At 38.3% G+C, this 116,761-nt stretch overlaps 2 protein-coding genes across 6 annotated transcripts; one reads left to right on the forward strand and one right to left on the reverse strand.

The window, feature by feature from the left end:
- Positions 1-13,379: 13,379 nt before the first annotated feature.
- INTS8 (integrator complex subunit 8) lies at positions 13,380-74,097 on the forward strand. Of its 3 annotated transcripts, XM_036995403.2 has the most exons (27): positions 13,416-13,726; positions 14,975-15,149; positions 18,016-18,156; positions 18,442-18,513; positions 19,247-19,298; positions 20,181-20,363; positions 23,070-23,177; positions 24,668-24,823; positions 29,680-29,780; positions 30,213-30,354; positions 36,132-36,202; positions 36,581-36,756; positions 37,933-38,066; positions 39,289-39,399; positions 40,576-40,777; positions 46,047-46,168; positions 62,191-62,375; positions 62,789-62,822; positions 63,466-63,522; positions 63,597-63,658; positions 66,282-66,400; positions 67,516-67,619; positions 68,350-68,400; positions 69,911-69,984; positions 70,064-70,128; positions 70,286-70,329; positions 73,903-74,097. In XM_036995403.2, the coding sequence occupies exons 1-27, from the start codon at positions 13,597-13,599 to the stop codon at positions 74,017-74,019; spliced, it is 2,988 nt and encodes a 995-aa protein (XP_036851298.2). In that variant the 5' UTR covers positions 13,416-13,596; the 3' UTR covers positions 74,020-74,097. The 3 variants fall into 3 exon arrangements, 2 of the variants coding, with proteins under 2 accessions (XP_073085955.1, XP_036851298.2); XM_073229854.1 differs by lacking the exon at positions 70,064-70,128 and having other exon boundaries at positions 13,391-13,726; XR_012128323.1 differs by lacking the exons at positions 68,350-68,400; positions 69,911-69,984; positions 70,064-70,128; positions 70,286-70,329; positions 73,903-74,097 and adding an exon at positions 65,153-65,275 and having other exon boundaries at positions 13,380-13,726; positions 67,516-67,622.
- Positions 74,098-75,059: 962 nt separating this feature from the next.
- Positions 75,060-87,336, reverse strand: CCNE2 (cyclin E2). 3 transcript variants are annotated; one of them, XM_017658883.3, is made up of 12 exons: positions 87,092-87,336; positions 85,868-85,907; positions 85,687-85,765; positions 85,551-85,604; positions 84,261-84,412; positions 83,180-83,315; positions 81,066-81,212; positions 79,787-79,882; positions 78,329-78,463; positions 76,495-76,606; positions 75,880-76,037; positions 75,060-75,466 (listed from the first exon to the last, which is right to left on the reverse strand). In XM_017658883.3, exons 2-12 carry the CDS (start codon positions 85,879-85,881, stop codon positions 75,353-75,355), a joined length of 1,197 nt encoding a protein of 398 aa, XP_017514372.1. In that variant the 5' UTR covers positions 85,882-85,907; positions 87,092-87,336; the 3' UTR covers positions 75,060-75,352. The 3 variants fall into 3 exon arrangements, with proteins under 3 accessions (XP_017514372.1, XP_036851303.1, XP_017514371.1); XM_036995408.2 differs by having other exon boundaries at positions 87,076-87,336; XM_017658882.3 differs by lacking the exon at positions 87,092-87,336 and adding an exon at positions 86,846-86,922.
- Positions 87,337-116,761: the final 29,425 nt, after the last annotated feature.

Genomic DNA, 116,761 nt, shown 5'->3' on the forward strand with positions numbered 1-116,761 from the left:
TTTTTAGGGGTGCTCCCATTTAGAGCAGTCCCTGTAGGATGCCCTGTAGAGGTGGTTTGTGGGAAGCAAATTCCCTCAGCTTTTGCTTGTCTGGGAATTGTTTAATCCCGCCATCATATTTAAATGATAGTCGTGCTGGATACAGTATCCTTGGCTCAAGGCCCTTCTGTTTTATTGCATTAAGTATATCATGCCATTCTCTTCTGGCCTCTAGGGTTTCTGTCGAGAAGTCTGATGTCAGCCTGATGGGTTTTCCTTTATAGGTGACCTTTTTCTCTCTAGCTGCCTTTAAAACTCTTTCCTTGTCCTTGATCCTTGCCATTTTAATTACTATGTGTCTTGGTGTTGTTCTCCTTGGATCCTTTCTGTTGGGGGTTCTGTGTAATTCCATGGTCTGTTCAATTATTTCCTCCCCCAGTTTGGGGATGTTTTCAGCAATTATTTCTTCAAAGAGACTTTCTATCCCTTTTCCTCTTTCTTCTTCTTCTGGTATCCCTATAATACAAATATTATTCCTTTTGGCTTGGTCACATAGTTCTCTTAGTGTTGTTTCATTCCTGGAGATCCTTTTATCTCTCTCTATGTCAGCTTCTATACGTTCCTGTTCTCTGGCTTCTATTCCTTCAATGGCCTCTTGCATCTTATCCATTCTGCTTATAAATCCTTCCAGGCATTGTTTCACTTCTGTGATCTCCTTCCTGACATCTGTGATCTCCCTCCAGAATTCATCCCACTGCTCTTGCATTTTTCTCTGCATCTCATCCCATTGCTCTTGCATTTTTCTCTGCATCTCTGTCAGCATGTTCATGATTTTTATTTTGAATTCTTTTTCAGGAGGACTGGTTAGGTCTGTCTCCTTCTCAGGTGTTGTCTCTGTGATCTTTGTCTACCTGTAGTTTTGTCTTTTCATGGTGATAGAGATAGTGTGCAGAGCTGGTACAAGTGACTGCTGTAAGAGCTTCCCTTCTTTTTGTTTTGTGGCCTTCCTCACCTGGGAGAATAGCGACCTCTAGTGGCTTGTGCTGGGCAGCTGTGTGCAGACAGGGCTTCTGCTTCCTGCCCGGTTGCTATGGGGTTTATCTCTGCTGTTGCTGTGGGCTTGGCCTGGCTGGGGCTGCTCCTCCAAAATGGTGGAGACCCTTTGGAGGGGGAGTGGCTGGGAGGCTATTCATCTCCGTAAGGGGCCTCTGTTCTCCCTGCTGCCCAGGGGGTTAGAGTGCCCAGAGATCCCCAGATTCCCTGCCTCTGGTCTAAGTGACGTGACCTGTCCTGCCCCTTTAAGACTTCCAAAAAGCACTCTCCAAACAAAACAACAACAGCGACAATGAGAGAGGGAACAGAAAAAAAAAAAAAAAAAAAAGAAGGAAAAAACACTCGATTTTTTTTTTGTCCTCAGGCGCCAGTCCCAGGCACCCGCTAACTGGTCCTGCTGCCCTGCCTCCCTAGCACCAGGGTCCCTGTCCCTTCAAGGCTTCCAAAAAGCACCTGTCCACTGGTCCCGCAGGGAAAAACACACGATATTCTTTGTCCTCAGGCACCAGTCCCAGGCACCCGCTCACCAGTCCCGCTGCCCTGCCTCCCTAGCACCAGGGTCCCTGTCCCTTTTAGGCTTCCAAAATGCACTCGCCAAAAAGAGGAAAAAAAAGGGGGAAAAACGTGCGATTTCCTCCGTCCTCAGGTGCCGGTCTCAGGCACCCGTCCACCGGTCCCGCAGGGAAAAATGCGGGATATTCTTTGTCCTCAGGCGCCGGTCCCAGGGACCCTCTCACCCTTCCCACCGCTTTGCCTCCCTAGCACCGGGGTCCCTGTCCCTTTAAGGCTTCCAAAAAGCACTCGCCAAAAATAGGAAAAAAAGGGGAAAAACGCGCGATTTCCTCCGTCCTGAAGTGCCGGTCTCAGGCACCCGCCCACGGGTCCCGCAGGGAAAAATGCGGGATATTCTTTGTCCTCAGGCGCCAGTCCCAGGCACCTGCTCACCAGTCCCGCCGCCCTGCCTGCCTAGCACCGGGGTCCCTGTCCCTTTAAGGCTTCCACAAAGCCCTCGCCAAAAAGAGAGAAAAAAAAAAAGGGAAACACACGCGATTTCCTCCATCCTCTAGTGCCGGTCCCAGGCACCTGCTCACCAGTCCCGCCACCCTGCCTCCCTAGCAACGGGGTCCCTGTCCCTTTAAGGCTTCCAAAAAGCACTCACCAAAAAAAAAAAAAAAAACTGCGCCGGTTTCTTTCCACCCGTCGGGAGCCGGGGGGAGGGGCGTTCGGCTCCCGCCGGGCCGGGGCTTGTATCTTACCCCCTTCGCAAGGCGCTGGTTTCTTGCAGGTGTGGATGTGGTCTGGATGTTGTCCTGTGTCCTGTGGTCTCTATTTTAGGAAGATTTTTCTTTGTTATATTTTCATAGCTCTGTGTGTTTTTGGGAGGAGATTTCCACTGCTCTACTCATGCCGCCATCTTGGCTCCGCCTTCTGTTCTAACTTTTTGAGTTTAGCTTTAATGTCGGGGTAGCTTAGAGCTAGGAAGTATGTCATAAGGACATGTCTTCCTTCAGGTGTTTCTGGGTCCAGGCTGGTGTGCTGTAATAGGGCTTGAGTGAGTCTAAGAATTCGGAGGGGGTTTCGTCTCTCTTTTGAATTATGTCTTGGAGTTTTTGAAAATTGATTACTTTACGAGCTGCCTTTTTCAGACCTGCTATTAAGCAGGAGGCAAAAATATCTCGAGAGCGGAGACCTATGGCGGTGTTATAATTCCAGTGTGGGTCTTGTTCGGGGACAGCAGTGGGGCCAGGGAGATAGGTGGGGTCAGTCCTGTGGGTTTCGGTAGCGTGCGTTTGGGCGAAGTCCCAAACTCATCTATGCTTTTCAGGGAGGAGAGTATTGGCCAGGAGCATGAAATTGTCATGATGCATGAGGCTGTAAGACTGGAGGGTCCATTGAAACTCCCTGATGTATGTCGTGGGATCAGTGGAAAAGGAACCTAGGCATTTCTCTAGTTGGGCTAAATCTCCTAGATGCCTTTGGATCCTGCTACCTCCAGGAGGGGGGCGATAATTTTGGCAGGCTCTCGGGACCAAGTCTGAGGGGGACTGAAGGGTTCTGGCTCAGTCTGTGTGGGAGTGACGTGGTCTAGCTGCGCCTATTCAAGCAGGTCCTGAAGTGCGGAAGGGGGGCAAAGAAAATAAAGATAGAATCAGACCCACATGTCGCCAGGTAGCAGCCCAGCTGCTTGCCTCTGCTGCTTTAGTTAGGCTTGAACTCATGACTCTGAGGTTAAGAGTCCCATGCTCTACTAACTGAGCTACAGCAGGGCTCCAGTTAATTGCTTATGAAATGTGTAAACAGAATGTTCTTTGTTCTCCATTCCTGCCACATCGGCAAGTGGGGGAAGGGCATAGCTAGAAGCAGGGGCGGTGTTTCTACACATCTTCAAGGTCTCCCTATTTTCAGAGTGAAGAGTCTTGGCTCATCTTCGAGGACAAGATATGTTTTTGTGGACAGATAACTTCCAAGGACTGCACCGGTTGTTCTCTAGCTTGTGCTTTCCCATGCTGCATTCAGACATGGGGGAAGGTGCTTTCCCATTCTCCCTACAAACATGTGAGAAGACAGAGGCGGTCCCTAACAGGGGAGAAACAGGTGATGAGGCCAAAGATGGAGGAGGCCCCCGGGACCTAGTTACAGGGGGGTGCTGAAAGGCTCAGGCTTAATCTGCGGGGGACGAAGGCGGAGGAGGTGAGATGGGGGAGGAGATTGTGGGGAAGGAAGGGAGAAGGGCTGTTGTAGGAGAAGAAGGGGAAGGGAGTGAACGGGAGGCTTCTGTAGGGGCAGCAGGTTGCAGGCTAGGAAAACTTGGGAGGGGGCAGGGGGGAGGAGGAGGAGGAAAGCTTCGATATAGGGAATCTCCTTCCATTTTTTCAGGCGCTGGCAGTAGTTAAAAAGATCGCGAGTGATGTTAGGATCAAGAGTTCCCCCTGCGGGCCATTGGTTGTTATTGTCTAGGGGATATGTCGGCCAATCTTGGGAGCAATATTTACGGAGAAGTTTTGGTTTTATATCAGGCGTCACGGAGAGGGTAGCCAGATGCTTAAGCAGGCATTCAAGAGGTGAACTTTCAGGGAGGGATGAGGAGGCTCCCATGGCTAAAGGACAGAGAAGGAGACAAACAGGGGAAGACGAACGGAGATCCTCGGACTGGAAGCAGACCGCAAGGAGACAAAGGGTGTCCCCGATGATCCTTGGTGGTCTGCGGAAACTCATATACGAGTCAGAGTTTCTTAGGAAGTGTGGGTTGTCACCCAGACTTCCCTAAGAAGGCAGAGTGCCGGAGTCACAAGGAACCTAGTACTAGCAATTTTTGGCGGAAGGAGTGGAAGGAGGAAGAGAGGGGGAAAGGGAGCGTTCTCTTCCGCAAACGAGTCACCTCATTTATGGCTGTTGGAGGGGGGTGCCTGAGAGTCCGCCACAGCCGTGAAGGCCTGAGGTGGGGAGAGCTCCCTCCTCGTCCCCTAGCGTCAGGGCCTTGCCAGATGATCACGGTCAATGGCACTGCAATAGCTCGGAGAAGAGTGGCCCACCTCGGGGAAATTTTGCTTAAAATGTTTCAGCACTGATGGAAGGGACGGTGAATGCGTTTATGACTGTTGGAGGAGGGGCCTGAGGGTCTGCCGCAGCCGTAAAGGCTTGAGGCGGGGATTTATGGCTGTTGGAGGAGGGGCCTGAGGGTCCGCCGCAGCCGTGAAGGCCTGAGGCGGGGAGAGTTCCCTCCTCGTCTCCGAGCGTCAGGGCCTTGCCGGACGATCACGGTCAATGGCACTGCGATAGCTCGGGGAAGAGTGGCCCACTCCGGGAGGAAAACTTACCTAAAGGCCAGAGAGGAGTGTTGAGTGTGATGACCCAGCGCCAGAAAAAGAGGACGAGGGCAAGCTGCTGCTGGTGTCGGGGTGGGGGGGGAAGACAGGGCCCAGTTGGGGTGTCCCGTCTCCCAGGTTTCGGCACCAATGAAAGGAAAGGAGCGACACATAGCAGCTATTCACCGGAGAGTTCCGCTTTATTAGGGAAAGGTGGTGGGTTATAAAGGAAGGGGCATGAATTGATTGAGGTGTCACTTCTACGGGGCTGGTGGCTGGTGGCTAGGTGCTGGGATTTGGAGGGGAGCGAGAGGTGATTGGGCTTCAGGTGGCACCGGCGGAAACCGAGGACCCTGAAGAGAAGCCGGAAGTTTGCCATCTTACTGTTGGGGGCCCTTCAATAATTAATTTCAAGTTTTCATTCCTATCTTCCTTTCCCTTCCCATCTTCTTCTCCAAGTGGTGTTGTCAGTTCCCAGCATCCAAACAACTGGGGGCAAATGAAGGGGTGTTGATGTGCGGTGACATGCCTGTTGTTAGAGTTTGCCCAGAACAGGAGGGTGGGTGTTGCTGGGATGTTAGGACTTTCACTTTTTAAAAAATAGTCCTAGCCAAACTAGGATGAGCTGGTCACCTCATTGGTGTCCAAGGAAGCAGGGTGGTGCGTGGAGGGGCTGTGGAGAGAGGGTGATGGAGGAAGTGTGGTAAAATGTTAACAGTTGAGACTTCTGGGTGAAGGGGTTGTAAGAGTTCTTTATACTGTTCTTGCAACTTCTCTGTAGGTTTACTGCTATTTAAACAAAAACAAAAATGCAACAGCAAGATATCTTCTTGATGAAGTAGTGGTAAGTTTGGGCTCTGGGACCAGCTAAAATCAGTACTCAAATCCCTCTTTTAGTACTAACTGGGTGTGTGATTAATTGGCAAGCCACTTAACTCCTCTGAGATTGGTGACCTCCTCTATATAATGGGCATAGTCTTGTAGATGGTGCCTGCCTATTGTAGGGTTGTTACAAGGCTTAAGCAATACGGTATGTGTAAAATACTTGGCACAGTGCCTGGTTTATACATGATAAATAAGTACTATGTTAGCTCTTATTTTTAATGCAGAGATGGGTTATATTCCCTTCTGCCAATTTTAGGAGCAGCAAATTATTTTACACTGGTAGAATTGTCAGAGCTTAAAGGAGCCGATTAGTTAAATATTTAAAGATGTCAAGAGAGAAAGCAGAAATAGCCCATGAAGACAGACTATGCTTTCAGAAACCTAGAATTACTTAGTCTTTTTTTCAAAACTATCACAAGTGCCTATGAATTGCATTGAAGGAATGTATGCCTAAGTGTAATTCCACTGGATTTTATTTGTGAAGAATAAGATTCTAATGTAAAATAGTCATCTTTCGAAACAAATAATTGAGCACATATGAATACCCAAAATGTCATCAGGCAGCAGGCCATGACAGAAGAATGTCACTTTTTGGTATGTGCACAGATTGTTTCTTGTGTTTCAGTGTGGGCAAGTGCTTCCAAGACAAGTATTAGTGGGAACACTTGAATCAACTTAAATATAGTGTATTGTTTAACTATCATTTAGAGTTATCAGGTAGACATGGTCTATTATAATGAAGCCCCAAGCAGGACTCAAAATCTGGCTTCCTGAGGATTGTTGGCTGGGAGACTTTGCGGAAGTTACTTAACTTCTCTGACCCTCACTGTCTTCATTTGTAAGGTGGGGTCATGATAGCTACTTTGTAGGATGTTGTGAAGATTAAAAAAAAAGGAAGGTGAAGCACCCAGTGTGTGAATCATGGTATATAACAGACACTCCATAATCATTTGTTTCAGTAAGCCCATAACATTTTTCATGAGTTTTGAGAAGATATCAGGGACTGTAAAAACATTTACACTTCTTAAGAATAATGTATTTTGATTTTTTTATTTTGAGAATTTAAAAACATTTAGAGAAGTACATAAAATGACAGACTAGACACCTGTTCTGTCCACCCAGAATTGACAAATGCTAACATTTTGCCATATCCCCTCACTTTATATGTATATATAAATATTATATATTAATTATGTATATTACTAAGTATATACATGTCAATATGTAAATGTTACAGAGTAAGTTGTGATGCCTGTGACTCCTCCCCCATCGCTCCCTCCCTACCTTAAGGCTCTCATAGTCCCCTCGCCCTACTCTTTCTGACCCAAACACTGTTAAGATTCTGCTGTCTATAACTCAATATAAGAGTTTCTCAAATGTTTTAGTCTCAAGACCCCATTATACTCTTAAAAAATTAAGCATTCCTAAGAGCCTTTATTTATGTGTGTTATATCTATTGATATTTACCATATTCAAAATGAAAACAGAAATTTTAAAAATACTTAATTCCTGTAAAAATAAAAATAACAAGCCTATTATATGTTAGCATATTTATATGCAAAATAACTTCATTTTCATTCAAAAATGTAGAGAGGAGAATGACATTGCTTCACATTTTTTTTAGCAAAGTTAACCATTTTAATAAACATCAGGCAAATGCTCATCATCATCAGAATAAATATTAATCATCATTATTAATATTTTTCCAGGATGTTTCGTGAAGCAGCTTGTTACATAGTTCTTAAATCTACCAGAATTCTTATTAGCCCTTTTTAAAATTTTGCAGATGGGCTTTTGGCTTAACAATATTTCATGCTATCAAGCAAATGAAGACTTGTTGTAGCAATGTCTGCTTCTTAGAAAAACTCATAATTCTGAAGAAGATACTCTTCAGTGTAAAGTGATGTTGAGAGACCACACAACATAGTCATGCAGATATGTTCAAAGCCTTAATGTTGGTTGGAGTCACGAGTGCCATGTAATGAGTCTCCAGGTGATATCTGTGCTCCAGACTTTGCTTTCAAGAGCCCTTTCTTTCTCCATTTTAGATATTAATGTTCTTAAACAAGAGGCTCAATGTGAAGTTTTTTCTTTTTATTTTCTTTTATTTGTGGTCACATTAGGATTACGGTTAACCCCAAAAGGAAGGCCAACTGGGCCATGGGGGCCTGGATTGAGGCCTGGAGCCTCTGCGCCTAAACCAGCTTGATCACTTCCTCTTTTCTCCCCATGACCACAATGTTCACATATCCCAAAGTGAAGAGCAGTTACTTGTCTTTAGGGCCTGTTGATTCAGAGGCATGGGCGCTCTGTGGATGTCACTGTCTGACCATTTGAGCTTTCAACCATCCTTTGTCTGAGCCACCAGCGTCCCTCCGGGGTGTTTCACATTTTTGCAAATCTCTTTCATGTATGACTAATAGAAGACAGTGTGTTCTCTTCCTTGCTTCTTCATTCAGACCTTTACAGTATGTTCCTTTGGTAAAAGAATATGAAGAAAAGTGGGCCTCCCATAGATATGCAGTTGAAAAGAGTATTTTAAGAGTTTTTTCAAATAATTGTGGATTTTCTTCTTTGATATTACACCAAAACTCAAGACAGTGGTGGTTTTTTAAAAGTTTGTTGCAGTTTGCAATCTGAAATCAACAGTTTATTCTGTTGAAATCTATTGGTCTGTCTTGCAGTGTGAATGGATCTTGTACCCATACATCACAAAAATATTGATTGGTCTGTTGAGTTATGATGATCATCCAAAAGTTGAGACATTTTATTATACAATAATAAAAATATATATTTTTAACAATACCCCCACTTATCTCATCAGAAGCATCTTCAGGCATTAGGAAGCTGTCAAGTTCAGAGTTTCCCAAAATCCTAATTTTTACTCAAAAGCTCAAATTTTATTATTGGCTACAAATACTGTCCATTGTTTACCATGAAGCGACAGGTCCACTTTGTTCATTTTTCAGAAAATGTCTGCCAAATACCCAAGTCTCAATGACCATAATTAGTCTGTCCTCGTTCTTTCAAGTAAAAATGGTGTTTCATGTAAAAGCTGCTTATTTGGCTCACAGCTCAAATCGCTCAAGATGAGACAACCGTCATACTTCAGTACTCAGGAAAGGCGTGTCATGTGTGCTTCTCGTCTCATCACAGAGAATGTTTAAAAGACATGATACATACTCTCATGTAAGTGAGAATGTTTGATCCCTTGATCTGGGTGACAGTTCCATGAGTGCATACACACGTCAAAACGCATGGAGCCATACACTAAGATGTGTGCATTTTTTGTATATGCCTCAATTTAAAATATTGATTTGCAAAAGAGACATGACATGTACTCAAGGTTCAGGAATAAAATTAATACTTTTTACTGTGTCACAAGGGACATTCAGAAGTGAAATTGCCACTTTTAAAAAATTGTCAGCGAATTGAATGGTGGTGGAGAAATCCATGTCATGGCTTTGATTTATGCTGAGGTGTCACGAGTTCCCCACCATCGCCTTTGCATCATCACTTCACATGTCAACTGAGCAAGAAATGAAAAAACATCTTAGTATTATGAAAATAGATTCAACCTCAAAGACTCCCTGAAAGGATCTGGGAGGCCCTCTGGGGACTGCAGACTACTTTGAAAATGTCACTTCAGGCTATATATATATATGTGTGTATGTATGTATGTATATATATATATATATATATATATATATATTTGTGTGTATACATATATATCTATGAATATTATGTAGTTTCTGGGGGGTTTATAATTTACACATATCATATTGTACTTATTTTTGCAAACTTGCTTCTTTTCACTCAGCAGTGTGTTTTTGAGATCTATCCATATTTTATATAGTAGCAGCAATTAGAATTTGAAATTTAAAGATGATCTATATATTTTTTATTAAGGTATCACTGATATACATGCTTATGAAGGTTTCACATGAGCAACATTGTGGTTACTACATTCACCCATATTAAGATCATCTGTATTTTAAATAAAGGAAATTAAACCTAAAGGAAGATGTGAATGATCTCTATATTGAAAACTGTAAGTCATTGTTGAGAGATATTTAAAAAGATTTAAATAAATGGGATGATATGACATGTTATGAATTGGAAGACTCAATATTAAGATGTCACTTCTTCCCATATTTTTCTATGCATTTTTTAAATTAAACTATCTTTAATTATCCTATCTTTTTTTTAAAATTAAAGTATCATTGACATACAGTGTAACGTTGGTTTCAAATATACAACATAGTGGCTCAGCAGTTACCCATATTATTAAATCCTCATCCCCTTCTATGCATTTTTAATAAAAATCTCAGAAGGATTATTTTATCAAGCTTATCTAAAATGTGTATGGAAGTGTAAAGAACTTAGAACAGCCAAGACAACCTTAAAGAAGATGAACAAAATTGGAAGACTTACACTCCAAGATATCAAGACTCACTATAAAATGACATTAAAAGGCAGTATAGTATTGGTCTAAGGACTGACAAATAGACCAATGGGAAAGAATACAAAGTCTAGAAACAGATCCATATTTGAACAATTATCTGATTTCTGACAAAGTCATCAGTGAAATTCAATGGGAAAAAGATAGTATTTCCAATAAATGATGATATGGAAACAAAATGAATTTTGACTCATACACAAAAAACAATGGAAATGGATCATAGTTCTAAATCTGAAAGGTAAGAACATAAAGCTTCTAGAAGAAAGCATAGGAAAATTTATTTTTATGACTTTGTGTAGGCAAAGATTTCCTTAAAGAAAAAGATCAATGAATGGGACTTTATTAAAAATGAGCCTTATCTATTTGCCTATATGTAAATCTGCTTTATTCCTTTTGAGGTGTTTGAATATTACACAATTTAGTTATTTACCCCTTTATTGCTGAATAATTGTGGATTCCAATTTTCAGCTATTGTAAACAATGCTTTAAGCTGTTGCCACCTGCCCCACCCCCTCATCCCTGGGTAAAATCTCATATGTATGTGCAAGAATTTCTCTAGGTATAAACCTACAAGTGGGATTGCTGCTTTTGGGAGTATGTTTGTTTTTTAGTGTTATCCAGATCCTGCCACATTGTTCTTTTCTAAAGCAGCTGTTCCAGTTTATACTCCCACCAATTTGTATGAAGGTTACCATTTCCTTGTATTCTTGGAAACACTTGATATTTCAGGAAAACTAACAGGTGACATATGCTATTCTACTGTTGTTTTGTGTTTTATTGATCATCAGTGAGTTTGAATATTTTTTTCAATGTTTGGGATTTAGATATTCTCTGTTGTAGATTGCAGTTTTCTGATCTCAGCCCAGTTTTCTATTGGAGTGTGTGTGTGTGTGTGTGTGTGTGTGTGTGTGTGTATGTGTTTTCTTATTAGGGAGGCATAGGGGATAAGATTTCAGGCTCTGAAGTCATGCTGCTTAAGTTCTTATTGAGCACCTGACACTTAATAGGTATTTTCTTAATAGTTATTTCACACAAAATGTGTGACTTTGGGAAAGTTTTGAAATATCTCTCTGTGCCTGTTTTATCACCTGTAAATGAAGAGAATAATGAAACCCACCTCACAGGGCTTGAATGAGATAATATGCATTTATGGACTGAACGTTTGAGTTCTCGCCTTCCCATCAGAAGTTCATATGTTGAAACTTCCACCCACGAGGTGGTGTTAGGAGATGGTGCCTTTGGGAAGTAATTAGGGTTAGATGAGGTCTTAAGAGTGAAGGCCTCTTGAATGAGATTAGTGCCCTACTAGAGAACTTGTTCCTTTTCTACTCTCTGCCAAGTCAGCAAACAATGAGAAGCTGACCATTTGCACTCCAGGAGAGGGTTCTTACTAGAATATAACCACGTTGGCACCCTGATCTTGGACTTCTGGCCTCCAGAACTGTGAGAAATAAATTTCTTTCATTTATAAGTCATCCATCTATGGTACTTTGTGTTAGCGGACTGAACAGACTAAGACAATGAATATAGTGTTAAATCAGTGCCCACAAATAGTGAATTCACAAATGAATGTTTGCTAGTATTATTAGCTATTATTATTCTGTACAGTCTTATTAGCTGTCATTATTCTGTATACTAAGCGACTGTTGTTATGACACTCAGTGACCATTGGACATTTCCATTTCAACACCTCACAGATGGTAGCTCAACATTTCCAACATGAATTTCAAACCTGTTCCTTAGCTATTTCCTATACTGATAGAGGATGGAGACATGTGCTCATCTACCCTGGAGTCAGGTTCCTAGTCAGGAATATGACACCTATTCTTTCTCCCCTAGCATTTTTGCCTAACTGGTGAATAAAACATGTCAAATCTTCCATGAAAATAACTATTTACTCCCCGTCGGTATTTAATTAATTTAGGTGCTCATGATTTTATTAGTCCGATACATGATTTCCAAATTGTGTTCTTTAGATAGTGGGATAGAATTGCAGGAGTGGGAGGAATGACCCAGGGATGGTTTTTACAGTAAGAAGAGAACAACAGGATTGCAGACAACACCAAAATGAAAGCTTTGGGGAGATACAGTGCAGAGACCATAAGGAGGACTGTGCAGGAAGAGAAGGAGATAATGGTCGCCACTGAAGCATTCGATTTACTTTCACTTATGGAGAAGCTAATTCCATTTATTTTAAACTTTCCAAAGCCTTCCCCCTTCATTCTGGAAAAGACCATAAATCATTGATCTTACCGTCTCTGTTCAATGTTGGAAGCAGTCTGGGTACAGTGGAAAGATCACCAAAGCCCTGGCTTAGCCCATTATTTGTTGGGAAACCTTCCACAAATGATAACTCTGGAACCTTTGTTTCTTCATTAGTTAAAAGGGGTATAACAGAGTTGTTTGTAGAGGAAAATTAGAACCATGTATCTGACAATAATTTGCAAAAAAGGCACTGTATGGTATTAGCTAACATTTATCGATGTTTCGAGATGTCAGGCTTGTTTAAAATAGCTCACCCGTGTTACCTCATTTACCTGTATTATCTCAAGCTTTGCCTTTAATTCTCTCATCAACCCTAAGATTAGGCACTACTATAGTCCCAGATTTACGAACACAGAAACCCAAATTTAGAGAAGTTAAATAGCTTAACCGAGAGTTTCACGATCTATGAATACACCTTTTTCAATTTTTAATTGTTAATAAAAACAAGAACATTACAGAGTGGAGGTAAATGTAAAATGGAGTTAACAATACCACTAGCGGGGGTACCAAGAGGATTAATTCGGTGCTAAATATTGAGAGCTAGTCCTGAGAAGTAACAGAAAAGCTGAATCTCACAGCGTCGGTCATCCGCCCAAGAAGGGGTTCAGGGACGCTCTGCCCAGGACTGCAGGGCGCACCTGCTGTGAGGAACGAGGTGATAGGAAATCTCAAAAAATGGGAATGGGGAAATTGAAAATACCAAAGACAAACTGCCTTGATCGCAGTTTGAACATGTAGTGTTCACTGCCTTTTACGAAGACACTGATGACTTTGTAACCCCAAATGAGGCTATTTCATTTAATTGCTGAGAATCTCCCAGGGAAGGGGGAAAGCCCACCAGCGATCCAGCCTCAGGTAGTAGTACCTTCTACCAAGGCAACCGGGAGGAGGCGTGGTCTTTTTTCCCCGCCCCTTTCCTTCAACTCTAACAACGATTGGTACGGGGGCGCGGCAGGGGGCGCAGAGAGGCGGATCCAGGAACCCCAGCTCGATCCCGGGCGCGCCGCCATTTTGGATTGTGTGGGTTTCCGGGACGTTGGCGTGGTCGAGCTCCGGGCGGTTCTGCAGATACCAGGCTTGGGCCCTCGACAGAGCGTCAGGTTGGAGCCGGGAAGCGTCCCTGCAGGGAGCGGCGGCGGGGGCAGGATGAGCGCGGAGGCGGCGGACCGGGAGGCGGCCACCTCCAGCCGGCCCTGCACCCCGCCGCAGACCTGCTGGTTCGAGTTCCTGCTGGAGGAGTCGCTGTTGGAGAAACATCTGCGCAAGCCCTGCCCGGGTGAGCGTGGCGCACGCAGCCCGAGGAGCGGGACCCGGCCACGAGCGCGGCCCGCCGGGCTCCGCGACCCCGCGCTTTCTCGGCCACGAGCCTGCGGCCCGGGCGGCGCGGACCCCAGCCGAGCTCTGGCGGGCCCCTTCTCCGAGCAGTACGCATCCCGGTGCGCGGGCACCGCCGTGGGAGGGCCAGGGAAACGCTCAAAACAAAGGTTCTTCAAACCTACCCCGTCCCCCCGCGGTTCTTTACTGGTTGGGGTTTCAGCACCTGCTAAAGGTGGTCTTGGGAGATGTGTTGGGTAGAAGAGGCTGGCTCGAATCCTCTTGACAGTACCCCGGGAGAGTTGGGGAGAAATCAGGTATTCTGGTGCTGAACGTGGCGCTGTTTATAGCTTGGGTTAACTGTTCATGTTCCTCAACGAGTGGATTTTACTAACTCTTAATTATATATTCCAAAGTTAGGCTGTAAATTAAAATGAAAGCAGGAAATGCTATACCTTTGCAAGATGTATATTGTATCATGTATGTTATTGTAGAATGATGATCATGATTAATACCCCAGTTAGTACTGTTATTGAGGAAGGCGGAAAACCCCAGGCATTTCTGGAAAGAGGTACTGGCATGAAAAGCAAGTTTCTTAATAGTATTTTGGCGATAAAGTTCGAATCCAGATGTGGTTTTTTCCTTAAATGATGGAGACTACTGTGCGAGAAGTTCGTGTACTTTCCACCTATATTATATTGTGCTCTTTTAACTTTGCTTTTGACAAACATTCGTTGAATGCTTCCTGGGTGCCAGGCTCTGTGCTGAATGCTTCACATCTGTTATTTTGTTTAAATCAGCCTTTGTAATCCGTGATGTGGGTGGTATTATTCTCTATTTTTATTGATGCACACAAGTGCAGAGGGGTAACTTGATGCAGGTCCTTCTAATTAAGTGTTAAAGCGGTAATTCTAAAGATGTCATCTCTTTTCTCTAACTGACTTTGGCTATTTGCTGAACCGGTAATCTATAACCATTATAGTTTCCCCTTTAAAGTGTATTCTTCACGAATGTATTCTCTCTTCCTCCTTACCACCCATCCTGATATCTTCCCCTTAAATTCTCAGGCACACTTATAAATCATATTCCTTACTCATTATAACTGCACACCTGTTTGGATTCCTTTTGTGGCCAAAAACCAGTACAGTGACTCGTTTTGCATCCTCGTAATTAAAACTTAAATTTAGAATTTATTTTCTTTTAATCCTAGATCCTGCACCAGTTCAACTTATTGTTCAGTTTTTGGAACAAGCTTCCAAACCTTCAGTTAATGAACAAAACCAAGTTCAGCCTCCACCTGATAACAAAAGAAACCGTATTTTAAAACTACTTGCTCTTAAAGTTGCTGCACATCTGAAGTGGGACTTAGACATATTAGAGAAAAGGTATACAAGATTTAAATGAAATTCTTTTTGAAGTGCTATTGAAATATCTTAGTTTATTTCTATACGTGCTTTTCGATACCAGCCCTTAAAATGAATTTTTTTCTGTATATTCTTGGTAAAATATGCAAATCTTTTTCAGAAGGTATATGAAAGTATTTGAATGTTAGATGGGTTTAAATGGTCTTTTAAAGTATAAATTTGATGTTATTAATAAGGTATTTGAAGATGGTGGTGATGATTAGATGTGGTAACTAGAAGATTAACACAAATGGTTTTAAATGTTTAGTTTCCCTTTATGTATCTGAAGAAAATGAATAAAAATTGAGATGGATGTTACATAATGGATGATTTGCTGTTGGATAATTAATTTTCTGGTCATAAATCAGTCACTGTCTCCCAAATTATGATAATATCTTATTAGAGTCAGCACTTGCTTACATATAAATATTTTCAAGGCTGTACTTAGAAAATGTTTTGTTTACATCCCCTTCACCTCACAATTTAAACAAATACCTTATAGAAAATATGGAAAAATTCAGAATATAGGAATAGGGGAGGGAAGTTTTTTTTATTTTTTATATTGTTAATGTACAATTACTTGAACAACATTATGGTTACTAGACTCCCCCTATTATCAAGTCCCCCCCACATATTCCATTACTGTCACTGCCCATCAGTGTAGTAAGATGCTATAGAATCATTACTTGTCTTCTCTGTATATACTACCTTCTCCATGTCCCCACCCCCCCTACATTATGTGTGCTAATTGTAATGCCCCGTTTTCCCCCTTATCCCTCCCCACCCATCCTCCCCAGTCTCTTTCCCTTTGGTAACTGTTAGTCCATTCTTGGGTTCTGTGAGTCTGCTGCTGTTTTGTTCCTTCAGTTTTTTCTTTGTTGTTATACTCCACAGATAAGTGAAATCATTTGGTACTTGTCTTTCTCCACCTGGCTTATTTCACTGAGCATAATACCCTCTAGCTCCATCCATGTTGTTGCAAATGGTAGGATTTGTTTTCTTCTTATGGCTGAATAATATTCCATTGTGTATATGTACCACATCTTCTTTATCCATTCATCTACTGATGGACACTTAGGTTGCTTCCATTTCTTGGCTATTGTAAATAGTGCTGTGATAAACATAGGGGTGCATCTGTCTTTTTCAAACTCGGCTGCTGCATTCTTAGGGTAACTTCCTAGAAGTGGAATTCCTGGGTTAAATGGTACTTCTGTTTTGAGGAACCTCCATACTGCTTTCCACAATGGTTGAACTAGTTTACATTCCTACCAGCAGTGTAGGAGGGTTCCCCTTTCTCCACATCCTCGCCAATATTTGTTGTTGTTTGTGTTTTGGATGTTGGCCTTACTAACTTGTGTGAGGTGATACCTCATTGTGGTTTTAATTTGCATTTTCCTGATGATTAGCAATGTGGAGCATCTTTTCATGTGTCTGTTGGCCATCTGAATTTCTTCTTTGGAGAAGTGTCTGTTCAGATCCTGTGCCCATTTTTTTATTGGATTATTTGCTTTTTGTTTGTTGAGGTGTATGAGCTCTTTATATATTTTGGATGTCAAGCCTTTATTGGGATCTGTCATTTATGAATATATTCTCCCATACTGTAGGATGTCTTTTTGTTCTACTGATGGTATCCTTTGCTGTACAGAAGCTTTTCAGCTTGATATAGTCCCACTTGTTCATTTTTGGTTTTGTTTCCCTTGCCTGGGGAGATATGTTCATGAAAAAGTTGCTCATGTTTATGTCCAAGAGATTTTTGCCTATATTTTTTTCTAGGAGTTTTCTGGTTTCATGTCTTACATTCAGGTCTTTGATCCATTTTGAGTTTACTTTTGTGTACGGGGTTTCATGACTTACATTCAGGTCTTTGATCCATTTTGAGTTTACTTTTGTGTACTGGGTTAGACAGTAATCCAGTTTCATTATCTTACATGTAGCTTTCCAGTTTTGCCAACACCAGCTGTTGGGGGAGGGAAGTATTTTTATTTTAACACTTTTTGTGTATAATTTTTGTTGTTTCTCCCCATATTTTAAAGTTGTGATCGTACTCTATATACTGTTTTTATTTTTCCCCCATATAACAATATCATGAATAGTTCCCCATTTTGTTTTTAGTTGTGTCCTTGTACAACTTATTAAATTGTTGGCTCAGGAGGATTTTAAGGCACAAAATGCATACTGCCAGTTTGCATTCCATGAAAGTAGTACTAATTGATACCCTCACTAGTAAACACTGTTTTCCCATTCTCCCACATTAAATATTAGAGTTAAAAAAATTTTTCTTTAATCTGAGGGGGAACCTATCCATTAGTAGACTAGAGAGGCGTATCAGCAGATAGCAATGTGTACAAAAAAGTATGTCTATGATATAGTTGGAAAATTGAACACTGGATATTTGATAGTAATAAGCAATTGAAAACTTCTTAGATGTGAAATTGGTACTTTGAATAAGCTTAATTTTTTGGCAGTCTCTTCTGAAAACTTATGGACGAAATTACTTAACACTGGAAATTTGTTTCCCAATAATTGGGAAGGAGGAAAGGATGTGAGAGTAAAGATGAAAGTTGCCATCAGTTTGATATATGTTAAAGCTGGATAATGGTCATATGGGGGTTCATTATATTATTCTGTTTACTTTTGTATATGTTTAAATTGTTTTCATAAGGTTTTAAAAATCTTTTAAAATTTGGTATTTTTATATAAGTTGTTGGGACAGATTAATTAAATGGTCCTGTAGATTTAGTCCTTAAACGATGTAATTATTTTCAATAAGGATACTGAATTGTGTATATTGTGCTTCTTAAATAGCTAAAATGCAGACATGTACCTTCAGCTACTTTTTTTTATTTAGTTTGTCCGTCCCAGTATTGAATATGCTACTAAATGAACTGCTGTGCATCAGTAAAGTTCCTCCTGGGACAAAGCATGTGGACATGGATCTGGCCACTTTACCTCCAACCACTGCCATGGCTATACTTCTCTACAATAGATGGTAAATTTTTTGGTAAACATAATATGTATTGGGCAGTCTCTGTTTAAATGTACTCTGGCTTTTAGGGGTATGCTTTTAAGAGGCCCATTACACTCCAGAGATGTCTCAGAGGATCTTGGGAACTGTGAGTTGACGGTGAAGATGAAAAGCATTCTGATAAAAATGTGGATGATTTCTGAAGTTTTTATTATATGTCAATTAAAACTTCAGTTAGTATAATATAAATCTTCTAAGAAGTACTTGAAAAGTTTACTAATTTTCTTTTTCTTCTTACCTTTTCTTCAGGGCAGTTCGGACAATTGTTCAAAGTAGTTTTCCTATCAAACAGGCAAAACCTGGACCTCCTCAGTTAAGTGTGTAAGTTGGCAGATACCACCCTTTATTAATACTATTTTCATCAGAATTAAAAAATTGCAAGTTTTTAATAATCTCTGATACAGAAGGAGTAGAGCAGAAATAGGAGGGGAGGAGGCCTTCATGAAGGTGAGTTTGGAGGAGATGGCAGGGTGAGAGAACGCAGCAGTACTCCACACACCTGGAGCAGAGTGCTCTGAGAAAGGGGAGCGCTTTGTGAATTGTGCCTTTCATCTTAATAAGTGGTGGCTGACTTGCTTCAGAGTATTAAGTGAAGATTTTTTTTTTTCATCGAATTAAATTTACTTGAAGATAACGTTTGTTCTATGTGTAGGGCAATTATTTTGATCTGTGTAAATATTAGAATACAAAAGTTAATTATAAAAGTCTGATCGTATCTGGAGTTTTAAATCTAATTCTTAAATTCTAGTTAGCAGCTTACCCAAATTTGGAACTAGAGAGCATAGTTTCTAACTTGATGTAAGTAAGTTTTTGCTTGAGCATAAAAATAAGTTTGACTTTTAAATTCAGGGTTTTTTTTTAGGCAAAGAAAATGAGAAAATAATGGTAAATAAATAAGTATCATCATAATGGGTTTCTTTTTAAGTATGGAAAGAAATAGTAATAAAACATTTTTATTAATATGTAACTTCACTTTCAAGAATGATACTCTTATATTTTGAATTTTTCAGTCTTTTTAGTAATATCGTATTATCTTTAATCATTTCTCTATTAGTATGAATCAGATGCAACAGGAGAAAGAACTAACAGAAAATATATTGAAATTGGTGAGTATTGGCATCAGTTACACATTAATATTTCTGGGACACATTTAGGGTAAATTTAGATGCTTTTTCTAATTTTAGGTATATGAGAGTTGGCAAGATCTAGAAGCAATAACATTTATGTTTTTACTGTTAGAACATAGTTTGGTAACATTCCAAATTGTACAGATTTTTTGATAGAGTGCTATACTTTAGCAGGTAAGAGAAAATGTGTTGAATATTTTATGGTACTTTAGCAGGTAAGAGAAATCACTATTAGAGGTGATGGTGTTAAATTCTTTCGTATTTCCCCCAAATTTTACAATATACGTGCATTATATTTTAAAGTTACTTTTATAGTCAGAATAAGTTATTTTTTATTTGATCTAGTTAATATAAAAGTAGAAATGTGAGAGTTCACATAATTTAAAATTTTTCTCTGTCTAGCCTATGTTTAATACCTACAGTATGCCAGAGATAGAAAGTGCAGGGGCTGGAAAGAAGAGGGAAGATAAGAAACAATCTGTGTCTATATAAAACAAATGCTATAGTACTTTGTGGAAGCAAAAAACCTGCATCAGAGGTTGTTATATTGAAGCGTTTATTGAATAAATCAGTGGAACAGTGCAAATCTTTAAAGCATTTTTCATTAGCTTTTCTGTAGAAAAAAGGATATCATTACCAATTTTTAAATTTCACAATATAAAATTACTGCTTTTTTAATTTTAATTACTTAACTTTTTAATTGAGATAACCTTTTCCACAAATTTAATTGCATTCCTGTGTTAAGCATTTTTCAATAGCTTAGTATACTAAATCACTGAGTATTGTGTAAATATATTTTGGTTAATATAGTCCATTCTTGCCATTTTGTATTTTAATAATCTGTTTATTGAATTTTTGTAGCTAAAAGAACAAGCTTCTGATTCTATTTTGGTACTGGAGGCAGCTCTTAAATTAAACAAGGATCTTTATGTCCACACAATGAGAACGCTAGATTTATTGGCCATGGAGCCAGGCATGGTAAATGGAGAAACTGAGAGTTCTACTGCTGGATTGAAAATCAAAACTGAGGAGATGCAGTGCCAGGTATTTATTTCCGTATTTAACTAATGCATGGCAAATTTTTGGAAACTCTTATATGAGATTGTCCTATATTTTCTAGCATTTCTAATTAGAATTTATTTCTGCCTTTGTCTCTTTGATTTTGTCTTAAGATACTATTAAGATTTTGCCTAATATTTATAAATTTATTAAGACCTCATTTGACATTTTTCTAGAAGAAATGGAAGGGAAGTTTCATTTGATCTATTGTCTCTGAAATAGTTTCCCAGTTACATTTAGGAGAAAGACTTTAAATAGCGAGAATGCAGTAAGTATGTAACTGATTTATAGCTCATTCTTATTACTAGAAATCTAATCAGACCAACACACACACACTCTAATATTGTGCTAGACTTTGAAAAACATAGTTCCCTAGAAAATAAAATCTAGTTTTTCAGGTATCTTGACGTTGTCTATTTTCTGTAACTCTGACCCTAGTTCCTTTGACAGCTTTCAGTTGATGTTTGTTGTTAGGTATTATTTTATGTATTCATGTCTTCTTTTTCCCTGTTGGATTGTAAATTCTTTGAGGCATTTCTTTTTTAAAGTATATTTTTCATCTTTCTCATTCTGGCACAGAGCCTTGAGTATAATTGAAATTAATAAATATTCGATAATTGCCTGAAGAGGGCTACTAGATAAAGTACCTTTTGTAGTCTGTATTTTATTTGTTGTATGAGTTGGTATGACTTCTTTGATCGCCATTTTCCATTCCTGAAAGGGGCAGAAGTAGCTGTAACAGAGTGTTGGGAGGTGCGGTTACAGATTAACTGGTTCCAGAGTTGAAGGTCATGCTTTTTTCAAGACCTGATGATAGGAGTAGAAGAATGAGGCATTGACAATCAGTAACCTCTTGAAGTTGCTAGTAAAACTTTCATATTTGAGGTCTTCTGGTGCTGTAGTACTGTATCATTGGTGAGACTGTTCAAGTTACTGGAAAAAAAAAAAGTTTTTGGTAACACTTCTGATTTCTGCAATATAGTGGATCATAAAACCTGAAAAACAAACTCGTATAAAACACCTAGATATGCTAGGTACACCCAGCTATGCTAGGTAAACTTTATCAACTACTCTATTATTTACATAACCATGTCGTAATTCCTATTTTTTGAATGGCAAATTAGTGGTAATACTCATTTCCTGACATATTAATATTTAAAAGTGTTCCTTTATATTACTAAAACTGACCCAAAAAGTAAAATCTTTAATTTTTTTTCCCTAGAAAGCTAAAAGTATTATTGCCTTTCAGGGCAACTTCGTTATCAGGTGTTTTTGTTTCTTTTTTTTTTATTGTATAATCTTTTGACCTCTTAACTAGGATATTTAAATTCCTGTTAATGGCTAGTCAGTTAGTATAGTAATGCTTAAAAGTATATTTTTATTACCTTCCTCATACTCTGTCTTTGCCAGGAAAGGGAAATGCGTACATTTCTTTCCCCCTCTCTCTCCCTGCACTAAGGTTTGGTATAAATAGAAACTAGGGGTGTGGAATGAAGTTCATATCTAGAATCTGCTATGAGTGGGGAATTGAGTCTGTGACTGAAGTGGAATAGAGAAAGGGTAGTACAGATTCCAAGATTCTTGAAGGTCAGGCCAGGGGGTTTGAACTCTCTCCTACTTGGGGGAATATCTTGAAGACTTTTTAAGAAAGATCAAGAAGATTGACCTGCCAATCATGTGTATAATAAGCTTGAGAAAGGATATTGGGAACCTAGGGACCTGGGTTCAAGTGTGGACTCGGCCAGTACATTGTTAATGTGCTTTTAAGCAGGCATGCCACTTTCTGGACCTTAGTATTCTTCTCCATAAAATGGCAGAGTTGTACTAAACAGTCTGAACCTGTGAGTTCTTCATTTGGTGAATGTAGTTACTAATTTAAGAGAGTTACTGGAAAAATATACAAATTCTATCAGACAAAGACAACTGGAAATGCACTGTCATTTTGTAGTTATTCAGATTTCTCACTAGTTTACTCTGGCCATTTCTGGCATAGCAGACATGTGTTCCACCTCGCCCCCACCCACTTTTGGAAGAACTCCCCAGTGTCCCCCTCTCCCATGTTAGAAGAACTCCCTATCTCCTGAGACTTCATGGGAGGCAGAGCCTGCTTTCTGTAATAGAACTGAAAACTCAAGATACTAGCTTTCTCTAGCCTTATTCTGCCTGAGGACAAGCATATCACAGGTAGGACAGACAGGTACCGTTTACTTTAGTCTGAATGAGGAGCTGGTAGGTCAGTGAAGTGAGGATGATAGAGAGTCCACTGTGGTGGTGAGTAGCAGCACCAATGAGAGTAAAATTTAGTCCCCAGGAGCAGCCCTAGCAGGAGGAGCTGCTGCAGGCCGGGTGGGCTGTGGATCTAGTGTTGAGGCTGAGGGGTATCTCACTAGACCAGATTGGGCTCTCATCCCGGCTGCTTGCCTCTCTTGCCCCATTCTGCTTTCCAAGCCTGGTTCTTTCACCTTCCTAATAGTTCTGTAAGGCACCTGAAATCTACCAGTACATCTATTTTCTGCTTAAATCAGAGTTGGTTTCTATTGCTTATGACTAAGAACATTGATAATATTTCACTGTTTTTTCCTATGTAAGTATAAAAATAGTTTTGCTGATATATAAATACAATTTTGAGTTCTGTCAGCTTTTAATTTATTGAAAAATTACTAAGCAAATTGGTTTTCATTACCGTTTTAGGTGTGTTATGATTTGGGTGCAGCATACTTCCAGCAAGGCTCTACAGATTCAACTGTATATGAAAATGCAAGGGAAAAGTTTTTTAGAACTAAGGAACTAATTGCAGAGGTAAATACAGGCACGTAATATTCAGTCCTTTAAAAAACCTGTATATATTTTTTTGGCTTTAATTTTTCTGATGATAAAAAACCTGTAGGAGTTCATTGTAGTAAATGTAGTAAGTTCAAAAAAAGCACTGAAAACATTTAAAAAAAATCTGTAATACTACTGCCTGGAAATAACCCCTTTTGCCATTTGAGCTTATTTTCTTCCAGTTTTTCTTCTTGGTTTTTATACAGTTAAGCTCATACTATATGTATTGTCTTCCGTCTTGCTTAAATCTTTGAGTAGACATTTTAAATATTCTGTTACAAGGGTGTACTGTGATTTACTTGATTTCCCTAATGTTTGGGCATTTAGGTTGTTCACTGTTATTTATTATAAAGCTATAGTATTTGTATCTCCAAGCATAAATTTTGTTTGGATTTTAGATATTTTTGAGTTAAATTCCTACAAGTAGAATTACCATGTCAGTGGTTACTAATTTTTCGAAGGTTGTATATATAAAAGCAAATTGCTTTCCAGGTACGTTTTTCTGAGGGTAAACCATTCAGCAGAGAAGTTTTTTTTTTAAATTGCTAATTTGATGAAATGTATCTTTTAAAAATTTGAATTTCTTTGATTCATAGGGTAAACTTTTTCATGTGTTTGTCATTTGCATTTTTCTTTTTATGATTCAGACAACTAAACTTTAAAGTGTATAACAAGGTTTTTGTATTCTTGGTGTCTTGAAAAAGTTCCACTTCTCTCCCTCCTTTCCTCACTAGAGAAATTGATTAAGTGTGCTAGATATTTACTTTAAATGTGTTCTAGACCCACTGGGAATTCCCATTTTACTTTGCCCAGGGAACTCATCAGATTTCTAATTTTATGACATGTCAGGTATAATAATTTAAAACTTTTTTTTAGTATGTTCTTTTAAAAAGTCTTTGTGTTTTGTAGAAGCATTTATATTCATTGCATTGACTAAAGGTTATGAGTTTTCTTAGCTCTCCCCCTTAAAATCTCTGCCAGGTATATCTGTTTTTGAATATTTTAAGCTTGTTTTTTTAACAGTGTTCACTCTTTATTAATCAGTGTCTTAATAGTCATTCTACTTAGAGTGATAATAATGTCTACCTTTGGTATATTGACCTGAAAGCTAACCAGGAGTCAGCAAACTTTTTTGTAGTGGGCCAGATAGTAGATAGTTAAGGCTTTGTAGGCCATGTATAGTTTCTGTTGCATAATTGCTCATTTGTTGTCATTTTCCTCTTTACAACCCTAAAAATTGTTCTAGCTCAGGGGCTGTACAAAAACAGGCTATGGGCCAGATTTGACCTGTGAGCATTAGTTTGCTAATCCCCACTCTAAACCTTTAACCTTTTCCTTTTTTATGATTCCTCCAATCCTGAATTTTCCATTAGTATTTTCTTGTACTGTTAAAATGCACTAAGTGGTTGCTAGACTATTTTTTCTGTTATATTGATGGATAATGATATATACCTCTTACTTTACAGATAGGTTCATTATCTCTTCATTGTACCATAGATGAGAAGCGGTTAGCTGGCTATTGTCAAGCATGTGATGTTCTTGTACCGTCTTCTGACAGTACAGCTCAACAATTGACTCCATATAGTCAAGTCCATATTTGTTTGAGATCTGGCAACTGTCAGGTAAGATGTATGGTGTGGAGGCAGTAATGTAGTTGTAAAGCTTTAGAGGTCAGAACTGAGTTCAAATCCTGGCACACCAAATCACACAATTACTAGTTGTGTGGTTTGGGGCATGTCATACTGCAACATTAGCCTGTAATATAAAAGATTATCTGTCAATACTATTTCATTAGCTTCTGATTAGAATCATGGAGAATCTTACGAGAATCATGGAGTCGTTCCAATCTATAAACTGAACCAAAGCACTCTGCAGATGTTTACTCCTTATTGTTGATATTATTCTTTCTTAAAGGTATAGTTTGCCCATTTTCAAAAAATTATGTAAGAAACTCTGTAAGTGGAGCTTTCCACTTTTAAAATTATAGGTAGAAAACTTTCAGTTTCCTGGAGCCTAAAGCCTTGTGTCCGATTTGAAAGTACGGCCTTGTAGCCCAGCCTTACTAGCCATGGCAAATACTAAGACTGAAGGAAAAAGGGAGCACAGTGGCGTTGATGGGTTTGGACGGCCTCTTACAGAGCCAACTCTGCTGAGGAGACTGGTCATCTCAGTTTTACTCATGAAAAGGGCTTAATCTGTTGAGATTTTTATTGCCCTCTCTGTGTATATATCTTTAATAACCATCGCTGGGAATTAGAATTTGGACTTTTAGAGTCTTTTATTGGAAAGCCTTTGTTCTAGAAAGTGAACACTTGTCTTCATGTTACTATTTCAGAATAGGAATAATGAAATTACTTTATAGTATAAATACCTTCAGTTTTGTGTCTCCAAGTGGGCTTTTAGCCCAGCTTTTTTTTTTTTAGTTCACTCTCATCAACTAGAGTTTGTTTTTTTTTTTTTCATCGAAAATTGAAGAGAGGGCATAGTACTTCCTCCGTCTCCCCCTGCCCCTTTTTTCAAATTGTGCTTTGCCCTAGGGAAGAAAACCAAACTTTCTTGAAATGGATTACAGATGGAGATGAATTTTATTAAAGGCTAGAGATCTTCCAGTTACGTATCTTTTTTTTTAATATGTACAATCATATATTAATTTCAAGTGCAGAACACAGTGGTTCAATGGTTACCCATATTATTAATTCCTTACCCCCACCAGTATAGCTATCATCTGTCAACACAGAAAGATTTCACAGAACTATTGGCTGTATTCTCCATGCTGTAATACTATCTCTTGACCAGCCTACACTATGATTGAGAATTTTTGTGATCCTTTATCACCCTCAACCTCCTTACCCACTCACCACCTCTATCCCTCCTGCATGGTAACTATCAGTCCCTTCTCGTGTCTATAAGTCTTCTGTTGTTTTGTTCATTCTGTTTTGCTTTGTATTTATATCCCACAAATAAGTGAAATCATATGGCATTTGTCTTTCTCCACCTGGCTTATTTCACTGAGCATAATATCTTCTATATCCATCCATGTTGTTGCAAATGGCAGGATTTCTTTTCCTTTTATGGCTGAATAATACACCAATGTGTGCATGTACCACATCTCTTTATCCATTCATCTATTGATGGATATTTATCTTGCTTCCATGTCTTGGCTGTTTCCAGTTAATGTATCTTTACAGACTTACTGTTAATATAATAAAGTGCCCAAATGTGTGAATCAGGAAGTACTGTAGTTGGTAGCTAGAAAGGAGAAAATGGCAATTTTGTTGCAACTTTGAAATTTATTACTCTAGTTATATATTGCAGGAGTATCTTAGAAGTCATATTTAACCTTTTTTTGGGAATAGGATTCTCTTTATATGAACTACAGGCCGACTTCAGAGATATTGCTGGTTCAGTTTCAGACTCCCTCAATAAGGCGAATGTTGCAGTAAAGTGGGTCAAATGAACTTTTTGGTTTCCCATTGCATGTAAAAGTTATGTTTACACTGTACTATACTCAAGTGTGCAACAGCATTATGTCTAAACAAATGTACATATCTTAATTAAAAATACTTTGTTGCTTAAATAACGCCACTTATCACCTGAGCTTTCAATAGGTCATCATCTTTTTGCTCGTTGAGGGTCTTGCCTCTATGTTGATGGCAGCTGACTGATCAGGGTGGTGGCTGCTGAAGGCTTTGGCAGTTTCTTAAAAATGAGACAGCGGTGATGTTTGCTGTATCAGTTGACTCTTGCTTTCATAAATGATTTCTCTGTAGCATTAGATGCTGCTTGATAGCATCTTACCTACAGTAGAACTCCTTTCAGAATTGGAGTTAGTCTTTTCAAAGCCTGCTGCTGCTTTATCAACCAAGTTTTTGTAATATTATAAATCCTTTGTTGTTGTTTCAAAAAGTATTCATGGCATCTTCACCAGCAGTAGATTCCATTTCAAGAAACATCTTTGCTCATCCAGGAAAAACAACTCCATATCTGTTCACGTTTAATCATGAGATTGTAGCATTTCAGTCACATCTTTAGGCTCCACTTTTAGTTCTCTTGCTCGTTCCACCACATCTGCAGTTACTTCCTCCACTGGTTTTGAACCCCTCAGAGTCATCCATGAGGACTAGAATCAACTTTTTCCAAACTCCTGTTTGTATTGATTATTTTGACCTCTTCCTGTGAATCACCAATATTTTTATTGGCTTCTTAAACAGTAGATCTTTGCCAAAAGGCTTTCCATTTACTTTGCCCAGATCCATCAGAGGAATCACTATTTTTGGCCACTGTAGCCTTATGAAAGTATTTATAGTAATACTCAAAAGTTGAAATTACTCTCTGAGGTGAGGGCTGCAGAATGTATGTTGTGTTAGCCGGCATGGAAACATTGAACATCTCCATCACAGCTCTTGTGTGACTAGGTGCATTGTCAACAAACAGTAATTTGTAAGGAATCTTCTTCTGAGCAGTTGGTCTCAACAGTGGGCTTAAAATATTCAGTAAGCCATGTTGTAAACAGATGTACTGTCATCCAGGTTTTGTCATTGCATTTATAGAGCACAGGCAGAGTAGATTGGGCATATTTCTTAAGGGCCCTAAGATTTTTGGAATGCCTTATGAACATTGGCTTCAACTTAAAGTACTAGCTACATTAATCCCTAACGAGAGAGGTAGCCTGTCCTTTGAAGCCAGGCATTGACTTCTCTCCAGCCATGGAAATCCTGCATAGCATCTTCTTCCAAAAGAAGGCTGAAAATCTGTTGTGTGGTATAGAAGAACCATGAGTTCTCTCAGCTAGATCTTCTGGATAACCAGCTGCAACTCTGCATCAGCATTTGTTGCTTTGCACGTTGCTGTTATGGAGACAGCTTCCTTCCTTAAACTTCTTGAACCAGTGTCTGTCAGCTTCTAGCTTTTCTTCTGCAGCTTCCTCACCTCTCCCAGCTTTCATAGAATTGAAGAGAGTTAGGGCCTTGCTTTGGATTAGATTTGGCTTAAGGGAATGTTGTAGCAAGTTTAGTCTATCCAGACCACTAAAACTTTATATCAGCAGTAAGGCTGTTTCTCTTATTGCTTTTGTGTTCCCTGGAGTAGCACTTCTGATTTCCTTCAAGAACCTTTCCTTTGCAGTCACAACTTGGCTAGTTGGCGCAAGAGGTCTAGCTTTTGACCTGTCTAGGCTTTTGACATGTCTTCCTCACTAAGCTTAATCATTTCTAGCTTTTAATTTAAAACCAGAGACGTGACTCTTCCTTTCACTTGAACACTTATAGGCCATTGTAGGGTTATTAATTGGCCTAATTTCAGTATTATGTCTCAGGGACTAGGGAGGCTTGAGGAGAGGGGAGAGATGGGGAATGGCTGGTCAGTGGAGCAGTCAGAACACACACATATATTTAGTTTGCTGTCTTATGTGGGTGCAGTTCATAGTACCCCAAAATAATAGCAGTAGTAGTGTCAGAGATCACAGATCACTATAACAAGTATAATAATTTAAAAGTTTGAAATATTCTGAGAATTACTAAAATGTGACAGAGACAGGCAGTGAGCAAATGCTTTTGGAAAAACGACACCAATAGGCTTGCTTGATGCAGGGGTGCCATAAACCTTCAACTTGCAAAAAAAAACCATGTATCTGCAAAGTGCAATAAAGTGAAACACAATAAAACGAGGTAGGCCTGTGTAAAGGTTTTGTTTTGTCCTGATCAAGCACGCCTTAAACAGCTAGAACAGACATCTCTTCTCACATTTGGGAAGTGGCCCTCTTGCCCCCTGTATCCTGCACTGCTTGTGTTTTGCTGTGGAAGTGAAACGATGGCTGTTCTGTAGTTTTGGAACAGCACTTCTGAGGTGGCAGCTGATTGGTTAGCTTTAGCTATTTCCAGAGATTCTCTTACCCATCTTCTAATACTTTATACCCCTTCTTTCTCCTCTTCCATTGTTTGATAAATCACTGAGAAAAAGTCTGCATGTTACAATGTGGGTATTTTCTGTAATTCACTTAAAATAGTATATTTTAAGCCATATAAATTTGCTAGAATAGTTTCTTAGCATATGGTTTTTCCAGCTGAATTATTTTAAATTAATTGCTTCAGGACTTTTTTTTTTTTGGCCCCCTTCTTTATGCTTCAGTATTTTTAAAAGTCTGTAGTATGTTTAAAGTGGATGAAAAAAATATTTAAAACTTTTCTCTAAAAACATAGTTGAATTGCTGCTTACTGATTAATTCTTCCCTCACCTCTCATTTTTGGTCCATGATGTTCAGTTTAAAAAGGGGATGGGGGTACTTTTTTTTACCCTTAATGTAATTTTAAAAGTCTAGATAGAGAATATTTTCCTAGTGAGATATTTTTATGATTTTCTTCAATGTGTATTGTCCATTATAGAAAGGCTTTTCTTTTTGGGGGCAAAGTTTTTTTTTTTTAAAGTAAAGAAACTTTGCCATGATTTTTGAATTGGATGCCATTTTATATCTGTGTTCTAGGAGGTAATAAAGATTTTCATTGAAGATAACTTAACCTTCAGTTTGCCTGTCCAGTTCCGGCAGTCAGTACTGAGAGAACTCTTTCAGAAAGCTCAGCAAGGGTAAGTAAATAAAAGAATTACTTTCTGATGTTTAAATAAAAGGGCGTGTGCATTTATGATTTTATCAACAACACACTTCCACATTACCTATTTAAGTCTGCGGCAATACTTTTGCTTGTGTGAGTATGTGGAAAATTAACGTAAGAGGAGCTATTTTATGTTCATCTTAAATCTATTTTAAAAGTGCTTGGGGAAAAATTATACATAGCAGAATTCAATTCTGTTACCCAGTCTAACTAAATTATTCCTTGATAAATTCAAAACCTTACTATTCTGCCTTTTCCCCTCCCTGAATTGGTATTTACTAGTATGCCTGAATATCCTACAGTTTTACCTCTCAAGAATAAATGGCTTATTCCTGTGAATTTAGTATTAATACTTGTCTTTCTTTTATTAAAAAAATATTAGTGGATCTACTTTTGTATTCTACAGAAATGAAGCTCTAGATGAAATCTGTTTTAAAGTCTGTGCCTGTAATACAGTCCGTGATATATTGGAAGGTAGAACAATTAGTGTTCAATTTAACCAGCTATTTCTTAGACCTAATAAAGAGAAAATAGACTTTCTTCTTGAGGTAAGACATTTTTCCCCCTTTTGGTTATATTTTTGCTTTAAACTTACCAGTGACTGCCAAATCCAGTACCCTCTTCTGTCTTCATCTGACTTAATTTCTGGCTGATGGTTGGCACTGCCTTGTCTTCTAGAGCTCTTTTCTAGTTCTCCTCCATATCGTATTTTCCTTAGTCCTTCATTGACTTCTCTTTTGCTGTCCCTTCGGTGTTTTTGTTTAAAAAGTTTTGTCCTTGGCTCACTCATCTTCTCACCTCATTTTATATTCTCATTCAAAGCTTAGTCACCTGTTCAGTCATTTACAAAGAACTCTCAGATTACACCTCTAGCTTCTCATGTGAGCTCTGGAATCTGTGTTTCTACTGAATCTTTCTTTAGCAGTCTTAATGTAATAGACATGGGGATAAGTATGGGAAGCAAAATTGACATTACTTAGTTCCAAAAATACAACATTCCCAACATTCTGAAAGTCCTTACACTCTTTACCAGACTGTTTTGCCTCTGCCTTGAGGAAGCCACTGTCCCACCTTTGTGATAATCATTTCCTTGCTTATAGAATATTCTTTAATTTGCCTGTTTTGAATTTTTATGTATATCTGACAACATGCAAAATGTATTTTTTATTTTCTTTCACTAAGCATACTTGTGAGATTTTTTTTCTATTTGTTTTATTCCAATTATCTTTTTTTTTTTTTTTTTTACCATAAGGTGTTGTAACGTATGACAGTGCCACAATTTATTCATTCTTAGGGTGATGGACATTTGCTTAGTTCTCAGATTGTGGCTGTTGTGTTACTTGAAACATGCTAGTACATATGTACTGGTGCACACACGTACCATTTGTGTTATATCCCTAGGGAAAGTGTATCTGCAATATTATAATAGCAAAGTATGTCTGCAACCGGCATGCATGAGCGTTCTTGTTGGTCAACATCCTTGTCAATAGTTGGTTTTGTCAAATTTGCCTGTCAGGTCATTGTATAATGATAGCTCATTGACTTTTTAATTTCTGTTTCCCTTATTGTTAAGGAATTTATCTGCTTTTCATTTATTTTTTGCTCATGCAGATTTTGTCTTTTGAGATACGAACTCCAAGTGGTATGCCTCAGTTTTCTATTGGATTGTTGTTTTTTTTGTAGGAGGTTTTTTTATAGTGTTTTATATATTCTGTCCTTTACCAGTTTAAAATTTTGCAGGTATCTTCTCTGAGTTTGACTTCCCTTTTAACTAATAACTTTTTATTGTTTTAAAAGCTTTTAACTTTTATGTTACAAGTAGGGGATCTGATGTCATACTTTTCCTCATATGACTCTCCTTTGTTCCAGTACCATTTGTTGAAAGGCCCATCTTGATTCAAATATCCATTGCTACCTCTCTTGAATGCCAAGTGTCCATATGTGTGTGGGCTCTTGCTTGGATCTATTCTATAACACTTCCCTATTTGTCTATCCATAATGTCAGTACATCTAAAGCACAAACTCTATGTTATTCTTAGTATTATTGGTTATACTTGTTCTTCGCATTTTCTTGTAAACAGTAGACTATCATATTGTCAAGTTTCACAAATAAGCCTGTTGGATTTTTGTTTGCAATTATATTACATTTAAAACCGATTGGAGAATAAATATCTTGCAATAGTATTCTAATCCATCAACTGCTATGGTTCTTTATTTATTATAGCATTCTTCAATGTCCTTCAGAGCTTCATAATTTTTTCCATAGAAGTCTTGTTTTTTTAATATTAACTTGAAAATTGTTTATGCATTGTTACAGAGGTACATTTGAACTTTGTTTAATGATTTTGTTTCCAACTACTTGGCTAAACTTTGTAAAAACTGAAGTATAATTGACATACAATATTCATTTCATGTGTACAACATAATGATTTGACATTTATATGAATTGTGAACTGATCATCACAATAAGCTATCTGTTACCAGACAAGGTTGTTACAATATTGACTGTTTTGCATCTCTGTGACTTACTTATTTTACAACTGGAAGCTTGAACCTCTTTACCCCCTTCACCTATTTTATGCCCGCACCTTTCCAAACCCCCTCTACTCTGTGCAACCACCACTGTGTTCTCTGTGTGTGTGAGTGTGGGTTTTGTTTTGTTTTATTCCACTTACTGTTTTTTTTACTCTGACTTAGTTCACTTTTAATATGCTCCATGTCCATTTATGTTGTCACAAATGGCAAGATTTCATTGTTTTTTATGGCTGAGTAGTATTCCTATTGTATATGTGTACCACATCTTCTTTATCCATTCATCTATCAGTGGACATTAGGTTTCCATATATTGTCTTTTAATAATGCTGCATGTACATGGGGATGAGTATATCTTTTTAATTAACGTTTTTGTTGCCTGTGGATAAATAGGTAGAAATGTTTGCTGGATCATATGGTAGTTCTATTTTAAATTTTTCAAGAAACCTCCATACTGTTTGCTATGATGATTGCACCAGTTTACATTTTCACCACCAGTGCACCAGGGTTCCCTTTTCTTCACATCCTCACTGACATTTATTTTATGTGTTTTTGATAATAGCCACTGTTAGGTGTGAGGTGATAACTCATTGTGGTTTTGATTTGCATTTCTCTGATGATTGGTGATGTTGAGCATCTTTTCATGTTCTCATTGGCCATCTATATGACTTTAGAAAAATGGCTATACAAATTGTCTGCCCTTATTTTACTTGGATTATTTGTTGTTGGGTTGTAAGAGTTCTTTATGTATTTTGGATATTAACCACTTACCAGATACATGACTTGCAGATATCTTCTCCCATTCAGTAGGTTGACATTTCAGTTATTGATGGTTTCCTTCACAGTGCAGAGCTTTTTAGTTTGATGTCCTACTTGCTTATTTTGGCTTTTGTTGCCCTTGCCTTTGGAATCATAAAAAAAAATTGTTAAGACTGATGTCAGGGAGCTTACCACTTATGTTTCCTTCTAGAAGTTTTGTGGTTTTAGGTCTACATTCAAATCTTTAATCCATTTGAGTTAATTTTTGTATAGGGTGTAAAATAGTGGTTCAGTTTCATTCTTTTTCAGGTAGCTGTCCAGTTTTTCCAGCACCACTTACTGAAGAGATTGTCCTTTTCCTATTGTGTATTCTTGCCTCCTTTGTAGTAAATTAATTTGTAGCCCACAATTGTTTCTGGGCTCTCTGTTCTGTTCCATTGATCTATGTGTCTGTTTTCAAGGCCAAGTATACTGTTTTGATTACTGTAGCTTTGTAGTATAGTATAAAATCAGGGACCATGATACCTCTGGCTTGTTTTTCTTAAGTTTGCTTTGGTTATTTGGGGTCTTTTGTGGTTCCATGTGAGTTGTAGGATTGTTTGTTCTGTTTCTGTGAAAAATGCCATTAGAATTTTGAAAGGGACTGCATTCAATTTCTAGATTGCTTTGGGTAGTATGGACATTGTAATACTCTTTCAATCCATGATTATGGAATATCATTCCATTTATTTGTGTCTTTGATTTCTTTTATCAATATCTTACAGTTTTCAGTGTACAGGGTCTTTCATCTTCTTGGTTAACTTTATTCCTAGTTATTTGCTAAACTCTTAAAAATTCTGTTAATTTATCTGTGAGTTCCTTTGTTTTCCTAAATACACATTCTTCATCTGTAAATAATGTTTTTTTCCTTTTTTTATTTATTACTTATTGTGCTGACAGTGACCTCCAGTACACAGTTCATGGAAGGGGCTGTTGTGGGCTTTCTCGTCTCATTCTTAATTTCAGAGGAAAAGCTTGGCACTGTTTCATCATGTAGAAATATGTTTGTGTGTTTTTCTAGCTCTTTCTTACCTGAGTAAAGAGGTTTCTGTCTATCTCTAATTTACTAAGGGCTCTTTTTAATTAAATTGTGAATTATTTTTAGATTTTATTAATGCCTTTTCTATGTGTGTTACAATTGCATAATTTTTCTCTTCTATTAATGTGGTGAGGTATACTAATTAATTAATTTTTAAACTACCTTTGCTTGTGTGGAATAAACCCAACATGGTCTTTTCTTTTTTTAATTGAGATAAAATTGACATATAACACTATATTAATTTTAGGTTCATGTCTTCTTTTTAAAGTATATATTGCTGGATTTGGTTTGATAATATTTTAAGATTTTTTTACATTCATGTGTGAGATGAATGCATTTTTCTTTATTTTTTTGCCTTGCCTTTGGTTTTGGTATCAAGGTCCTGCTTGCCTCATAAACAAATTGAGGTGTGTATCTTTTCTCTTGCCTAAAAAGTTCATGTAAAAATGTACTCATTGCTTCTTTCAGTGTTTGGTAGAATTTACCAATGAAGGATTTGTGCCTGGAGATTTTTATTGTGGGATGATTTTTGTCACTGATTTGATTTCATCAGTGGAAATAAAGCTGTTCTTTTTCTTGATTAATTTAAAATTATTTTCTAAGAATTTGTCTACTTTATCTAAATTTTTAAGTTTATTAATATGAAAGTTTTTATTATTTTTTAAGTGTTTGCAGCATTTATAGATATGTCTCCTCTTTCATGTTTTTAAGTAAGTACTTTTTAAAAAGTTGAGGTGTATTCACATATCTGTTAATGTTGCTATTAAAAGTTAACACATATTCCTGGGTAGCCTATTCATCTGAGCATAGTACTTAATATTGTTTTTGAGCATGGTACTTCTAAAATACTCTTATTTTTCCTTTTAATAACAGCTTCATTGAGGTAAAATTCACAAATCATACTGTTTACCCATTTAAAGTGTACAATTCAATGATACTTAATATATTCATAGTTTCGTAGACATCACTTCAATCAATTCTAGAACATTTTCAACCCCCTCACCTCCCAATAAAGACCTCTTAACCATTATCGGTCATCCTTTGTTTTCCCTCACTCCCTTCAACTTCAGGCAACTACTAATCTACTTTTTGTCTATAGGTTTGCCTATTCTGGACATTTCGTATAAATGAAATCATATAATATGTGGTCCTTTGTAACTGGCTTCTTTCACTTAATGTATTCAGGGTTCATCCTTATAGCATGTGTCAGTCCTTCATTCCTTTTTGTGACTGAATAATATTCCATTAAATGGAGATACTCTTCAGTGTTTATTTTGTGCATATATTCATAAATTTATGGACTACAGGATTATTTCCACTTTTTTGCTATTCTAAATAATGCAGATAAAAACATACTATGACTTTTCTATGTGTGTCAACATATTGGATATTTGACAATTTCTTGAGGTTAGGGACTTTTACATGAATTATGTTTTGTTTTGGCTTCTTGCAAATATATGGGAGGAATCCTAGTCTAATAGTAAACTGAGGATAATATGTGAATATTATTTGTAGGTAACTCGTAATTCCATAATTAGTTTCTGGTATTCTTTATTTCAGGGTTTGTATTTTTAAACCTTGATTGCCCTCTTTGGTTCTGTATACTTTAGCTATTATTCTTTTCAACTAAGATAAATCTCATTTTTCTGCAGGCTAATGATTCTTAAAGTTTATCACTCCTTATAATTGGTAACATAAAGTCTGAGAAAACTCTGTACCATGCTAAATAAATTTTTTTTACTACATATAAATGCCTTCAGTTACTGAAATGATCACATTCACCTACCTCGTCCCGTAATGGATTCTTATTCTTTGCTCTCATCTTTTAAATTGCTTTACCAAATCTGTGATTGACATATAGCCAAAAAAGGAAATTTTTGTTGATTTTAAATCTAATAAACTGTACTGTACACCTGTTAAAGTGTTCATACTCAAATAAAATACTCAAATTCCTAGGTATGTTCAAGATCAATAAATTTAGAAAAAGCTTCAGATTCTTTGAAAGGAAACATGGCTGCTTTTCTAAAGTAAGTGCCTTTCTTTATTTTTCTTAACTTTGAACTTAGTCTTACAAGAAAAATGTCTTTTATTACTTTCTTTTATATTTATTCTGCATATCTTATAACCAGGGAGTAATTGGTGTTGAGAAACCAGTTAAGGGTAAGTTTAGGTTCGTGTAGCCACACAAAATTTAGTATTCTATCTGTTTGTATATTGTGGCATTGACGTCATAATTTTATATAAGGACCAAAAAGAAATTTTAAAATCTATTTCAAAATATTATTATGTAGTATATGAAACAGTGGCTTGGTATATGGTTTATTAATAAAAATTGGTTAATATGATTGTTTTTCCCAAACTAAATTATACACTTTTTTGTTTTACGATATTTCTTACTGATCTAGGAATGTGTGTCTGGGGTTGGAAGATCTGCAGTATGTTTTCATGATTTCTTCACATGAGCTTTTCATTACATTGTTGAAAGATGAAGAACGAAAGCTACTTGTTGATCAGATGAGGAAGAGATCCCCTAGAGTAAATCTGTGCATTAAACCTGTAACTTCATTTTATGATATCCCAGGTTAGCTCTCTAGTCTGCAAGCTAAAATGTTGGCACATTTTGCCCCTCTATTATAATTGCTCCTCGGGATATTTGAGGATGCCCTCTTGTTTTAGTTTATACTTACGTTGGTAATTAATAGAAATTTACCTGTCTTCAATAGTCATATTTCTGCCTAAGCAGTAAAGTGCTGGGACTCTGCTAAATCTGTGGTTAGCGGAGATTAAGGTGTAGGTACATCTAAGATTTTAGCTGGGGAAACAGACCAAGGTAACTGTCTTGCTAATGTCTTCTTGAAGATAAAAATAAGAGGGGAGAAGGGAGTGGCAAAGGGTGCTAAAGACCCAAAAAAAATACAGGCTTTCATGCATTTCGGCCTTTATCACTGTTCTTCTGTCTGCTGGCTAAACTTTCAGCTTTGGCAACACTGCCGTTTTTACGTACTTGTTAAATGATTTTCTTCCATTTTTGCTTGTATTTTATAAATGTAAGTAGAAAATATAGTTAATTAATAAGAAACATAACCTCCAAGACTTAATGTAGGTAAGATAGAGAATTCAGTTGGCTTAACAAAAAAGCAAAATTTTAGCTGTCTGGAATCTCACTAGATTTAAACTGGTCAGCTGTCCTGTTGTAAAGGAAAAGAATAATATTAGCACATATAAAATGCTGGACATGGATTATTGAAGACTGTCTGAAAGCCAAGTTGTAATTAGGGATTTTAATGATCATCTCTTGGTTCTCTGGGAAGGCAAAGCCTCCTCTTCCTCCTCCTCTCCCTTCAAAAAACATATTCTTTTATCTACTATTTCAAAATTAACATTTTATTTATACATGCTTTTGTTAGTGCATTATGTCCAAAAGTAGAAGACTGTCTATAAATTAATTTTTTCATATATCTAACATAGTTTTTTCCTGTGAACCAGTTACTGAGTATTATCTTTGTTTATATTTTCATTATCTCTTAATTGCATTTATTAAATTAGAAAATATAAATATTAGATTTTCTATACAAAGATAGTTATGTAATTTACATTATGTTGAAAGAATCAGTTCTCAAGATGAGATGTTTTTAAGTTACACATAAAATATTTTCAAACATAAATAGTTTTTCTCAGTTATTCTCATATTTATAGGATTATGTGTATCTTTGAATTAAGTCATTATTGAAATAGAAATCTCTTCTTCCTTTCTTAGCCTCAGCAAGTGTCAACATTGGCCAGTTGGAACATCAGCTGATATTGTCAGTGGATCCCTGGAGGATTCGACAGATTTTAATTGAATTACATGGTATGACTTCAGAGCGCCAATTCTGGACAGTATCTAATAAGGTAAGAAATATTCTGTTACGAACAGGTAGGAAAATTACCCTTGTTTTCTGATGTAATTTAATAGAAGAATTATTACCTTGACCTTTCTGATAATATTTGTCAACAATTTTAGGACCTTCACATGATAGTAATTGCACTTTAAACATCCATTGACAGAGAAATACAAAATGTCAAAGATAGTTTCATATAAGTAACCTGTAAAAATAAATTTGTATTCCACTTATTGTCATACCAGCTATGTATATTTTAAATATAACTGTAAATATATATATGAGGTTTATTATTTATGTAATTTATAGCTAATACTTGCTGTGTGCTCATGCATTATTTTTGTTTTGTGTTTTATAATATCCTGTTGAGGTCTAAAGCTTGGAACCAAGTCATTAGAACTTCACTGTAGGGCATTTTCGACTTTAGATACTCATTTTAAAATGCCCAGCTGATGTATTTACCTGTTTCTGAGGTTATCTATTTAAAAACTTACCTGTGTGGAAAGTGCAAATGCAAGTAGCTTTTTTAAGGCACCATTTTAGTGGAAAGTTATCTAGACATACAAGAGAGATAGTCTAAGATACAGAAGCAATTAAAGTAATATGGCAGTGATTATAACTAGCTGCATTCTACTCCTCTGTTGAAATGTAAAAAAGCAATAAAAAATCCATATATATTTTATGGGATTTGAACATGTAAGTGCAGGGAAATGAAAAATTGCTGTAAGGGTTAATTGGGTTTCATTAGTACTGACATTGTTACTATTGTCCATTTTTATAGTGAGGTATTATAGCACAACAGATAGGCGTGGCAGCATATGAATGTGCAGAACGGGCAGTTCTGATACTAACTGCCAGAGTGTGAGGCCCAGTTCCATATTTGCTAGCCGTATAATTTTGTGCCTCAGTTTTCTCATCCTTAAAATGGACATAATAATGTGTACTTTATGGTATTATTGTGAAGATCATGGATGTTAACGTACATATGCCCTGGGTTTTTCCTTGCTTTTTTCTCTAGACTATCCTTCAGAAAAGTTTTCATCCATTTAATTGTCACTGGCTTCTTATAGAGAATGTGTTAATTTTAATTAGCATTTCATTATAGTTGTCATTTTCCTTTTTAAAAAATTACCTTTGAATTATTTTTTTTAATGCAAGTTAAGATTGAAAGAATCTTACCTAGATTTAGCTTTCTCTATATATGTCTATTTATATAGTTTTATTTCTTCTAGTGGGAAGTACCTTCTGTCTATAGCAGTGTTATCCTGGGAATTAAAGACAATTTAACAAGAGATTTGGTTTACATTCTCATGGCCAAAGGTTTACACTGCAGTACTGTTAAGGTGAGTAAAGATGTACAGCAAAAGTGGCACAAGTGTTAGGAAGGATAAAAAGAAGAGAACTAATATTAGAGAAATAATTAGGTAAGATCTAGAGTTGATTGCTGAATGATTTGCTGTGGAAGGTAAGAGGGAAAGGAGAACAGAGGATGACGCTCAGGTTTCTGCTTTGGGTGCTGAAACAGGAGTACCAGCATGTGGATATGCAGGAAAATGTCTTTGAAGGGTAGGTTATGAGTTCATTTTTACAATGTTTAATTTGGGCCTATAGTTGGAAACAGTTTATAGTGTTTAATTTGGGCCTGAAGTGTGGGGAATGATCTGGACTGGAGATACATATTTGGGGTCATCATAGATCACCCAGGGAGAATATACATAGTCTAGGGGATACAACATTGGTTCCAAAAAGAATGAGGGATGAGTTTTAAGGACCAGGCACATGTGGAGTCATGACAGCCAAGAGAAAAGAGAATGTTAAGAGAGAGGGAATGGACAGCACTGGGATGTAGCCCCTAAGTCCGGTGAAATAACTGAGAAGTGTTCAGTAGATCGGACAATTGGAAGATCTTTGTTTAGTGAGAACTATTTCTTCATGATGGGGGTTAAAAGCCAGATTGAGGTGAAGGAGGCATGTGGAGAGAGAGACTGAGCTAAGATAACTCTTCTGGAATATTAGAAGGAGATACACAGGAAAGGGCTGAAATTGTAGCTGCTATTTACTTGATTTATTAGCCAATTATGAAGATTAAAAGGGGTGTGTGCAAGGATTTTAGAATATGAGACCTCGTTGAAGGGTGTAAGGTCTGATTCTGATGTCTTAGAATGGTGCTTGTCACAAAGCATATATATGTGATACATGTATAATATACATATGACATGTATAATTTTTGTAAAAACTTGAATTTTTATTTTACATTGTATGTAAAACTTATTTAGTAATGTAACTTATATTGACTTTTTAGATTTTTTTGAAACTTTCAAAAGTTTTGAAAAGAATTAAATATTTATTGGAACAAGTCAATAATACAGAGATGGTAAAAAGATAATCTAGCCTTACCCTCCAAGATAAGCAGTGTCAGCCATTTATTTTAATACTTCTCCTCTTTGCTCTGTATTCAAGACGTGTATTTTTTGACTCCAGAGGAATGGTGATCCAGGCTATTTTGTCATTTTTTATAGGACTTTTCCCATGCTAAACAGCTATTCGCTGCTTGTTTGGAGTTGGTAACAGAGTTCTCACCAAAACTTCGTCAGGTCATGCTGAATGAGATGCTACTTTTGGATATTCATACACATGAGGCTGGAACAGGACAGTCGGGAGAGAGACCTCCTTCGGATCTTATTAGCAGGGTACGGGGCTATCTGGAAATGAGGCTGCCCGGTAAGACTGTTCACAGAGCCAACTTTCAGAAAATCGGGATTCATATAATTGGGGAAAATATAAAAGAACATTTACTTTTTTCTATCCATAAAAATGTTTTCTCTCCTAAAACAGAATTCAGATATGTTGTTCACTTGAGAACTTTGGGAAAGATGTAGGAAGCTAGCTATTCATTTCCAAGGATTGCCATACCAAACTAGGGGATTTAAAACAATAGAAATTTACCCTGTCTATTCTGGGGATTAGATGCCTGACATCAAGGTGTCTGTTTGCAGGACTCCACTCCAGGCCAGCATCGTTCGTTGTATGGTCCTACTTTCCGGCTCTCAGCAGTCTTTGGCATTCCTTAGTTGATAGCTGCATCATTCCAGTCTCTGCCTCCTTCTTTATGTGGCCTTCTCATGTGTGTGTGTTTGTGTGTTTTCTCTTCTTAAAAGGTCATATAAGATTTGGGGTAAGTAAGGCCACATTCTCAGGTTTCAGGTAGACATAATTTTGAGGCGATGCTATTTGATACACTACAGAAACTATATTGCATTTTTTTTGTTATCATTAATCTACAATTACATGAAGAACATTATGTTTACCAGGGTCTCCCCTTCACCAAGTCCCCCCGCAAACCCCATTACAGTCACTGTCCATCAGCGTAGTAAGATGCTGTAGAATCACTATGTGTCTTCTCTCTGTTGCACAGCCCTCTCCATCCACCCCCCCCCCACATTATACATGCTAATCATTATACCCCCTTTCTTCTTCCCCGCGCTTATCCCTCCCTTCCCTCCCATTCTCCCCAGACCCTTTCCCTTTGGTAACTGTTAGTCCATTCTTGGGTTCTATGATTCTGCTACTGTTTCGTTCCTTTAGTTTTTCTTTGTTTATATTGCATTTTTAAGATACTCTGTTAAAAGAATCAGAGTGTCCTTAAACGTACAGGTTGAAAGTGTAGTTCCTCATTACCATCATAGAAAACCCTTAATATGATTGCCAGTGGTCAGGGACTCATTTGTGGTCATGTTGGAACAGACCTTGTGTGTACAATTCTAAATACCTTATTATGAAAGGGGGCTTATATAAATTACCATCTGTATTATATATAAATCTTAAAGCATTTTCATTAATTTACATTTTTAAACAATAATTATAAAAAAAGTATATGCACCCCTGTGTTTATCACTGAATTGTTTTTAATAGCCAATTTATGGAAGCAACTCAAGTGTCCATCAATAGATGAATGGAGAAAGAAGATAATGGTACATACACACAATGGAATATTTAGCCATTAAAAAAAAAAGAAATCCTTCCATTTGCAACAACATAGATGGACCTAGAGGGTATTATACTCAGTGAAATAAGCCAGGCAGAGAAAGACAAATACTATATGATTTCACTAATTTGTGGAGCATAAAAATAAACTAGAATGAACAAAACAGCAGTAGACTCACAGACACTGAGAAGGGACTGGTGGTTACCATGGAGGAGGGGTTGGGTGAGGGGATAAAGGGGCACAAAAATTCTCAGTCATAATTTAAAGTTGGTCAAGGGGATGGTAGTACAGTGTGGGGAATACAGCCAATGGTATTGTAACATCTTCCTGTGTTGACAGATAGTAACAGCATTAGTGGGGGTGAGGATTTAATAATATGGGTAACTGAACCACTGTGTTGTATATTTGAAACCAATAGGAGATTGTATATTGATACTTGAATTAAAATAAGTGTATTTAGAGCAATGAACTCATACTGTGCACATTTAATGCTGTAGATAGTAAAATTGAAGTGTAAAGGAAGGTGCTAATATTGTGCCAAACAGAAATGGCTGTTGACCCTCTGGGATCTTTTGAATTATTTTAGTTGTTACTACATTCTGATTTCTAGCAGAAGTAACAGCTTTTTAGCACTCTAGGTTGAATACCTTTGAACTTTAATGCATTAGTACCCTTCAGTATCGTAAGAATTGATGTGATGATATGCCGATGTTGTGAACAGATGCATGCTACTGTGTATGTTTTCCTTTTAAAGGTAGCAAGTTGTGGTTTTCTTATGTGGTTTCTTTAAAATAAGAAGCAAGAAGAATTTAAAAACCCTGACATTTATTGTGTGCTATCTACATGTCAGACATTGTTTTAGGAACTTCAGGTGCATAACTCACTCAGTCCACTGGCATCTTTGAAGTAGCTGCTGATTTTGTTTAATTATCCTGATTTTGTAAATCAAGAAACTTGAGGTGAAGACAGGTTAAGGAATTTAACCAAAGTCATGCAGTAAGAGAGACAACTGTGATTTGAGTCTCATCAGTACAACTTAAGCCTGTGCTCTTACTCTGAAATGGATGGAAATGACTTTAAATAATTATAGTTTATTTGTACTATCTTTTTGGCGTTTTAAGTAGTTTGGAGCATCACCTTTTTCACTTTTTTTTTTGGTCTGAGACTCATATCTCTGCACATAATTTGTGTAAATTCCTTGCTATTGAATGTTCAGGAACTTGTCCCATAGCTTGTTCTTATACACAGTGTTTAAAATGAGACAAAGGCTGTAATGTATTGTTTGGAGGAACAAGAAAATGATTTTTTCCCCCCACAGGCACAGTTTCCTTTCTTTGACTGAGCCTCCATTACAGTTTAAGTCACCTGAAGTCAGCATTGACCCCCGGCTCTGAGGCTCATATGGCTGTGCACTCCAGTGCGCTGTGAGAGCTGGGGGTGGTAGGATGATGTCTCTGTGGGTCTGGATTGAGAGAGGGTGTAAAAAAGTGTCATATGCTACCTTTTCCTCCCTCCTTTTTATTTATTATATATTTTTTTATTTTGGTATCATTAATCTACAATTACATGAGGAACATTATGTTTACTAGGTTCCCCCCTGCACCAAGTTCCCCCCACAACCCCCGTTACAGTCACTGTTCATCAGCGTAGTAAGATGCTGTAGAATCACTACTTCTCTGTTGCACAGCCCTCCCTATGCCTCTGCCCACATTATACATGCTAATCGTGATGCCCTCTTTCTTCCCCCTCCCCCTTACCCTCCCTTCCCATCCATCCTCTCCAGTCCCTTTCCCTTTGGTAACTGTTAGTCCATTCTTGGGTTCTGTGAGTCTGCTGCTGTTTTGTTCCCTCAGTTTTTTCTTTGTTCTTATACTCCACAGATGAATGAAATCATTTGGTATTTGTCTTTCTCCGCCTGGCTTATTTCACTGAGCATAATACCCTCTGGCTCCATCTATGTTGTTGCAAATGGTAGGATTTGTTTTCTTCTTGTGGCTGAACAATATTCCACTGTGTATATGTACCACATCTTCTTTATCCATTCATCTACTGATGGACACTTAGGTTGCATCCATTTCTTGGCTATTGTAAATAGTGCTGCGATAAACATAAGGGTGCATCCGTCTTTTTCAAACGGGGTTGCTGCATTCTTAGGGTAAATTCCTAGAAGTGGAATTCCTGGATCAAATGGTATTTCTATTTTGAGCTTTTTGAGGAACCTCCATACTACTTTTCCAAATGGTTGAACTAGTTTACATTCCCACCAGCAGTGTAGGAGGGTTCCCCTTTCTCCACACCCTCACCAACATTTGTTGTTGTTTGTCTTTTGGATGGTGGCCATCCTTACTGGTGTGAGGTGATATCTCATTGTGGTTTTAATTTGCATTTCTCTGAAGACTAGCTATGTGGAGCATCCTTTCATGTGTCTGTTGGCCATATGAATTTCTCTCCCTCTTTTTTTTTTTTTTGTCTCTCCCTCATTTTTTAAGGAAAAAAATTGTTGTTGGTTAAATTGGGCCAGTTTTGAATGAGTTAGAGGCATGCCTTCTATAGAAGACAGAGAAGCTCTCTTTTACATGGGTTTACCTTGCTTTATATCAGTAACGAGAAGTGCCTTTAACCGACAACAGATCCAACATTTCAGTTATGATAGAAATAAGGGCCACAAATGAATTATTCTAAAACCAATCATATCTTTTGGGAGAGATCCCAACTTTTAATACTTTTGTATTAAAAGATAGCTTTCTGTTGAGACTCAGGTCCTTGTTATGTTCTTTGGATTTCAACAAATCTGTTTAGGCCTACTCTGGCTGCCTATTCCCGCATATGACTACACTTACTGATAATGAATGTATGGTTATTACTGCCATTTAATTGCAGGTGCATAAAGGGAAGTTATCTACAAATCACTGCCTCTCAGGCTGTATTTGGTACTTTACTCCTCAGATGCTGATTCATCTTTAGAACCATTGCTATATTACTAATGGGGAGTGCTGGGTGAATAAAGGAAGCCTTGGAGCCAAATGCTGTGTGGCGTTTTTTTGGCAAATATACGGAACTCAATAACTTGTGCATTTGATACTAATTTTACTTATGTCTTCATTCCTTCTTTAAAAAGATGATGCAAATGATCTATTTTTATCTTATTCTGCTGTGCTCCCACACCTCTTTTTGTTATCTCAAATCCTTTTTTGGAATAAAGTGAGAGATATAAATAGCCACAGGCACAGTCATTTTAGAAGACTGAAAAATATAGGTACTTGAGAAGTTTAATAGCTCTCTTCATTCTAAGTCTTAACATTGTTATTTAGCATCCAGAGGGGTTTCTTTTCCTTTTTGCTGAAGTACTTAAAACCTGAATATTATATACTTTGAGCTGTAAAATTTTACAATATATTTAACAGTAAGGTATATTTAATAATTACTTCAAAGGAAATAATGTTCAAACAATTCTGAGTGATTTTTTTCTCATTACTTTTTTTTTTACTTAAAATTGTTTCTGGTACAGCAAAAAAATTTTTTTGACAATGAATGACTTGTCCCTTATGAGTATTACATTTTAATCAGAAGATTATTAAATATGATACATTATCTCAGATTTGTTTCTGTTGTATTTGTATGATTTACCTATTTCTGCACTCGAAGTGTGCTAAAGTTTATGTTTTACCATTTTGTGCTTGTTTTGTTTGTGTATTTGTTCTCTGCTCATTCGAATTACATATTTCTAGAGGATAGGTACAGACTCATAGATTTCCACAGTGGAGTGGTCTGCAGCTTAATTAGGATGTATTAATAGATAACTTTGGATTTAGTGGGTACCATGGCAGTCTATTGTTGGGAAATGTCAAGCTTCCTAGAGAAAAATCTAAAATGTTGGTGTTTTCTATTTTTACATCTGTAACTATTACTTCTAATTTGTTGAGCTGAAATCTGATTACATTCTTGCTTTGTTTTCACTTTAATGTTACGATGATAATTCCAGCTATTTTCTTGTTTGCTTTTTAGATATTCCTCTTCGTCAGGTTATTGCTGAGGAGTGTGTTGCTTTTATGTTAAATTGGAGGGAAAATGAATACCTTACACTGCAGGTTCCTGCATTTCTGCTTCAGAGTAATCCATATGTAAAGGTAATTTGTGTTTAATAAATAAGAGAATTATCAGGATGGAATTATTGTACGTGTTTCTTTAGGTCAGTACTATTTAGGGAAATAATCTAATTTCTACGATACAGTGTAAGATTGGACAACTGCTTGTTGGCTTGTAGTTGAAGGTATAGTTTTAGATAATTCAGGCACTTTAGTTTGCCCTCTCCCATGTTTTTCTCTAATACCCTACAGTTCATGAAAATACAAGCAAAAATTGTTTAGTTAACAGATAGCATTGGGTATAAGCCTAAGCAAGTGAGAGGTTAGTCAGTATTTCTTGCTTTGACTGATAAAATCAAATTCAATTTGCATGTTAAGCACAGGAATGTACAGGGTTGCCTGGATGTGAGCTGGTGGAGCCATCAGGGATGCCCTGCTGCCCATTTTGCATGTGAACACCTTACCCTTCTCTAGAGCTGATTTTACTCTTCTAAGTTTGATGTGCTTGATTCTTACTGGTGTACAGGTTTGTTATTAATAGTTACACCTGAATGAATTCATTCAGTGAATTGATGTGTTTTTTTATTATCCTTTCTTAATGATATATGTGCTGTGCAACTGAAAATACTTCTGAGTGAAGAAATATCAAAAATAAAGGGGGACTGCAGGGTTTCCCTAAGATTGTATTCTTCAGGTTAATATTATGTATACCCTGAATAAGCAGTGAGCTGTTCTCCCTTTCTGGTGTTATAGTTAAAAACAAGAGAACATGTAGTGTTTCAACATTTTTTGGTGTACGTTGAGTCATTTAGCTTTCCTTAGCCTTTTTGTAGTGTTTATGTTACTACTTCCTGTTCTTCATCTGCCTCCCTCTTCATCTGTGTTACCTAGCCCCTTAAGTTACTGTTACCTGGGGACTCTAGGAAGGCTGTATCACCTTTTTACATTTGTCTTTGTTATTGTTTCTTCCTATTCCATGTATGTCCTTTTAAAAACTGAGCTCATTTCATTTCAATGTTTTGAAGATTTATTGATTTCTTATGTTTTTCCTCCTTTTTGACTTGTTTACAATTATTGGTAACAATTTGTTGTCATACGTGAATCATCTTTCTCTTTGGGATTTCAGATATTGGGTTATAGTTCTTTTGGTGAACTTCTGAGATGGGTCCTAATACCTGTAGTACTTGTGTGTTTATGTCCCGTGGTCTCTTCTTAGTCTTTGTAAGCTTCTGGTTGAGAGAAACCATTTTGTCCCAAGATGAGCATTTCCACTTAGAGTTGTAGCTTGTTCAGTGTTATGACAGTGTAATAGCTTCCCTCTTTGCTTCTCTTCCCTGTGAATTCTAGGAGCCATGCAGCAGGAGAGGTGTGCCAGTGTATGAGGGCCTGTAGAGTGGAAGGGCGTGGGAGGTTGTGTTGTAGGTAGCCTAATCCCGAGCGAGTTTTATCTTCCTGCAAGTACAGAACTATCCAGTTTTCCCTGTGGATCACGATGGGAGGCAGTGGAGTACATTGAAAGTGCACAGGATTTTAAACCTTTACTTGGATTATAAAAGACCAGCTAGGAGGAGGAGACAGAGGTGCTGGTAATGGTAGTTATAGTGTAAGGTAAAGATCAGTGTTTGAAATATGATCTGCAAGTCTTTTAAGGTGCAGAAACATGTTCTCCCCCGTCTCATTTTCCCTGCTCTGTGCTGGCAGGACTGGGGTACTCACAGGTCCCAGTCTTCCTCGCCCCTCTGCATGTATGCATGTGCTGTTGGTTCCCTTAGCTGGATGCCCTTCCTGCTTTTGCTTGTGTGTGGTTTCTTTTAGGCTTTCCCATGTTCCTTTCTCTGCAAACAGGTAAATCACTTACTCCTCTTGTTGCTTCTATACTAGTCCTGCTTCTGTTGTACTGTGGACGTGCCTTTTTTTTGTGCTTGTGTTGTGAGAGTTATTTGTTCACCTGTCTGTCCTCCCTATAAAACAGCTTCTTAAGGACAGTTAATTTTTTTTTTGAGGTAGTAAATTTTTATATTCTCAGTACTTTACTTGATGGCAGCACATAGTAGATGCTCAAGAATGTTTGTGGAATTCAGTTGGCTCGTGGCCTAAGACCTTGAAAATACTTTTTAAGTAAATTTACCTACTTAATAGTGTGAGCTTCAGCTAAGTATGTGTACCCTGACAACAGAAAATGAATTTGAGATGAAGCTGCAATAGCCCATCATTGTACTGTACTAAATAGTTGTGTATATTGTGATGATCCTAACTGTCATAAAAGACTGTTCAGTAGGCATTCAGGATGAAACAGACTACTAGGACATGAAACCTTGATTTCCATTTCCATTCATATGGCATAGCTAAGGTTTTTACAGCATTTTTTTTTTTTTTTTTTTTGAGAGGGCATCTCTCATATTTATTGATCAAATGGTTGTTAACAACAATAAAATTCAGTATAGGTGGGTCAACGCTCAATGTACAATCATTAATCCATCTCAAGCCTAATTCTAGTCAGTCTCCAATCTTCTGAAGCATAACGAACAAGTTCTTACATGGTGAACGAATTCTTACATAGTGAATAAATTCTTACATGGTGAACAGTACAAGGGCAGTCATCACAGAAACTTTCGGTTTTGATCATGCAATATGACCTATAAACAATCAGGACAAATATGAATATTCGTTTGATTTTTGTACTTGATTTATATGTTGATCCCACATTTCTCCTATTATTATTATTTTTATTTTTATTTATTTTTTTATTTATTTATTTTTTCTGGCTTATGTTCTTTTTATTTTTTATTTTATTTTTATTTATTTATTTATTTATTTATTTATTTATTTATTTATTTATTTATTTATTTATTTTTGAGAGGGCATCTCTCATATTTATTGATCTAATGGTTGTTAACATCAATAAAATTCTGTATAGGGGGGTCAATGCTCAGTGCACAATCATTAATCCATCTCAAGCCTAATTCTCGTCAGTCTCCAATCTTCTGAAGCATAACAAACAAGTTCTTACATGGTGAACGAATTCTTACATAGTGAATAAATTCTTACATGGTGAACAGTACAAGGGCATTCATCACAGAAACTTTCGGTTTTGATCATGCATTATGAATTATAAGCAATCAGGTCAAATATGAATATTCGTTTGATTTTTATACTTGATTTATATGTGGATCCCACATTTCTCCCTTTATTATTATTATTATTTTTTTTTAATTTTATTTTATTTTATTTTATTTTTTTTTGAGAGGGCATCTCTCATATTTATTGATCAAATGGTTGTTAACAACAATAAAATTCAGTATAGGGGGGTCAACGCTCAATGTACAATCATTAATCCATCTCAAGCCTAATTCTCGTCAGTCTCCAATCTTCTGAAGCATAACGAACAAGTTTTTACATGGTGAACGAATTCTTACATAGTGAATAAATTCTTACATGGTGAACAGTACAAGGGCAGTCATCACAGAAACTTTCGGTTTTGATCATGCAATATGACCTATAAACAATCGGGTCAAATATGAATATTCGTTTGATTTTTGTACTTGATCTATATGTTGATCCCTCATTTCTCCTACTATTATTATTATTTTTATTTTTAATAAAATGCTGAAGTGGTAGGTAGATGCAAGATAAAGGTAGAAAACATAGTTTAGTGCTGTAAGAAGGCAAATGTAGATGATCAGATGATCAGGTGTGTGCCTATGGACTAAGTATTAATCCAGGCTAGACAAGGGCATCAAGACATCCACGGATGCAGAAGATTTCTCTCAAAGCAGGGGGGGTGAGGTTCTGAGCCTCACCTCTGTTGATCCCCAAATTCTCACCTGATGGCCCCCCTGCAACTGTGCCTGTCTTAGGTTGTTCCTCCCTTGAGGAATCTTACCCGTCTCTGGCTAACCAGTCATCTTCCGGGGCCATATAGGGAAATGTAAAGTTGGTAAGTGAGAGAGAAGCCATATTGTTTGCAAAGGTTAGCTTTTTACTTCTTTGCAGATTTATGCCCTGTGGTTTCTATGCCCAGTACTTGTCTCGAGGTATCTTTACCACCTGGAGGAATTATGATACTCGGTAAATTCGATATGAGGCACGAATTCTATTTAAGGGTTGTAATTAGGAAGGAAGAAGAAAAGCTATAGATGTAGCAAATGAAGGAAACTTGGGAGGATTGATTATTTCTTTGACATATCTTCTTGTATAGTACCTTAAGTATGTATAGATTTTAAACTACTAACTAATTTGCACACATATATTAACATAATAGGAATACGGTGACATAAACAAAGCAAATCTATAATTACCATCCATCTCCAGTGAAGCCAAGAAAACCATTTAGGCACCCTAGGCATTTGTGAAAATTTATCTATGATATGATGGATAATGTCCAACTGTACTTGAACCATCAGACAAATTAAAGCAGCCCATTTCTGGGATCTGTTCACATCCCATATGTTCTTTTAACCATAGATAGTCTATAGTCATGAGATTTTGGAGTGCTACAACTTGCACCCCTCCCAACTCCTGGTTGAGTTCCAACAGTACAGATCCGGTCAAATTCGTTGTCTCACTGTATGCACATGCCAGCCTAGACATCTCCCTCCTCATTCTTATGGCAAGTCCAGGAGACGGTGGGCTGGATGCAGCCACAACCGCAGCATCGTCCGGATCCCTGTGGAGGCTTTTTGATGATCATCCCCCGGCACAAGTCCTCCAGAGAGTGCTGATGCCGGAAGCTCCTCCTCCTATCGTATCTTAGTTCATTTTCTGGGTATCCAAGCTAGGCCTTGATCTCCTGCATAGAAACAAACAGACCCTTTGCCCAGACTTTGACATGCCCTCTATACCACTGTGCAGAACTCATTGGAGGTCAGCACACAGTAACTGCTTTTTTTTTTTTTTTTTTTTAAATTAAGAGAAAGGAATATTATCAGAAAAGAGTACCTCCATAGCTGATCATCTGACACCCTTTAAGTGATCAACATTAAGGATATTTAAAGCATGCGTTGATCTTTGATTTATCAATAGTTTTATCCTGTTAAGGAGTAATCCCCCTTTCCTTCTTTCTTTCTTTCTTTTTTTTTTTTTTAAATTTTTAATCTACACTTACATGAAGAATACTATGTTTACTATGCTCTCCCCTATATCAGGTCCCCCCTAACAACCACATTACGGTTACTGTCCATCAGCTTAGCAAAATGTTCTAGAGTCACTACTTGTCCTCTCTGTGTTGTGCAGCCCACCCTCCCCTTGCTCCCTCCCCCCCATGCATGCTAATCTTAATACCCTCCTTCTTCTCCCCCCCCCTTATCCCTGCCTGCCCACCCATCCTCCCCAGTTCCTTTCCCTTTGGTACCTGTTAGTCCATTTTTGCGTTCTGTAATTCCACTGCTGTTTTGTTCCTTCAGTTTTTCCTTTGTTCCTATACTCCTCAGATGAGTGACATCATTTGGTATTTCTCTTTCTCCGCTTGGCTTATTTCACTGAGCATAATACTCTCCAGCTCCATCCATGTTGCTGCAAATGGTTGGATTTTTCCACTTCTTATGGCTGAGTAGTATTCCATTGTGTATATGTACCACATCTTCTTTATCCATTCATCTACCGATGGACATTTAGGTTGCTTCCAATTCTTGGCTATTGTATATAGTGCTGCGATAAACATAGGAGTGCATCTGTCTTTCTCAAACTTGATTGCTGCGTTCTTAGGGTAAATTCCTAGGAGTGGAATTCCTGGGTCAAATGGTAGGTCTGTTTTGAGCATTTTGATGCACCTCCATACTGCTTTCCACAATGGTTGAACTAATTTACATTCCCACCAGCAGTGTAGGAGGGTTCCCCTTTCTCCACAGCCTCGCCAACATTTGTTGTTGTTTGTCTTTTGGATGGCAGCTATCCTTACTGGTGTGAGGTGATACCTCATTGTAGTTTTAATTTGCATTTCTCTGATAATTAGCGATGTGGAGCATCTTTTCATGTGTCTCTTGGCCATCTGTATTTCTTTTTTTTTTTTTTTGAGAGGGCATCTCATATTTATTGATCAAATGGTTGTTAACAACAATAAAATTCAGTATAGGGGGGTCAATGCTCAATGTACAATCATTAATCCATCTCAAGCCTAATTCTCGTCAGTCTCCAATCTTCTGAAGCATAACGAACAAGTTCTTACATGGTGAACGAATTCTTACATAGTGAATAAATTCTTACATGGTGAACAGTACAAGGGCAGTCATCACAGAAACTTTCGGTTTTGATCATGCAATATGACCTATAAACCATCAGGTCAAATATGAATATTCATTTGATTTTTGTACTTGATTTATATGTTGATCCCACATTTCTCCTATTATTATTATTATTTTTATTTTTAATAAAATGCTGAAGTGGTAGGTAGATGCAAGATAAAGGTAGAAAACATAGTTTAGTGCTGTAAGAAGGCAAATGTAGATGATCAGATGATCAGGTGTGTGCCTATGGACTAAGTATTAATCCAGGCTAGACAAGGGCATCAAGACATCCACGGATGCAGAAGATTTCTCTCAAAGCAGGGGGGGTGAGGTTCTGAGCCTCACCTCTGTTGATCCCCAAATTCTCACCTGATGGCCCCCCTGCAACTGTGCCTGTCTTAGGTTGTTCCTCCCTTGAGGAATCTTACCCGTCTCTGGCTAACCAGTCATCTTCCGGGGCCATATAGGGAAATGTAAAGTTGGTAAGTGAGAGAGAAGCCATATTGTTTGCAAAGGTTAGCTTTTTACTTCTTTGAAGATTTATGCCCTGTGGTTTCTATGCCCAGTACTTGTCTCGAGGTATCTTTACCACCTGGAGGAATTATGATACTCGGTAAATTCGATATGAGGCAGGAATTCTATTAAAGGGTTGTAATTAGGAAGGAAGAAGAAAAGCTATAGATGTAGGATATGAAGGAAACTTGGGAGGATTGATTATTTCTTTGACATATCTTCTTGTATAGTACCTTAAGTATGTATAGGTTTTAAACTACTAACTTATTTGCACACACATATTAACATAATAGGAATATGGTGACATAAACAAAGCAAATCTATAATTACCAGCCATCTCCAGTGGAGCCAAGAAAACCATTTAGGCACCCTAGGCATTTGTGAAAATTTATCTATGATATGATGGATAATTTCCAACTGTACTTGAACCATCAGACAAATTAAAGCAGCCCATTTCTGGGATCTGTTCACATCCCATATGTTCTTTTAACCATAGATAGTCTATAGTCATGAGATTTTGGAGTGCTACAACTTGCACCCCTCCCAACTCCTGGTTGAGTTCCAACAGTACAGATCCAGTCAAATTCGTTGTCTCACTGTATGCACATGCCAGCCTAGACATCTCCCTCCTCCTTCTTATGGCAAGTCCAGGAGACGGTGGGCTGGATGCAGCCACAACCGCAGCATCGTCCGGATCCCTGTGGAGGCTTTTTGATGATCATCCCCCGGCACGAGTCCTCCAGAGAGTGCTGATGCCGGAAGCTCCTCCTCATATCGTATCTTAGTTCATTTTCTGGGTATCCAAGCTAGGCCTTGATCTTCTGCATAGAAACAAACAGACCCTTTGCCCACACTTTGACATGCCCTCTATACCACTGTGCAGAACTCATTGGAGGTCAGCACACAGTAACTGCTTTTTTTTTTTTTTTTTTTTTAATTAAGAGAAAGGAATATTATCAGAAAAGAGTACCTCCATAGCTGATCATCTGACACCCTTTAAGTGATCAACATTAAGGATATTTAAAGCATGCGTTGATCTTTGATTTACCAATAGTTTTATCCTGTTAAGGAGTAATCCCCCTTTCTTTCTTTCTTTCTTTCTTTTTTTTTTTTTAAATTTTTAATCTGCACTTACCTGAAGAATACTATGTTTACTATGCTCTCCCCTATATCAGGTCCCCCCTAACAACCACATTACGGTTACTGTCCATCAGCTTAGCAAAATGTGGTAGAGTCACTACTTGTCCTCTCTGTGCTGTGCAGCCCACCCTCCCCTTCCTCCCTCCCCCCCATGCATGCTAACCTTAACACCCCCTTCTTCTCCCCCCCCCTTATCCCTCCCTGCCCACCCATCCTCCCCAGTTCCTTTCCCTTTGGTACCTGTTAGTCCATTTTTGGGTTCTGTAATTCTGCTGCTGTTTTGTTCCGTCAGTTTTTCCTTTGTTCCTATACTCCTCAGATGAGTGAAATCATTTGGTATTTCTCTTTCTCCGCTTGGCTTATTTCACTGAGCATAATACTCTCCAGCTCCATCCATGTTGCTGCAAATGGTTGGATTTTTCCACTTCTTATGGCTGAGTAGTATTCCATTGTGTATATGTACCACATCTTCTTTATCCATTCATCTACCGATGGACATTTAGGTTGCTTCCAATTCTTGGCTATTGTAAATAGTGCTGCGATAAACATAGGAGTGCATCTGTCTTTCTCAAACTTGATTGCTGCGTTCTTAGGGTAAATTCCTAGGAGTGGAATTCCTGGGTCAAATGGTAGGTCTGTTTTGAGCATTTTGATGCACCTCCATACTGCTTTCCACAATGGTTGAACTAATTTACATTCCCACCAGCAGTGTAGGAGGGTTCCCCTTTCTCCACAGCCTCGCCAACATTTGTTGTTGTTTGTCTTTTGGATGGCAGCTATCCTTACTGGTGTGAGGTGATACCTCATTGTAGTTTTAATTTGCATTTCTCTGATAATTAGCGATGTGGAGCATCTTTTCATGTGTCTCTTGGCCATCTGTATTTCTTTTTTGGAGAACTGTCTGTTCAGTTCCTCTGCCCATTTTTTAATTGGGTTATTTGTTTTTTGTTTGTTGAGGCGTGTGAGCTCTTTATATATTCTGGATGTCAAGCCTGTATCGGATCTGTCATTTTCAAATATATTCCCTCATACTGTAGGGTTCCTTTTTGTGCTATTGATGGTGTCTTTCGCTGTACAGAAGCTTTTCAGCTTAATGTAGTCCCACTTGCTCATTTTTGCTGTTGTTTTCCTTGCCCGGGGAGATATGTTCAAGAAGAGATCACTCATGTTTATGTCTAAGAGGTTTTTGCCTATGTTTTTTTCCAAGAGTTTAATGGTTTCATGCCTTACATTCAGGTCTTTGATCCATTTTGAGTTTACCTTTGTATATGGGGTTAGACAATGGTCCAGTTTCATTCTCCTACATGTAGCTGTCCAGTTTTGCCAGCACCATCTGTTGAAGAGACTGTCATTTTGCCATTGTATGTCCATGGCTCCTTTATCAAATATTAATTGACCATATATGTTTGGGTTAATTTCTGGGGTCTCTAATCTGTTCCACTGGTCTGTGGCTCTGTTCTTGTGCCAGTACCAAATTGTCTTGATTACTATGGCTTTGTAGTAGAGCTTGAAGTTGGGGAGTGAGATCCCCCCTACTTTATTCTTCTTTTTCAGGATTGCTTTGGCTATTCGGGGTCTTTGGTGTTTCCATATGAATTTTTGAATTATTTGTTCCAATTCATTGAAGAATGTTGCTGGTAATTTGAGAGGGATTGCATCAAATCTGTATATTGCTTTGGGCAGGATGGCCATTTTGACGATATTAATTCTTCCTAGCCATGAGCATGGGATGAGTTTCCATTTATTAGTGTCCCCTTTAATTTCTCTTAAGAGTGACTTGTAGTTTTCAGAGTATAAGTCTTTCACTTCCTTGGTTAGGTTTATTCCTAGGTATTTTATTCTTTTTGATGCAATGGTGAATGGAATTGTTTTCCTGATTTCTCTTTCTATTGATTCGTTGTTAGTGTATAGGAAAGCTACAGATTTCTGTGTGTTAATTTTGTATCCTGCAACTTTGCTGTATTCCGATATCAGTTCTAGTAGTTTTGGAGTGGAGTCTTTAGGGTTTTTTATGTACAGTATCATATCATCTGCAAATAGTGACAGTTTAACTTCTTCTTTACCAATCTGGATTCCTTGTATTTCTTTGTTTTGTCTGATTGCCGTGGCTAGGACCTCCAGTACTATGTTAAATAACAGTGGGGAGAGTGGGCATCCCTGTCTGGTTCCCGATCTCAGTGGAAATGCTTTCAGCTTCTCGCTGTTCAGTATAATGCTGGCTGTGGGTTTATCATATATGGCCTTTATTATGTTGAGGTACTTGCCCTCTATTCCCATTTTGCTGAGAGTTTTTATCATGAATGGATGTTGAATTTTGTCAAATGCTTTTTCAGCATCTATGGAGATGATCATGTGGTTTTTGTCTTTCTTTTTGTTGATGTGGTGGATGATGTTGATGGATTTTCGAATGTTGTACCATCCTTGCATCCCTGGGATGAACCCCACTTGGTCATGGTGTATGATCCTTTTGATATACTGTTGAATTCTGTTTGCTAATATTTTATTGAGTATTTTTGCATCTACATTCATCAGGGATATTGGTCTGTAATTTTCTTTTTTGGTGGGGTCTTTTCCTGGTTTTGGTATTAGGGTGATGTTGGCTTCATAGAATGAGTTTGGGAGTATTCCCTCTTCTTCTATTTTGTGGAACACTTTAAGGAGAATGGGTATTATGTCTTCTCTGTGTGTCTGATAAAATTCCGAGGTAAATCCTTCCGGCCCCAGGGTTTTGTTCATGGGTAGTTTTTTGATTTCTGTTTCAATTTCTTTGCTTGTAATTGGTTTGTTTAACTTTTGTGTTTCTTCCTTGGTCAGTCTTGGGAGGTTGTATTTTTCTAGGAAGTTGTCCATTTCTTCTAGGTTTTCCAGCTTGTTGGCATATAGGTTTTCATAGTAGTCTTTAATAATTCTTTGTATTTCTGTGGAGTCTGTCATGATTTTTCCATTCTCATTTCTGATTATGTTGATTTGTGTTGACTCTCTTTTTCTCTGAATAAGTTGGGCTAGAGGCTTATCTATTTTGTTTATTTTCTCAAAGAACCAGCTCTTGGTTTCGTTGATTTTTGCTATTGTTTTATTCTTCTCAATTTTGTTTATTTCTTCTCTGATCTTTGTTATGTCCCTCCTTCTGCTGACTTTAGGCCTCATTTGTTCTTCTTTTTCCAGTTTTAATAATTGTGATGTTAGACTATTCATTTGGGATTGTTCTTCCTTCTTCAAGTGTGCCTGGATTGCTATATACTTTCCTCTTAAGACTGCTTTCGCTGCATCCCACAGAAGTTGGGGCTTAGTGTTGTTGTTGTCATTTGTTTCTATATATTCCTTGATCTCTATTTTGATTTGTTCATTGATCCATTGATTATTTAGTAGCATGTTGTTAAGCCTACATGTGTTTGTGAGCCTTTTTGTTTTCTTTGTAGAATTTATTTCTACTTTCGTACCTTTGTGGTATGAAAAATTGGTTGGTAGAATTTCAATATTGTGGAATTTACTGAGGCTCTTTTTGTGAGCTAGTATGTGGTCTATTCTGGAGAATGTTCCATGTGCACTTGAGAAGAATGTATATCCTGTTGCTTTTGGATGTAGAGTTCTATAGATGTCTATTAGGTCCATCTGTTCTAGTGTGTTGTTCAGTGCCTGTGTGTCTTTACTTATTTTCTGCCCGGTGGATCTATCCTTTGGGGTGAGTGGTGTGTTGAAGTCTCCTACAATGAATGCATTGCAGTCTATTTCCCTCTTTAGTTCTGTTAGTATTTGCTTCACATATGCTGGTGCTCCTGTATTGGGTGCATATATATTTAGAATGGTTATATCCTCTTGTTGGACTCAGCCCTTTATCATTATGTAGTGGCCTTCTTTATCTCTTGTTACTTTCTTTGTTTTGAAGTCTATTTTGTCTGATATCAGTACTGCAACCCCTGCTTTCTTCTCACTGTTGTTTGCCTGAAATATGTTTTTCCATCCCTTGACTTTTAGTCTATGCTTATCTTTGGGTTTAAGGTGAGTTTCTTGTAAGCAGCATATAGATGGGTCTTGCTTTTTTTCCATTCTATTACTCTATGTCTTTTGATTGGTGCATTAAGTCCATTTACATTTAGGGTGACTATTGAAAGATATGTACTTATTGCCATTGCAGGCTTTAGATTCGTGGTTACCAAAGGTTCAAGGTTAGCTTCTTTAGTATCTTACTGCCTAACTTAGCTCGCTTATTGAGCTGTTATATACACTGTCTGGAGATTCTTTTCTTCTCTCCCTTCTTAATCCTCCTCCTCCATTCTTCATATGTTGTGTGTTTTGTTCTGTGCTCTTTTTAGGGGTGCTCCCATCTAGAGCAGTCCCTGTAGGATGCCCTGTAGAGGTGGTTTGTGGGAAGCAAATTCCCTCAGCTTTTGCTTGTCTGGGAATTGTTTGATCCCACCATCATATTTAAATGATAGTCGTGCTGGATACAGTATCCTTGGTTCAAGGCCCTTCTGTTTCATTGCATTAAGTATATCATGCCATTCTCTTCTGGCCTGTAGGGTTTCTGTTGAGAAGTCTGATGTTAGCCTGATTTGTTTTCCTTTATAGGTGACCTTTTTCTCTCTAGCTGCCTTTAAAACTCTTTCCTTGTCCTTGATCCTTGCCATTTTAATTATTATGTGTCTTGGTGTTGTCCTCCTTGGATCCTTTCTGTTGGGCGTTCTGTGTAATTCCATGGTCTGTTCGATTATTTCCTCCCCCAGTTTGGGGAAGTTTTCAGCAATTATTTCTTCAAAGAGACTTTCTATCCCTTTTCCTCTTTCTTCCTCTTCTGGTATCCCTATAATACGAATGTTTTTCCTTTTGTATTTGTCACATATTTCTCTTAGTGTTGTTTCATTCCTGGAGATCCTTTTATCTCTCTCTATGTCAGCTTCTATACGTTCCTGTTCTCTGGCTTCTATTCCTTCAATGGCCTCTTGCATCTTATCCATTCTGCTTATAAATCCTTCCAGGGATTGTTTCACTTCTGTGATCTCTTTCCTGACATCTGTGATCTCCTTCTGGACTTCATCCCACTGCTCTTGCATTTTTCTCTGCATCTCATCCCACTGCTCTTGCATTTTTCTCTGCATCTCATCCCATTGCTCTTGCATTTTTCTCTGCATCTCTGTCAGCATGTTCATGATTTTTATTTTGAATTCTTTTTCAGGAGGTCTAGTTAGGTCTGTCTCCTTCTCAGGTGTTGTCTCTGTGATCTTTGTCTGCCTGTAGTTTTGCCTTTTCATGGTGATAGAGATAGTTTGCAGAGCTGGTACAAGTGACCGCTGGAAGAGCTTCCCTTCTTGTTGGTTTGTAGCCTTTTCCTGGGAGAATAGCGACCTCTAGTTGCTTGTGCTGGGCAGCTGTGCGCAGACAGGGCTTCTGCTTCCTGCCCAGTTGCTTTGGGGTTTATCTCCGCTGTTGCTGTGGGCTTGGCCTGGCTGGCTGGGGCTGTTCCTCCAAAATGGTGGAGCCCCGTTGGAGGGGGAGCGGCCAGGAGGCTATTTATCTCCGTAAGGGGCCTCTGTGCTCCCTGCTGCCCAGGGGGTTAGAGTGCCCAGAGATCCCCAGATTCCCTGCCTCTGGTCTAAGTGACGTGACCTGTCCTGCCCCTTTAAGACTTCCAAAAAGCACTCTCCAAACCAAAACAACAACAGCAACAATGAGAGAGGGAACAGAAAGAAAGAAAAAAAAAAAAGGAAAAAACAAGCGATTTTTGTTTTTTTTTTTTGTCCTCAGGTGCTGGTCCCAGGCACCCGCTCACTGGTCCTGCTGCCCTGTCTCCCTAGCACCAGGGTCCCTGTCCTTTCAAGGCTTCCAAAAAGCACCCACCCACCGGTCCCGCAGGGAAGGAACGCTCGATATTCTTTGTCCTCAGGCACTGGTCCCAGGCACCCGCTCACCAGTCCCGCCGCCCTGCCTCCCTAGCACTGGGGTCCCTGTCCCTTCAAGGCTTCCAAAAAGCACTCACCAAAAAGAGAGAAAAAAAGGGGAAAAACGCGCGATTTCTTCCGTCCTCAGGTGCCGGTCTCAGGCACCCACGCACCGGTCCCACAGGGAAAAACGCGGGATATTCTTTGTCCTCAGGTGCCGGTCCCAGGCACCCGCTCACCAGTCCCGCCGCCCTGCCTCCCTAGCACCGGGGTCTCTGTCCCTTTTAGGCTTCCAAAAAGCACTCGCAGAAAAGAGAAAAAAAAAGGGGAAAAACGCGCGATTTCCTCTGTCCTCAAGTGCCGGTCTCAGGCACCCGCCCACCGGTCCCGCAGGGAAAAACGTGGGATATTCTTTGTCCTCAGGCGCCGGTCCCAGGCACCCGCTCACCAGTCCCGCCACCCTGCCTCCCTAGCACTGGGGTCCCCGTCCCTTCAAGGCTTCCAAAAAGCGCTCGCCAAAAAGAGAAAAAAAAAAAAAAGGGCGGGGGAACGCGCGACCTCCTCCGTCCTCAGGCACCGGTCTCAGGCACCCGCCCGCCGGTCCCGCAGGGAGAAACGCGGGATATTCTTTGTCCTCCGGCGCCGTTCCCAGGCACCTGCTAACCGGTCCCGCCACCCTGCCTCCCCAGCAACGGGGGCCCGTCCCTCTAAGGCTTCCAAAAAGCGCTCGCCAAAAAAAAAAAAAAGCCGCTCCGGTTTCTCTCCACCCGCCGGGAGCCGGGGGGAGGGGCGCTCGGGTCCCGCCGGGCCGGGGCTTGTATCTTACCCCCTTCGCAAGGCGCTGGTTCCTTGCAGGTGTGGATGTGGTCTGGATGTTGTCCTGTGTCCTGTGGTCTCTATTTTAGGAAGATTTTTCTTTGTTATATTTTCATAGCTCTATGTGTTTTTGGGAGGAGATTTCCACTGCTCTACTCACATCGCCATCCTGGCTCCGCCCTACCATTTTTAACTACCGTTAGGAAGCAGTAGGATTCTTGAACATTTTCTTAGAAGTGATCTTGGAGATGTGGTTCTATAGGAGTATGTCTTTGTCCTTAGCGGATGCATGTTAAACTATTTAGCAGTGAAATATGGCTGCAACTATGTTTAATATAGCTTAACAAACAATATGTGTATATAGATCTATAAAGCAAATATGGTAGAATATTCATAATAAGTGAAGTATACAGGTACTTACTGAACTATTCTTTCAATTTTTCTGTGTTTAAAAAATTTTTGTACCAAAAAATTAGGATTTTCATCTTTGTCATAATCCTGCCTCCTTGTTAAAGAAGCTACTTTAAACAGTGGGACCCCATTATAAACATTTTCTAGGTCCAGTTAGGGAGCTTGGGTTTTTCTGATGGACTTGAAATGATCCTTGCCACTTCACCCTTTAAAAGAGCAATGAAGTGTAAGATTTAATAAGAACAGAAGGATAGAAGGACCCTTTCTTCCTTTGAAATTATAGAGGAAAAGAAATGTTGAATTTGGTATAAGCCTTTATTTCTCTACATTTTGGTCCTGTCATTTCTCTGCCTTTTGCTTTTAGGTCTTTCACTCTTTCTTTCTGGGTTCTTCATATACACTTTGATCCTTAAGGCTGCCTTTATGCAGAACAACCACTTTCAGTAATTTGTCCTTCCGTAATTTTAACACTTTGTATCAGCAGTAGCTCCATCCGCTATTGCTACCATTTTTCTTAGAGAAAAGTTGCTTTAAATCTTGTTTCCTTTTTCTGCCAACTTCAATTTCCGTGTTTCTTTTCCTCGTTTTTTCATTAAAAATTTTTTTGCGTAATGATTAAGGTGTTTGTGAAATGTAAGCACTGTTAATGTTCCAGCTTTTTACTGCAGTTAACATTGTGGTCTGTGTGTTCCATTACATGCTTACCCAGTGGGATTATACTCGATGTGTATTTAGCAACTTGGTTTTTTTCCCCACTTAGTAAATCACATACACATACAGTAAATCACATTATCTGGATTTTGTTCTCATTAGACTACACTTGTTTTGGTTCTCATTACACTGTGATTGTTCAGAAACAATGAAGTTTATTATGGTAGAACCAGAGGATCCTCTCCTTGGGTCAGATTCAGATCTGCCCATACACAGTGAGCTATAGATTCCTCAGTGGTTGTATAGAAGGCATAACAAAATACTTGTGCTTAGAATATTTGGGCAGTTATCTGTCTTTCTTCAAGTGTGCCTTAATAATAGAACTGACATGTTATTACAGTTATCTTTTGTATATCTTTTGTTTTTCATGTTGTAGCTTGGACAGCTTTTAGCAGCTACATGCAAAGAACTTCCAGGCCCTAAAGAAAGTAGACGGACTGCTAAAGACCTTTGGGAAGTTGTTGTTCAGATCTGTAGTGTGTCCAGTCAACACAAACGAGGAAATGATGGCCGAGTTAGTTTAATAAAGCAGAGGGAATCTACATTAGGGATAATGTATCGGTATGTTTCTATTAGTTTTTTGTTGCTTATTATTTATTCTATTCATACTATTTCAAGAGCACCTACCATTACTCTTATATATCATAAGGATGGACAATATAAGGATTCGCTGTAGCTGATCTCTAACAGACATGTCTGATAATGGCCACGTTTGGAAATACTTTATGTTTATATGTTATTTTAAGAGAATTATTTATATAATCAACTGAATTAAAAATGAACAATGTCTACAGTTGGATAGTTCTGAAGATGTCATGTGATTAAAACGGAGGACATTTTTTTAGGTTAGTATACAAATAGAATATTCTCTTTCATACATGTGGAACTGGAGAGTTAGGAATAAAATTATATCCATAATTTTATTTTTAATTTCTGATGTTAAATGTGCATACAAAAATTTGTGTTTTTTGCAGGAGTGAACTGCTTTCTTTTATCAAAAAATTACGGGTGAGTTTTATAAAAATTGATCTAATTACTATTGCTGATTTTTGTGGAATATGACTAAAAATATTGAGTGCTTACATACTGATTATTTAAGTGATCTGTTAATGTGCTTATTTAGTGATCATTTTTGAGGATGGGATAATCTGAATGAAGAATTTTATTTTGTATTTACTTAAGCATGTTTTAGTGAATGGAACAGGAAGTTGTAAAGAAGTCTTCATAATAGGGATAGATGTGTGAAGCCAAACTTTTTTGTTTGATATGATTAATGTCATATTTATTTAGTGCACATAACAGAGATTCCATCCTTTAAATATTTTAAGGAATAAAAAATGAATTTTTTTAGAGGTAGCCGAAGGTATTAGTTGGAAAGAGGTCTATATACTCAGTTTGAAAGTTATGTGAGAACTGGAGCACCATATGCCAGATATCTAAATGTGGTAATTTTTGTGTAAATTGTGTGTTGTGATTTCTTTCATGAAATTAAAAATAAAACTGATCTTTGGTGTGCACTAACCTAAAGCAGATGGTAAACTTCAAAAGAGTAAGAATCCTTTGAAAGAAAATGCTTGGTATCCCTGGGGTGGATGGGAGAAATATTAAAATATATGTAGTATTTAAGGATTCTGTGTTTTCTTTCTCATAGGAACCATTGGTTTTGACTCTTATTTTATCACTCTTTGTGAAACTTCACAATGTTCGGGTCAGTATTTTATAATTTTATTTAGAAAAAATCTTTAAAAGAATTTTCTTTTAAATGACTTTTTTTTTTTAAAGGAAGACATCGTGAATGATATTACAGCAGAACACATTTCTATTTGGCCATCTTCCATCCCCAAGTAAGAAGTATTATAACTTATGTTTTATTAAATAAGTTATTTAGAAACTATGCTTACTAATATAACTATGAATAATTTGATTAAGAGGCTTTGATCTTTTAATTGTACAGTCTACTTTGTGTTTCTCTATTACAGTAATTATTTTCCTAAAAATATGGATAAGGCATAACTAAGAGCTAAGATATACCAGCCTTAAGTAGAATAAAGATCTTTAATGATCGTGATGACTTGTCAGTGGGTAGAATTAGAAAATGGAGTCTAATAAAAGAATGACTTTCTGTCAGGTTTCTAGCATCTTTTCTCGCTTATAAGGATCTATTTGAAAATGATTTAAAAAAAAAATTCCTTGTCAGTCTAACACAGTGCCTGACACTGTGATTATCAGAGACTCTCAACCCCTTTTAGTTGCCTTATATTCTTTAATTACTTTAAGAAATCTTTCCCCTTACTTTGCTCACCTGAGAATCAAATATGATGATGGGTGAAATTTTTTTTAGAGGAAAAAAAAAGTTCTTTTTTGGGAAGAAGAACCTATTTATATTTTTCTCTTCCCAAACATAGCAGCTTGTCACTAGAGTTCCTTTTCCCTCCATCCCTTCCCCTCAGTCTTCTTACCTTGTGTCTGAAAGGCAGGTCTTGGCCTTATTTTATTGCTTTTAATGGCATCTTTGGATTAAAAAATATTTTAATAGGTCGGTAAGCAGGCAATAGAAAGAGAGTAATTTTCTTTAGTGACCCTTCCCTCCACTTTCTGAAGCTTGCGTCCCAAAGGTGCACCATGCCACATGAGGCAAATGTGCTCACTCCATAACATTCTGATGGCAGCTTTTTAAAAATAGAAAATTTGATGTAGTAGACAGCAATCCAGGAATCAAGTAGAGAGCATTTTGCCTTTCTAACCGGTGGTTGTAATACCTCTTTGATGTTACTTCTTTGGTCTAAGACTGTAAACTAATGATTGATTTTTCAATGTATGTTTATAAATGAGACAATATGGTTCAAGTCCCAGTCTGTCCACTTATCAGATATTATGACCTTGGATAAGTCTCTCTCTGTGCCAGTTTCCTCATCTGTAAAATGGATATAAGAAAAGTACCCACCTCAGAATTGTTCTCTGTGCTAGGTGTTCAGAAAAAGAACTGGCATATATTATAGTAGGCTTACCCATTATCTTCACAATAAAATTACTTTAATATAAGTTGACCAGGAAAAGATAAAATGTGACTAAATGTTTGACCAGAAAAAGTTTTTGAGCAAGATTCTTTATTGACTCCAAGAATAGTGTGAGGATGCATGGATCAATATTACTATTTGAAAATTGATTATGTAAACAGAATTCTTAGACTTGTAATATTTTGTTAATTTCTATAAAATATTATAAACCAGCTTAACTCATTTACTTGTAAATAAATAATTGGTTATTTGCTAATATCACAAATTATTTCCCACTATACTGGGAACACTGGTAAGTCATGGTAAACTCTAACCCCTCAGGGCAACAGAGGTACTTTGTCCAAGTTCACCTTATAAATGGTAGATCCAGGACTTGAACCTCAAGTGTGTTTGAATCCTCCAGAGCCTGTGTTCTCTACCACTGTGCCTTACTGCTTCTGGGAGGTAGGAGCTATCAGCTGTGTTTCTTGGGTGCTGGCCTAGCTTTTATCTTCAGAGTTCCATCTTCTAATTCTGTATCTCAAGACTTCTAGGTTTAAGCAAGCTCAGAGCAGCTGGCTCCATTCCCTACCCTTTTTTTGATTATTGGCTACTGAATGCACTGAAGAGGGTCAGTTGCCTAACTGTGAGGGCCAATGAAACTTCCAATCCAGGGGAGTTACTGGTACAAGAAGCTACAAAGGGGATTTAAGGACACATAGCAGTATTGTTAGTGTTTGAATCCTGGCTTTTTGTGACTTCTAGATACCAGAACTTAAAAATTATTTGGGGAAATTTTGTCAGTTTGCTTTTTAAATTTTGGTGTCACTACTTAGTTGGTGAAAAGTGGAGATGGGTTTTATCCTACCACTTTAATTTGCTTTTTAAATTGTAAAATATATTAAGATACAGTGGACCCTTGAACAATGCAGGGTTTGGGGGTACCAACCTTCTGCATAGTAAAAAATCTGTTAGCTTTTGACTTTCCAAAAATTTAACTAATAGCCTACCATTGACCTTACCAATAACAGTTAATTAACACATATTTTGTATGTTATTTGTATTATAACTGTTATCTTAGAATAAAACAATTTTTTCAAATTGGAAAATCTCCAAAAATTTTCTGTATATCAAATATGTATCTGCATATTAATAGACCTGCATAGTTCAAACCTGTGTTGTTCAAGGGTCAGCTGTACTTTTCTAGGGTGGTCTGGTCTACCTTCTTTGGCATTTTGGAAAAAAAAAAAAGGGAACCAAAATCAGATTGTAGTCAACTTATAAAAAGCTTATCACACTTTGTCAGACTTAGTTGTTTTGACAGTTTTTACTCCTAGTAATGCTTAACATTGTATTTACTATGGTCACCTGAATTTTGGCCAAGTCTTTTTGTTATTGTTTATAAATAAATGTGTATATGAAATTTGAAGACTCTTAAAATAGAAATTAATGTTCATTGTCTTTCTTTTAGCCTCCAGTCAGTGGACTTTGAAGCTGTGGCAATCACAGTGAAAGAGCTAGTTCGATATGCCCTTAGTATAAATCCAAACAACCATTCCTGGTTAATTATTCAGGCAGACATTTATTTTGGTAAGTGAGATGTACGGCTGCTTTGTGTTCCGTCTTTGTGGCATTTTTACAAGTGAAAATAAATATTTTATTATAACACTTGACTAAACTAAAGTTGTGTTTTTCACATTATCTAACTTCTTCCTAGATAAAATTAAGAGAATAAAACTAATTGTGAAATGTTATGTGTTTTTCTGTGTATAACCTTTGGTTCAGATACTTTTAATTTCATGCTGACTACATTTTTTCTGTTTTTTAAAAATAGTGACTGTTTAATAAGTTGATAAAACATTTTTGAGAAAAGAGTTAATGTTTTAGCTTGCAAAGTGGCTTTTTAAAAGTTCTAAATCTGTCCACTCTTGGTAATTATTTATATACTTAGAATTAGATTCCTAATCCTCTCATACTTCTACTTATTTGTAATAGATTTTCCAACCTGATAGCAAATTTCCAATATTTCTGTTAATATAACAGATCAAATAAAATTTCTGACTGATATTTCAGGTTCAGTTTTTTAGGAGTTGGTTTTTTTTTTTTTTTTAAGAGAAAGTTCAAAATATAAGAATAGAATAGTATAGTGAACTCCCATGTATCTGCCATGCATGTAGTCACTCAGCACTAGTCTCATTCCATCTATACTCTTCCCCTATGGTGTCCTACTGTGTCCTGGATTACCTTTGAAGCAAATAATTGCCAATTTTAATGCTCTTTTTCACCTGCCCCCAAAGGAATTTATTACCAATTGTAGTATCTATATTCAGAATAGATTGGCTGATTATAAACTACCTCAGAAATTAAGGTGTTTCTAGTATGGATATTTGGAAAATAAATACCTCCAAATATGAAATTCTTTATTAGTAAGTTTGATAAGAAATCCTAGTTAAATTTTTGGCTAAACAGTTTTAGAAGGCAAAGAATCTATCACATAACTTCCTTAAAGTGGTTCAAAAAAATAATAAAGGCAGTTATTCTCAGTGTTGTCCTGGATAAGTGCTGTCCTTACCTATATCTGTGGCTTGAATCTGTTTTTGCCAACCTATGAAATAATACTTGACACATTACCAAAGAGGCTCTGTCTGTTTTTCCAACTGTTGTATCTAGTGATAGGTAATTCTTTATCCTGTTTTGTATTTCAGCAACAAATCAGTATTCAGCAGCTCTTCACTATTACCTCCAGGCAGGAGCTGTGTGTTCTGATTTCTTTAATAAGGCTGTGCCCCCTGATGTTTATACAGACCAGGTAGATTAATTTTGTGGGTTTTCTTTCTCCTTGTCTGTCTTTGAATATTCTTCCTGGGCCTCCTTTTGGGTGAGTTTTTAAATGTCCATGTATGTGGTGGTAACTCCCAAATTGATTGCTTTAGACCAAATTGCTCTCCATATATCCAGTGCCCATAGCCACTTAGATTTCAACAAAACACCTAAAACTCAATCTGCCCCAAACTGATTTCAGCATCTTACTTTATTGGTCTTCCCCTACCAAAGAAACAAAAAACCAACCCAATTTACCAAACACCTCATTTTAACTATTTGAGTTAAATTAACTAAGTCCAAATCCTGAGTGTCCTCTTTAACTGATTCTCCCACCAACATCCAGTTAGCCTTCAAAGCATATTGATTGTTCTCCTAAATCTCAAATTTTGTTCATTTTCTTTAGGTATGTATTGCTCTTTCTTTTGGTTTAGGCCATAATATCATTGAGTAAGTGACATTTTTTAGAACTTACAATAAATGCCTTTTGAGATAAAATTTTTAGTGAACTAGTATTTTAGAAATTGAAAAGTTGTATTTTTTAGATTCTCAGCAAAATTGAGTGAAAAAAAACCTGAATTCTCATATACTCCATCCCCAAACATGCACAATCTGCCCCACTACTGACATTCCACATCAGAGTGGTACATTTGTTACAATTATCTTTGGTTAAATAGATTAACTAGTTTTTGAAAATAATCAGAGTTTTGTTTTTGTAGGTAATAAAACGAATGATTAAGTGCTGTTCTTTGCTGAATTGCCACACACAGGTTAGCTTACAATGTTATGATTCATTTATATTCTAGAGTTTGTACTATATTAGCATTTATAACAAATATAAAGCATTGGACTGGGAAGTAGCTTTTATTTATTTTCCATATAATAATTGCTTGAATTTATGGTGTTGAGGAATTTGGTCTATTTAAAATTTTTTTAGGAGTTTATAGAATTTTACCTAAAATGAAAGTATGAACTAGGAAACATTGGTTCTTGAGCCTTATAGGTGGAAAAGCAGCATTCTCAATTTTTTTTTTTAAATATTGAAGAGTAGATATGTACATTAGTCATTAGGGAAATGCAAATCAACATCACAAGATACTACTCAGGCTCAACTAAGATGGCTATACCTGAAAGACAGTAAGAAATGCTGGTGAAGATGCGGAGAAATGGGAACCCTTATATGTGCTGGTAGGAATATAAAATCAGACAACTATTTTGGAAAAGTTTTGTAGTTCCTCAAAAATTTAAACATAGAATTACCATATCACCTCGCAATTCCATTCCTGGTATATAACCAAGAAAATTGAAACCATATGCCCACAGCAAATTTGTACATGAATATTCATAGCAGCATTATTCATAATAGCCAAAAAGTGAAAACAGCTCAAGTGTTCATTAACTGATGAGTGGATAAATAAAATTTGGTATATCCATACAGTGGAATAATTTTCAGCCATAAAAAGGAATGAAGTTCTGATACGTGCTACAGTAGCAATGAATCTCGGAAATATTACATTGACTAACAGAAGCCAGATACAAAAGGCTTTGTATTGTATGATTCTGTTCATATAAAATGTCCAGAATATGCAAATCTGTAGAGTCAGTGTGGATTAGTGGCTGCCAGATACTGGAGGGAAGTGAAATGGAGGGCACTGCTGATGGGCAGAGTTTTTGTGGGGGATAACAAATGTTTTGGAATTAGATACTGGTGATGGTTTACAACTTTGTGAATATACTAAAAAAAAAAACACTGAATTGTGCACTCTAAAAGGGTGAATTTTATAGTTCGTGAATTAAAAGATCAAAAATATTTTTAAGAGAGATCAGCATAATGACCTACACACTTGACTGAAATGGATATATTTTCTGTTGTGCAGACTGACAGTCTAAATTTTGCCAAAATGAGCTGCTGTGCTTGCCAGCTATGAAAGATTTAATTGCATGATCTGTATGTCCTTGAATGTCATGATACTTTTGTTTGGTGGTTTTCCATTCTGTTCAGTTTTCAGAACTGGCTTTTTGCCAGCTTCTCATTCAGATAAACAAAGCTCAGAAAATTAATGATTTAGGTCACCAATGGATAAAATATTGGGCAAACATTTGTATAAAAGTTCTTGCAGTTAAAATCAGATGGAATTCATAAATATGAACTCATCCACTCAGAGTAATCTGCAAGGCCTTGTAAATAATATATTCTTGATATAAGAATCATTTAGAAATTACCCCTCCAAAACTAAGAGAGTCATTGTTGAAACTATTTTCAAATCCTTGTTTATATAGGTGGCAATTTTATGTCAGTTCCTCAGAGAAATTGACTACAAAACAGCCTTTAAATCACTGCAGGAACAAAACAGGTATGAATGATTTTTAAAATTAAATGAAGTGAAATTTTTCTGCCTAAGAAAGAAGTAGTAACTGAATTCTATTTTTTAGTCATGATGCTATGGACTCCTACTATGACTACATATGGGATGTTACCATTTTGGAATACTTGACTTGTATCCTTTTAGCAACATATGTGATATTAGTACAGATAATTTCCATAAATTAAAGAAGTATACAGTACTGTGTATTTTGTAAATTAAAACTGAAAGAGTTGAGTCTATTGTGGTATTTAATAGTATCAGATTTATTATTCTTAACTGATTTGTTTAGATCTTCATCATAAAAGAGGAGAAACAGATAAAAGACAAATTGCAGTAAGTTACTTTATGCCTTTCTTCAGTGATGTACTTAATTTCCCTGATACTAGAACATTGTTGAGATTTGGACCAACAAAAAAAGACCTTGTGTGACTAGTTACTGCCAGAGTGTGGTTATCTGTTTACTTTTTTAAAGATGCTGTTTTGATAATGTGAGCTTTTAACTAAATTTTATGTTAAAATGTTAGATTGTGTCCTCTTTGCTTCAGATCTTCAAGTGGTTTCCCACGTCAGGGTCCTTACAGTGGTCTACAAGGCCATGTATGACTTCACCTCTAGCTGTTCATCCAACCTTTCCCCTTGGGACTGTACCAACTACCACAGCTTCTGCTACACCAACACCCCTGCTATTATTTGAACGTTCCAAGAACATTCACTACTGAAGGGCCTTTGAAGTTTTCTCTTCTGGGAACATGCTTTAACCTCCTTTAGGGCTCTCCTCTTATGCCACCTTCTTGGTGATCATCCTTTGCTGACCATTTTATAAAATAGCAGTCTCTTTCCCCCTTTTCCCTCCAATACCATTATTTAATTTCCCTTTAAAATGTTTTCTCTATAGCAGTTCATCTATATTTGACTTACTTATATACTTATTTTTTGGCTATTTCTCCATGAAGGTAGGGACTTGGTTTTGTCATAGCTGATACCTAGAATGGTGCCTGGCCTATAATAGATGCCTAAGAGTTGCTGAATAGATTAATTACTTAAATTTGACTTATAAGCCAATATATATTATAAATTTTATGACCATTGTTTTTTGCCCAGCATTTGCTGCATTAGGATCACCACAGATATTTTCTTTACTCTTTCACTCATATTAACAGAAGTATATGCTGCTTATGAAGTGTCTATTAAAGCTTTGTACTTAGACTTAACTGTATGACCATTACTTAGATGAAACAGAATATAACATCTTTAAAAAACAAAGAGGAAAAAGAGCATGAAGCCAGCTCTACTTCACTGGAGGCTACTCTTGCTTCCATTTCCAATTTATCCAGTGCTTGGAAGACAATACTGAAGTGTTCCCAGTCCTATTTCCAAACCATCTCTACTTGTATCATTTTAAAGACCTTCCTCCTTAGAAGCATATACCTACGTCTTTACTAGCTCATCTAACCAACCTCCTGGTTAGCATCAAAAGATATGTGATGAACTTACCCAACATCACTAGCTTTACAGGTTCCATTGTCACCTTTACTCTGCATTAGCCACTAACACCCATAGCCATGCCTTATTGTCAGTCAGAATTGTTCTACAGATCTCTCTGCCAGTAATCTGTCCTTCTTTTACTTCCTAGCTCCCATGATCAGTGAATTATCCAAATTCAAGACCAATTTTCCCCTAGTCCGTCAGCCCTCTCCCACTTCCCCCACTTTCCCTCCTTACCTTGAACACAGCCGTGTGTGCACTCTCAGAGATGCTGATTTAGTTTATTTGAGATGAGGCCCTGGAATTGTTTTTAGGTGTCCCAGGTAGTTCTGATGAAAAACTAGATTTTGAGACCCCTGTAAGCTATGGTCAACTGTCAGAACTATTCTGATCAATACTTTTCAGCATCTCTTTTTTGTCTTTCACCTCACCTGGAAAAGTCCTAACCCTGAGTCAGTTAAGAAATGTATGCCTTTTCTTCCTGAGCCACTGAGTCCTGTTGGAGAAAGTCCTTACAACTATGTAAACTGGTGTCACTACCAAACCCTGGTGTCCACCCTTAGCTGGCCCCTTATTCTTTTCAGGGACTGTTTCAGACTTCCCCGTTAAGTCTCCTGTCCACTCTCTCTTTCCCATATTTCCTTGCCTGTGTTTGGAGTAGGCCAGGAAAAAAAAAACGACCAGCTCCTGTCTTCATGGAAGTTGCAGTCTTGGGAATTGTGGCCCCATGAGTACCAGCTTCAAATTCCTTTGAAGTCCATTTCCACCTTCAAAATAACCTATGGCTGTACTCATCATTAAGCCCAAACATTTAATAAAAAATCATTCCACTCCTTGATGAAGGCAGGTTTTTATGCTTTTGATTCTGTCCCTTCAGTGGCCGTTTGGTTCTCTCCTCTCCCATATAGTCCACCTCTCCCATAGCCAATGAACTGTTTCACCCTTAAAAACTTTGACTGCCTCCACTTCCTTCTCTTATCCCTTCTCTTTCTAGTTTTTTAAACTGCAGTTTGACTTCTATCCAGCACCACTCTTAACTGTTCTCTCAAGGGTCAGCAAATGCCAAAGCCAGTGGATACTTTCAGTCCTCATCCTGTTGTTTACATCTTCTTCCTCCTTGAAATTCTCTATTTTGGCTTCTGACATCATTTTTGCCCAGTTCTTCCCCTGACTGTTCTGTCTTTTCTTCTTTGTGATTATCTCCCTGTCTACCCCTTAAATTTGTTTTCCCCAAGAAGTTAGTCCTTGGGTTATTTTCTGATTGCCCTACATTCTCTCATCTATTCATGGTTTTGATTTCTAACCACATGGGACATATTAGATATATTATTTCTCTCAAATATCTGGCTCCTATTTCAACTTACACTTGAGACTTTTATAACCAGTCCTTTTTGGGATATTTTGTTTGAAACAAGTCTTTAGTTATACCTCACTACCAGGCTTTTCCACATGCATTCTTTCATACTGAAATGCCACCCTGTAACAATTCCTCCTACTCCCCTAACCTAAGGCTTATCTCTGAACAGTCTTAGCTCCCTTCAGGCTACATATCAGCATAGTCCTTGTTTAAAGAAGTTCTGCTTGTTTTTGTTTTATCTAAAGGTAATTCTAAGGTCCTAAAATATGCTCTCATAAAACATTCCATGGCAGAATAATGCTGCAGAATTTTAGTAGGCATACGGTATTTCTAATCATGAAAGAAATGAGTCGCTATATGATGTTATAGTGTTGAACAGCTAGCTGCTTTTTCATGTTAAAAAAGTGAAGATCTGAAATATGAAATTTTACTTTTTCAAACTGTTTTGTAGGAGCCTTACTTACTGGTATTTTTAGTCAAACTTACATGAATTTATTGTTACTGAAGATACAGTAGTCCCCCCTTATATGCAGAGAATGTTTCAATACCCCCAGTGGATACCTGAAACCACAGGTAGTACTGAAACCTATATATACTGTGTTTTTTCCTATACAGTATATAATTTGGGCACAGTAAGAGATTAACAACTAAAAACAATTGTAATACACTGTAATAAAAGGTATGAGAATATGGTCTCTTTCAGAATATTACTGGACTGACCTTATGTGTGAGATGATAAAAGGCCTACATGAGATAAAGTGAGGGGAATGACGGAAGTAGGCATTGTGACATAGTGTTAGGCTGCTTCTGGCCTCTAGACCATGGATAACTGAAATAGCAACCTTGGGGAAGACTACTGTAATTCCATAAACTATTGTTCGGCAAGTGATCCTTAAGTGTTACTGTAGTCAGTCTTTGTTAATTTTTTCCACATCTCTTAGTATTTATGATTAGAGGTTCAGTTAATATAAAACTACTTATGTGTTAACAAAGTTAGTTTAATGATTATGTATACTAGCAAGACTTTGACAGAGACTTTTAATACCACTTTTCTGTTTTTTAAGATTAAAGCCATCGGCCAGACAGAATTGAATGCAAGCAACCCAGAAGAAGTGTTACAACTGGCAGCACAGAGAAGGAAAAAAAAGTTTCTCCAAGCAATGGCAAAACTTTACTTTTAAGCAGTTAGTTAAAATTTTTCAACTTTTATTTTTAAACAGTGGGCTAAAACAGTATTAAAAGATTAAGTTTATATAATACATATGTACGTACTTAGTGGTGTTTTCAGACAAAATACTGAAGCATTAGTTTAAAACCAAAAACTATACAGAAGACTTTATACCATAACAATAGCTTAATTGATAATTTCTTCAAAGGAAGAAGAGATTTACATACCTAATACTAGAATAAACTAGAAATCAGTATAATTTCTTTTCTAATTAAGTCCACATTTGAGGTTGAAGTTTCATTTTTAAAAAAACTGAAAGTAGCTAGCCTATATACAGCAAAGTCTTAATTTTTTTTTTTAATAAATAAATTTGTAGGAGTCAGTATACATTTACTACTTCTATGCCTTAAGGAAATAGTTTAGGTCAAGTGTTAAGCTTTATCACTTTGACACTATTCTTAACTCATAATGTAGGAATTTAAAAAGAACCTTAAACAGTTTTGCAAATATAAATAAAGCCTAAGTCACACTAAAAAAAAAATCCTTAGGGATATCTTAGAGTAATAAAGTGGCTTTCTCATATAAATAGTTTGAGAGGATACTGAAGTTTTTAACCCAGATTGTGATATATAAGTTATAAAGCAACCTATGTCAAAGCCCCAAGGAGGAGCCACAACATTTATCTTGTTTATAATTTCTTTGGTATTCCCCCTGTACAGAGCATAGCTTAAACACCATGTTCATTTAAGCCTTAATGGTTATGGCAAGGCAAATAAACTAGTTAAACAGATTAAAGTTCACCGTTTGTAAAAAATCAAGTTTTAGAATAGCTTGCTACAGCAGCTGTAATTAGTCACCTTATTACAAAATTAAATCTTTGTAAACAAGTTTAAATTTAATTTCTAAGAACCAAATTGCACTAGTCAAGAGTATTAATTTTGAGAATCTTAAAACTAGATTCCAAGTACTGTACCCTTTAAACTAATACTTTTATAGTCCAGAACTCCAATGATAAAATTCCTAGTTTATCAAGATAAAAATAGTAACACTGGATCAAAAAAAATTGTTATGGCATAAACCATGGTTGGCCTCTATCCAGTCACCTTGGGAATGAAGTAATCTTTGTAAACAAGTCCTGCTGTTTCTTTAAACAGCTAACAGGAATTAAATAAGTTTCTTCCTTAGTGCCAAATTTAAGTGGTTTTTTAAAATCAAAGAATGGCAGTGAAACTTCTGAATTGGCTAGGACAGACAGCACTATTCTCCTGTAAAAGTTTAGTAGTTCAGTTATATGAAATTCTACCCAGTACTTGGTCAATTCCAACTTATTTGCTTAGTTAACTTCTTTAGTGTTTTCCTGGTGGTTTTTCAGTACTCTTTGGTGGTGTCATAATGCCTCCACTGCACACTGGTGACAACTGTCCCTCCTTCCTAAAGGTATTCATGTAATTTACTTCATCCTATACATGGGAAAAAAATCATTCAGAAATTAACAGCTAAGATAAAGCACTGACATAGTAAAACAAAGTCAAACCAGACTTTTCGGTACTAATTTGAAACCACTTAGGTGTAAGACAATGGTCTCTGTCTTTACAACTATGACTAGTCATATTCTAGAGGTCCGACAATTTAAACTGCCTGTAACTATATTTTTTTAAACTCTTGACTAACTAGCATTGATTGTGAGACATTTCAGAAATCCTGCTTTTGCTGCAAAGTTATTTAACTTTTCTACATTGTGAAATCCATAGGCCCATTAAACTCTCTCTCCCCTTACCATCTTATATAACTGCCTGAAGCATTAACTATTCCATTGTATCATTTATCAGTGATTTACTGGATAGTAATACCAAAAAAACCCATAAGAACATACCAGCATAGCCAGATAATTTGTGTGTGTCTGGATATTGTGTCTATCTTCCATAGAAATCTTCTTAAAAATCTTCAGCTTCACTGGACTAGTACTTTTTACTACACTGACAAAAGGTACCATCCAGGCTACACATTCAGAAATGTTGTCCCATTCCAAACCTAGATAAAGTTAGAAAAATGTGAAGGCTACATTAGAAACTAACATATGCCTAATGTACTTGCTCTTGCTTCCAAATTCAAAGAGTTATTTTAACTCATTTATCAGTAAACTTAGCAAGTCAAAACAGATAATCATTCTCAAACTCTGTTTATAATTTTTCAACTTTGAGGGACAAAATGACTTAGAGCTTTTAACCAATACCTTCTACATATGAAATTGAAATTGTCAAACCCAAAGAACTCTTAAGGCAGAGCTATAATGATGTTGATAAGTTCAGAGGGATTTAAATTTCCATTTGGCCTTATTTGTTTGTGGATTTAAGTGAGGATTAGAAAGTACTTCTAACAGAAGGGAAGGTAATCACTAAACTGCCAAGTTTTTTCAATTAAGTTCTCATTTAGCAAGATGTTAAAGTTAATAGTCTTTAAAAGTTTACAGGATAACAAAGTGTCTTACCTGCAGCTTTCTTAACCACCTCAATAGAGGTAAAATGGCACAGCGCGGCAGCAGCCAGTATTCGGTACTGGAACTCTAATGAACTGATGGCTAGAATACACAGATCTAAAAGCTAACAAAGGAAAAAGTAAAAGTACAAGTATTTAGGAGGAGAAGGATTGAGTATTACATGTTGCTACTAAATATCAGCTGACTAAGATTGTAGGTCATATGCCAAGAACTGCTAAAACTACAGAGACCCAAAGATAAATAAGCCACCACCCTGAGGAATTGGAGTCTTGGGAATGTAGGTCCGGAAGTAAATAGAAAATAAAGGGTTGTTATGATGCAGTGTGACATGTAGTAGTAGGAAGGAAGCGCACCCAATCCAGAGTGAAGTCAGGGAAGGCTTCCACTTAAATAAATCTTAAAGGACAAGTTAGCCAGGAAGATTGGAAGGTAGAGATTCGTCTAGGTATAGGAAACATTTGCAAAGATAAATGAGAAAGTATTATTTTCTCTTGGAACTCAAGTAGTTCACAACACTTAAAGTAAAAAATAAGCAGAGCACATTTCCTTCGTTCTTTATTTTTTTTTAATTTGGGGGTGAGGGTTAGTTGTAGAAGCATGGCCTGCCTAGATTAGATCATAAAGGGTCTTTAAGAAGTCAGAACCTTATAGTTATGCCTGATTATTGAAAATACTAGATTCAAATCAGGAAAGTTACATTTTAAGAATGATCCCTTAGACTATTGTGAAACAGATACACAAGAAGGGAACATGTTTCTAAACAGATTAGTTAAGAGGCAGTATAACTGAGTAAGGAAATATAAGGCTTTAATAGAGCTGAACAAGGAGCTATGGAATGGTATAAAAAGCCCAGATTTCAGAGGCCATAGGTAAAACCTGTCCAGTGGAAAACTTAATATTTGCCTCCATGGGTCCAGAAGGTAGAAACCATGAGGGGAGGAGTTGAAAATGAATTGTTACTATTTTATACCACTAGAAACTGTTTCTATGTTTATCAGCTTATCAAAGATTTACCCTCTGTATGCAAATGGTGTAGCTGCCTTTTGTAATCTGGGCTGCTGGGGATTCTGATGGAAAAATTAAGCTTTCATTAGGAAGTTCTACAAAAAGAGCCAATTCTAATATATTTACTGATTATCCAGCTTTAGTGTTCATAATGTGTTTACTAGACTTAAGTTAAATTTCAGCCTAGGTTACTTAAAACCCATCCCAAAATTCCATAATTGCTTCAATTCCATATGGGAGATTTTCATATCCTACATAGAATAAGAATGTGCACTTTCTTCACTAACATGTGGCAGTTCCAGTAGCCTTTAGATACTACTTAGCAGAAGTAGGCAGGTAAGAATGGTACCCCTTTCCTCTAATTAGTTACTTTGTTAGAATATTTGTTATATGCTGGCCTGGAAGTTTAATTCAAACTTAGAATATTTAAAAAAAATTTAACAGTAAGGTAATTTTAATTTTAATATATAAAATAGGTACCCTGTATATTTAAATTTAAAAAAATAAGATAATCATACAGAATAAGTTCATACTATTATAAACCCTAAAGACAGCTGGTTGAAAAATACTTTCCCCATTTTATATTTAACTGTTTTGGACTCCTAATGAATGAAAAATACTCCAAGTTTAAAAACTGTTCTAGAATTATTAAGGAACGTAAATAGAGGACAATTTCATGCATCAGAAGTTTTATTCTTGTCAATAAAGTGAATTTAATTCAGTATTCTGTTATTTTGTTTTTTAGCCTACTTAAAGACTAAATATACTAAACAAAACCTATAATTAACGATAATATTAGCCATGTACTCAATAATAATACCTGAGCTATTTGAGTGAACTTTTCCTGAGAATACTGAGGTAGAAGAATTTTATGAGCATCTTTAAGAGCATCAACTTGGAGGAAGAGTTTTAGCCAGGAGATGACTGTTACAGGACAAAGTTCCCATTTTAAAGCCTGTTAATAAAATTGAAAATGTGTTAATAAATGTAGGCATATAGACACATTATTTAACTATTAGGTAATCATTTAAACTTTCTTTGCTTTAGGCTTGTTTCTTCCTAGTAATTTTTTTCTGACCCCTTTTATTAAAAATATTTATAGATACCTCACAATCTAAACTGTCTTATTGATATAGACTCCTTTATTTTCTGGTGTCTTTATTTTACAAAGTTCATTCAGCCTATTACATCTCCACTTTTCTCATTTCATGTAGCACCTGCTCTTCCAAATCTGTTCTTTACTTTATTGCAACTGCCTTTTCCCTTGTATTCATTGATTTCACAACTAATTCCATTCAGATCTTCCAAGAACTGATTATAGACTTTCTTTATTCCAGTATCTCTAATGGCTCTGGTCAAAATGTAGAAGTTTTAAAAAAAAACAATGAATCCTAATTTATGATCTTTTTTCCATGAAGCCCTGGAACTTTACAATTTATAAGAAGTCTAAAATAAGAGAGATCAGTCTTAATTCCTATAGGACTGTGCAAGAATTTCATCTTACATTTACATCCTCCTTAGATACTTCAAGTCTGAATCTGGATACTTTTATTAGAACAGTATCACTAGGCCAACAAGATCCCATTCTAATAGAGCTGTCAATTTGTTTATAGTTTGTAAACATAATTTCTAATATATAAATTTATAATGTATATGTATATAGTTTAATTTGTGAAAGAAAGTCATATTGATTGTATTTTCTTGTCATCTTTAGAAACCTGTTAGGTCCAAATTTAATTATATAGTATTTCTAGTAGTAACTAATATTCACCCTTTTTTTTCTATTATATTTTATTTAAGTATAGTTGATTTCACCCTTTAATCACTAATTCAAGGTCTGACTAAACACCTTTGTGCTTCTCTCCACCCTTCTATTAATAGGCCTTTCTCTGCATATGGAAAGAAGAAAAAAGGCAGTGAAATAATTCTCATTATCTTCTAGAGGAAGGGAGAAATCAGAATTAAGATTTGAGATAATTGTTGGAATTCATTTATATACACAGGCTGTTAACTACCTGTGTTTTGAAAATGTCCTTAATCACTGTGAAATGAAGGAAGTAATACATTCTAAATATAGGAAACTTCAGACACAGAAAAAGAGTTTACAGATAAAGTAAATCCCACTTTCATCCATACCATTGTCAGTATTCAGATGGATTAACTTCTCTTTGAATTGGATCTTAATATTAACCTCAGTTTTGACTACTTAACACTATGTAGTCTTTAAGATTCAGTAATAACTTAAAAACTGCAGCTAGAAATAAAATATAATTATTACCTTTAATATAATGAGTTCCATCCTTAAGATATCCTCTTCACTGCAAGCACCATCAGTGACATAAGCAAACTCTTGAAGCTTAGGAGCATAGATTTCCTTTAGAACGAATGGGTTTTTTAAAATTAATATTAAGTACAGTTGAGATTGAGATTTAAAAGAAGTATATATAAACTATATACAGGCTTCATTTTTAAGGACAGTTTCACAAAGTGATTACAGATTTTAGTAAAACAATTGCTGTAAGAGCCAAAGCAACCTTACAAAGATATTTTTCATCTCTAGATACCTAAATTAACCAAATATTGATCAAGACTTATTTTCATAGAATTGGTCTTGAATCTTAAACAGTATTTTAGTCACTTATTTCAGTTAAACAAAAGCCAAACTTGTTATAAGTATATTGGTCAGACCAAAAAAAGACACTCAACAAGTAAGATCTAGAAACTGAAAACACTTCCTTAGTACATAAGAATGTTTTAATAAAAAAATAATGCAATTTGATGACATGTCTGTCTTAACAGTCCGGAGAAGCAACAACTAGAATGATCAAAGGAATAGAAGAGATGCTTGCCACAGATGAGAACAGGCTAAAGATGATTTTAGTGTAGAAAGATACCTGAAACAGTATGGTTTCAGATAAGGATAGACTGAATACAAACTTACTTAACAAATTTGGCAGAATTTGGGGATAGGCCTTAAAGTTCAAAAGACAAACTTGGAAGGAAAATACACGTAAGGAAATTAAATGCATGAATCATAGTCCTCATCAAAATAATACAGGCTTGAAGAATTTCAGGTGAAGGTTTTAATGATATCCTCAATGTGTTGTCTAAGAAAAGTAGATTGAAATTGTGTGAAGGAAAATCTCAGGCAGGAAAAGAGTTGCCTTTTATCCTGGTAACACCCTCAGACACAGAACTGTTCGGCTGGCTATAAACCATTATTTCAACCCAACAGTATTTATTTCATTTGATTGGTTTTTTATTTTTAAAGACCATTCTGTTGAATCCAAATGCCATAATTATGTGTAATAGAAGCAGTGTTGGTCATGAGCCATTTCACCTAAACACCAATTCCAGAATGTAAACCAGAGTTATAAGAGGCTCAAATACTGCAAAGGGAACTATGGTATTTATCCTTCCATCTAAATCATAATGTTAAAAAAATGTATTGACGAAAGAAAAAAACCTTGCCCAAGGAGTTAATATCAAAAGTACCAGTATTCTCTAGGACTAATGTGTTGATTAATAAAATTTTGGGATAAACTTTGAGAACTTACCTCAAGTTTGGAAGCAATGAATAATGAGGTAATTCCAATGAGCTGAAGCATATTTTTATTTATATCCTTTTGTGTCAACATAAATCTATCAAAAAAGTCTTGCGCAAGATAAAATGTTTCCCTATGCAGTGTGTATACTTCACATACCTGGAGAAAAATCCAAACATTTAATTATTATTCCATGAATTTATCCAAATTAGGAAATTAACCATTTAGCATAGCAGACTTAAGAATACTTTTTAAGCCCACCTTTGCTTTTTTAGTATACCAAAGTTAAGATGAGGGGGGTGGTATTAATACATACTAATAGGGTAAACAATTCAATTACTGTCCTCATTTACTCTTAGTAGTTGTTAGTTTTTTTCATATGGGCCTAATGCATCTATTCCGATACATTTATACTTTCTGACTATGAATGAGAACTCTTCTGTTAATTTCCTAATTGTTTAGTGCTAACAAATGGGTGAATTTTTATGTTTAATTTATATTATTCTAATAGTGCCAATTGATATAGCTGATTGTCTTCATCATTCTAGGAGACTGCAATGACAGCTGTTTCTTTCAATACTTCTATCTTTTCATGTTTTACTGCACTGGCTTAGAATATTGAAGAAAACTGAGTAATTCTGGTGATAGACAACATCTTTATCTTATCCTGTGTTTCTGATTATTATGGGAATTCCCCTAATATTTCACTATTTCTAATTTCCACATTTACTATAGGGGAAAGCTTTTAATTGTGAAAATAACTCCATGAAATAGGGAACATTATCCCCATTTTGAAGATGAAACCGAGGGATAGAGATAAATGAGTTTCTATTAAACACATATGTGTAAAGGAAGTCTTCTAGTTCTAGTTTACTATACATTTTAAAATCAGGAATGGGTATTGAATTTCAAAAAAAAATGTCTTTCACATCTAATAGGAGACCTTAGAATTTCTCCTTTAAACTATTAAGGTAATAAATAGATTTTCAATTCCTGAACTGAATACACTAAGAAAAAATAGAGTTTAACACTCCTCTGTATTTATTCTATTTGGTTTTTAATATGTAAACTTTGAGAGAAAATAGGTATAAATTTGACACAACAATTACTGGATAAGAATCAACATAACATAAAAAGCTAAAAAGTAAAAAAATACAACACAATTGTGCTTAAGTTGCTTCCATGATCCCTATGCATTCAGAAAAAGTCAAAACCCAACTACCTTTTTATACTCACATGATTGTAGAAGCTTTCATTCTGGTCATAATAAGGAATAAGATGACCTGACTCAAAAAGACAACGTTTTGTAGTCTTAAGAACTTTTCTGGTAGTTTCTAAAATTTACTCGGCCATGTGTTACACACCAAAAAGCCTAGTCTTTCCCTTTTTAAAATGTGTTACGTCTATCTTAAAAACAGGGAAACTACATAGTAACTCTCCAAGCGTTGTGGGAAAATCAGGTTGTTGTCAACACAAGTTTTCCTTAATAATATGAGAGACTCTTAAAATTATTTTCCAGAGAAAGGGAATGGGCCTAAACAAGTGAGAAAATTCTGGCACTAATCTTTAGGGCCTTCAGGATCACTGTTACTCCTTTAGACTAATGGTACAGTGTATTTCTGAAAGGAATAGAGGTTATGTGATAATGGGAAGCTACATGGAGCCTAGAAGGCTTCTGGCTTCTGGCCATTCAAAGTTTCCTTATCGTTTAGGACATAGAAATCAGGATTCTAAATTGTAATTTGATTTTGGTGACATAGCAAAGAACTGAGGGCCCTGAAGCCTAGTCCTGGTTCTTTACTTTGCATAGCAGAATTCAAAATCTTGTTAGCTATATATGCTGTTTATCTTAATTATCCTTAACACCTAGAACAGTGCCTGGTACATAGCAATACCCACAGGTACCACAAATCCTGAATTGGGTTTGGGTTGTATGTGATGTAGTGGTTGCGTCCTCATGACTTTACTCTTACATAGTAGACATTTTCCATTTTGGTATCCTCAATTATAGTTAAGTATCCCAAAGGAGATGGCAATGATAGGGTACATAGGAGCACATTTATGTCGAAATAGTTTTCCATCATATAGAGACAAAGGAAATTCGTATTGTTGGAACAGGAACATACCTCTAAAAGCCAGTCTAGAAGTATTGACCTCATCTGTGGTTCCAAGTCGGAGTGTAGAGCTTCAAAATGTTTGTCATGAACATACCTGGTCTCTTTTTTTAACATGTTTAACCAAACCTCTTTTGAACATCCCCAGCTATGCAAAGGAGAAAAACAAATAATTTGTGTGATCTACACATATACAAGGTATCTGTTTTATATATAATAAACTCAGATTTTAGACACTGAAACCCAACTTTCAATTATAACTTGGAAGGAGACGCTCTTAGGAAAAAATGCTACGTTAACTACCAGAAACCATTTTTTCAGCATGAAAACCTAGAAGCCTGAAATTACACAGCAAGAACTTGGACTATGATAATCTAAGTTGATAGATTTTAAAAGAGTGCTTTCTAGTCCCCATTGATTTACAAAGTATAAAGTTTCTTGTTTAACTGTGTTTTCTCAAACCAACGCTGAAAAGGTAAATATTAAAGCACATGTTCCCTGTAGAGACAAGTCTCAATCATCTGCAAATAGATCATCAGTAATAGAATTACCTACAATTGGGGGTGGGGGTAAGATGGGACAGAGTATGGGGAGTAGAAGGGTTGGCGGGTCTTGCTTATTAAAGCCAAATATAAATTACTACACTGCATGTTCTGTATAAGCTGTACCTCTTTCACTAACTAGAAAAAAGTATAGACAAGCTTGGTAAGAAACAATTGATACATCAAATGAAAATGCTGTATATGTTAAAATGCTTCCATCTTAAGAATTTAGATAAATTATACTCCATTAAAAGGGTGACTCAGTTCTGATAAGGTTTACAATTTAGATAAATTATACTCCACTAAATTTAGATAAATTATACTCCATTTAAAGGGTGACTCAGTTTTGATAAGGCTTACTCAGCAAACAGATGAAAGTATGGAGTCAAATGTTTTAAAGACCCTTACCATTTACAAAAATCACTACTCTCGTGTAAATATTAGCATTTTAATGAGTTTTTCTATCTGTAATGAAGGCAAAATCTCAATAGTGTCATGTATTAAATCAGTACAATTTTATTTTGACATTAAATTACTGAAATTTTTCTTACCTTAAATCAGGCAGAGGTAAAGGATTAATAAAAAGATTTTTAAATCTGTAATTCGTAAATCTTGAGAAGTCACTTGTTTGTAATTCTTTGTGGGGTGTTTCAATGATAAAGCAAGGACTGATCCCCCCAGATAATACAGGTGGCCAACAATTCTGTTATTAAAAAAATAAAAAGAATATGAACAGAAAGCTTTTGTCTTTGTTCAAAAATGGAAGCAAGTATTTCTAAAGTGTATAATTTTCCCCAAACACCATCATCAGCTAATATTGCTGACAATATAGTTAATCTGATATGTACTTTATAAATAAGCTATATAGCTCATACAGATCTTCATAAAGAATAATAGATGGGATGTTTCAGTCAAAATATATTTCTGGAAACACAAGATGTTAGGTCTTAGGGGAGGGGAAGAAAACAATTATCTGGTCAAATACTAATCACTTTCCAGGATTATAAACTAGAAGTTCTCCCTCTGTATTTAGCAGTAGTGGCAAGGGCACCTTGTTTTATAAAAAGCTATTTCCCAATTAAGCCTACTCTGATACTTTAGAATACCTGAAGGCAAAAACTTGAAAACTGGATCTAGTGTAATCACTTGAACTAAAGGATGGGAAGGGAGGGATAATGGGGAAAAGGGGGCATTACTATTAGCAGACATAATGTAGGGAGGAGCACAGGGAGGGCTGTACAACACAAAGAAGGCAAGTAGTGACTCTGCAGCATCTTACTACACTGAATGGGGTGTGTGGTGGGGACTTGATAATAGGGGGAGTCTATAACCATAATGTTGCTCATGTAATTGCACATTAATGATATAAAAAAATAGTTAAAGGACCCTTTCCTCAATAAGTGTTGGTTTCAAAGAGAACCACTGTCTCTTAAGATGTTTTCTGGACAACACATAGAAAAGGAGGTAGCGATGGGCTGGGTGCCAATCTTAGGGACTTAAACTATTTATGCCCCAAGAAGCCGCTGTTAAGGACCCTCTTGCTGTAGTCAGAGAGGGAACAAAGAGCAGTACATTGGACAGATTAGGCGGGCCCTGGTGCACCAGGCAGCTCCATGAGGGAGGGTTTTACAAAGAGGAACCAGCTGCTTCAAGCAAACTTACTCTGCAGCTGTAGTAGAATTTCAGGCAGATAGAAACCACCCGAATATGAGCATCTTCCTGCTGACTTCTGGGGCCTTTATAAGTGCCAGAGGATTCTACTGCAAAGCAGTAACACAATTCAATTCTTATCCATCTTGCATTTCTTTCTCCCAAACCCACCCAACCCAGCTCTGCTTTACCCTTATCTCATACTGATGTTTCTTGGTGACCTCCTCTTTCCTTTTTTTGACATCCTGGAAAATAGAAAAGGCCACTGTTAAACAACGTTCCAGCAAGGATTTCTCTCCTCTCTCTCCCTCTCTCCCCTTAACTCACCTGGGCTATTTTTCTCCTCTTGGCCTGTGGGGAATCCGTCTGGCTGGGCTGGGGCTGCCTCTTAGCTTGTAAACGGCTACTGTAATAAATTTTTTAAAAGGAAGTTTAATTAGTAAGTCATGCCTTTCAAACGCAGCAGCTAAATTTGACATATCTAAGCATATCTCCAAGACAGTGTTACCTGCGTCTTGACATTCTCTTCTTTCAAGTGTTTGGAACCTCTGGAGGGGAGAGGAAAAAAAAACCAAAGTCATCCATATTCTTCAAGGGACCAGTTAGACACTGATTCAGAGGTTACAGTCAAGTTCCTCAGGAGATGGTCTGAGCCATTTTACCATGCTGTTTTCTGCATTATATTAGTTATCTCGTGGTATTAATTTTGGAAATATCCTGCATTTCCACAACCGAATGTACAGCCGGGACGCGATTGTCAAAAACTTAGAAAGCATCCCCCAACAACCCGAATACCCAGGGAGGCAAATCTCCCCCAAATTGGTCTTTCCTGCACCCTCCACCCTCTCTCTACCCTGCACAACCCGAGAGGGGCTTGGGCACTCCCACGTCCTCCCTTCCATCCTGAGCAAGCCACCGAAGAGGGGGTTGTGGAGGCGAAACGTTGTGGAGAAGCCGGTTCCGCGCCAATTTGGAGAGCGGCAGTGGCGGGGAAGCAGGGGGCGGAGGGAACGAAGACTTGTGTCACGTCCTTCAGTCGCCTTTCCCTCCTTACCAGCTCCATCGGGCCCTGCCCGTCGCTTGGAGGGGCACCGGGACCCTGACTCCAGATTGTTGGGGGAGGGGAGTGAAGGACATGGGGCTGGTTGGGGAATTTTCTCCCGGTGAAAGGAACCAAGACCCCATGCTCTCTCCCGCGGGATAGCTCCGCAAATTGAAGGTGGGAGAACGGAGCCCCTAGGATGAGGGGATTTTCCGCGGCCGCCTACTTAGGGGCAGCCCTCCACCCCACCATCCCCCACCTCCCGGCTTCCCCGATCCCAGCCAAGAATCCTGACAGGGACGGAAGGCGGGCGCCTCTACCCCTCAGCCACCTAATGCTCAGCCTTCACACTTTTCCTCTCCCACGGTCCTGCCTGAGGGATGGATCGGCCCAGGGAGGCTTGCTTTCCTCTCGCATCCCGCCCTACACCCAGCACCTCCTCACCGCCAGACCCGCTACCGCTCCGCTCTCAGCTGGCGCCGGCGCCAACCCAATATATACACCAGGCCAGGCCCGCCCCGCACGCATGCGCCTCAGACTGACACCTCCGGACAGCGGGCTCAACTCTCCCGCGCGCTCGCCCGCCCGCCTCCGAGGCTCGCGCGCCGCGCTCTACTCAGTCCGCGACCGCCCACCCCGAGGGCCGCTAGCCCAGGCCCTCTCTCCGCGTTCACCTGCGCTCCACTTCACCTGCTCTAGAGGCCCGCGGGGCGGGAGGGAGTCACTCAGAGGCTCCTCCTCCTTGGCCAGGCTCCCCGCCGCCCGGCTTCCGCATCTCCCGCCAGTACGTTCCTGTCCCCTCCCTCCCTCAACCCCGGGATTCCGGGGGTGTCGGGCCGCGGCTCAGCACCGGCGTACGGCCAGGTAGGGCCAGCTCCGGCGAGCATACTGCAGCCAGGAAGTGGCCGTCCTGGGGCGCACCCTAGCTGTCGAGCCAAGGCCTCAGAGAACCCGGGTCTTGCCTAAGGGACGCGGGGACCCGAAGGCCCGCCTCTTCGGGAGGAGCGCCGCAGCGGCTGGCGAGCTGGCCAATGGGAGACGGGGATGGCAGCACAACGTGGAGCTGCTGCAGAATGTAAACACAGCCGGCTGCGCTGCGGGACACGTGTGTCCCAGAGCGCCCCTAGTGCGGTCGGGCCCCGCGGGCCACCAGGACCGGCCGTGGCACCCCCGAGCAGCCATGTTCAGGGGTGCTTATTTGCACTTTGCTCCAGCCTGCCGACAGAGGTACATATCAACCCTATTTTCTCATTTCCTGCGCGCCTACCGTGGGCTCCGTACGCTCCGCACCCTTCCTCGCCCCGCCCGGCTTCCCACTCTAGTCCCCACCCTGGAAACCCTCGCGCTAGGCCGCGCGCTCCCTTCCTTGGGGACCCAACACCCCCCCCACCCCCCACCCCCCCGCTCAAGGTAAAACACCTCTACAGAGTGGGGCCGGGAATAGCATTCCCTTTCTCCAGGAGAGCGGTGGGTTTAGGGGAGCATGCGGGGCAGATAGGTTTCGCCACGTGCAGGCCCCGGGCCCGCCAGCCCGCCCCGCCCCGCCCCGCCCCGCCCCGCTCCGCCAGCGCGCCCTGTGGAGCCCGCGCGAGCAGCCCGCGCGGTATAGGGAGCCGCCGCCTCCGAGCTGTAATGGGAGGAGGCGGATCCGACGCATTTCCTTTTCTTTACCCCCATATTTAAACTTAGGGGTGCTTTCGATACCTCTGTTAACGCTTGCGCCAACGCACCCCAAGACTGGCCATCCCCAAGTAAGACACACTTATTACTCCCAAAACAGATTTTGCAGCGGAAGCAGTGGGGCGGGGGTCGCCTACGGGAACAAAGGCCCCTGGGGCGGAGCAACCGAGTGGAGGCTCTCCTGGACCCGCGGCGGCAAGGACCGCACACGGGCCTGCCGCGTTTTTCTCAGAGCCTTGGCTCGGAGTGAGCCGCTGGGAGGGGCGCGGGAGCCCTTCCCGAGATGCACGCGGCCCGCCCGAGTGCCCAACACGGTGCCCGCCCCGCGCTTTTGTGCTGCTGGGTCCGGGAGGCCCTCAGAGCCTAGAAATAACGAGTGTTGTCTGGGGCTTTCGGACCGGCACAGTCCTCTTCTTCATACTTTCTCTTTCGATTCTTAAAACACTCTTGTGAAGCTGGCAAAGTAATTTTTCTCCCAAATGTACGCATGAGGAAATAATCTTGCCCAAGGTGACTTTGACTCAGAAGAAACCCAGAATCTTGCCAGTCTCAGTAAAGTTTGTACCATTTAATGCTTTTGATAGCTCTCCCGTTAGGGGAGAAATTGCCCGCCCTCCCCTAAAACTTTGTTACACAGTGTAGAGCTTAGAGAGCTAACAGCTTGGTGATAAGAAAAGAGAGGTCTTCCAACAGGCTTTATCTGAGCATGAGCAACTCTGGGGGCCTAAATGAGTGAATTCGATAATCAAATATACTGAAAACCAGAGAGGTGGATTAACATTTGTAGAATTAGACCTGGAATATTTTATGCTCAGTACTGGGCCAACTAGAAATTGTAGACGAGAAACTGTAATGAAAAATGTACTTTGGTCGATGCCCTTAACTGTGATGTGAATGAACAGAGAGCAATCATAGTAAAGGAAAAATAGAAACGATCCCAAGACTGCTCTGTAAATAAATCAGGCCTAGCCCCATGCTTCTGTGCCTTCTGGAAATGAACAGGGTGAATTCTGCCATATAACAAATACCTGGTCAGTGATCAAGTGGGACCGAAAAGAACATAGGCTCACCTCTCAGACAGAGGTTTCAGTCCTACTATGCTGTAAATGACCAAATCTTGCTGAGCATGAGTTTCCTTTAGGAAAGATGTAACAGGACTCCTAATTCAAGGGTTTAGGATTAAATGTAATAATGTATATAGAGACCCTCCCTTACCTATGTACGGAGCAGGTGCTTAGTGCCAGCTCTTTGCTTTCCTGCCACCCGCGCCTTACCAGTTTTTTACGCGTATAAATGAAGAAGTAGTTTTAAGGAACCTGAAAAAACAGAAAGCTGAATTTAAAAATTGCTCTTTCCAGAATTTTGTTTGTGTAATTATCCTTTTGAGTACCTATTTTAGGCATTATCTTTCAGGGTTTGATATTTTTATATGTTCATATTTAGCCCCCATTTTTTACCACGAGTCCAGTTTTTAAATACATTTACTTTGAAGTGTATGAAATTCCTTTATCCTTGAAATAATTTTGGAAAATTTGGCATTTTCTAAAGTGTATTTTCCCTAGTATTAATAACAAGTTAAAACACTATGGTGAATAAAGTATTTGCCTCTACAGTGCTTTCATTTTCAGAAAAAAAGGGGAAAAAAAACCAGGAAGATGTTTAGAGGCACAGGTTTAAAAATAAATCAGGCCTAGCCCACTTATTTCATGCTTCCGTGCTATTCTTTTATTATTAATTATTATTATTATTAAGGTATTATTGATATACACTCTTATGAAGATTTCACATAAAAAAAACAATGTGGTTACTACATTTACTCATATTATCAAGTCCCCACCCATACCCCAATGCAGTCACTCTCCATCAGTGTAGTAAGATGCCACAGATCCACTGTGTGCCTTCTCTGTGCTACACTGTTCTCCGCGTGAACCCCCACACCACGTGTACTAAACATAATACCCCTCAATCCCCTTCTCCCTCCCTCCCCACCCGCCCTGCCTCACCCCTCCCCTTTGGTAACCAGTAGCCCCTTCTTGGAGTCTGAGTCTGCTGCTATTTTGTTCCTTCAGTTTTGCTTCCTTGTTATACTCCACAAATGAGGGAAATCATTTGGTACTTGTCTTTCTCCATCTGGCTTATTTCACTGAGCATAATATCCTCCAGCTCCATCAATGTTATTGCAAATGGTAGGATTTGTTTCTTTCTTATGGCTGATTATATTGTGTGTATGTACCACCTCTTCTGTATCTATTCATCTACTGATGGACCCTTAGGTTGCTTCCATATCTTGGCTATGCTAAATAGTGCTGCAATAAATATAGGGATGCATATGCCTTTTTGAATCTGAGAAGTTGTATTCTTTGGGTAAATTCCAAGGAGTGGGATTCCCGTGTCAAATGGCATTTCTATTTTTAGTTTTTTGAGGAACCTCCATATTGCTTTCCACAATGGCTGAATTAGCTAGCTTACATTCCCACCAGCAGTGTAGGAGGGTTCCCCTTTCTCCGCATCCTCGCCAGCCATTTGTTGTTCTTAGTCTTTTTGATACTGGCCATCCTAACTGGTGTGAGGTGATATCTCCTCGTGGTTTTAATTTGCATTTCCCTGATGATTAGTGATGTGGACTCTTTTCATGTGTCTGTTGGCCATCTGAATTTCTTCTTTGAAGAACTGTATCTTCATATCCTCTGCCCATTTGTTAATCGGGTTATTTGCTTTTTTGGATGTTGAGGCGTGTGGGTTCTTTATATATTTTGCATGTTAACCCCTTGTTGGATATGTCATTTAGAAATATATTCTCCTATACTGTAGGATGCCTTTTTGTTCTGTTGATGGTGTCCTTTGCCATACAGAAACTTTTTTGTTTGATGTAGTCCCGTGAGTTCATTTTTGCTTTTGTTTCCCTTGCTCGAGGAGATGCATTCAGGAAGAAGTTGCTCATGCTTATATTCAGGAGATTTTTGCATATGTTTTCTTCTAAGAGTTTTATGGTTTCATGACTTACATTCAGGTCTTTGATCCATTTTGAGTTTACTTTTGTGTATGGGGTTAAACAATAATCCAGTTTCATTCTCTTGCACGTAACTGTCCAGTTTTGCCAACACCAGCTGTTGAAGAGGCTGTCATTTCCTCATTGTATGTCCATGGCTCCTTTATCGTGTATTAATTGACCATATATGGTTGGGTTTATATCGGGGCTCTCTAGTCTGTTCCATTGGTCTGTGGGTCTGTTATTGTGCCAGTATCAAATTGTCTTGATTACTGTGGCTTTGTAGTGGATCTTGAAGTTGGGGAGCATAATCCCCCCAGCTTTATTCTTCATTCTCAGTATTGCTTTGGCATTTGGGGTCTTTTTTTGGTTCCATATGAATTTTAGAATGATATTCTCTAGTTTGTTGAAGAATGCTGTTGATATTTTGATAGGGATTGCATTGAATCTGTAGATTGCTTTTGTCAGGATGGCCATTTTGACAATATTAATTCTTCCTACTGAAGTGCATGAAATGTGTTTCCATTTATTAGTGTCCTCTTTAATTTCTCTTAGGAGTGTCTTGTAGTTTTCAGGGTGTAGGTCTTTCACTTCCATGGTTAGGTTTATTCCTAGGTATTTTATTCTTTTTGATGTAATTGTGAATGGAATTGTTTTCCTGATTTCTCTTTCTGCTAGTTCATTGTTTATAGAAATGCCACAGATTTCTGCATATGAATTTTGTATCATGCAACTTTGCTGAATTCAGATATTAGATCTAGTAGTTTTGGAGTGGATTCTTTAGGGTTTTTTATGTACAATATCATGTCATCTGCAAACAGGGACAGTTTAAATTCTCCCTTACCAATCTGGGTGCCTTTTATTTCTTTGTGTTGCCTGACTGCAGTGGCTAGGACCTCCAGTACTATGTTGAATAGAAGTGGGGAGAGTGAGCATCCTTGTCTTGTTCCTGATCTTAAAGGAAAAGCTTTCAGCTTCTCGCTGTTAAGTATAATGTTGGTTGTGCGTTTGTCATATATGCCTTTATTATGTTGAGGTACTTGCTATCTATACCCATTTTGTTGAGAGTTTTTATCATGAATGGATGTCGAATTTTGTCAAATGCTTTTTCAGCATCTGTGGAGATGATCATGTGGTTTTTTCCCTCTTTTTGTTGATGTGGTGGATGATGTTGATGGGTTTTCAAATGTTGTACCATCCTTGAATCCCTGGAATAAATCCTACTTGATCATGATGGATGATCTTTTTGATGTATTTTTGAATTGGTTTTGCTAATATTTTGTCGAGTATTTTTGCATATATGTTCATCAGGAATATTGGTCTGTAATTTTCTTTTTTTGTGGTGTCTTTCTGAGGTAATAAAACCACAGTGGTGCTATGGTAAGCTCCACTTTGAGGTTTCCCATTGTGTTAACTCCTGCGATCCTCCACCAACACTACATGACATGTGCTATTACTGTCATCCCAGTTCACAGGTCAGGCAACTGAGGCACGAATGTAAGCTACCCAACACCCACAGGGGAGTCTGACTCTGGTGTCCCTGTGCTATCCTGCCTCCAGTTACCACCATGTCATTTTCAAATTAGGCCTCTTGTTTTCCTCTGCCTTAATTCAGGACTCCATTCTTTCCTCAGTGTACTAATGTCCTACCTGGTTTCCTGGCATGTATTGACAAAGCTCTTTCTAAAGCACAGATCTGCCCTCACCATCACTACCCTGCCATGGATCATTAAAGGCGAGTGCCTCTTGCCCCTGGGAAATCTGACTGCATGCTGTTCTCCACAGCCCCGTGTCTATTCACGTGGACCTTTGCACCTACATCTCTCATTCTCCCCATGTCCACTGCCCTCCCTTTTTGAACTCCCATATACCTGATAATACTAAAATGAACACCACCTCCGCTAGAAAGCCATCCTGCCCTGCACTGAGGTAGGGCTCTCCTTTACGTCCCTTCTCTCCCTCTCCCACTGCCACCTCCATGCTTGCCTTTACCACTGCCCTTACCAGGCTGCAGGGAGCTACTGGGGACAGAAGTTGTCTCCTTTGACCTTGGGACCCTTACACCTGACCTGGGCCTAGTCAGCCACAGGCCTCTTTGTGGAATGAATGGAGGGAGCAGCAGAGAAGTGATCATGCAGGGTGGCCCTTCTAACTGGACTCCAGGGAACACTGGAAAGAGCTTAACAGCTGGCACCTGGGAGGGCTCAGCAGGATTATGGCTGAGCACTGCCCTCTAGAGGCAGAGCTGTTCCTGGCCTCTGCGGCTCTAGAAGCACCAAGGATTCCCAGCAGAGAGGCCTGGCCTGGCAACTGTCCTTGGCTGCCGTCTCAGACAGGGGGCCCTGGGCAGAAAGGCATCATCGAGGGAGCTGGAGCATATTGTAGAGGTGATTGGCCCAGCGCCCTCGGGGTTGGTGATGCTCCACAGTACGGAGGAAGAACAGGGAGAAACAAAAGACAGACTTGGAAGTCCAGAAGCTCTGGGTGGAGGTTGAATTAGGCAGGAGGGTGAGAGGTAGATTGCCTGCCCTGGCCCAGGCACTGTTCGCATTAACTGCGGGGGATATGGCAGTTAACAAGAAAGTGTCCCTGTCCACATGAGCTTACATTCTGTCCGGGTAGTGGACAGAGAGTAAATGGGTAACTAATAACTATCATTAAGTGCTGTGGAAAAGATAAAACAGGTGATGTAATAGATGGGACTACTTTAGCTATTGATGTGGAAAGGGACTGGGAGACTCACAGAGGAGGTGACACTTTTGTCTAGTTCATTCATTAACTCAAAAACACTAGGACAGGACACAGTAGTAAAGCAAACAAAAATTCCTGCCCCCTCAGAACTTAATTCTACTGGGGGGCATAGAAGACAAGCATATGTCAGATAGTAATGAACACTAAGAGGAAAAAAAAGCATAAGGGCTGTGAGGGGAGATGCTGTAGTAGATAGATGTACAGGGAATACCTCTCTGGTGTGACATTTGAGCAGAGAACAAGCCATGCAGATAAGGAGCATTCCAGGCAGAGGGACAATAAGTCCAGAGGACCTTGGCATATTTAATGAACAACAAGGAGGTCAGTGAGACTGGAATGTGAGCAAAGGAAAGAGTGGAGGGAGAGGCACCGGGGAGGAGCATTTTAAAGTGAACTGTGGAACTGCTGGTGGACAATAGTTAGGAGATGAGAGCAAGGGTGCTGGTGGCTTGGAACAGGATAGAGTGGTAGGGCTGATGAGAAGTGGTTACATTCAGATGGGATGTTTGGGACAGACACAACTCAAAGGTGAGCAACTAGAAGAATGGTTGTCACTTAGGGGCATGGGGATGATAAAGGGAGGAGCAGCTTTATGGTAGGACGAAATGAAGAGCTGGTTTCAGACAGGTTAAATGTTCAAATTTTCCCTCTACATTTTATTGTGAAGATTTTAAATGTTCAGCAAGGTTGAAAGGATTTTATAATGAGCATCCATACACCCACCATGTAAATTCCATCAACATTTTGCTATGCTTACTTGATCAGAGTTTTCTCCATCTCTCCATTCCTCTGTCCCTCCATCATTCCATCTTATTTTTTGATGCATTTTCAAAAACATTGGAAATATCATATACTTCCCCCTAAACACATTAGCATAGCATTAAAAGAATCCAGTATTTGTTCAGTCTTTCTCTTTTGAGGTAAGACTTACCTTCAATTAAAAGTACAAATCTTAAGTATATATTCTTAATGGATACACTTGTGTACCCCAAACTGCTGTCAAGTTATAGAACCATCACCACCAGAAAGCTTCCTCTTCCTGTCAGTCACCACTTCTGCCTTCCTAAAGGCAGCCACTGTTCTGAATTTTTTTCCCACCATAGTTTGGTTTTACTAGTTGTATGCTAGAACTTTATATTATATATATATTTGACTTTGTTCCTTTCTGTTGCTGACTAGTATTCCATCGTATCAATATACCACTGTTTATTATTTTTTAGTTTTTGGCCATTTTGAATAAAGGTGCTGTGAACATTTTTGTATGCATAAATGAACATACTCATTTCTTTTGGGTATATACCTACGAGTGGAATTGTTGGGTCTAGAGTAGGTATATGTTTTAGTTTTATTTTTTAATAACCTTTTTTCCAAAGGTCTATCAACAAACACATGGGTAAGTACTTTGTGGTATAGTCATATAATGGAATACTGTGCTGTAGTTAAAATGAACTACAGCTACGGGTATTAACGTGGATAATGTTCAAAAACATAATGTTTGGCCAGAGAAAACAAAAAACAAATTGTAGATAGAAACATTCAGTATGCTACCATTTATATAAAATTTAGAAGCCTATGAAATGAATATTACATATACTTATGGATATATACTTATGTAGCAGTAGCATAAAGGCATGCTTTGTAAAAGTAACCATGATTTCAGGAGGGTGGTGTCTCAGGCTGGGGGCAGGAAGACTAATGAGACCAGAGGGGTTCCTAATAGGTTTCAACTGGTTTGGTAAAACTGTTATTTCTGTAAAAGCATCTGAAGCAAATACAGTCAAATGTTAAGATTTTATAAAGCTGCGTGATGGATTCATGTTCCTTATACTAATCTCTGTACTTCTTGAATCTCTGATTTCTAACTTGTGTCTAAGGAGCTTCTCCTGAAGTATTTATTTCATCTGCTCATTTCACACCTGCCCTCCACTTCTGTAGGTGGTTAAGACTGGGCTGAACTAGGATTCAGGAAACAGCGCTGCTCTCTCCCACTGCTGAGCCTCCCCCTCAGGGCTGCCACGGTTCAGGAGCAGCTCCTCAGGGACTCCAGGTCTCCTTCCACTTACCACAGCTTGTGGCCAACTGCCAGCCTAACCTTAGGTCTGTGATCTGAGCCAAGCTCTCCCGCCAGTCCCAGGTCCAAACCCTACTTTAAAATTGAGCTATGGTTTAAAATATTCATTCTGTTCCATGTCGTGGGGTTTATCTTCAGGGACTTTACCTTTTTGCCGTTTCCTTTGCCTGTCTTCTCTATCACTCTGCAGTGATTTTTATTTTCATTTTATCCTCTTTGCTTTTCTTATTTCTATTCTTTATGTCTTCCGTGGGGTCTCTGCTCCCTTGTGTTTCTTATATTGGGTTTTCATTAGGAAATTATTTGTGTTTTTGTCACACTTATTTTCTAAATCTACCAGTTCCTGTTTCATGTCCTGTTGTCTGACCATCCCCTGAGTTCTTTATTTCGGCCTCATCAGCTTCCTGTATAGCTGCCAGTGCCTTGATAACATTTTTAAAAATTCACAATAGGATGTTGGGTCAAAATTTTCTTTTGCTTTGTGGCAACATTTTTCTGATGAGTTTTATTAGTCTGGTCTGCAAGGAAGCTTTGCTACTCCTTTTGAGTTTTTTTTTTCTGAAGGTACCTCTGTATGGACATTTTTCTTACCAAGTGCCTTTGGTGGGATATTAAGTTACAATGTTTTATCATTATTTGTTTGTTTGTTTGTTTTTTTGTTTGTTTATTTTTTCCACTTGTATTTTTTTTTGGTATCATTAATATACAGTTACATAAGCAACATTGTGGTTACTAGATTCCCCCCATTATCAAGTCCCCACCACATACCCCATTACAGTCACTGTCCATCAGCGTAGTGAGATGCTATAGAATCACTACTTGTCTTCTCTGTGTTGTACTGCCTTCCCCGTGGCCCCACCATACATTATGTGTGCTAATTATAATGCCCCTTTTTCCCCTTATCCCTCCCTTCCCACCTATTCTCCCCAGTCCCTTTCCCCTTGGTAACTGTTAGTCCATGTTTTTCTTTGTTCTTATACTCCATAGATGAGTAAAATCATTTGATACTTGTCTTTCTCCGCCTGGCTTATTTCACTGAGCATAATATCCTCTAGCTGCATCCATGTTGTTGCAAATGGTAGGATTTGTTTTTCTTCTTACGGCTGAGTAATATTGTATATATGTACAACATCTTCTTTATCCATTCATCTACTGATGGACACTTAGGTTGCTTCCATTTCTTGGTTATTGTAAATAGAACTGCGATGAACATAGGGGTGCATATGTCTTTTTGAAACTGGGCTGCTGCACTCCTAGGGTAAATTCCTAGGAGTGAAATTTCTTGGTCAAATGGTATTTCTCCTTTTAGTGTTTTGAGGAACCTCCATACTGCTTTTCACAATGGTTGAACTAGCTTGCTTACATTCCCACCAGCAGTGTAGGAGGGTTCCCCTTTCTCCACATCCTTGCCAACATTTGTTGTTGTTTGTGTTTTGGATGTTGACCTTCTTAACTGGTGTGAGGTGATATCTGAATGTCGTTGCAGGATACAAAATTCATTCACAGAAATCTGTTGCATTCCTATATACTAATGATGAACTAGCAGAAAGAGAAATCAGGAAAACAATTCCATTCACAGTTGCATCAAAAATAATAAAATCATAGGAATAAACAACCAAGGAAGTGGAAGGCCTATACCCTGAAAACTACAAGACACTCATGAGAGAAATTAAAGAAGATACGAATAAATGGAAACTCATTCCATGCTCATGGATAGAAAGAATTAATATTGTCAAAATGGCCATGGTGCCTAAAGCAATCTACAGATTCAATCTATCAGAATACCAACAGCATTCTTCAATGAACTAGAGCAAATAGTTCTAAAATTCATATGGAATGACAAAAGACCCCAAATAGCCAAAGCAATACTGAGAAGGAAGAATAAAGCTGGGGGGATTATGCTCCCCAACTTCAAGCTCTACTGCAAAGCTACAGTAATCAAGACAGTTTGGTACTGGCACAAGAACAGACCCACAGACCAATGGAACACACTAGAGAGCCCAGATATAAATCCAACCATATATGGTCAATTAATATACGATAAAGGAGCCATGGACATACAGTGGGGAAATGACAGCCTCTTCAACAGCTGGTGTTGGCAAAACTGGACAGCTACATGCAAGAGAATGAAACTGGATTATTGTTTAACCCATTACACAAAAGTAAACTCGAAATAGATCAAAGACCTGAATGTAAGTCATGAAACCATAAAACTCTTAGAAGAAACATAGGCAAGAATCTTCTGAATAGGGCGGAGCCAAGATGGCGGTGTGAGTAGAGCAGCGGAAATCTCTTCCCAAAACCACATATATTTTTGAAAATACAACAAAGACAACTCTTCCTTAAAGACAGACCAGAAGACACAGGACAACAGCCAGACTACATCCACACCTGCGAGAACCCAGTGCCTCGCAAAGGGGGGTGTCGGATGATCAGCTATGGAAGTACATTTTTCTGATAATATTTCTTTCTCTTAAAAAAAAAAAAAAGCAGTTCCTGTGTGGTGGTCTCCAATAGGTTCTTCACAATGGTATAAAGGTCATATCAAAGTGTGGGCAAAGGGTTTGTTTGTGTTTATAAAGAGGACCAAAGCCTAATTTGGCTACCCAGAAAATGAATTAAGATACGATATGAAGAACTTCCAACATCAACATCCTCTGGAAGAGTCATTCCAGAAGATGATCATCAAAAAACTTCAACAAAGATCCTGGTGCTGTTGCAGTTGTAGCTGCATTCATCCAACTGGTTCCTCGACTTGCCATTGGAATGAAGAAGGAGATATCTAAGCTGGCCTGTGCATACAGTAAAACCACAAATTTGACTGAATCTATATTGTCGGAACTCAACCAAGAATTAGGAGAAGTGCAAGTTGCAGTGCTCCAAAATCGTGCGACTATAGACTATCTACTGTTAAAAGAACATGTGGGATGTGAACAGTTCCCAGGAATGTGTTGTTTTAACTTGTCTGATTTTTCTCAAACTATTCAAATTCAGTTAGACAATATCCATCATATCATTGATAAGTTTTCACAAATGCCTAGGGTACCTAACTGGTTTTCTTGGTTTCACTGGATATGGCTGGTAATTGTAGGTCTGCTTTTGTTATGTATCTGTATTCCTATTCTGTTAATGTGTGTACGCAATTTAGTTAGTAGTTTGTTAAAACCTATACATGCTTATGTTACTCTACAAGAAGGTATGTCAAAGAAATAATCAATCTTCCCATCTTTTCTTCCATCTGCTACTTCTATAGCTTTTCTTCTTCCTTCCTAATTACAACCCTTTGGTAGAATTCGTGCCTCACATCGAAAATTACCAAGTATCATAATTCTTCCAAGTGGTAAAGATACCTCAAGACAAATGCTGGGCATAGAAGCCACAGGGCATAAATCTTCAAAGAAGTAAAAAGCTAACCTTTTCAAAGAATATTCTCTCTCACTTCTTCTCTCTCACTTACCAACTTTACATTTCCCTGTATGGCCCTGGAAGATGACTGGTTAGCCAGAGACGGGTAAGATTCCTCAAGGGAGGAACAACCTAAGACAGGCACAGTCGAGGGTGGCCATCAGGTGAGAAATTGGGGATCAACGGAAGTGAGGCTTAGAATCTCACCCCCTGTTTTGAGAGAAATCTTCTGCATCCGTGGATGTTTTGTTGCCCTTGTCTAGCTTGGATTAATACTTAGTCTATAGGCACAGACCTGATCATCTACATTTGCCCTCTTACAGCACTAAATTATGTTTTCTACCTTTATCTTTCATCTACCTACCACTTCAGCATTTTATTAAAAATAAATAAATAAATAAGGGAGAAATGTGGGATTCACATATAAATCAAGTATAAAAATCAAATGAATAATCATATCTGACTTGATTGTTTATAGTTTGTGATGTGTGATCAAAACCGAACGTTTCTGTGATATGACTGCCCTTGCACTGTTCACCATGTAAGAACTTGTTCGTTATGCTTCAGAAGATTGGAGACTGTTGAGAATTAGGCTTGGGGTTGATTAATGATTGTGCATTGAGTCCCCTATACAGAATTTTATTGTTGTTAACAACCATTTGATCAATAAATATGAGAGATGCCCTCTCAAAAAAAAAAATCTCCTGAATATAAGTATGAGCAACTTCTTCCTGAATGCATCTCCTCGAGCAAGGGAAACGAAAGCAAAAATGAACAAATGGGACTACATCAAGCTAAAAAGCTTCTGTACAGCAAAGGACACCATCAACAGAACAAGAAGGCATCCTACAGTATGGGAGAATGTATTTGTAAATGACATATCTGACAAGGGGTTAACACCCAAAATATATAAAGAACTGACACCTCAACACCCAAAAAACAAATAGCCCAATTAAAAAATGGTTGGAGGATATGAACAGACAATTCTCCAAAGAAGAAATTCAGATGGCCAACAGGCACATGAAAAGAAGCTCCACATTGCTAAGTATCAGAGAAATGCAAATTAAAACCCCAATGAGATATCACTTCACACCATTTAGGATGGCCAACATTGAGAAGACTAGGAAAAAAAAGTGCTGGCGAGGATGTGGAGAAAGGAGAACCCTCCTGCACTGCTGGTGGGAATGTAAACTAGTTCAACCATTGTGGAAAGCAATACGTAGGTTTCTCAAAAAACTTAAAATAGAAATACCATTTAACCTGGGAATTCCACTCCTAGGAAATTATCCAAAGACAACAAGTTCTCAGATTCAGAAAGACCTGTGCACCCCTATGTTTATTACAGCACCATTTACAATAGCGAAGATATGGAAGCAACCTAAGTGTCCATCAGTAGATGAATGGATACGGAAGAGGTGGTACATACACACAATAGAATACTATTCAGCCATAAGAAAGAAACAAATCCTACCATTTGCAACAAAATGTATGGAGCTAGAGGGTATTATGCTCAGAAATAAGTCAGGTGGAGAAAGACAAGTACCAAATGATTTCCCTCATTTGTGGAGTATAACAACGAAGCAAAACTGAAGGAACAAAACAGCAGCAGACTCAGACTCCAAGAAGGGACTAGTGGTTACCAAAGGGGAGGGGTGGGGTAGGGTGGGCGGGAGGTGAAGGAGGAAGGGGGTTGAGGGGTATTATGAATGGCACACATCGTGTGGGGGGATCATGGGGAAGACAGTGTAGCACAGAGAGGACAAGTAGTGACTCTGTGGCATCTTACTACACTGATGGACAGTGACTGCAATGAGGTATGGGGGAGATTAGATAATATGGGTGAATGTTGTAATCACATTGTTTTTCATGTGAAACCTTCATAAGAGTGTATATCAATGATACCTTAATAAGAAAAAAGTTGAATAAAAAATGTGAGTGATTTGGGGAAAAGAAAACACGTGCAAAAAAAAAAGTGATTGGTAACATTTTGTGCTGGCAAGAGGGTGAAAAATAATGTGCATTGATACATTGCTGCTCTAAATGTGAATTGCTGTACCTTTTGGGAATGTAGCCTACTATTTATTAAAATAAAAAATACAGAGATTAAATTTAATAATGTCATTTTTGTTCATTTATTTTGTGGAAATCAAAGTTCCAGTTTGTAAGGTTATATGCTCAAGAAAGTTTACTACAGCTCCATTTAGAATTGCAAAAACCTAAAAACAATTTGAATTTCTGTCAGGAAGTATTGAATAAATTATGATTTATTTGCAATACAAAATATATCATAGAATTTAAAAAAACTAGAATTGCACTTGTGGACTTGGGAAGCTGTGTAAGCATATCTTGTATGAATACAGTGATAAGAATTGCAGAGTAATATTAATGGAATGGTTTTACTTTGGTGGAAAATGAGGAATTGTTCCTGTGTGTGTATATATGATTATATCATGTGGAGAAAGAAATGGCAGGGTACCACCTCAGCCAATATAAAGTGTTACCTCGAGCGTAGAATGGGAATGGGTAAGGAGACATTAAGACATCAGTATTGTTAGACTGGTTAATTGATGCTGTGATTGTTTTAATAAAGTGGAAAAAATTGAGAGAGTGGGTTTGAGAGACAGAAACCAGATCATAACCCATCTGCTTATCACTTGATATTGTGAGAAGTTTGGTAAACTACTTAAACTCAGTCCTCATCTGTAAATAGGGAATAATACCTACCTTGCTGTGTTTGATTCAAGGAAGTATGCAAAGCATGTAGCACATTGTAGTCCTATAAATGTAGTTTTTCCTTCTTCACAAGCAGTTTGGAGGATGTTAAAACACACGCAAACATGTTAGCAGAGCTGCCAGTGTGTGTTATCCTGACATCCTCAGCTTGGCGTTGGCCTACCAAGAGGTGGATTCTTGTCTCTCTGGAAGAATATATCCAGGAGATAATCTCTCTTTCCCCCCTTAATCCTTATAGAGACAAAGTATCCGTATAGAGATAATGTGCTGTTGTGCCTCAGCCCTCCCAGGACTGTCTGCCTCGTGCCTCGGTTGTTAGTAACCAGCTGAGAAGTAGGAAAAGGAAGGGAGGACTCCCCTGAATAGGCAAACCAGAGGTCTAAAGTTCACTCTTGCCGGATCCTCTATTCTTATTTTAGGCAACCGAAACAGGCTTTTCCAGCCTAGCGCATTAGCAGGGATGCCCAGGCAGGCCCCCTGAGAGCAGCCAGGAGGGACAGCCTCGTCTGAGCTCAGGTGTGCATGCAAGACTAAAACGCAGACGCAAGAACTCAGGGGGCTGAGTGGTGAGGACCAGGCTCTCTTTTCACAATTAATAACTGATGTTCATATTGATCATGCTGAATTAGGGAGAAATTAATTCATGCTTCTTGTCAAGTCGCCTAATTAGAGTGTGAGGGAGGATTAAGCTTTACCAGTTTGGCTGCTTTTTTGTATTAGCACCAGAATATAACAGAGGTCTGCCTATGAGGGAAAGATGGAGCGGCTGCCTAAAGTTAGAAATCTGCATAGACAAGTTTTGATGGGCATTAGAAATTGTTCAGAAAGCATCTTAACTTGGAACAATGGAATGATTTTCTACAAGGGTCTTATTTGCTCTTTGACTAAAATAAGGTCCACAATCTGTAAAAAGGGCCTGGTGAATTTTGGAATTAGGAAATTTTCAGATTTATTGAAAGGTAGCAGGTATACATACTGTATGTTATAGCACAGCCCTAGTGGGATCTTGGGCAGCATAATCAAATATATTAATATTCCTACAGTGAAACATTCATTAGGACAAATAATGTGTACCTTATTTAAATAATAAACTACTAAATGAAACAGCAGGAAAATACATATACTAAATAATGGACTCATTTCTAAGAAAAAAGTTTATAAATATTTATATGCAGGTTCAAATTCAGCTAAATATGCCTGTACATATGCAGACCATGAATATGTACTACCTCTAGTTGCTGGAACATTCTAGAAGAGAGGAACCTCAGTGTCTAACAGCAGCAGGCCAGAGAGGGCGCCTGGTGACAGCAGAGGTGGGATTAAGGGCAGTACTCTGCTAGGGGCCTTATTTTTTTTTTTTTGATCCATTTCTTCTTTTTTTTTTGAGAGGGCATCTCTCATATTTATTGATCAAATGGTTGTTAACAACAATAAAATTCTGTATAGGGGGGTCAATGCTCAATGCACAATCATTAATCCATCTCAAGCCTAGGTCTCATCAGTCTCTAATCTTCTGAAGCATAACGAACAAGTTCTTACATGGTGAACGAATTCTTACATAGTGAATAAGTTCTTACATGGTGAACAGTACAAGGGCATTCATCACAGAAACTTTCGGTTTTGATTACGCATTATGAACTATAAATAATCAGGTCAACTATGAATATTCGTTTGATTTTTATACTTGATTTATATGTGGATCCCACATTTCTCCCTTTATTATTATTATTATTTTTATTTTTAATAAAATGCTGAAGTGGTAGGTAGATGCAAGATAAAGGTAGAAAGCATAGTTTAGTGTTGTAAGAGAGCAATTGTAGATGATCAGGTGTGTGCCTGTAGACTATGTGCTAATCCGAGCTAGACAAGGGCAGTAAAACATCCATGGATGCAGAAGCTTTCTCTCAACACGGGGGGTGGGGGGAGGCGGGTGAGATTCTAAGCTTCACCACTGTTGTTCCCCAAGTTCTCACCTGATGGCCCCCCTGCGACTGTGCCTGTCTTAGGTTGTTCCTCCCTTGAGAAATCTTACCCGTCTCTGGCTAACCAGTCATCTTCCGGGGCCATACAGGGAAATGTAAAGTTGGTAAGTGAGAGAGAAGCCATATTGTTTGAAAAGGTTAGCTTTTTACTTCTTTGCAGATTTATGCCCTGTGGCTTCTATGCCCAGCCCTTGTCTCGAGGTATCTTTACCACCTGGAGGAATTATGATACTCGGTAAATTCGATATGAGGCACGAATTCTATTTAAGGGTTGTAATTAGGAAGGAAGAAGAAAAGCTATAGAGGTAGCATATGGAAGAAAACATGGGAGGATTGATTATTTCTTTGACATATCTTCTTGTAGAGTACCTTAAATATGTATAGGTTTTAAACTACTAACTAACTTGCGCACACATATTAACATAATAGGAATACAGTGACATAAACAAAGCAAATCTATAATTACCATCCATCGCCAGTGAAGCCAAGAAAACCATTTAGGCACCCTAGGCATTTGTGAAAATTAGTCTATGGTATGATGGATATTGTCCAACTGTACTTGAACAGTCTGAGAGAAATCAGACAAATTAAAGCAACCCATTTCTGGGATCTGTTCACATCCCATATGTTCTTTTAACCGTAGATAGTCTATAGTCGTAAGATTTTGGAGCGCTACAACTTGCACCCCGCCCAATTCCTGATTGAGTTCCAACAGTACAGATCCGGTCAAATTTGTTGTCTCACTGTATGCACATGTCAGCCTAGACATCTCCCTCCTCATTCCAATGGCAAGTCCGGGAAACGGTGTGGTGATCGCAGCCACAACCGCAGCATCGCCCGGATCACTGTGGAGGCTTTTTGATGATCATCACCCGGCACGAGTCCTCTAGAGAGTGCTGATGCCGGAAGCTCCTCCTCATATCGTATCTTAGTTCATTTTCTGGGTATCCAAGCTAGGCCTTGATCTTCTGCATAGAAACAAACAGACCCTTTGCCCACATTTTGACATGCCCTCTATACCACTGTGTAAAACTCATTGGGGGTCAGCACACAGGAACTGCTTTTTTTTTTTTAATTTTTATTTTTATTAAGAGAAAGGAATATTATCAGAAAAGAGTACCTCCATAGCTGATCATCTGACACCCTTTAAGTGGTCAATATTAAGGATATTTAAAGCATGCGTTAGTTAATCTTTGATTCACCAATTGTTTTATCCTATCAAGAAGTAATACCCCTTTTCTTTCTTTTTTTTTTTAATCTTTAATCTACACTTACATGAAGAATACTATGTTTACTATGCTCTCCCCTATATCAGGTCCCCCCTAAAAACCACATTACGGTCACTGTCCAGCATAGCAAAACGTAGAATCACTACTTGTCCTCTCTGTGTTGTGCAGCCCTTCCTCCCCTTTCTCCCTCCACCCCCATGCATGCTAATCTTAATACCCCCCTTCTTCTTCCCCCCCCTTATCCCTCCTTGCCCACCCATCCTCCCCAGTTCCTTTCCCTTTGGTACCTGTTAGTCCATTTTTGGGTTCTGTAATTCCGCTGCTGTTTTGTTCCTTCAGTTTTTCCTTTGTTCTTATACTCCTCAGATGAGTGAAATCATTTGGTATTTCTCTTTCTCCACTTGGCTTATTTCACTGAGCATAATACTCTCCAGCTGGATCGATGTTGCTGCAAATGGTATGATTTTTCCTCTTCTACTGGCTAAGTAGTATTCCATTGTGTATATGTACCACATCTTCTTTATCCATTCATCTACCGATGGACATTTAGGTTGCTTCCAATTCTTGGCTATTGTAAATAGTGCTGCGATAAACATAGGGGTGCATCTGTCTTTCTCAAACTTGATTGCTGCGTTCTTAGGGTAAATTCCTAGGAGTGGAATTCCTGGGTCAAATGGTAGGTCTGTTTTGAGCATTTTGATGAACCTCCATACTGCTTTCCACAATGGTTGAACTAATTTACATTCCCACCAGCAGTGTAGGAGGGTTCCCCTTTCTCCACAGCCTCGCCAGCATTTGTTGTTGTTTGTCTTTTGGATGGCAGCTGTCCTTACTGGTGTGAGGTGATACCTCATTGTAGTTTTAATTTGCATTTCTCTGATAATTAGCGATGTGGAGCATCTTTACATGTGTCTGTTGGCCACCTGTATTTCTTTTTTAGAGAACTGTCTGTTCAGTTCCTCTGCCCATTTTTTAATTGGGTTATTTGTTTTTTGTTTGTTGAGGCATGTGAGCTCTTTATATATTCTGGACGTCAAGCCTTTATCGGATCTGTCATTTTCAAATATATTCCCTCATACTGTAGGGTTCCTTTTTGTGCTATTGATGGTGTCTTTCGCTGTACAGAAGCTTTTCAGCTTAATGTAGTCCCACTTGCTCATTCTTGCTGTTGTTTTCCTTGCCCGGGGAGATATGTTCAAGAAGAGGTCACTCATGTTTATGTTTAAGAGGTTTTTGCCTATGTTTTTTTCCAAGAGTTTAAGTTTCATGACTTACATTCAGGTCTTTGATCCATTTTGAGTTTATCTTTGTATATGGGGTTAGACAAAGGTCCAGTTTCATTCTCCTACATGTAGCTGTCCAGTTTTTCCAGCACCATCTGTTGAAGAGACTGTCATTTTGCCATTGTATGTCCATGGCTCCTTTATCAAATATTAATTGACTATATATGTTTGGGTTGATGTCTGGAGTCTCTAATCTGTTCCACTGGTCTGTGGCTCTGTTCTTGTGCCAGTACCAAATTGTCTTGATTACTATGGCTTTGTAGTAGAGCTTGAAGCTGGGGAGTGAGATCCCCCCTACTTTATTCTTCTTTTTCAGGATTGCTTTGGCTATTCGGGGTCTTTGGTGTTTCCATATGAATTTTTGAATTATTTGTTCCAATTCATTGAAGAATGTTGCTGGTAATTTGAGAGGGATTGCATCAAATCTGTATATTGCTTTAGGTAGGATGGCCATTTTGATGATATTAATTCTTCCTAGCCATGAGCAGGGGATGAGTTTCCATTCGTTAGTGTCCCCTTTAATTTCTCTTAAGAGTGACTTGTAGTTTTCAGAGTATAAGTCTTTCACTTCTTTGATTAGGTTTATTCCTAGGTATTTTATTCTTTTTGATGCAATTGTGAATGGAATTGTTTTCCTGATTTCTCTTTCTATTGGTTCATTGTTAGTGTATAGGAAAGCTACAGATTTCTGTGTGTTAATTTTGTATCCTGCAACTTTGCTGTATTCCAATATCAGTTCTAGTAGTTTTGGGGTGGAGTCTTTAGGGTTTTTTATGTACAGTATCATGTCATCTGCAAATAGTGACAGTTTAACTTCTTCTTTACCAATCTGGATTCCTTGTATTTTTTTGTTGTGTGTGATTGCCATGGCTAGGACCTCCAGTACTATGTTAAATAACAGTGGGGAGAGTGGGCATCCCTGTCTGGTTCCCGATCTTAGAGGAAATGCTTTCAGCCTCTCGCTGTTCAGTATAATGCTGGCTGTGGGTTTATCATATATGGCCTTTATTATGTTGAGGTACTTGCCCTCTATTCCCATTTTGCTGAGAGTTTTTATCATGAATGGATGTTGAATTTTGTCAAATGCTTTCTCAGCATCTATGGAGATGATCATGTGGTTTTTGTCTTTCTTTTTGTTGATGTGGTGGATGATGTTGATGGATTTTCGAATGTTGTACCATCCTTGCATCCCTGGGATGAATCCCACTTGGTCATGGTGTATGATCCTTTTGATATAGTGTTGAATTGTGTTTGCTAATATTTTATTGAGTATTTTTGCATCTACGTTCATCAGGGATATTGCTCTGTAATTTTCTGTTTTGGTGGGGTCTTTGCCTGGTTTTGGTATTAGGGTGATGTTGGCTTCATAGAATGAGTTTGGGAGTATTTCCTCCTCTTCTATTTTTTGGAACACTTTAAGGAGAATGGGTATTATGTCTTCTCTGTGTGTCTGATAAAATTCCGAGGTAAATCCGTCCGGCCCCGGGGTTTTGTTCTTGGCTAGTTTTTTGATTACCAATTAAATTTCTTTGCTCATAATTGTTTTGTTTAACTTTTGTGTTTCTTCCTTAGTCAGTCTTGGGAGGTTTTATTTTTCTAGGAAGTTGTCCATTTCTTCTAGGTTTTCCAGCTTGTTGGCATATAGGTTTTCATAGTAGTCTTTAATAATTCTTTGTATTTCCGTGGGGTCTGTTGTGATTTTTCCATTCTCATTTCTGATTATGTTGATTTGTGTTGATTCTCTTTTTCTCTTAACAAAGTTTGGCTAGAGGCTTGTCTATTTTGTTTATTTTCTCAGAGAACCAGCTCTTGGTTTCGTTGATTTTTGCTATTGTTTTATTCTTCTCAATTTTGTTTATTTCTTCTCTAATCTTTATTATGTCCCTCCTTCTGCTGACTTTAGGCCTCATTTGTTCTTCTTTTTCCAGTTTCGATAGTTGTGATGTTAGACTATTCATTTGGGATTGTTCTTCCTTCTACAGGTGTGCCTGGATCGCTATATACTTTCCTCTTAAGACTGCTTTCGCTGCATCCCACAGAAGTTGGGGCTTTGTGTTGTTTTCATTTGTTTCTATATATTCCTTGATCTCTATTTTGATTTGTTCATTGATCCATTGATTATTTAGTAGCATGTTGTTAAGCCTCCATGTGTTTGTGAGCCTTTTTGTTTTCTTTGTAGAATTTATTTCTAGTTTTATATCTTTGTGGTCTGAAAAATTGGTTGGTAGAATTTCAATATTGTGGAATTTACTGAGACTCTTTTTGTGAGCTAGTATGTGGTCTATTCTGGAGAATGTTCCATGTGCACTTGAGAAGAATGTATATCCTGTTGCTTTTGGATGTAGAGTTCTATAGATGTCTGTTAGGTCCATCTGTTCTAGTGTGTTGTTCAATGCCTATGTGTCCTTACTTATTTTCTGCCCAGTGGATCTATCCTTTGGGGTGAGTGGTGTGTTGAAGTCTCCTAAAATGAATGCATTGCAGTCTATTTCCCTCTTTAGTTCTGTTAGTATTTGTTTCACAAATGCTGGTGCTCCTGTGTTGGGTGCATATATATTTAGAATGGTTATATTCTCTTGTTGGACTGAGCCCTTTATCATTATGTAGTGTCCTTCTTTATGTCTTGTTACTTTCTTTGTTTTGAAGTCTATTTTGTCTGATATTAGTACTGCAACCCCTGCTTTCTTCTCACTGTTGTTTGTCTGAAATATGTTTTTCCATCCTTTGACTTTTAGTCTGTGCTTGTCTTTGGGTTTGAGGTGAGTTTCTTGTAAGCAGCATATAGATGGGTCTTGCTTTTTTATCCATTCTATTACTCTATGTCTTTTGATTGGTGCATTAAGTCCATTTACATTTAGGGTGACTATTGAGAGATATGTACTTATTGCCATTGCAGGCTTTAGATTCGTGGTTACCAAAGGTTCAAGGTTAGCTTCTTTAGTATCTTACTGCCTAACTTAGCTCGCTTATTGAGCTGTTATATACAGTGTCTGGAGATTCTTTTCTTCTCTCCCTTCTTATTCCTCCACGTCCATTCTTCATATGTTGTATGTTTTGTTCTGTGCTCTTTTTAGGAGTGCTCCCATCTAGAGCAGTCCTTGTAAGATGCCCTGTAGAGTTGGTTTGTGGGAAGCAAATTCCCTCAGCTTTTGCATGTCTGGGAATTGTTTAATCCCGCCATCATATTTAAATGATAGTCGTGTTGGATACAGTATCCTTGGTTCAAGGCCCTTCTGTTTCATTGCATTAAGTATATCATGCCATTCTCTTCTGGCCTGTAGGGTTTCTGTCGAGAAGTCTGATGTTAGCCTGATGGGTTTTCCTTTATAGGTGACCTTTTTCTCTCTAGCTGCCTTTAAAACTCTTTCCTTGTCCTTGATCCTTGCCATTTTAATTATTATGTGTCTTGGTGTTGTCCTCCTTGGATCCTTTCTGTTGGGGGTTCTGTGTATTTCGGTGGTCTGTTCAATTATTTCCTCCCCCAGTTTGGGGAAGTTTTCAGCAATTATTTCTTCAAAGAGACTTTCTATCCCTTTTCCTCTTTCTTCTTCTTCTGGTACCACTATAATATGAATATTATTCCTTTTGGATTGGTCACATAGTTCTCTTAGTGTTGTTTTGTTCCTGGAGATCCTTTTATCTCTCTCTGTCAGCTTCTATATGTTCCTGTTCTCTGGTTTCTATTCCTTTAATGGCCTCTTCCATCTTATCCATTCTGCTTATAAATCCTTCCAAGGATTGTTTCACTTCTGTGATCTCCTTCCTGACATCTGTGATCTCCCTCCGGACTTCATCCATTGCTCTTGCATGTTTCTCTCCATCTCATCCCATTGCTCTTGCAATTTTCTCTGCATCTCTGTCAGCATGTTCATGATTTTTATTTTGAATTCTTTTTCAGGAGGACTGGTTAGGTCTGTCTCCTTCTCAGGTGTTGTCTCTGTGATCTTTGCCTGTAGTTTTGCCTTTTCATGGTGATAGAGATAGTTTGCAGAGCTGGTACGAGTGACAGCTGGAAGAGCTTTCCTTCTTGTTGGTTTGTGGCCTTCCTCTCCTGGGAGAATAGCGACCTCTAGTGGCTTATGCTTGTCAGCTGTGCGCAGACAGGGCTTCTGCTACCTGTGCGTTTGCTATGGAGTTTACCTTCGCTGTTGCTGTGGGCTTGGCCTGGTTGGAGCTGCTTCTCCAAAATGGTGGGGCCCCATTGGAGGGGGAGCGGCCGGGAGGCTAGTTATCTCCGTAATGGGCCTCTGTGCTCCCTGTTGCCCAGGGGTTTGGAGTGCCCAGAGATCCCCAGATTCCCTGCCTCTGGTCTAAGTGTCCTGTCCTGCCCCTTTAAGACTTCCAAAAAGCACTCTCCAAACCAAAACAACAACAGCAACAATGAAAGAGGAAAAAGAAAAAAGGAAAAAACGTGCGATTTTCTTTGTCCTCAGGCGCCGGTCTCAGGCACCCACTCACCGGTCTTGCTGCCTTGGTTCCCTAGTATTGGGATCCCTGTCCCTTTAAGGCTTCCAAAAAGCACTCGCCAAGAAAAAAAAAAAAAACAGAGAAACGCACGATATTGTTTGTCCTCAGGCGCCGGTCTCAGGCACCCGCTCACTGGTCTTGCTGCCCTGTTTCCCTAGTATTGGGGTTCCTGTCCCTTTAAGGCTTCCAAAAAGCACTCACAAAAAAAAAAGGGGAAAAATGCGTGATTTTCTTTGTCCTCAGGCGCCGGTCTCAGGCACCCGCTCACCGGTCTTGTTGCCATGTGTCCCTAGTATTGGGGTCCCTGTCCCTTTAGTTCTCCCAAAAAGCACTCGCCAAAAAAAAGGGAAAAATGCGCGATATTGTTTGTCCTCAGGTGCCGGTCTCAGGCACCCGCTCACCGGTCTTGCTGCCCTGTTTCCCTGGTATTGGGGTCCCTGTCCCTTTAAGGCTTCCAAAAAGCAGTCGCCAAAAAAAATGGAAAAACAGGCAATTTTCGTTGTCCTCAGGCGCCGTTCCCAGGTGCCCGCTCACCGGTCTTACTGCCCTATTTCCCTGGTATTGGGGCCCCTGTCCCTTTAAGGCTTCCAAAAAGCACTCACCAAAAAAAAAAAAAAAAACCGCTCCGGTTTCTTTCCACCCGCCGGGAGCCGGGGGGAGGGGCATTTGGGTCCCGCGGGGCCGGGGCTTGTATCTTACCCCCTTCACGAGGTGCTAGGTTCTAGCAGGTGTGGATGTGGTCTGGATGTTGTCCTGTGTCCTCTGGTCTCTATTTTAGGAAGAGTTGTCTGTTATATTTTCATAATTCTGTGTGGTTTTGGGAGGAGAGTTCCACTGCTCTACTCACGCCACCATTCTGGCTCCGCCCCACCTTTTTAAAAGAATTTTCCCTATGTCACATAGTTCATTAATATTAGTTTTCATCTAAACATCCCTGTTTAATTATGAAAACCACCATAAACTTTTGTTAATTGATAAATGTGCACAGTTCAAGGCCAGCCATTGACTGATCACACATGTTCACCATATCATCTAGGGATTTTTTTTCTACCTGTTTACAATTTCAACTTTATCATCACCATTATCCTCATGATTATTTAAAGCCATCTTGCACACCCATTAGGGCGGCTATCAGAAAAACAAGTGAAAGTGTTGTTGAAGATGTGGAGAAATTTGAACCCTTCTGCACCGTTGGTGGGAATGTAAATTGGTTCAGTCACTGTGGCAGTTTCTCAAAAAATTAAAAATAGAATTACCATATAATCCAGCAATTCCACTTCTGGGCATATACTCAAAAGAACTGGAAGCAGTTTCTCAAAGAGATATTTGTACATCCCTGTTCATAGCAGAACTATTCACAATAGCTAAGACATGGGAGCAACCCAAGTGTCCACTGACAGATAAATAGATAAGCAAAATGTTGTATGTACACACAATGGAATATTATTCAGCCTGAAAAAGGAAGTAATTCTGAACCATGCTACAACATGGCTGAATCTTGAGGACATTAGGCTAAGTGAAATAAGCCAGTCACAGAAGGACAAATACTGTATGATTCCACTTATATGATATACTTAGAGTAGACAAATTCATAAAGACAGAAATTATAATGGTGGGGACATGAAGAGCACTTGGATTTTTTTTTTTTATTGTGGTAAACACATATGTCCACACAAAACCTTTGGGGAAAAAAACCCCAGCAATTTCCTCACTCAAGACATGCACAACAGGAGCATCACTGTCAATGTGGAACAATTTCTTTGTTGTCAGCTTTATACTTTTAGCTAATAAACTTTTGGTATAAGGTGGTCTCATTATTGGTTATGAAATTCTTGAAGTCTTCATCTGTAGATTCCACTCAAACATCACTAAAAGCTAAAGTCCATGCCATGGATTTTAAAAAATGAATTTTCAATTTTGAAATAATCTTAGATTTACAGAAAAGTTGCAAAGATGTACACAGTTGCACCCCTCTTCTACTAATGTTAAATAAACAATGGTGCATTTGTCAAAACTAAGAAATTAACAATAGCATACTATTAGCAACTAAAGTCCAAACTTCATCAGATTTCACCAGTTTTCCCATTAATGGCCTTCTGTTCAAGCAGCAATCTGGGACACCCCACTACCATTTAGAATTGCAAAAACACCACCCCACCACATTTAACCATCATCTTGCCTTAGTGTCCTGTGGTCTGTGGCAGTTTCTCAGTCTTACCTTGTTTTTCATGATCTTGAAACTTTTGAGGAGTGCTGGTCAGATATTTTGTAAAACATCCCCCAAGTTGCATTTGTCTGGTTTTTCCCATAATTAGTGTGTGGTTACACACCTTGTTGGTGCCAAGCATTTTTAATATTCATCTTTTGATATTCCAAGCGTCAGCAACTGTATTAATGGTGGCATCTGAGGACTGAACTTTTTGAGGAAGTCTGGGATTCTGAGGCCCTTGTTAACTGCAAACAAGCAAACATCTAGGACATTGTTTTATTTTGTAGGTGCTTTTACTTGTTCTTCATGGAGGGTAAAATTCCACTTTGGCAGGTCACACTTCATGTTAAAACATTGTCCTTAGAGGAAGTGGTCTCCAAATGAAAACTTAAAAAAGGGATAGAAGTGACTGCTGTGGGTTAACAGTTCAATATACAGTGATTACACTGTGTGTGTGTGTGTGTGTGTGTATGTGTAGTGACAACACTGTATAAGAAGAACTATCAGGATAGAATTCAGGGTGTCGTGATTAGAGTATAAGATTCTTACCAGGTGTTCATTGTTAGGGCTCTCTATAGAGGCAGTGCGACATAGCAAAAGTCATGCCTGAGGTTCAAGTCAGGGCACAGACTTTTCTAGTTGTGTGACCTGGTCTCTGACAAGTCCCAAACCCTCTGATGGCAGTCCAACATTGTAGGAAGGCTTGGTAATGCTGCCCACATCTCAGGTCATCTCAGGAAGTAAGAGAAAGTGAATACAGATTGGCTCACTTTGTACACTGCCAAATGCTAACAGGCACCTGTTAGGCGAGGGGTGGAATCCCCCAGATGGGGGCGCCAGTGCCCCCGTTATGCCCGGCCACTTGTAGCATTATGTCACTTCAGAATTACCTGATGTAAATAAAGCCTTGTATCAGGCAAAAACACACAAAGGAATGGGTCTTGGTTCTTTCTAAAGGGGATGATGTTAAAGCTTAGAGGAGGCATCTGAGTAGAAAGTATGCATTTTAATTGTCCCAGTTTCAAATGAAAACATGGACTAAGGTCAAACACTGAGCATCTGCTAGCATGCAAGGTACTGGGAATACACTTGAGTGAACATCTGGGAACAAGGACCAAGAATCTGGAAGGAAAGCAGGGTTAGATGTGCTAGGAGTGAATCTGAGATATAGTGTGGGGTCTAGAAAAGAGGAGGAAGTTTTTTAAAATTTTATTTTGGTATCATTAATCTACAATTACATGAGGAACACTATGTTTACTAGACTCCCCCCATCACCAAGCCCCCCCCACAAACCCCATTACAGTCACTGTCCATCAGCGTAGTAAGATGCTGTAGAGTCACTACTTGTCCTCTCTGTGTTGCACAGCCCTCCCCGTGCCCCCCCCATTATACATGCTAATCATAATCCCCCTTGTTTCCCCCCCTTATCCCTCCCTTCCCATCCATCCTTCTCAGTCCCTTTCTCTTTGGTAACTGTTAGTCCATTCTTGGGTTCTGTGACTCTGCTGCTGTTTTGTTCCTTCAGTTTTTTCTTTGTTCTTATACTCCACATATGAGTGAAATCACTTGGTACTTGTCTTTCTCCACCTGGCTTATTTTACTGAGCATAATACCATCTAGCTCCATCCATGTTGTTGCAAATGGTAGGATTTGTTTTCTTCTTATGGCTGAATAATATTCCATTGTGTATATGCTTAGGTTGCTTCCATTTCTTGGCTATTGTAAATAGTGCTGCGATAAACATAGGGGTGCATCTGACTTTTTCAAACTGGGCTGCTGCATTCTTAGGGTAAATTCGTACTAGTGGAATTCCTGGGTCAAATGGTATTTCTATTTTGAGCTTTTTGAGGAACCTCCATACTGCTTTCCACAATGGTTGAACTAGTTTACATTCCTACCAGCAGTGTAGGAGGGTTCATCCTTTCTCCACAACCTCGCCAACATTTGTTGTTGTTTGTCTTTCGGATGGTGGAGTTCCTTACTGGTGTGAAGTGGTATCTCATTGTGGTTTTAATTTGCATTGCTCTGATGATTAGCCATGTGGAGCATCTTTTCATGTATCTGTTGGCCATCTGAATTTCTTCTTTGGAGAAGTGTTTGTTCAGCTCCTCTGCCCATTTTTTAATTGGATTATTTGCTTTTTGTTGAGGTGTATGAGCTCTTTATATATTTTGGATGTCAAGCCTTTATCGGGATCTGTCATTTATGAATATATTCTCCCATAATGTAGGACGCCTTTTTGTTCTATTGGTGGTGTCCTTTGCTGCACAGAAGCTTTTCAGCTTGATATCGTCCCACTTGTTCATTTTTGCTTTTGTTTCCCTTGCCCAGGGAGATATGTTCATGAAGAGGTCACTCATGTTTATGTGCAAGATATTTTTGCCTATGTTTTTTTCTAAGAGTTTTCTGGTTTCATGACTTACATTCAGGTATTTGATCCATTTTGAACTTACTTTTGTGTATGGGGTTAGACAATGATCCAGTTTCATTCTCTTACATGTAGCTGTGCAGTTTTGCCAACACCAACTTGTTGAAGAGGCTGTCATTTCCCCATTATATGTCCATGGCTCCTTTGTCATATATTAGTTGACCATATATGTTTGGGTTAATATCTGGGCTCTCTATCCTGTTCCACTGGTCTGTGGGTCTGTTCTTGTGCTAGTACCAAATTGTCATTGGTGTGGCTTTGTAGTTGAGCTTGAAGTTGAGAAGCGAGATCCCCCCGACCTTATTCTTCCTTCTCAGGATTGCTTTGGCTATTTGGGGTCTTTTGTGGTTCTATATGAATTTTAGAACTATTTGTTCCAGTTCATTGAAGAACACTGTTGGTATTTTGATAGATATTGCATTGAATTTGTAGATTGCTTTAGGAAAGACAGCCATTTTGACAATATTAATTCTTCGTAGTCAAGAATATGGGATGAGTTTCCATTTGTTAGTGTCCTCTTTAATTTCTCTCATGAATGTCTTATAGTTTTGACGGTATACGTCTTTTACTTCCTTGGTTAGGTTTATTCCTAGGTATTTTATTCTTTTTGATGCAGTTGTGAATGGAATTGTTTTCTTGATTTCTCTTTCTGCTAGTTCATCATTAGTGTATAGGAAAGCAACAGATTTCTGGGTATTAATTTTGTATCCTGCAACTTTGCTGAATTCAGATATTCTAGTAGTTTTGGAGTAGAGTCTTTAGGGTTTTTTTTTTTTTGAGAGGGCATCTCTCATATTTGTTGATCAAATGGTTGTTAACAACAATAAAATTCAGTATAGGGGGGTCAATGCTCAATGTACAATCATTAATCCATCTCAAGTCTAATTCTTGTCAGTCTCCAATCTTCTGAAGCATAACGAACAACTTCTTACATGGTGAATGAATTCTTACATAGTGAATAAATTCTTACATGGTGAACAGTACAAGGGCATTCATCACAGAAACTTTCAGTTTTGATCACGCATTATGACCTATAAACAATCAGGTCAAATATGAATATTCGTTTTTAGAGTTTTTTATGTACAATATCATGTCATCTGCAAATAGTGTCAGTTTGACTTCTTTACCAATGT

The sequence above is a fragment of the Manis javanica genome, chromosome 2 (assembly GCF_040802235.1).
Source record: "Manis javanica isolate MJ-LG chromosome 2, MJ_LKY, whole genome shotgun sequence".
NCBI lineage: Eukaryota > Metazoa > Chordata > Mammalia > Pholidota > Manidae > Manis > Manis javanica.

Coding starts and splice junctions, on each gene's coding strand:
- INTS8 (XM_036995403.2), top strand. CDS start 13,597: ATGAGCGCGGAGGCGGCGGACCGGGAGGCGGCCACCTCCAGCCGGCCC. Junction 18,157..18,441: donor ATACTTCTCTACAATAGATG/GTAAATTTTTTG, acceptor CCTTTTCTTCAG/GGCAGTTCGGACAATTGTTC. Junction 38,067..39,288: donor TCTGGACAGTATCTAATAAG/GTAAGAAATATT, acceptor TATTTCTTCTAG/TGGGAAGTACCTTCTGTCTA.
- CCNE2 (XM_017658883.3), bottom strand. Junction 81,213..83,179: donor TTCTAGACTGGCTTTTAGAG/GTATGTTCCTGT, acceptor ATTTTTCTCCAG/GTATGTGAAGTATACACACT. Junction 78,464..79,786: donor TGGAACTCATTATATTAAAG/GTAATAATTATA, acceptor TTTTATTAACAG/GCTTTAAAATGGGAACTTTG.